We start from the raw sequence: 142422 nt of genomic DNA on the forward strand, positions 1-142422 counted from the left end.
CTATAAAGTTCATTAAACTTCAATTTCATGTTTTCTGCAACAGCAACAACAATGGATAAAAAAGAAAATCAAACAAATATGAATTACAAAAATTGTATATTTACACTCTATATTTTACCCCCTGAACATGCAGGTTACTTTACTACAACTATTCAAATCTAACATCTACTAGTTTCAATGTACTACGTAAATAAATAATGAGGCAGGCAACAGACATTCACTTAAATATGTACATATATAGGAAGGTTGTGACATAATTGTATTAATTGGGATAAATGTTGAAGGAAATAAAGAAAATATAACAATTTAAGGAAATTTATATGTCAACTGGTAAATAAATTAAAAAAATTAAGTTTTATTCTTAGATTTTCTTAGATTTAAGGATTCAGATTTGTTATTTCTTGTTATTTATTTATCCTTGACTTATTAAACACTCCTCGCATATGAAATGTCATGTCATAGTTTTTATCTATTTCTTCTTCTTTTTTTTTTTGTTGTTTATTTTTTGAGGTTAGTAAGGGTATAGGAAGAGATTCATGCATTCATTCATTCGAACAACATAAATGACAGTAATAATATTTATAGAAAATAACGATAACAACAACAAACAAATAATAACAATGATACTTGTAGTTTGTTGTTATTGTTGCGGAAGGAAATGCGAGAGTGTGTATGTGATATTAAGATGTAAAAGGGTGGCCAAATTTCCCTGTTTTTCACAGCTTGAACAGATTTTTGACAGCAGCCATTTTGTCTTATTTGTAAACAATATAATGTGATGAAACTAGTGGGGGTTTTTGTTTTAATTTAATTACCTGCGTTTAGTTTTATTATGTATTTTCTTTTTGAAAGAAAATTTTGTTAAGTTTTCATTTTAGATTTAAGGAAATTGATAGGATTTAATGGTTTACTTTATTTGTGTAATATTATTAAACACATATTTGTTTGTTTATTTGTATTTTTCTTTAATCTGCAACGCATGTAATTTTGAAATGACACGCAACGTAAATATGTAAATACAGAAAAGTGTTTTGTTTTATTTTTCTTTTCCCTTGTTATATTTAAGAAAGGTGTGTTATGTAAATAATATTTAAATTAGTTTTATTGCTTAATTTAAGTGTGAACAATATGGCAATGTCACGGCAAAAGTAATTTTGTAAATATGACACCTTAATTAATGATTTGTTTTAATTTATTTTAAATTAAGTGCTAGCAAGAGATCTTTAAACAAATTAATAGATTTATAATTTAGGGTTTTTAATATTATTTTTTGAGATGTCAAATAGACAGATTTGTTGGAAACCTAAGCAAATTTTCCTGAACAAATAATCAAAGTTTTAGATATAATTATACCCACCATCTATAAAGATGGGAATAGATTGATTTTGTCGTTCCGTTTGTAACACATTACACTCTGGGTTCTCATAAGATTCTAACCCCCATTAACACGAAATCTGGTTATGCCTTAACTAATAGTTTTACTGTCGGTTAAAATTATTTTTGTATGAAAACTGTCAGTATAACTATTAGTTAAAACATAACCAGACTTCGTGTTACTGGGGGTATGCCGATCTAGCTAAGTCTCTCTGTCTGTTAAAAACACGATAATGCCCAAACGAAAGGAGCTGGACCTGGCTCTGTAAATAAGGTTTCTTTGGCATTATCGGTCCATGATTTCACCTTGCCCCCATACAAATGTCCCCGCGGAGTATACTATTCGAGCCGTCATAAATATGTTGAATATGCGACAATCCTGATAAAATTAGTTCTTGACTACTTTAATTTGAAAAAAAAAATTCAGCTGAAGCACACCGATTGTTCACCAAGGCTTATGATGAATGTGTTCCATCGGTTTCAACGTGCAAGATATGGTTTGTTCGGTTCAGAAGTTATGATTTTTACACGAAAGGCAAAGATCGCCCAAGCCAACCAAAAAAGTTTGAAGAAGAAGATTGTTGTCAAACTCAACAAGAGCTTGCAAACTTATTGGGAATTACACGGCAGCAATTTCAAAACGTTTGAGAGCAGCAGGATTCATCCAAAAGGAAGGAAATTGGGTACCCTACGAATTGAAGCCAAGAGACCATCACAGAGATCCTATACCGAACGCAACTGATTCCTTTGAAGCAAACATTGGCCAAAAAACGTCCAGAATATGCGGCCTGACATGAAATCGTGACAACACTCGGCCACATGTTGCAGTACCTGTTGAAAAGTATTTAAAATGAAGTGCTTGGTAAGTTTTGCCTCAACCGCTTTATAGTCCAAAAGGTGCCCCGTCCGACTGCAATTTATTTCACTTCAGAACAGACTATCCAGTATTGGCTTGATTCGTTGTTGGCCTCAAAAGATGAGCAGTTCTTTTGGCAAAGGAATCCATATGTTGCCGGAAAGATGGAAAAAGGTCATAGCTAACAATGGCCAATGCTTTGAATAAATTTATATTATACAAATGTTTCAAAATAAAAGCTAAAAATTTTAAAAAATCTCACATTTTTAAGTCACCCATTTAATTTTTAACAAAATTCTTTCAAAATTTGTTTTATCTTACTGTGATTTGGATAGCTGCTAATATGTAAAAACTATATTTCCCCATTTCATAATTATACCATAAATCTCTCACAAGGTTTCCCCTATACAAAATGTCTAGGGTTCAAAAACACCTACCAATGCTGATAACCAAAATAATTGTAATAAGGGCAAGACGCTTTTTAATTAGAAAAAAATGTTAAGATAAGACAGTGATAATGAAAAATGTATAAAAAACAACTGATGTCAATGCCAAATGATTAGATACAATTTAAATTTTAAACGATAAGATAGTTTTTTTTAATAAATATTAAAGGCCCTTTAATTAAATTGTTGTTTCTTTTAAATTTTCTTGCAGATCTGTTTTTTTCCATCAACATTCCAATAAACCTGACATCAAAACATACAATACTTTGTTTGGTCGGCAAGAATATGAAATTAAAGGTGTTTGGAAACGAATACAAAACGCTAAATTAAGAACATGGAATGTCCACAAATTTCCATGGGCCAAAGAATTGCACAAACTACAGCAATTGTACGCAAAAGAAAATGAAATGAAATAGACAAGAGAAGACAATTAAAGCAGCTTTACAAAAAGAAATAGAAAACAACCAAGACATTGAATAATAATTGTGTGTAAATAATAAACTAACAACAGCAATTTGCCAGGCCATTAGCCAACTAATTTAAGTGATTTTAGATTTGCAGGGAAATTTGTAGAGCTAAAGCTTTTAATGCAGTTTCTAGACAAACAATTTCCTTATATATTTTCTTTAAATTTGCTGTTGATTTGAATAATTGTTTACAATGTTGTTGTTTAAAACCTCCTGCCATAAACGAAATTTAGCCAACATTTTCTGGTTGGTTAAAACATGTTTCATTTTAGGCCTTTTAATGGCCGGCTGTCAGGCAGGTGTTATTAAAAAACGTGACACCACAGAGTCTGGCAACATTGATTTAATGGCGCCAGTGCAACCCACCATTTTAACGGCTCTCCTCAATGCAAGTGAAGTTGTCAACACCACAAAATTGCAATCTGTGGCTGGCACTAATTTTCCTACAGAAACCTCCAAGGAGCTAACAAACAATGAAATTTTAATAAATGAAGCCAAAAAACTGCTGGAGGAAGAGGATAAAATTATTAATTCAAATAATGAAACTGAATTAAAAAAAGAAAATGAGGCAGGCAATGATTCAGAGGAACACTTAGTGCAAACTCAAAGTGAAACGAAATCACAAGATAATTTGCAAGATATAAAACAAATTATAAAGCAATTGGAAAATAAGGATCACAATTTAGGAGAATCCTCCAAGACCTCAACCGAATTCAGCAGTAATGACATAAAAATAGATAAAATGCAAAAACTCATGGAAAAACCCACATCTGTGCAGGATAAAGAGGATGAAAGTGATAATGATAATGAGAATTCAAGTTCTTTGGAGAATAGCATAAAACCTCGGCCGCCTAGTAGAATTTTAACCGAACTTAGAACTGAGTCCCCAGCCACTAGAAAGCCCAAAGTGTCAGAAACTCAGCTAGAGAATAGCATAGAACAGCATAGCAAGGAACAAAATAAAAATGAATTAGTTGTGGAATCTAATGAAAATCGGGCATTATTACACAACGAAACTTCTAATGCTATTAAGATTGAAACTCTAGATAAAGTAACTATAAAATCTTTAGAATCATCAACTACTTTAAAAACTCTAACTAAAAATGAAGAGGAGGAGGAGGATGTTTTAAAAACTCTAGCTAAATCTTTAAATACAAATAAAACTGTGAAGGAGGAGGAAGAGGAAGATGTTTTAAAGTCAAATAGTTTAGAAACTTCTAAAAAAGAGCAGGAAAAATCTGTGGAATCTACTACTGATAGAATCGCTGCAGAAACTTCCACGTCAGTACTTAAGGTTACTGACAATATGGAGGTTTTGGAAATGACTACCCTAATGCCAGATGAGGGAACTGAAAACCAATCCAAACCAAAGAATTCCTTAAACCAAGCCCAGGAAACAAATAACATACACGATGGCTTAGATAGGGAAGAACTGCTTAAAACAGAAGAAGCAACTACATTAAAAGCAGAATTGGAAACCACTCTGCAACCTATGGAAAAAGAAGAAGACTTATTAATATTTGATGGAGATAAAAAGGAATATACCCGTTCTATGTTTATGCAGGAAACTACTACTTTAAATCCCCAAGAAGTTAATGAGGTCCTAATACCAGTAACCACCTTTAGACCGGTAGTTTTAAGCGTAAAAGAGGGTATAGAGGAGACCACCCAGAACAATCTAAAACAGCAAGTAGAGGAAGTGAATAAAGTGAAGGAAAAGAAACCCAAATTCATAAATGACAATTCCACAAATGCCCAACAATTGAATTTACCCAACAATGCAGATGTATGGTCTTTGGCGGCCATGAAATCCCTACCCAAAGCAAATATCACCATGGAAACGGCGCAGACGCACAATCAAACCCACAAGGAATACCAGGAAACTATACTGCTTAATAACACTTTAACTATGAACAGTAATAGTGAAAAGAATTTGCTGGATTGGTCACAAATTATGAGGGACAAAGAACTGTCCACCACTACCAGGAATGAGCAGCAGTACAAGGAAGCAGAAAAGGAGAAACAAGAGAATTATTTAACGAACGAAGAACGAAAAACTGAGGATAACGTAAAGGATATTTTAAATTTAGACTCTACAACCTGGACTCCAGACTTGGCACAAACTGAGAATCATTTAACGAACGAGGAACAAAAAACAAAAGATAATATAGAGGAAATTTTACATTTAGGCTCTACTACAACCTGGACTCCGGACTTGGCACAATCTGAAAACAAACCAGAAACCAGGGAAGAAGCTGAGGCTACCATAAATTCTTTAATAGAACCTCAACTAACCAGCACTACTATGGCCACTGCAATCTTATCTCAATTTAATGATAATAATAATGATAATAATACTAACAATGAGCCAGATAAGAAAGTTGAAACAAATATGAATAATCATTTGGAAAACTTAATGGAAACTCTGAACGTGGCCACTACAACTGCTGCCACAAATGTGGACAACCACCCCTTTAACACATCGCTGAACATTGAACCAAATTTAAATGAAATAAACTTGACTTCAAATCAAACCCAAGCCGACTTAAATAACGATGTGCAAACAATAACAACAGCTGCTGGAAAGCAAAGTGTTGATGACGATGAGTTTAACGCAGACAGAGCAACAACGACGACGACGACGACAGCGACTGAAGCAACAGCTGTTGCTGATATGACTACAGTTGAGCAAATTTCCAGTGAGACAACAACAGTTAGTACGCCGGAGACTAGCAAACAAAACGCATCGTTAAATAACGTCGCCATAAAACAACAACAAAATAAATCCGAAAATAATAATAATAATAACGTAAATTTGGAAGAATCTAATTCTTCGTCGTCACACAACGAATTAGAAAACTCTGAGCACGATAAACAAACTAATCAATACGAAAATATTGAATTAAATACGAATACAACAATTGAAACAACAACCGTTGTACCGATTACCACATTTAGGCCAACTATTTTGGCAATAACCTCTACTACCTCTATACCAGCAACGTTTGAACAGGAAGTTGACCAAAATGGCAACCAATTTCAAATAAATTTAAAACAAAAACAATCAATAACAGACTTACACGACAATAATTCTACGAAAACAATTGAAACGCATTTATCGGAAAGAGAATTTGAAACTACTACACATGAAACAATAACAACAACAGCAACAGAATTAGCAGCTAGTAAAACAGAAAATACTCATCTGACGTCTGCTTTGGAAAACAGTACTGATACGTCATCCTCTAAAGACGAGTTAATAAATGAAACAACTGAAATTAGCTTAGGCTCTCAAGAGTTTAAGACAACGACACAAACAACCCCTAAACAAGTGGATGAAACCACAATTGGGTCACCTGTCACAACAACAGACGAAACAGGCGAGAAACTTGAGAGAAAGGAAACTGAAACCGAAACAACACCAACAACAACAACACCAGAAAGTACAGGGTCTACAACCTCGACTACGGAGGCAACGAAAACACCTGTTGTTGTTATTGACACCACACAACGCGTAGCAGTGACTGAAAGCTTCACACCCACCACAACCGAACAAAACACAATTTCAACTACAACTGCAACTGCAAAACAGGAAGGCGAAATAAAGGAGGAAGAAGACAACACTTTGTCAACAAAAGATGCGAATATAGAAACAACAACAAACATGAGTACTACAACAACAATAACAAGTGACAGCACCACAACAACTGCGCCAGTAACAGCGGCCAAAGACGATGAGACCTATATAAGTTTATTGGATGATACAACCACAACTCAAACTTACTCTCCCACCATCTCAACGACATCTTCTACAACAACACCAACAACAACTACTACAACAACAACATCGCCACCTTCATCATCGTCAACATTGCCTTCGGCTATAACAACCAAAGTGGAAGAGATTTACAATGTGATACACAGTACAACAACCGAGCTAATACAAACAACAACACAACAATTGCTAACGGAAACCGAAGAAGACTCAACATCCCCCTACCCATACGCATCCTCTACAACAATCACCAGCAGTAGCAGCACGGAAATGTTACCCACTGGTTCAAGCACCACACCCTCTAGCAAAATGATAGAAACAGCTGATATTGGCAAATCCTTGCCCACACTCACCTCCATAATGGGTGGCAATAGTGGTAATATGTATCCGAAAAATTCGGAAGCCTCCGGCGAGACTGATGTTAATGTCATCATTGCCATAACCGTAAGTGTTATAGGTGTTATTGCCCTAATATTACTAGTGGGTTTCCTGTATTTGATGCGTAAACGTCAAAAACAAAACTCCTATCCGAATCGTTGTCGTCCTGTTAGCATGGACGAGTTTACCATTGATAATGCATCGGTGGGTGGCAGCATGCGCAAGAGTAGTGCGTTGAGATCATCGAAACGTACCTATGGTAATTTGGCTTTCGATGATCCCTCATTGCGTCACAATGCCATGGGTGTGCATGAGCTGGCGAAATTTGTTCAGGAGAAATTACGCATATTTGAAGAGTTTCGCGATGTGCCGCTAATAACGTCGAGATCGGATGAAGTGCCACCGGGTTGTGAGGATAAAAATAGGTGAGTTGAAAATAAATATAAATTCTTGAATTACATATAAATTTTAAGGACTCATAAAGATTAAAAACAATTAAAAAAAATTGGAAATTTTTCAAATTTTTTTTTAAGTGAAACAAATTTTGGTGAAAAAATTCGGGTTACACAATTATTTTTCTGGATTTTGACTCAATGTCGGTGTTAATTTATAATATCATTTGAGAGCTCTTTGAAATGGCTTTCTATTGATATCCATATTATCTACATACATATGTATGTACATTTCAAAAACCAGTAAGATGATTTTAAGGTAAATTTAAAGGCTTGACCACTCGATACTACATTTTTTTTTTTATAAATTCACAACTTTTGACTTTTCAGCCCAATTATGAATAAAAAAATTCCCTGGGAGTTTGTTCCCAGGAAGTTTTTTCCCATTGAATTTGAATAGAAAAAATGAGAAAAGGGAAAAAACTCCCGTTGAATTTTTAGTCATAAATGGTCTGTATTATAATGTTTTTAAACCTGGTTTTCATCTTTAACTCTCGCCATTTATGGATGATTCTTTCAATACAGATTATTCTGAAAGTATTTCTGTTTTTAGTTCTATTCGTTAACTGTGAGCTTCCACTAGTTAATGTGTATACATTTTAGGTAAACAAATTTAAAAGCTTGTAATTTCTACAAAATTAAGTTGAGACCCTATAAAGTATAGATATTCTGTATACTTTAGATCGGGAAGTTTATGTATCGATGTCCGATGTTGTTGTAGCAGCAGTGATTGCTGAGTTGACAGCCCTTGGCCGAGTGAAGTCGGGTCATTCCGGTGCGTAGAACCGGCTGTCGTGATCGATGTCCGTCTGTCCGTGTGTTGGTTGAAATCATCATCCCGAAGGCCTCAGATGTCCATATCAGCAATATTTGTCCTTAAATGTTTGGGGTATATCTCGAATACTCTGCCTCATAGATGCGGATGAATTTGAATTTGAAGTCAATGATAAATATGCAATCTCAACAATACTGCTAGAAAAAGTATGTTAATATGCTGACAAAGACTTCAGACACTATTGGTATAAATGGCCCGAAATGAACTTATCTAATTAGTTATACCAGGAAATAGGCCATCGAAGATAAGATATTCCCACAAAGATCCATTGGATCTTCGCTACGGAACGATCAGACTTTGATTCCAATGATTGTCAACTCATTGGCAGCTGCTTCAAATTGAAGTTGTTTCTCCAGGAAAGAACTTTCAACGTCTCTCATTATAACTCTGCTTTTTGAAGTCGGATATTTATGCCTTCGAACATTCAAATAAGACTTTGGCTATTCTCTCTCATCTAAACATTTTAAACATTGTGAATGAAGTATTAACCGGAAATTTTTCCCCAGGGTAGAACTTTCGACAACAGTAGGCCAAATAATGTCAACTACGGAATGATCAGATTTTGATTCCAATGATTTTCAAATCATTGACAGCTGGCTGTATCAAACTGAAGCTGTTTCTCCAGGAAAGAACTTTTAACATCTCTCATTATAACTATTCTTGTTGAAGTCGGAATTTATGCCTTCGAACAGACAAAAGAATTGTAAACTTTGCGACTGAAGTATCAACCGGATGTTTTTCCTCAAGGAAGAACTTTTGACAACAGTAGGCCAAATAAGGTCAACTTATCAACGATCTGATTTAGACTCCAATGATTGTCAACTCATTGACAGCTGTATCAAATTGAAGTTGTTTCTCCGGGAAAAAAGTTTTGCTTTTGGAAGTGCCCTCGAACAGACAAACGAATATAAGAATATAAGACGTTGCCAGTTCTTTCACATCCAAACATTGTTGACTGAAGTATCAACCGGATGTTTTTTCCCAGGGTAGAACTTTCGACCACAGTATTATTTCGACAATGATTGCCACTCTTTGGCAGCTGTATCAAACTGAAGTTGTTTCTCCAGGAAAGAAGTTTTCACGTCTGTCAATATAGCAATGCTTTTGGATGTCGGATATTTTCTAATTAATTGTGCCTTCGAAAAGGCAAACGAATATAAGACGTTGCCTATTCACTCTCATCCAAACATTGTTAACTTTAAAACTGAAGTATCAACCGGATGTTTTTCCCCAGGGAAATACTATTCGACAGTTATATCAACCGAACGTTTTCCCCCAGGGAAATACTATTCGACAGTTATATCAACCGAACGTTTTTCCCCCGTAGAGATCTTTCGATAACAATAGGATTAATACAACAACAATGAAGAAGATATCATCTATAGCAACTGGCAAATCAGCCGAAGAAGTCACGACTGATATAAAAAATCGAAGAAGAAGAATAAATTATTAAGAGAAATGTGTGTTAACTTGTTCGCCCATTCCTTATAGCTAATCACCCCTATCGGCAATAAAATGTGAAATTTTGTTCTCATGAAATATCCATTCACCTCGAAGGGAAAATTGCTATCGTGATATTCCCATGAACTTTTCATTCACAATAGTGGATTTTGTTCGTAACAGCTGTTTATTGTTTAAAAAATTCCATTTAAAAATTTCACAACAAGGGGAATGTTTTCAAGTGAACAAAGTTGATGAACGAGAAATGGGAAAAGGCAACATATTTCATGTGAAATATTGATTCGCGATAGGGGTGAATATTTCCACGAAAATGTATCGATTTAAATAGAATTGTTCGTTAGTTTGAGCTATCATATTTTTAACACAGAATAGAACTAAACATTTGTAAATTCTCGAATGTTTAGTCTGGCTATTAAAGACTTACATAATTATGATCTTTAAAGCTTATTTTAGCCCAAAAATTAGTAGAGATTTACGATAAAGTGTAGGAGAAGGGTGTAATCAAAATTCGAGTAAACCTAATTTAGATTTAATACATTGATATAGTGAATTCAAATTAAATTGTTTACTCAGAATTAAAATTACTAATCTCTTGTTCTCATTTTTTCACTTTTTTTTTAAACAGATATGCGAATGTATTGCCGCTTCCTGAAACTCGTGTCATTTTGCAGCGTCTTAACGATGATGATAAAACGGAATATATCAACGCCAATTATGTCACAGTAAGTTTAATATTTAATCATATAAAAAAATAATTTCCTCCAGCAACTAACACCCACCCCCTCCCTCATTTAAATAACTATCAACAAATGTACAAAGAAAACTATAAATGTATGGATAAGTTTAGGTATTTCAATGTGCCAGTTTATGCTTTGTGAATCTCTAAAGAAAAAATAAACGTAATTACTTGGATCATGTAATCAAACAACATTAATCATGATTAAACATCGTGATGATCATCATGATACTAGATGATGCTTATTTAAATAGACTATAATACAACAAGTACATTAACAAATAACAAAAAACATAGAAGAAAATCAAAACAAAACAAAGAAACCAAACTAAACAGAAAATGTAAACAAACTATTATGAACTACATACATACTTGCAAGTAGTTTGTTAAGTTATGGTTTGTGTGTTTCACGTATTAAAATATGCATTGTTAGTTAGTGTTGCTGTTCACAGCCCCAACAGCAACAACAACAATTTAACCTTTTTAATTCATTTAAATATAAAATTTCTACTTATTTTTTATTGTTGTTATTATTGTAATAATAAATTTGTGGTTAAAGTGCGAGTCTAGATTTAGAAACATTTTAAATAAATTATATGCAATATCTACAAATATGTAGTAAATGCATAAGTATGTATATGAAAGTGTGTGTAATTATCAAGAGCAACCAGCAACTTTCAAATATTTATTATTTTTTTTATTTATTTACACACACACCAACAATTTTAATTTTAAAATTTAAATAAATAAAAAACAATAACAACTAAATAGTGTTTATTTTTGTCCGTCCGTCTGCGTGTTTGTCTCTATTTAGAAAAAAACACCAGATAAGAATAATTTCAATTGAAAATCGAACTCAGACGAGCAATTTTTATTCTCTTTTGTTTGCTAAATAATTTAAAATGAATCATTTAGTAAAATTGTCAGTCAGTTTTGTTTGTATCTCTCATTGTCAGTTGACTGAAATAACGAGCGAGTATAAACTTTTTTTCCATGTTCTGAGATGATTTGTTTTTTGTCGTTTTGTTTTGTTTTATTTCAGTCAATGGGTGCAGTAACTTTTATTTTCTTTTGTGTGATTGTTGTTTTATTTTTGTTTTTATTGTTAATATTTATAAAGGAATATGTATCTGGTTTATACGAGGGTTGGTTAATAATTGACATCACTGCTTTACGTAAATGTTTTTTAATGAAGATGGTTGCCATCATTTAATTTTAAAATGCAAACAATTACAGATCAATGCAACATTTTCTACACTTACGAACCCAAACGTAGTATGATTTGAATAAATGTTTTTTTTTACTATACAGTGGGTGACAATAAAATGAATACTATATTCCGCATTTCTTAAATAAATTTAATTTTACTAGGTTTTCTATAAAATAGATTTTAAGCATTCAAAATTGAATTTATAGAATGTGATTATCAGGGAAACCAAAATATGCAAATGCATGTTTTTTCTGGTGAGTCTAATGAGCACATGGATAAGATATTTACACGTTTCAGAACTATTTAAGAATTTTGGCATCGATTTGTTAGTGCATATTTTTGCATATTTTACCCTTAAATACATATTTTTGCATATATTTGTTTTAAGAGCATATTTATGTCATATTTTAGGTTTTTAGAGCATATTTTACTGTTTAATAGCATATTTTGAGTTTATCAAAAACAAATTTTGTCTTACTTATTTTTCGCTGTTGTTACAGGTTTTTACTTCCTTTGTTTAAAATTCAAAATTGAAAAATAGATGGCTTTTCACCAAAAAAAAAAAAAATTAAAAAACAGACATTTTTTTTTTTAAATTTAAAATAACAATTCAAAAATTTTTTTTATCCAAAAAATGAAAAAACTGGAAAAAAATGTTCACCAAAAAAAAAATTTTTTTTTTTTCCAAAAAATTAAAAATCTGAAAAAAGATTTTTGTTCACCTAAAAATATTTAAATTTTTTATTTTGAAGCATAATTAGGTGAAGGGTATATAAGATTCGGCACAGCCGAATATAGCTCTTTTACTTGTTTTAATATAAAATAAGCACTATTTTAATAATAGCTCCATCTAAATATCAAATTTTAGTTCTAATTCAAACTTAACCGTTCTAAGTGTTACAGAAATATTGTCTTTTAAATTTGCTCCTGTAACATCAGCTGATGTCGAAAGAACATTTTCTATGTATAAAAATGTTTTCAGATCCAATAGACAACGATTTTTATTTGAAAATTTAAGTAAATTTTTTTTGGTTAAAAATTATGTAAAAGTTTGTTTTTTTAAGAGCATATTTTTTAAATTTTAAGAGCATATTTTAAAGTTTTTACTGCATATTTAAAGCGCCTAAAACTCTTTTTTTAGAGCATATTTCCGGTTTCCCTGGTGATTATACTTCTTAGCATTGTCAAAACAATAGAAACTTTTAAACTTCTGCAAAAAAGACTAAAACATAAAGAAAACTAATGCCATAAGTAAGACCAGTACCTGTCTTACAAAATCTTACTCCAAGATAATTTATTAGCAAGAATGTATAAAAAATTCCAAAAATCAATAATCAAAAATTGGAAATTAGATCTCGAACAGTCAGCATTTTGACCGAAATTGCAAAAAAAAAAATATTTTTTAGTACTTTGGCATTTATTTTTTTAATTTTTAAAATGTCAGAATTAAAAAAAAATAACTTTTTTGGTATGTTGGCGATTTATTTTAAATTTTGGAGTTTTTTTTAATTTGCTGATTTTTTTTTAATTTTTTGACAAACTTTAATTTTGGCGATTTTTTGTGTTTAAAAAAAAATTTTTCTTTAAAAAAAAGAATTTTTAAAATTTAAAAAAAGAAATTTTTAAAATTTAAAAAAAAAACAAATCGAAAATTTTTTTTCCAAAAAATGAAAAAACAACTTTGGAAAACAAATACATTTTGTTTTCCTAAAAATATTTAAAATTTTTATTTTATTTGTATACTTTTATTAACTTAATTTATCAAAAAACAAAGGACATAATTAATTAAATTCTGAAAATGAGAAAACAAAATTAAAAAATTTCTTTATTACGGCATTGACAAAACAATGGAAACTTAGGTATTATTTTAACAAATATTTTGTTGGGTATCCCTTATTTTTTAGAACTGCTACACATCGACGATGCATTGAACCAATTAAAGAGTCAATGGTCTCCTTTGAAATATTTTGCCATTCCCTTATAACCGCCTTCTATAAATCTTCCTTCCTGGTGTAATTTTGGGTCCTTATTTTACGATCTACAATTTCCCATAGATTTTCTATGGGATTGAGATCTGGCGATTGGGCAGGCCACTTCAAAACACATACCTCGTTGGATTGTAACCACTCGGTTACAACCCTAGAGGTGTGTTTCGGGTCGTTGTCGTGTTGGAATCTCCAAACTAGGGGCATATTTTCCTCAGCGTATGGATACATAGCATCGTTTAATATGGTTCTGTATCCTATACCTGTCATGGTATCTTTTATAATATGAATTGGGCCCATACCTTGCCCTGAAAAAACATCCCCATACCATAATATTGCCACCGCCAAACTTTACAGTCTTATTTGTGTACTTTGGATCTAATCTTTTTCCCTTTGGTCGTCTTACAAATGTTCTCCCATCACTGCTTCTTAAATTGTATTTCTATTCGTCGGAAAAGAGGACAGTATTCCATGTCTGTAACGACCAGTTTAAATGATCCCTGGCAAATTGTAGACGAGCAGAACGGTTCTTTTTAGAAATGAGTGGTTTTTTCACAGGACGATAGCAACCAAGACCAGCCTCATTTTCCCTGCGACTAACTGTTCGGGTACTTATTTCTAATTTTAGGCTATTAACAACCTATCGAGGAGTTATTTTTGGGAATTTCTTGAACTCTGTCGCTATTAAATTATCTTGTCTAGGAGTAGTCTTACGAGGTCTTCCACCTAAATGATGAGTTTTTACAGAACCGGTCTCACGAAATTTCTTTATAATTTTTGAAACTGCTGATTTATTTATTGAATATTTGTCACAGATACTTTTTTTGTTTTAAACCAGTTTTAAAATCGTTAATTATTTTATTTTTTAAGTCTTCACAAATCTTAACTTTAGCCATTTTCGTTAACTTTGAAAAAAAGCAATAATGCGAAAAACTTAAAAAAAGAAATTGTGAAAAATTACCAGAATTTAAAAATAAAATAAAATAACTGTAAACAGGATGTTTTTTACATCGTTCTTTTAAATATTATTTTCGTTTTACACTTCTTTCTTGCAGAAGTTTAAATGTTTCCATTGTTTTGTCAGTAGCGAAATAGTGAATATTTTTAATTTTGTTCCCTTTTTTCAGAATATAATTAATTATGTTGTTTGTTTTTCAGTTAATTTATATAAATAAAACAAGTAAAAAATAAAAAATTTTATTTTAAAAAAATATTTAAAATTTAGGGCTACATATTTGGAAAAGTTTCCATTGTATTGTCAACCACTGTATTTTAGTAATTTGCAACTTTGTTTAATTTTGGCTTTTTTTAATAGTTTGCCTTTAACAATTTTGTTTTGTTTTTTTTTTTTTGAATTTTGGTGATTTATTTTTTTGAAATATATATAAATTAATTTGTTTGTGTACAAAAGCAAAAAAAATCCCCAAAATACAAAAAACGCCAAAATTTTTAAAAAATTTCCTAATTTTATAAATAACGAAAATCACCACAATAAATCGAAAAAATTACTTTTTTTGTTATTTATTTAGAATTTCTGTGCTTATGGCCAATTTTTTTAATTATGATTTGCCAATTTGTATTTTTCGAGAATATAACAAATTTAAAAATCTCCAAAATACCAAAAAAAATTGGCAAATTTCTAAAAATCACCATATTTTAAAAAAATCACCACAATAAAACGCAAAATACATTTTCTATTATATTTTGGTAGATTTTTTTTATTATGGTGATTTTAAGCTTTGGTGTTTTTTAGTAGCGAATATAACAAATATTAAAATAGCAATAGTTTTTGCCATATAACAGTTATTTTTGTCAAAAAAATAAATAGTAAACGTCAAATTTGCCAAAAAAAAAAAAGTAAAATTTTAAAAATAAACAAAATTACCACAATAAATCGCAAATAACATTTTCATTTATATTTTGATGATTTGTTTAGAATTTCTGTGATTTTGGCAGATTTTATTAATTATGCTGATTTATTTTACAATTATTTCAATAAACAGTATAAACTTTATGATGTTACAGTTCATTTTAGCTTATTAACTAGCATTCCGATGTTATATACTAATTTGATTCAACTAGTCTAAATAAAATTAGTTTAACAATATTTAATATATAAGCCAACCCTCGTATTTTAATATAGCAGTACAACTTTAGCTATTTTTAAAAAACATGGAAAATATCATAAATTTATAAAAACAGGTATTTCTGTAGTGTCTATTAATCATCAAATATTATTAATTATTTTAGCCATATTTGGATTAAAAGAACAAACCAAACATACACAATTGAAACCCACCATCATCATCCTAAACTCTTATGATTACTTCATCAAACAATAAATATTAAAAATATTTAATCAAATTTTAACCAACAGGGTCCCAAAGATTCACCCAACTATTACATAGCCTGCCAGGCACCACTCGACTCAACCGTTGAAGACTTTTGGCGCATGATCTGGGAACAACAATCACGAGTCATTATCCAGGCCACTGATCTCATTGAAAATGGTGTAGAGAAATGTGCTGAATATTTGCCGCCATCGGTTACACTGGATAATCACTGCAGCTTCGGTGACTTCCAAATCACTTTGCAAAATCGTGAAGTCAAAGACAAGTATGCCATCTCAACAATACTGCTGAAGAATGTAGCTGAAAATGTCAGCCGAGAACTCACTCACTATTGGTATAAATGGCCTGAAGTGGGCGTGCCAGCTGAAGAGGCTCCCATTATAGCTATGCTTTTGGAAGCCAGATCATCTCTAATTAGTTATGCCATCGAACAGGCCAACGAAGATAAGGAGAAATCATCTGGGGCCACGCTTAAATCCGCAGAAGAGGGCACGGTGTCAAATAATGGTTCGACATTGTCGCCCACCAGTAATTCAAATGGTAGTAGTGCTAATGGTAGTAGTGGTGAAATAAATGGTAACATATCGATGGTGCATATTAAAAAGACTGCCAGAAATCAGGGGTAAGTTGTATAACTTTATTTGTAAAATAAATATTAATTCTCTTGTTTCTATAAGACCGTACTGCTCTTATACAATTTGCCAAAGAACTTAATTAACTGTTTATACCCTTCGCCATGAGTGGCAAGGGTATATAAGTAATTTCTACATTTTTCATTTTCGACCGTTATAGATAGCGAAGTCGATATAGCCATGTCCGTCTGTATGTTGAAATCAACTTTCCGTAGCCCCCAAATAACGTACATACATCAATATGTCGGGAATTCTTCCGGTTTGGTTGCTATTTAAAATCGACAAAATCGGCACACAAATGGCTGAGATATAAGCAAAAAACCGGGACAACCTAGATTTTTGCCTTATTTTTTATCTATATCTGGATTACTAAGTCATTAATATAGACAATATGGATATCTAATGATAGATTTTTCAAAGTCCATTGCAACGATGTATATTGGAGTTGTAAGTTGGACCTACAATGGGCCAAAATCGGAAAAAATATTTTTTAACCTGAATTTTTTTTCATAAATTCTTTTTTCCAAAAAATTGGAAAATTAAAAAAAAAATTGGAAAAAACTTAAAAAACATTTTGGAAAAAAAAATTTAAAAACTATTTTTAAAAATAAATTTTAAAAAATTTTTAATTTTGTTTAAATAAAAGTTATTTAAAAAAAAATATTTTTAAATATAATTTGGCCAAGGGTATTATTCACAAGCTCTCTTACTTGTTTTAATATAGAAATCTCCTTTCGGATGAATCCAAATACAATAACCCTGACAATAATCCTAAACACACCTCTAACCACTCGTTTACAACCTAATGGGGGGTACATGATTTCAAGTGGCCTCTCAAATCGCAAAATCTCATCCTTCTCAAAATTATACCACGAAGGAAGCTAAATTTCAGAATCCAAGGTCTATATCTTCATTAGTCTTGGACGTTTCAACTTATTTGTTACAGGGTGGGTCAATAATTCCGCGATTTTTTTGAATTTCCCGGCTCTTAACTGAAATGGCAACACTTATACTGTCAACAGGCATCTGTCAGTTGACTTCCGTCAAAATTTGAACAAGCTGCATCAAGGCATATTTAACCAGCTGGCAGCGTAACGCCAGCTGACTATTTTTTGATCTACTCGTGTTTTGCCTTGTGAAATGTCAAAAGCTTGTTTACAAACATTTTTAAATTAGTTATAAGATTAAAAAGAATATTTTATATTTAAAAAAGTGAGTATTTGTCACCGCTTTATGTGCATAAAATATTTAAAAGTGTTAAAAAAAACTATTTTATTTATAAAAGTGCGTTTTTGTGAATTTTTTTTGACAGTTTACACCAAGGCGAATTCATACAAGGTGGTGTCAGTTCTACAAAAACAACGATTGGTCTTAACAAATGTCAAAAAACCAAAATGAAAAATTTAAGAAATAAGTATTTAAACTTAATATAGTGTAGATAATTGAATAGTGAGGGCTTTACTTATTTATGTAAACAATAAATATTTTGTTAATAAGCTTAGAATATGTAGATATTTAAATATAAAAACAAGCTTTGACAGTTGTTAGAACAAAAAAGCGAAAAAAAAATTATCAGCCTGTGACTGACTCCACCTTGTATAAATTCGCCTTGGTTTACACGGTTTTAAATATACAAAATTGTATTGTTGTAATTGTTGTAGTTACGCTGCCACCTTGTTAATACATCTTGAGCTGCAGTTTGTGTTTGACAGCCATTGATACAAAAATCCATTCTATTTGTTGTTTGATGAAAACATCTTACAAAAAATACCAATTTTAATGACCTCAACAAATTTTATTTTTTGGAAGCGATACAAAAATTGTAGAAACATTTCTGAGTCGATTAAACGATGTCCATCCGTCCGTCTGGCTGGTTGTCCACTCCCGAAAATCACTTTAACGAGCATAAATCTCTTAAAAATGTGGGTATCCACCTAGAATTCAACAGAAATAAGATTCATATAGACATAAATCGGTACATAATTGGAGAATCATTCCGAAAATTATTCATGAAAAAAATATTGAAATTTTAATAGAACAAAGATTTTCTTATATACTCAGTGTAGGGTATTATATGGTCGAACTTGACCGACCACACTTTCTTACATCTTTTTTTATACTTTATTTAAGTCTGTGCTGTCAATTAGCGTTTAGTAAGAATTCAAAGCAGTATATAAACTGCCACAAACAGTTTTCTTAGAAAAATAAAAATATAATTAAACAATATTATTTTTCATTAATCAGAATTAATTATAAAATCAAGTAAGAATATTATATTCGGCAGTAACGAATCTTGTTTGCCCACCTTCAATATGTAAATAGTTTTTTGCTTCTATGGACCGGTTCATATAAAACTAGTTTATGTCCAATTTCATCACGATATTAATTACTGTAAGACAATTATGAATGTTCAAGTCATTTTCTGAGGGGGACTTTGTATGGGGACTACGGACAAATGTTATCCGATTTTTGTCATACTTGACAGAATAATTTCAGAGTACTTGGAACTCATTTGTTCAAAATTGTATCATGATTGCCGCATAATCAATATACATGACTGCTTAAAATTATTCCGGGGGACATTTGTATGGGGGCAAGGTAAACTCATGGACCGATATTGCCGATATCCGACCGATATTGCTGGACCGATTTTCAGTGTCAAACAAACCTTATCAACAGTGAGTTTGTATGCTAACTAGCTCATTTCGTTAGGGATCTATAGTGTTTTCAACAGATAGACAGACAGACGGACGGACATAGCTATATCGTCTTGGACTCTTATAAGGACCCAGAATATATATACTAATGTGGGTCTGCGACAAATAATTTGATGTGTACCCCCGGTCTATACATGACAAATATTTATCATAACAATTATTGACGTTTGTTGTCAAGACAAAGTTGTCTAAGTAAAAACACTAACAATTTTGCATTTAAATGCAGACTATACCTGATAATTTTTTATCTTGACAATAATTTTGACGTTTATCAAGGTAAAAATTTAACAGGTATACCCAGGGGGTTACAAACGGAATGATAAAATCAATATATATTTGTAATTTAAGAGGGATGTAGAATGAATGTATTTTACAAAGACTCAGATTCTAGATAATTGTTTACAATTTATGGTTATAATTAAAGATAAATTTAGATTTCTTTCAAGGTATAATTATTTTAATATTTCCTGTCATTGTCCAAGTGATTGTTTTATCTCTTTTTACTGCTAATCTTTACCTTTTCTTTACCTTTTCTATATTTGTGTTTTATGTTTTCTTTACATGTCAACAATTTGTTTTTCTATTTTTTTAGTCCCTTAACTATTCACTGCTCCCCAGGTACAGGACGTACAGGCACCATAATTGCCTGTGACATAGCAATAAGAAGTTTGGAAACACCCAAGCGTACCGTCGACATACCACAAATTGTCTATTATGTGCGTAGGGGCCGAGCTAGTGCGGTCTTGACCAAGGAACAATACGAATTTATCTACAAAGTTGCCAACATGTATGCAGCTAAAATAACAAATCCCACTAACTATAATTGAAAGGGGAAAACTATTTCCAAATCCCTTTAAAGTGCCTTTGTTTTTAATTGGAGATTGAAAATCTAAGCAAAAAAAAAGTTTAAGTATCAAACTGAAAACACTCATTTCAAGCAACCCATTTTAGTCATTATAATTATTATTATGTATATTTAAAATAAAAATTCTATGTTATTATAATTTTTAAAATAAGTTTGTTTTCTCAATAAAACAAACAAAAAAAACAGTAATTGCAGCTTTATTACATAAAAACAAAATTAATTAATTAATAATTATTTATTTATCTATCTATGTATTTTCTTTTTGTTTTTTTAATAAATTGCTTTAAAAAATGTGTTGCTTTTTTATAAGCAGCATTTACAAAAATTTTGTTATGTATTAAATTCCTCTTTTTTGTGATATTATAATTATTAAATTAATAAAAAAAACCAACAAACAAACAAAAACTATAATACTGTATATTTACTTTAAAACGAAACTTTATTTTCTGTACATGTTGTATTCTATATTCCATTATTATTTAAGTATTATTAAATAAATAAATAAATGGTTCTTGTAAATATAAATTTTATAAATAAATATGTTGTATGTACAATAATTTAGGAAATTTTGTTTATAATTTAATTTAAAACAAAAAACATTTAAGGCATTCACAATTCCCTAAAATATTTGTTTCCAAAAAGAAAATAGTTATTTTTAGTGTTCAAAACCCTAACAATATACTATGATTTTGGTAATAATAAATTAGTAAATTTATTTTAAATGTGAATCTCGAAAAATTAGCATCATTGTATACTTTGTATAAACAAACAAATTATATACATAAATTTAATTTGTAATGTATTATAAACGAAAAATATTTTAAATAAAAATATACTATACTATATAATGTAATAAATATGGTATCAGTTTTGGTAATTTGTTAATAATGTTCTCGATAAGGTAAGAATAACAAAATTTGGTTAATAAAACATGTACACAGTTAACTAAATACAAATATTTAATTGATATGAAAAGAATTTTAAAGTATTTGGTACAGGAAAAATTCTTTTATACAGGCCTGTCACCCATTTTGTTCAGAATGGTTTCAATTCCGTAGTTTTTATTCCGATCGATTTTGTTTTAGGTTCTTCAGATTCCGTGTAATTTGTTAATTCCAAAAATATTTAATAGCTCTGCATTTCAGATTTTTATTTGGTACAGAAATTTATTAAAAATTTTATAAAACAAATAATTACAACTCCATATCAACTCCACTTTGAAAACTGTAAGTCGTTTCATTTCGAAAGTAATTTTCGTTTTACTTTTTCTGAAGAAGGGAAATACGGAATTAATTCCACTTTCCAGGCCTAATATTATTCTTCTTTTTAATTCGCATTATCAAAAATAAGATTTCGATATTTTATTACTGTATAACTTCTAAACCAGTATTTTAATCTTATTGATAAAATAAAAATTTGATTATGAATAAGACCTTATTTTCAAAACAATTTTCATATATTTTCCACAGAAATAAGAAATTTTGTTAAAAAATAAGTACTTTGAGCTGGAAAAGGCGTTATCCAGTTCAAAGTAACTGATTTTTAGTACTTTATATGTGTTTCATATCAAACCGTTGGCAACACTTGTCACTCTCTTTGTTATGATTAAAACTAACGGTATTTTCTTTGTTTTCTTCTGCAGTATGTGACAGTGATGGTGACGCGTATTAATAAATTCAAAGAAGTATACATAAATAAGTCCTATACATTTTTCTTAGATAACTAAATTTAATCAATAAATTATAATGAATCACACTTGCAAATTAATCAGAATGCATTTTAAATTTCTCTAAAGTAATTAATATAACAACTTACATAATATTAAAGCAATAAAATATAAAAACATAATAAATTTAAATCAAGAAGAATGGCAATGCAAAAAATACATTTTATCTTTGATTAAGCCTTAACTATGTTTCAGATTTTAATATGTAACCTAAAGCTCTTCTTCATAATAAAGAAAAAATATTTGATCAAACTATGTAATTTTCAGTAAAATTTTTTTTATTATAAAATCAGATTTTTTTTAAAAATCTTTTGTTTACAAAAAAGCTGTCAGGAGATAATATTTTGAAATGAATATTCTTTATTGTAAGGTTTCCAAATAAAGGATAAGAAGGATCTTTGTTTGACTACAATGTTTGACAGGTTCATTTTACATACATAAGTACATATGTATGTGTGTATCATCGGAAACAATCGTGATTAATTGTTTTTCCAAAATTCCCGAACATATTTTGTTGTATTATTTGTGTTAAATTTTTTAATTGTTGTGATTCAAAAAATATATTGATTGGTTTGGTAAGAACATTAATTAAGGACAATATATAATTGTTTTGATAAATTAATTGGAAGTGTGAAAAAAAAATATATTAGTGATGTGCTGTGGTGGGCGAAATACAAAATATAAGAGGAGATAGACAAGACTTAAATAAGTAAACTATAGCCTACATATCTTAGTATTTGAAACTAGAACAAATTTAAGAATTACTTTGTGGTTTTAAAAAAGAGCGTATCAAGTTGTTTGAAAACTTGAAGATATGTCTTCAGAAAATCATATTTTTCACAATTAATTAAGAGCTGAAGTAGAATTATAAGAATTTGTTGGATGAATCATTAGGATCTAAAATCGTGTTATTTAAGCTATGCAAAACCTCAGATTCGGTTAAAATGTAACAAAAAAATGAGTTATTTTACCTAAAATTTTGAAGATGCGAATAATTTTTATTTTAAGACTTTAATAGGCTTTAAAAAAGACCTTACATTATATAGATGTGAAGAAATAAAGAATAAAAGCCCAAAAGTAAAACATTTCTTTCATATTTATTTAGAGCATGATGAATTTAGCTTATGACCACAGAAAAGTTTTGGCAACACTGATTTATTATGAGTTTTGTACATGCATTGTTGGCAGCACTAAAACTAACGGTATTTTCCTTGTTTACGTTTTATTACCTGGCAGTGATGCCAATGCTATATATTTTGTTAACAGATTTATATTACAAGTTATAAAATTTTCAGCCTAAAAGTATACAATTTATAAGATTTAAAATTAATGTTAACGTTTTAATTTGAAAAGTAATAAATTTGATAAATAAAAAATAATTATAAACTTTAAATTAAAAGAAAATTAATTAAATTAAATAAATTACTAATTATTTATAACATATAACAATTTGTTTATTTGCTAAAGCAAATTATTAAAAATTATGTGGAGATATTTCTACATAGAAAACAAAATTTTAGATTATAGTATTTTTGATTGTATCACAATATTGAAAAACAATTTATTGCATTGTCAGGTATTGTATGACACTTGTTAACTTTTAATATCAAGGCTATAAAAAAATATACTTAAGTACTTCTAAATAGAACATATACATACATATATAATCGACATATATGTACTTAGTTACTAATCAATTACTGACCAAAAGATAAAAAACATACCTCATGGCATTTAATTCTCACATATAAAAAATGTCTTGTATATAAAGATAATTTAAAAAAAAGAAAATACTTTTATAAAAATATGAGTTTTCAATATGTGTAAAAATATTTAAACAAATACATATACGTATTATGTATTTTAATGTTCTATATAGTATAAGTATGCTTAAGGTGGTAAAGTACATATTGGAAGATAAGATACTAGTTTTATATACTACATATAAATAACCTAACAATTTATAAAGTTTTTAACGGTCTTAACAAGATATAATATATTTATATATAGGAAATATAAAAGTTTGATTTCTTATGTTATTAGTTTATTATTTCTAACAGTTACGTGTGATTTCTATGTAAAAGTGATGTTGTAATAAAAGTGTGGCATTTAATGGAATTATTTGTCAGGTTATTTTTTTATATATACTATATAACACTTAAAAATAAATTTGATAAGATTATAAAGTATCCATACATGTTATTGTTTTTTTTTTTAAGTACTAAGTTCATAAATTTAGTATTTTTATATAATAATAGTAAATAAATGAGCTCACCAATATTGCAAAATAATTGTACTTCTATACAGTTTATTAGAGTTATATATTATTTGGATTATCAGAAATTTTAACCGGCAATTCAAATATAAAAACCTTTTTGTTAACATTATTATATTTTGTATAATACAAATTCCTATTAAACAAATTATTACAATTCTAGAGCTTAATTTGTGTCTATTTATTTATAAAAAATTAATTTATAATACAATTTCATTAAATTCAAAGATTTTTTTTATATTTTAAAGTTCTAAATGTGAGATTAGTATAGATTTTGTGAGTTTAGTATGAAATTTCCCCATCATCTTAAATTCCCTAACTTGCTTTGCTTTAAACAGTTGGCATCACTAAATCATTGTTTGCAAATAAAGTAACGGTAAAAATGTATTCTCTTGTTCTCACACTTGTTGTTGTAATGATGTAAACAAAATGGAAAACAGCTGATCGTTTTGATTAATTGTGTGCTAAATAGAATTGAAAATATGTGGGCGGAAAAAAGTAATTGTAATTGTTTAATAACTTTAAATAGTGTTAATAACAATAATAATAATAGTGTAAATAGACAAAAAGTGTGTGTAGTATTATATTTAAATGTCAAGTTTTATTTTAATTTAAAAATTTGTATATAAATTATTTATAAAAATATAAAGAGAAATTTGTGGTGGAATTTTACAAAGTAAGTTTTAAAATAATAAACAAATCTCTGTTGACACATGGCTTATTTAAGTTTTACTAAGATTTAAGCAAACAGTTTTTCAATATTTATGATATTATTATGTTTATGTTCTGTAGATCTTAAATATATTAAGTGGACTTTCAAGACATTTCCTAAATGTAATTTCTCTAAAGCTTCATTTTAGTAAATAGAAAGAGATTAATAATAATTTTTACATTATATATAATTAGAGTTCCTAATCGGGAAAATATGGCCGGGAAAATTTCAGCAATGTCTTTATTAGTTTTCTTCTTAAAGTATTATTTCTGCACAGATAAAGCCGGTCCGATTATATACATACATAAATTTTTTTCGATGCTAGCTACCAAAAAAGAGAAAACAGAAGAATTACGATTTAAATAACCGAATTTTTGTCACCCGAACTTAAAATTTTCGGCCACTGATTTATTTGATTAGTACAGCAAACATTATTTTTTCTGTGTGACAAAAACCGGAAAATTTACTTTACGATTTTATACAAATATAAATTTCAAGTTCTTATAGGAATTATTAAAATGCGTAACGTTAAAACTTCTAAGGACAATGATAATAATACTGATTTGAATTTGTTTATATACCTACAATACAATTTGATTTGAAAAAGTTCTCTTTCAAATTAAGCATTTGTTCAGATTTAACTTAATCGGACAACTTAAAAATTTTTCAAATTTTATTGGTTTTTGGCTGAATTTAGTATTAAAACAAGTAAGAAAGTATGGTCGGTCAAGCCCGACCATATAATACCCTACACCAAGTAAATGAGTAAAAATATTTTTCTTTTAAAATATCAATAATTTATATTCGTGAGTGATTTTCGTAAGTGGGCCTTATATGGCAGCTATGACCAATTATGGACCGATCACCATAAAATTAGGTCGTGTGATTTATGTCTATATGGAAGTTATTTATGTTGAATTTTGTGTATATACCAATATTTTTAAATGATTTAAGCACGTTAAAGTGATTTTCGGAAGCGGGTCTATATGGGAGCTTTGGCTAATTATGGACCGATCGTAACAAAATTTGGTGACATGAATTTTTGTATATATAAAACTTATTCGGAGGGAAATTTGTGTAGATACATATATAAATTAAACAATTATGACCGATAAAGTCCAATTTCGAGAGGACATTTGTATGGGGGCTAGGTGAAATAATGGACCGATTTCAGCCAGTTTCAATAGGCTTCGTCCAAATTTGATCGTCCAAATATTAATCGACTCAGAAAGTGATTCTAAGTCGATCGGTATACTTTAAGGTGTTAGACCAATATTTTTGGGCGTTACACATATCTGCACAAACGCATAATACCCTAATCACTATGGTGATGTAGGGTATAAAAATCTCGGACATAACTGATTTCTGTTTATTATTCTGGTCTGGTAAATTGGGAAACCCCAAAACGAGCAGATCAATTAACTAGGAAGCGTTAATGAACCAGGGCTAATTACCGCAGTCGAACACGATCGAATACGTGCGATTTTTTTTAATTTTTGGGATTCGCTAATAATGAGCGTTCGAAGTTTATTACGATTACGAGTGCGAGAATTCGCTCATTTTTATTTAATTTCCAAATTTCCCATTTTGGTTGATCTAAATCGACTGCAAAGAAATATAAATAATGGGATTGGAAAATTTAAATCTTTAAATGACACAAACGTAAACCTACATTTTGGAGTTGAAATATGTACATACGTATATCATTAGATAACCATATTGTCTATGTTAATGACTTAGTAATTCTCATATACTTAGGGCCATTATTACAACTTGCTTTTATAGTTAAAGTTAACTTTAAGGGTACCTTTTTCTATTGCTTAAAGTTACCTTTAACTAGAAAGGCAATTGTAATAATGGCCCTTAAACATTTAAAACTTAACGTTGGCATAATTAATATCGCCAGAGAGAAGGCTGAAATTGTGACTAATTTTCTTAAGTTAAACCTGCCCGATTTACTAATTGTTTATTTGCTTAAAGATGATTCTAAAGAAATTTAATTTTTTCGATAATTTAAAAAACATACCGAAACATTGGTTTTTAAACTGAAAATATTTGCTAGGAGGTTTTGCTATACCCGGCTGGAATGCAGCAAATGTTCTTAGTTTAGACGAAACTTTATTTTGTTTTAATTAATTATAAAGTTAGTTTTTTTCATATTGAAACATTTGAATTAAGCTTTTGGTATATTCGTTAAATATTGATAAGATACTCTTTAAATCAAGGCGAATTTTTGACGATTTGTTAAACTTAACGAAACTTTTTAGTTTTGTCATTTAAAAATCTTAACGAATCTTTTTTTTTAGCTGAAATTATTTTAAGGAAAAGTCTTAACGAAACTGTATTTTCTTAACTGAAAACATAAGATACTTTTTAAATCTAGATTCTAGAATAATTTCTTATTTTTGACGATTTGTTAAACTTAACGAAACTTTTTTTTATAAGTGAAAAAACTAAAATTAGTTTACATTTTTGTGGAACCTTGATAAGTTTCTTGTTAAATCTAATAAAAAATTTTAAATTTTTGCCATTTAAAAAGATTTAACATTTGAATTAAGCTATATTCGTTTAATATAGATAAGATACTCTTTAAATCAAGGTGAATTTTTTATTTTTAACGATTTGTTAAATTTAACGAAACTTTATTTTTGTCCTTTAAAAAAAACTTAACGACACTTTATTTTTTTAACTGAAATTATTTTAAGGAAGCTTTTGCTATACTTGTTTAATTTAGATAAGCTAACACTTTAAATCTAGAAAAAATCTCATACCTGACGATTTATAAAATTTTACTGAAGAACTTTGAACTGAAATTAGAGTTCAATTCTTGAGAAATTTCCTATATTTTTACATTTATAATACTTAATTCGTTTATAATAAAACGTATTTGATTAATGAAACTTTTTCTTAATTTTAACATTTAAAACTTAACGTTTGCATAATTAATATCGTCAGAGAGAAGGCTGAAATTGTAACTAATTTTCTTCAATTAAAACTCAGTTAAACACCTACCCGATCAGGGTAACTACACTAAAGAAGAATTTCTTAATCTGAAACCGATTTCTAAACTGATCATATTAATAAATGAAATATTTTTAAGATTTATAAGCAATGATTTCTTTAAAATGAAAAAAATTATATTTCCAAGCCTATCATTTATTCTATTCAATATATAATTCCCGCGAATTTGTACCAAATACAAAAACTAATATAAAATTCTACCAACATTGACAGCCCCCTTCAAAATCACATGGCTTGTCTAACTAATGCTTCTCATTTGTAACTCCCATAATAATTTCTGATTCGCTCTTGGCAAACACAGAGAAAAGAGAACAAACATTATGATAAAATTCGATAATAAAAAAAAACGTAACTAAGTAATATGTAAATACGATATTTTTCTAAACAAATGTCATAAATTATTATATTGGCACTCAACACTCTTTGTATTCTTTGGATTGATGATTGTTGATGCATGTTGAAAGTAGAATAGAAGAATCTCACAAATAGCAAATTTTGATAAAGACATGTGAGGAGCCCCCTACTCTACTCGCCCTGTAACATCAATTTAAATTAGTTTAGTATTAGAATTGTTAATACATTTGTTTTAAAACACTTTCACAAATTACATTTTTAAGGTTAAATCCTTTTTTTTGATCACAATTAGTTTTTTAAGTATTTTTCTTGATATTTATTTAATATATTTTTTAAAATATTAATTAACACTCTTAAAAATTATTAAAACGTTTAGAATAAAAATTGACACAAAACGTTAAATATTGTAGTACTACACTCTTTGTGGTTCGATTACCTAATGATGACAAATCATTTTACTGATATTGCTTTTATATGTTAACCGTTATCTATTGTTTTTTTATATTCCCTGATATCGTCAATGTTCTATATCGGTTCTCCGATGTTTTGTTTGTTTGTTTGTGTTGAAATTCAAAGATATGTAGGTTTTTAAACTGTTACTTATGGATTTCTATGTAGAGTACAGCGAACGAACGAACGGTTGCGTATTGCATTTTTCCTTTTCGTTTATTTATTCGTATTTATTATCATCATTGATATAAATCGACATTGTTTTTCTTTTTTTTTGACACTTTTATTTACGAAACGTGAAAGAAATCATAACTTTACGGGTATTTGTATTTAATACGCTCGCTGACCAATAGATAACAATTTTTTTTGGATTTGTCGTTGTTTGTTGAGTTTGTTAAAGGGTTTCGAACACGACTACTAGAATCTAAACTGTCTTCGTGTTTACACGAGATAAATGTAGAGCAAGGGTTGAAGTGAATGTGTGGTTGTTTGGGTACGTTTTCAGGTACTTTGAAATATCAAATTTTTTTTGAAAATAAATTTAATATTTAGCTGAAATTGGTCCGCATTGTAATTAAGTAATTAATTTTACATTTTCCACAAATACTCTCTGTTGATAAGGTATGGTTGGTATTTAAAATGAGCAATACCGGTCCATTGTTTCACCTAGCCCCCATACAAATGTCCCCCCAGGAATATTGCTTGAGCAGTCATAAATATGTTGATTATGCGGCAATCCTGATAAAATTTTGCACAAATAACTTCTAAGTACTCGGAAATTAAAGTGTGGCAAAAATCGGGCAACATTTGTCCCTAGCCCACATAAAAGGACCCCTCAGAAAATAACTTGAACTTTCATAATTGTCTTATAATAATTAATATTGTGTTAAAATTGGACGTAAACAAGATTTATATGAACCTAAATCTTTCTACCAACTTTTGTGAGGATCCGACCACAATAGACCCTACCCCCCTATAACCCCTATATCAGACAAATATTTTATTGTCACATATTGATGATGAGTATACAAGATTTGCCACAGCCGAATATAACACTCTTACTAGTTATCTTTGTTAATGCCAATTTCTAATTTATAATTTCTAAACATTCGGTTCAGAGGATGAAAACTTGTCAGGAGTTCTTGATTTAATCGATTACGTAAGATATATAATATAAATGGATAGATAATGTATAGACAGATTATACAGAATTTAACCTTTGCTTTGCCGTGGGCTTTGGAAGGACATTAAACAGGCACTGGAGATTTGGCAAAAGTCACTGAATAGTAAACAACCAATTTGATGGTTGCCGCCAAAACAATATGGCAATCACTGTCAACATCGAGTTTTATGATGTTAACTTACCAATGTGGCCATTGGATCTACCAAACATATCGTAAGATACATTTAACAAATGGTTGATTAGCCTTCAACGCAAAACAGATGACACAGGAGCACAAAACTCAATTTAGGACAGAAATTCGACTCCATACTTATTGATATAATCTATATTTCTACCAGAATACCAACTAAAATTAAAATATTACTATATAAAAAACCTATCTTTACAATATTTGAGTTCATATCTGTCAAAAAAAACAGTTTAGAACCACCTGAGTGTCCAAAAATCATATAGTTTATTATATTCGTTATTACTTTATATCTGAGAATCTTTTCTGAATTTGATGATGAAGACTCTCAGTTAAGTACTCAGCGATTGTAGCTTAAAGTAGTTCTAAATAATGAAGAAAGGAGTAAACAAGTAAGTGAACTTTATTCGGCTGTGCCGAATCTTATATACCCTTCACTAAACTAAACTAATTTTAAAATTTAAAAAAACTTTTTTTCAAAATTTGTAAAAAAAAATTTTCCGAATTTGTTTTTAATTTTTTGAAATAAAATATTATGACAAAAAAAAATTTTTTGGTAAAAAAAAAATTCGGGTTAAAAAATATTTTTCCCGATTTTGACCCATTCTATGTCCAAATTACTATAGCCAGGTCCAGGTTGTCCCGGTTTTTTCTTTATATCTCAGCCATTTGTGGACCAATTTTCTCGAATAGCGACCGAGCCGGAAGAAAACCGATATATTGATGTATCAATCATGTTTTTAAGTTATTTGGGGGTTACGGAAAGTTGATTTCTACATACAGACGGACATGGCTATATCGACTTCGCTATCTATAACGATCCAGAATATATATATGTACTTTGTAGGGTGGATGATGGATCCACTTTTAAGATCAGCTTATTAATTAATAGCCAATTATTTCTTAAAATAGTATTCAAAGGAACATATCAATGGAACAACATCGTCCTTTAATTATAATAAACGCTGTTTGACCCCACAATATGTAATCAATTCTGATATTCCTTCAAATCCTAGCTCTCAATGTTGCCCGAGGTGTCAATATGTTTGTCTATGAGAACGAAATTTCGTTTGTATAATTTCAACGTAAAGTCATTGCTACTATATAGATCTTGCTCCCTAATAGTCAAACAGGCTAGACAAATCAAAGTCCTTCCCAAATTTATTAAAAATATTTACTCTCTTTCAACAACGAGCTATTAATAAAACCGACAAATTCTGCTATCTGGACATACTAGAGAGTTGGTAGTTGTCTGAGAGAACAAAAATTCGTTTGTCCAATGTCAACGTAATGTCAATACATAGATCTTGGTTAATAATATTTAAAATCTTCCAAATATATCGAGCACTAACAGCGAAAATATCTTAAGTCCATAACAACTAGAGCTTCGAATTAGTTAATTCAATTTGAGCTTAATTCACTAAAATCTTTATTCGGAATTCAAAATGTCAGCCATTCATTACATAAATCCATTCCCAACATTTAATTCTTAGGCTGTTATATAAATAGAATTCATTCATTCATCGTTGAATTAGTTAATTCAATTTGAGCTTAATTCACTAAAATTAATTAATAATTCGGAATTAAAAATGTCAGAAATTCATTCCATAAATCCATTCCCAACTTTTAATTCTTTAGCTTCATTAAAAGGCTTTTATTTAAATAGAATTCATTGATCGTTGAATTAATTCATAATGGAATGGAATAATTGTCGTAAATTCAAATTGAATTAAAATAATTTTTTCTTCATTCAGTTTTTTATTTACAAAATGAATTGAAAAACATTTACTTAAACCTTTTTGTAACAGATTTGAATTGAAGAAAAAATTAATCATTCAATGAATGGATTTCAATACAAAGGAATGAATTCAATACATTTGAAGTACAACTGAATTAAGCCAATGAATTAATTCATAAAGAATTCATTAACGAAATGGTTAAGACACAAAATTTATTTTGTTTTCGAAAATTTAATTAAAAATCAATTCTTTCTAACCTTTGATAACAACAAACTTTTCAAGTGAAACTTTTTTGATCTTGAGAAGGGGAAAGTGGGATTGTGGTGGGAAATAAAGAGTTGGGTAGACCTGTGTATGCATATTGGTGAAATGATGATGAATCGTTTGGCATCAGTATCTCATCTTAAAAATCAAATTGTTCGTTAATAGGTGTCAGCATGTTCTCATTATAAATACAGTGGTTGACAAAACAATGGAAACTTTTCCAAATATTCCATATGTAGCCCAAAATTTAAAATATTTTTTAAAATAAAAATTATTTTTTTTAGTATTTTACTTGTATAGTTTTATTTATATAAATTAACTGAAAAACAAACAATATAATTAATAATATTCTGAAGAAAGGGAACAAAATTAAAAATATTCACTATTTCGCTACTGACAAAACAATGGAAACTTTTAAACTTCTGCAAGAAAGTAGTGTAAAACGATAATAATATTTAAAAGAACGATGTAAAAAGCATCCTGTTTACAGTTATTTTATTTAATTTTTAAATTCTGGTAATTTTTCACAATTTCCTTTTCTAAGTTTTTGCATTTTTTCAAAGTTAACGAAAATGGCTAAAGTTAAGATTTGTGAAGACATAAAAAATAAAATAATTAACGATTTTAAAGCTGGTTTAAAACAAAAAAGTATCTGTGACAAATAATTAATAAATAAATCAGCAGTTTCAAAAATTATAAAGAAATTTCGAGAGACCGGTTCAGTAAAAACTCAACATTTAGGTGGAAGACCTCGTAAGACTACTCCTAGACAAGATAATTTAATAGCGAGAGAGTTCAAGAAATTCCCAAAAATAACTGCTCGAGAGGTTGTTAATAGCCTAAAATTAGAATTAGAATAAGTACCCGAACAGTTAGTCGCAGGGCAAATGAGGCTGGTCTTGGTTGCTATCGTCCTGTGAAAAAACCACTCATTTCTAAAAAGAACCTTTCTGCTCGTCTACAATTTGCCAGGGATCATTTAAACTGGTCGATACCAGAAATGGAATACTGTCCTCTTTTCCGACGAATCCAAATACAATTTAAGAGGCAGTGATGGGAGAACATTTGTAAGACGACCAAAGGGAAAAATATTAGATCCAAAGTACACAAATAAGACTGTAAAGTTTGGCGGTGGCAATATTATGGTATGGGAATGTTTTTCAGGGCAAGGTATGGGCCCAATTCATATTATAAAAGATACCAACCATGACAGGTATAGGATACAGAACCATATTAAACGATGTTATGTATCCATACGCTGAGGAAAATATGCCCCTAGTTTGGAGATTCCAACACCTCTAGGGTTGTAACCGAGTGGTTACAATCCAACGAGGTACGTGTTTTGAAGTGGCCTGCCCAATCGCCAGATCTCAATTCCATAGAAAATCTATGGGAAATTGTAGATCGTAAAATAAAAACCCAAAATTACACCAGGAAGGAAGATTTATCGGAGGCGGTTATAAGGGAATGGCAAAATATTTCAAAGGAGACCATTGACTCTTTAATTGGTTCAATGCATCGTCGATGTGTAGCAGTTATAAAAAATAAGGGATACCCAACAAAATATTGAGTTATTGCAAAGTTTAGACCATATTTGTTAAAATGATAACTAAGTTTCCATTGTTTTGTCAATGCCGTAATAAAGAAATCGTTTAATTTTGTTTTCTCATTTTTACAATTTAATTAACTATGTCCTTTGTTTTTTGTTAAATTAAGTTAATAAAAGTATAAATAAAATACTAAAAAAATTTAAAATTTTTTAAAAAATTATTTCAGATTTTAGGGCACTAATGAAATATTTGGAAATGTTTCCATTGTTTTGTCAACCACTGTATATTCGTCTGTACCGAGTCTTATATACCCTTCACCAAATTATACTTAAAATTTTATTTGTCCAAAGTTGTTTTTTTAATTTTTTTGGAAATTTTTTTTTAATTTTTTTATAAATTTAAAAAAAAATTTTTTGTTTTTTAAATGAAAAAAAATTCGGGTTAAAAAATATTTTTTCCGATTTTGACCCATTGTAGGTTCAACTTACTTATATATCGTTGCAAAGTTCTGTTAAATATCTATCATTAGATATCCATATTGTCTATATGAATGACTTAGTAATCCAGATATATGTCAAAACTCGAGGTTGTACTGGTTTTTTCCTCATATCGCAGACATTTGTGGACCGATTTTACTGATTTTAAATAGGAAACTTCTCAAAAGCATGTCTGACAGAATTATTGAAGATTTGGATCCCGAAGATATCTGGGGTCTTCAGAAAATTGATTTCAACAGACAGACAGACAGACAGACATGTAAGGATCCAGAATATATATACTTTATAGGGTCGGAAAATTATATTGTGGAAATTACAAACGGAATGACAAACTTATATATACCCTTCTCACGAAGGTGAAGGGTATAATTTATCATTCAATGAATGGATTTCAATTCAATGGAATGATTCAATACATTTGAAGTACAAAGTAATTAAGCCAATGAATTAATTCATAATGAATTCATTAACAGAATGGTTAAGATATAAAATTTATTTTGATTTCGAAAATGGTATTAAAAATTAATTCTTTCGAACCTTCGAACTTTTCAAGAAAAACTTCTTTGATCTTGAGAAGGGGAAAGTGGGATTGTGGTGAGACCCTCAGGGAAATAAAGGGTTCGGTAGACCTGTGTATGCATATTGGTAAAATGATGATGAATCGTTTGGCATCAGTATCTCATCTTAGAAAACAATTTGTTCGTTAAGAGGTGTCAGCATGTTCCCATTATGAATATAAGACTCAGGATAATACATATTTTTGATACATAAAAAATTGTTCCCCTAAATTGAATTCCTATTTATTACCCGTTTCCAATAAAAAATAAATTAAATTTTTACTAGATTTTTGTCCAAACAACTCCAATCATATCGATCATATTTGTTTGTTCGTTATTTGTTATATTGGTCGACAGGTAGTTCCTAACTTACGAGTGCACATGGTTTTCTTAAATCAAAATAGCTAGTCACCTAACTAACGATCGCTATTTTACTATTTGTTCACTGATAAGACAGACGACTGTCTTGAGAAAAATACACACTACTGCATATGTACTATGTATTTATATGGGAAAATGTGTAAATACTTAAATACGAAATGAACTAAAATTTAAAGTAGTTTATATGCCTAGATTCGATAAGTGTCGTCTTATCGTTATCAGACAACCAACCAGCCAATTTTCAACTCTATCATTTCTAATATAATACGTTTTCATCGATAGATATATACACACTTATATATGTATTTATATACCTGGTTACATATATTTATACCTAGAAATAAATATTTGTTTTCAATATCAAAAATTTTGTTGAAAAAATTTGATATAAAAATAATGTTTAATCGCCAGAAAGGTGAGGTGGTAAAGTGTCTCACAAAGTAAAAGATATGATTGGGAATGCAAGTTGAATTACGATTACTTTGTAAGAATTGAACAAACCACATTATTAAGATGGACGGACAGATGGCATTCATAGTTTTATGATGAGATTAAATAATAAGTTTTTCAAATTGGGTTATGTGGCTGAGAGGTTTAATAATCAGGATTGGTTAAAATATGGAATTTTTTAAATTAACAAGTTTTCCTTTTATTAAAATCATATCAACTTAAAATTTGATTTTAAATTGCAAATTTTACCAATATGCATACACAGTTTAATGAGGATAAGTCCAACTATCAGATCAGAGGGTTTTGAAGTTTAGTTTATACTCTAAGAGACTAGTATAGAATCCTTATGATCAGACTCCAATTATTTTTGTTAAAATAAAGAATCTCCAATTAATATTTGCCAATATAAGACAAGGATCCAAACCTGTTTTCATAACACGATCGAATACTTATTCAACATGTGAGTTTTTTTTAATTTTTGGGATTCTCATACTCAATATCGAATGAAAAGTATAGAAAATTATAATGATTGTGCTCGAAGCGTTCGATTACGAGAGCGAGAATTTGCCCCCTGATCATTTCAATTTTCAATCTCTATTCCAAGACTCTGTCTATAAAATTAACTCTTTTTTATAATCTCCCTTACTGTAATAATAATGTAAATAGAATTTAGGTCATTTCAATTTTGAATCTCTATTCTACGTCTCTGTCTATAAAATTAATTCTTTCTATAAGAAAACGAAAAGAAAATAGTTAGAAATATAAATATTGGATCTTGATAACCCTTTTTTTGATTAAGGTTTATTTTCAATATATTTTTATTTGTTTTATTCTATGGAAATAATAGTTTCTAAATAATTTGATTAGACTCGTAAATATGAACGCGATAAGATTAATGGGATATTAAAAGAAACATTTATATTGTTTTTCAACATAATTGCAAGAGAATTTATGATCAGTATGTTGTGTACTGTACTTTTAAGTTTAAACTTTAAACTATTTAATACAAACTGAATCATAATGTTCTTCAAATAGTGGGGTTATTTGGAATCCTTTAGTTTTTTACTTAGACTTTAGATAAAAAATTCCCCGGGAGTTTGTTCCCATGGAGTATTTTCCCATTGAATTTGAATAGGATAAATGGGAAAAGGGAAAAAACTCCCGGGGAAATTTTATTCATAATTGGGCTGATTATCTTTTTATTATATTTGGAAATAAAGTTCATCTCACATATTTTTAATATTTTCAATACAAATCCTGTGATTTACTAGTTTAGATTTAAATACATTTTACAAAACTCTAAGAAATAGCAATTTTTGTTCGGAAATATGAGTGATCGCAGAATTTCATTATTTTCACTGTAGTTTTACATTTATTAGCGATTTAAGATGGATTACTCATCACGTATAAAATTTCGGATCAGCACTACATCTTTTCAAATTGAAATTGAGAAAAAACAAATTGAAATTCAGAAATCCAATTTAATATTGAGAAAAATCCAATTTAAATTGATAAATAGAAATTAATATTAAGAAAACACAAAAGATTACTCAAAATAATCACACATACGAGTGTTGTTTTTGTTTTCATATAGTTTTTTTCTATTAATACATTCTCACCACTAAGTTTTCTGACAACTGAGTTAGGTCTTTGACAGAAGAGTTTCTGCTCTATGATACATACTACAAGTGCGACATTTAAACCGAATAGAAATATGAACTTAGGTTTTCTCAACATCAATTTGTATTTTCTGAATATTGAATTTCAATTGAATTCTTCCCAATATTAAATTGGATTTCTTAATTTCAATTTGTTTTTTTCTCAATATTAATTGGTTTTCTTGAATTTCAATTTGTTATTTCTCAACATTAATTGGGATTTCTTGATTTCAATTTGTATTTTCTCAATATTAATTAAATTTTCTCCATATCAATGGGTATGTTCACAATTTCAACTTAATATGTTGCAGTTGAGGTTATCGTTGATAGATGGATGATAGATACATAGACAATTGATGTCAAATTCTCTGACTGAAAAATGAAGTTGGTTTTGAATACTTTTTTAAGTCTTGATTTCGTATTACTTTTTCCATGTGTTTTAGAATATTGCATTGCGATTGTGGGTTCCACTGATCTTAATATCGATCATAATTTAAACAAGTAAGAGAGCTATATTCGCCTGTGCCGAATCTTATATACCTCGCACCAATTATACTTTAAAATATTTTTTTAAAATATTTTTAGGTAAAAAAATTATTTTTTTCTAAATTGTTTTGGATTTTTTTTTTTTTAATTTAAAAAAAAAGAAAATTTCCAAAAAGAATTTGTTATAAAAATTAGTTTGATAAAAAAAATGGGTTAATAAATATTTTTCTCGATTTTGACCCATTGTAGGTCCAAGTCCAACTATAGCCTTATATACATCGTTGTAATTGACTTTGAAATATCTATCATTAGATGGGCCGATTTTGTCAAAAATGTTTAAAATTTTAATTTGTAAATTATAATGCGACCAAAGTGTTTCATGGTTAAAACCCAAGTTTGTACTAAATAAATGTCAAATAATGATATCTCAATTCTTGACATTTCATAATTTGACAGCCAATTTGCTTTATAACCTCAAATTTGCCCAACCTGTAAAATGTACTGAAGTTTAATCCTCTAACCGGCCAATTTTATATCGAGGTAAAATAATATACCAGGTTATTGTTTGAAAAAAAAAACGTTGGAATAAAAACAAACAATAGACAAGTGAACGTTCTTGTTTATCACAATAGGTAAATTGTTTGTCTCTTTACAAATAACCAAATAAAGCAGCATTACATACATTTAACATACCCTTGCCGGTTAGAGGGTTAAGTCTTTGGCTTATATCATCGCATCACGGACGACATTGTGTGCAACTATTATAGTGTTTGACGATGATTAGATTACCTTCTAAACTTTGGTCTAGATTTTTGTTATTCCTACTCCAGCAGGAATAAATGAGGAATGAATTAATTCCATTAAAAGCATTTGAATGAATCCATGGGATTGGATTTATGGATATTATATTATGATATTTTCACTTCCGAATTATGATTTTATTGTAGTGAATTGTATATAATTTTTATCTTTTACTTATACTTCTTTTCAAAAATCTATTTTACTTTAATCCTTATATATTTTTATCTGAATACATCTTCCATCAACCATTCTCTACACAAGTGGTGTAAATTATGAAAAACAATACAAAAGCGTACCATATTTTTAACTGCAACAGTTACAAAAATATATGACGAAAATACATTGCATACGCTAAGGATGTTTATTAAAACTTTAAATGGCTACACTTTTATTGGATTTTGGAATTTATTACTAGTGATTTTTAGAACCCAAATAACTCTACAACTTGGCACACAAACGTTATTAAAATAAAACGCCATTATAGCCATTGCAATTGACAAATTTTCATTTCAACTTTATTTCAAAGAGAAGAAAGTAATTTTATTTATTAAATGCTACAGTTTTTTTGGGATTAAATGACTAAACTATTATTGGATTGTATTTATTTTTTATAAAACCCAACTAATTCCACAACTTGGTAGTTATTAAAATAAAACTCCATTATAGCCATTGCAATTGATAAATTTTCATTTCAACTTTATTTCCAAAGGAAAAAAGTCATTTTATTTATTCGTTCTATTAATTATATTTTTGTATAAATAATAAAATTATGATATTTGTTGGTTACTAACTTGACTGACTAAATAAATTTACATTTTGGGACATTTAATGTCGTTTGTTTTATGTTAATGTAAGTAGCTGTGTTTATAGCTTCTTGCTTTTGGTGTACTTTAATTTTAAACCTTAACTCAATGTATATTGGGTGGAGAAAAAGGAGTATTTTTGCTACAAAAGTGCTTAAAATTATGGTAGGCTACTTAAAACTAATAAGAAAAGTAAAATAATACATAGAAAAATACAGCCAGCTGAATAGGCAATTAGCTGTTTAAAGTTATTACATATTGTAGATTAGAAGTATGTAAATATAAATTCACAAAAGATTATTTAACTAAAAATGGTATAAATTCATACATATGTACGTACGTATTTACATACATATGTAATATGTTTGTGCGTAGTTTTAAAACCATTTATTCTCGGTCTTTTGTTCACTTAATAACGGCCTTTTATCTGTTTCGGCTGTAAAACCCTCATTTTGTCCCTCACACAACAGACTAGCCTCGCCACATTCCTCGCTGGGCACTCGTTTATACGAATGCAAACGTCTGCGATTTCTAGGTTGTACGGTGTGTTCAGGCATGGCCTTTATGGTAGGATGCAAACCCCTGGGATATGCACGATGACAGTTTTGCGAAAATATTGAGGGATAATATTGTCTGTAGATGTAATAGGAGACCATCAAACCAATAACACTGCCAATGGTAACATCCTCCCAATGATGATGATAATCACAAGTACGGCTTACTGCTACTAAAGCAGCCAACACTAAGGGTGTTAAAGAAATACACAAACGCCAAGACTCACCACGACCACGATGATTAAAGGCATGCAGTTTGGCTCCTACATAGTAGGTAATAAAGCCAAAACCAGCAAAAGCAACTAAAAAATATGGTATCAATTAATAAATATCGAGTTTTATTAATTAACATGCTTCATAGCTACTTACATGATGAATGTCCACTGGGAAAACTTTTGCGTCCCTCATTAATATCTCTTACATTGCCCGTGCAATTAAACAAATCCAACATATTGTCCATGCCAGTGCCATTGTGTGACAACTGCATTACACCATCGGGAAAACAGCGATAATAAAAATCTGGCCTTGGACGACCCACACTTATTTTCAATAGACTTGTTGCCAAACCATTTAAACCCAATATCAAAGTCCAGGCCCAGCTGGCAGCACGAAAATCTTTTCTATCCTTTGTTAGCGCCAAATGGATTAATGTCACAAAGAATGGCCCAACTATAACGGCCAATAAAAGAGCCAGCGGTGAGACGTAATCTTTGGTGCGCGGATTCTTATACATCCACATTTCCTCCGAATGAATGATGCGTTTGAATGCGGTTTGTGTTTCCAATTTACTGTAAAAGAAGAATATAAGGGAATGAGATTTAGAATTTATTTATTTAATTTCACATATAATTTAAATATCCCGAAAATACGACAGATACCTTTGTCGCAAAAACAAACAATTTACCGCATTCGATATCGAGTAAAATTTATCGCAATTGCCTTATTTGTGTTTATGGCAGTCGATATCGAGCAAGAAATTTAGTACATTTTAATATAATTTCGATATCAAAATTATTTTTCGATTCGATAGATCATTCGATCACGAATGCGGCCCCTGATTTCACATTAAAAATTTCTATCCAAAAATTTATTCAAAAATTAGCTTATTTCACCAAATCTGTCATCTTCGCAAAATATCGCCAATTTGAAAAATCCCAAGTTTCAGAAAAATTACTAATTTTATCAAAAATTTCTAGTTTCAATAAAAAAAATGCTAATTTCATTTAAAAACGCTAAAAGTCAAATTTTACTGATATGAGAAAAACTCAATTTTGTAATGTTATGAAATTTAAAAATATTTAAAATATTTTTTATTTTATTTATTTATTAACAATTTCTCAAAATATCTCTAATTTGAAAGTTTCAGAAAAATTTCGAGCCTTTAACTACTAAAAAGATGGAGAACTCCACTCTGCGGCAAATTATATTTAATTCACGTTTCTATTTATTTGATTTCAAATTTGCCTGTCTCTTTTTACTCCACTCCAGAGTGTAGATTATTTTAATTCTAGAGTTAACATTCAAATGTTAAGATGAAGAGATAACAGGTTGTATTGCGGAGAAGGTCAATTTAGGGGTGTTTGGGACAAAATCAGCCATTTTCTCAAAATATCACTAAGTTTCAGACAAATTCACAAGAAAAAAAAAACACTGATTCGAGGAAATCGCAAATTTCCATAAAAAAGATTTAATCACAAAAAACTAAAATTTCATTAAAAAATCTGATATTTTTTCAACAAATCGTTAATTTCTCAAATAAAATTAAATTCGCAAGAAAAACAGAGAGTTGAAAAAATCGCCAATTTCAAGTCGCTAATTTCACAAAAAAAAAACGCTTAAATCATAAAAATACTCAAATTTCGTTAAAAATCGGTCAAATCACAAAAAAAATCGATATTCCAAAACAATTAAAAATCAGCGACTTCTTTTTAAAAATTTCTTTTTCGCAAAATCCTCAATTATCTTTCTTTTCAGACAAATTTCTTAAAAAATCCGTAATTTCTCAAAAAACAGAGCAAAATCGCGAATTCAAAAAAAGTGGAGCTAAAATTTCTAAAATACAAGATTCGAAACCGTTACAACGTAACGGTAACGTTAAATACATAAATTACACTCTGCTACAAAATGACACTTTTTGTCAGAACTTGAAAAGCGACCTAATGGGGGTTGTAGGCCTAGGTGAGGACATACTAAAACCGTTTTCAAAGATTTTGAAACACCCCCAAAATTTTAAGATATTTTGAAAAAACTGTTTTAGGGTAGGTCGTAGTACTTTAGTACCTCTAACTCACACATTTTTAGACCGATTTCATAATTTTAAACAATTATGGATAGACAAAGAACTATGCTTTCATAAAATTGCGTAAGTTTTTATAAAAAGTTTCGCTCTATTTTTTTAATAATTTTTCAAATTCAGTTATTTTAATTTTTTTTTCTATAAAAACATATTAAAGACAACTTTATATGGGAAAAAATGAGATATTACTTGTTAAAATCGGTTTATATTTGCAAAAGTTTAAACTTTTTTGAAAAAAGTATGAAAAAATTTACCTTGTAAATTCAAAATTTTACAAATATTTTTTTTTCTACAGTTTTTTGTTTTTTTTATTCATATGCGCTGGGGGAGAAAATACTAAAAATGGTGTTTGGCATCAATCCAAGTTTTCCAAAATTGTTATAAAAATAAAACAAACAAATTTCAAGTTTAAATTAGAGACGAATTTCTCTTTTTATTGTTAATAAATATTACCTCGTAGAAGGAATATATTGCGTTTTCTTAGTAAAATGCACGTAGTGCTTATGTCGAAGACAATTTGACAAGTGTTTTTTAATGCTAAAATAACAAGCATAATATGGTGGCAAACAATATTTAAGGACCCGTTAACGGTTTACTAGCTAGAATCTAGTAAAATACTTCCAGCAATGTTGCATAAAAAAGGAAGCAACAATAGATTCTAACGTTGTTAAAAATAGTATAATACGTTTAATGTAGTTATTACCAAAAGGATGCAACCTAAACAAATGGTGTTAATTAAAAGTTTAATAACTTTTACAATTTTAATCCGATTTGAATAATTAAAACCATGTTTTATTAAGAACTAGATTTCCTATATATGTTGGTATAAAGTTTTATAAACTTTCATATCAAAATAAGCAATGAAAAGCGACTAAAATCAAAAAAGTTGATAAATTTTGTTTTTCTTTTAGATATTCTTAAGAAAAACAATACTTATAACTTACAAATGTATAAAAAACTGCACGTAATTTTAAAGCGTAATCAGTTTTCTTTCCAAACCCGTTAACTAATTTTAAGTCGGACAAAAACTGACTGAGTTACAGATCGATAAGTTGACGAACATCACTGAAAACGGTTTTTTTAGAATAACTTCTGAATTTGAGGGTGTTTTTGAAATTGTTTGACACAATTTGTAATGTTCTCTGCAAGCCCTATAATCCACGCTAGTTCGTTTTCCAAGTATTTTTCCATCGTAGCACCGTGTTATTATTTCGTCACAAAATCAATAAAATTTAATTAAAAAATTTCTAAAATACAAAATTCGAAACGGTTACAAGGTAACGGTAACGCTAAAATGGATTATTACAGTAATGGTATTTTAGCGGTAACGATAGCTTAAAGGTAGCTTAGAGATATTTTCCACATTTTCCGAGTTAGGGTCATCTGATTTTTGTATATCGTTTGAAAGCTTTTCGAAATAGCTACTGTATATAAAGTGATGCAAATTCGGACATTTTAAAAAAATTCTTTAACTTCTCAAAAAAAAAATAGTAAATTTCAATGTAGTTTTGAACAAATGTTAATTTTTTATTTTAGAAATTTAATCTAAAATAGTTTTTCTATAATACACTGGTATTTAAAAACCCTTAATAAACCTCAACCACTAAACCACAATAAAACTCTATTATTTATGTTTCTATAAACAGTAGTACACTAATACAATATTTAAAAATAAATAAACAATTAAAAACTTACCTAAAAACAACAACCAATACAACTCTTATACCAATATCGATCATATCACTAACATACTGCGAATTTTTGCCAAATATTGTCGAACAACCAACCACATTGCCATCATCTTCGACCTCCATACTTTGCGATGTTCGTTGACTCCGTTGCAGCATCTGATGATGTTGATATTTGTGATGCTGAAGTCCACTGCTTAAACTTCTGCGCGACATTTTACGTTTATCCGATGTGCTCATCATTAATTCATCCTCCTCCTCCTGACTGGTACTGCTATCGCTGGTCGTATAACGATGCAATTTCTCCGCTGAACTCTCACTAAAACTTCTTTTCGCTGAACGTTTCGTATAGACTCTGCCACTGTACATAGCTCGTTTCAGTGTCGTTGTTTGTAAAATATTACTCGTAGATAATGAGTTTGAATTGTTGTTCTGTTGCGGTTTTCTGCTGTAATTTCTTTTGGGGGGATAGGTGTCAAAGTTTTTATTGTGTTTCTGTTGTTGTTGTTGGATGTGTGTAAGACGACTGTGCAGTGTGTTTTGTTTTCCGTAGTAGATTTCTTCTTTTTTCTCGTCTTTAGCTAGGGAATTATTAAACATGCTGTCTGCTCCTAGTTCAGCAGCTGTGTGATGATGATGGTCGCTTTGATGTTGAGAGCGCTGCTGCTCCAGGTTCTGTTGAATGTTAAAAAAAGCAAATTGTATAAAGTAAATCAAATATGTGATACTATATCATGGATAGCGAGCGATAAGATAGTAAGTAGTAGGGACTATGTGTGGGTTTTGCAAAACAACAAAAATTAATATAAATAAATAGACTTTATATGAGACAAGGGATTTTACAGAACAGTGGTGTTGGCTGTTAGTAAATCTTGAAATTAAATTTCAATTCAATTCAAAACATGATACTTTATTATTAAATTTTTTTTTTAAATTTTTCAAAAACATAAATTCCGAACAAAAACTAAATTTTAAAAAAATAAGTTTAAAATTTCACTCAAACCAAGTTTGGCTACTGTCTCAAAACGGTTAAAAGGTACTGGTAATTTAGAGGTAACGGTAGAGTAGCTGAAAGGTTATTTTACTCTGCTAATCACAAATAAATAAAAAAAATCCAAAAGATTGCTCATTTAACAATTAATCAAAAATACAAAATTTGTTCCATTGTATGAAAGAACTTTATATGTGTCTAGTTTCCATTTTGTAATTTTCTTTTAGAAATGGTGTTAGAATTCCCAACTACTTAAATCTTTCTATTTAAATTTAATAAAATTTCCTTTAAAAATATTCTACATCAACAACCCACCACTGTTTTAAATTTATCGTACCATTTAAACAAATAAAGTCGCTTCCCAATCAGTAACTCATTTAGAACATCTTAAAATAAAACAAGTAAGAGTGCTATATTCGGCTGTGCCGAATCTTATATACCCTTCACCAAATTATACTTCAAACTTTTAAATATTTTTAGGTAAACAAAATTTAATTTTTTTTTCATTTTTTGGAAAAAAAATTTTTTCGATTGTTATTTTATTTTTTTTTTTTTTATATTTAAAAATTTTTTTTTTTAAATTTTAAAAAATTTTTTTTTTTTTTTAAATTTTAAAATTTTTTTTTTTTTAAATTTTTTTTTAAATTTTAAAAAATTTTTTTTTGTTTTTTCAATTTTTTTTTTTAAAAAAAAATTCGGGTTAAAAATTTTTTTCCCGATTTTGACCCATTGTAGGTCCAACTTACTATGGTCTTATATACGTAGTTGCAAATGTCTTTGAAATATCTATCATTAGATATCCATATTGTCTATATTAATGTCTTAGTAATCCAGATATAGGTAAAAAATAGGTCAAAAATCGAGGTTGTCTTGGTTTTTTCCTCATATCTCAGCCATTTGTGGACCGATTTTGCTGATTTTAAATAGCAAAATTCTCGAAAGCATGTCTGACAGAATTATTGAAGATTTGGATCCCGAAGATATCTGGGGTCTTCAGAAAACTGATTTCAACAGACAGACAGACAGACAGACAGACGGACAGACAGACAGACAGACAGACGGACATGGCTTAATCGACTCCGCTATCTATAAGGATCCAGAATATATATACTTTATAGGGTCGGAAATGAAAAATGTAGAAATTACAAATGGAATGACAAACTTATATATACCCTTCTCACGAAGGTGAAGGGTATAAAAAAACACGTTCAAAGTAAATATTTAATGAAATTTTATTTAATTTAAACAAGTGTCACCCAACAGGTTGTATAGTATTAGTTGCTTATTCAATAAAACAATTGTAAAGCAAAAAATTTACCAAAAACGTCTGTGCTGAATTTTATATACCCTGCATTAAGATAAAGATTGATTTGTGAAATTTTGGTGAACAAAATTGACGGATTAAAAATATTTTTCCCGTTTTTTACCCCTTGTCGGTCCGAATTTCTATGGTGATATATGTATATGTTGTTGGAAAGGTCATTGAAATTTCTATAATTAGGTCAAAATCGAAGTAGTCGTAGTATTTTGCTTAAAGTCAGTCATTTGTGGGTCATTTCTCGAATGTAAATAGCAACCTAAGCGGGACTATAGAGGATATATTGATGTTCTTGGCTTCGGAATGTTGATTTCAATAAACATATAGACGGACATTGCTTTATTTACTCCGCTATCTGTAACGATCCAGAATATATATAGTTTATGGGGTCAGAAATAAAATATGTAGAAATTACAAACAGAATGACAAACTTATATACATATACTCTTACCACTCATGCTAAAGGGTATAAAAGCACATGAATTGCTAAAATATTCAACAGTAATATTGATAAAGAATTTTTTTTATTAAACGCTCAACCATGATGACTATGAATAGTAAACTTTAATAGAAACAAGTAAGAGTGCTATATTCGGCCGTGCCGAATCTTATATACCCTTCACCAAATTATACTTCAAAATTTTAAATATTTTTAGGTAAACAAAATTTAACTTTTTTTCCAGTTGTTTTTTGAATTTTTTGGAAAAAAAAATTTTTCGATTGTTATTTTAAATTTTTTTTTTTAAATTTTAAATTTTAAATTTTAAAATTTTTTTTTTTTTAAATTTAAAAAATTTTTTTTTTTTAAATTTTAAAATTTTTTTTTTTTAAATTTTAAAATTTTTTTTTTTTAAATTTTAAAAAATTTTTTTTTTTTAAATTTTAAAAAATTTTTTTTTTTTAAATTTTAAAAATTTTTTTTTTGTTTTTTAAATTTTTTTTTAAAAAAAAAAAAATTCGGGTTCAAAATTTTTTTCCCGATTTTGACCCATTGTAGGTCCAACTTACTATGGTCTTATATACGTCGTTGCAAATGTCTTTGAAATATCTATCATTAGATATCCATATTGTCTATATTAATGTCTTAGTAATCCAGATATAGGTAAAAAAATAGGTCAAAAATCGAGGTTGTCTTGGTTTTTTCCTCATATCTCAGCCATTTGTGGACCGATTTTGCTGATTTTAAATAGCAAAATTCTCGAAAGCATGTCTGACAGAATTATTGAAGATTTGGATCCCGAAGATATCTGGGGTCTTCAGAAAACTGATTTCAACAGACAGACAGACAGACAGACGGACAGACAGACAGACAGACGGACATGGCTTAATCGACTCCGCTATCTATAAGGATCCAGAATATATATACTTTATAGGGTCGGAAATGAAAAATGTAGAAATTACAAACGGAATGACAAACTTATATATACCCTTCTCACGAAGGTGAAGGGTATAAAAATGAAACACACACTAACCACAACAAATCAATGAGCCATATCAATACAAATAATGCACATTAGTTGATCGTTTAAGAAATAGTTATAGCAAATTTGTATTATAAATACATATTAATAAAAATATAAAAATGATGACTATGATCATAGCAGTTATAATGACATCAGTGATGGATAATGTTAAAACGGACAATAAGATTTCTAATTAGATTTGCGTAGCAAATGAAATCTGAGACACAACACAACAATTAACTAAATATACACTATTATTGTTTAACTAACCGTATTATGACGTTGTCGCAGCAATGAGGGATTCATCGTCGTCGATATGGTTGCTGCTGCTGCTACTGCTGATGTTTTATTTGTTATTGTTGTTGCTAATGTAACTGTTGTTGAGTCAGATTTCATTATTTTCTATTCAAAATAAACCAAACCTTTTGTTTTTACTGACCATCACGTGAAAATTCTTACTTTTTTATAATTTTATGAATTTAATCTATATTAATTTTTGTATTGATCTTTTTGTCCGTACAATTCTCTTTAGCTTTCACTTAATTCACTTCTTCCACTAACATCAAGTACTCGCTATACACAAAATTATAGTTTTTTTTTTCTTCTTTTTGCTAATTATTTGTAATCTACTACTAGTAGTCCCAATTTTCTCATTGATTTGTTTAGCTTGTTTGTTGTTATTGTTCTTAATATTAATTTTTTTGGGGTTACTATAGGTACTTACCCTCTTGCTGTTTGGGTGCTGTAAGTCAAAAAGTGACTTTTCTCTTTATGATTTTAATTCACAAATCTTATATAAATGTAATGGTTTTAGCCATTATTTAAAAAAGTTTTGTAATAATTTGTTAAACAAATATTAAAATAATAAACACATAAAAAACACACGACTAGATAAATGTCAATCAAGTTTTAACCTTTTTCAGTGTTGTTAAGTGTTGAGATTTTTGTGGTGAAGATGACAGGAGAAATGTTTCATTCCAGTTGTCCCAAAACAGTTATATTTTAGTTATTAAAGCAAGATAAAAATAATAGTAATGATAATAATCTTATTAAATCCATTTTCTGTGAAATAAACGATTATGTTTGTTTTATTTAATATAAATTCAAGTCTTTTTTTTACATTAAGAGCACCTTTAACTATAAAAGTAGTGATTTAATAGTGGAGTTATCGTTTTAGGCATTACGTTTCCTCTTTATAGAAAAGGGATCAATAATGTTAAAATATATTAACATTTTCCAAAAAAAAAAATTTAAAAATGCATTTTGCATCGTTTTCTTACATATTATTTTTGTTCTAAGACCCAACTATAATATTAGAGTATCCTGAAACTGAAACCGAAAAACGGTCAACCGGGTTTTTTATCATTGTAAATTCCACCTCATTTCCTTAAGCATTTGACAGATGCAGAAACTTTTAGGTGACCATGGACGTGACATATGGACGTTTATCTATAAATATCAGGTAATACATATTCTCAAATGAATATTAATAAACTTACAAACGGAACGGAAAATTATAAATCACCATGGTGTAGAAAAAGATAAGCCAGTGTTGGTTAACTTTAAATCTAAACATAAATAAATACCGAACACTTCCTACAGTCATATGATTGACAGCTGTGTTTATTCATTAATTCATTAGAAAATAATTCTGAAGATTACAACTATTCAACAATTTTATAGAATAATTAAAAGTAAACAATAATGCCGACTAATTTAAGTGATATAAATACATTGCTAGATGCCCTCTACTTGGAGTTGCTGAATTTAATAGAACAACAAACTGCTTGCAGAGTTAATATCGAACGCACAAGTATGAATCCCTTTACACACACATCTAGGCTCAATTTATTAATAATTTTTCCCTATATATTTAGCCAATGCCGGACAATTATTGCTGGCGAAAACTCGTTACAATCAAGGCTCTCAAACTATAAGTCTGGCTCAAATACCTACCGAAAATAGTGAAGACTTTAATGCTTTGTGTCAAGTGACAGAAGACTTGAATGAGGAAACAGTATCGGGATGTAAAAAGAGCTTGGTGCGCCATAATGTAGATAAATCAGAAGGTTATGTAGAGCCTATGCATTGGTTTAACATATTGCCCTCCATGTCTTTGCGTAATGCTGCCGATCAATTTAAAAAATCAGTGGATTTAGTTGTAGAAAGTGCTAATATACAAAACGAAATGTTGGCCACCATGCAAAGCATACAGCATTTGAAAGCTTTAAAACAAAAATATTAATTGTTTTTTAACAAAATATGTATTTTTTATTTTTTTTTAATAATGCACATTCCCGCTCCTAGCAACACAATTATTCATCTTTACAATTGAAAGTCATCTTAATCAGATTACCCATGCCGCATTCAATAACATCGCCGTTCTTAATGGGCAGTGATCCGTTGGGGGTTCCAGTCAATAAAATATCATTTGGTTCCAGAGTCATATATTGGGAGGTATAGGCAATGAGATCATCAACTTTGAAAATCAAATCTGATGTATTGCCCTTTTGTTTGTATTCACCATTAAGTTTAAGCCATAAATCCACATTGTGAGGATCCTTGATATCTTCAAGTTTAATAAAACGAGATACTGGTGTAGAAGTATCAAAACCTTTGCCCAAAGACCATGGTTCTCCTTTAGCACGTGCAGCGCCCAACGAGCATTGAGCGGTCATATCTAAGGCCAAACAATAACCACCCACATAATCTAAGGCATTGGCTTTAGAAACATTTTTACAATGTTTGCTTATAATAACGCCCAATTCTACTTCATAGGCAACTTTTGTGAACACTTTGGGTATCTAGAAATAAAAAGAAAAATTAAAACACTGATAAACGTTAATGATTAAACTATTACTTACAACAATATCTTGGCCTTCTTGAATTAAAGATGTTGTAGGTTTCAAGAACAACAAAGGCACTTCAGGAACTGGTACATTTCTTTCCTTAACAATGTCCCTGTAATCAGAAATTCTTGTATTAACTTGTTAAGAAATAAATATCGCTTATAACGTACATATAATTCAAAGCAGCTCCTACAATCTTTCTGCAATTTTTTGCATATGATTCCAATTCACTATTGCTTGCAGTTGCCATAGTTCTTTTTGTGATGTTACTTAGCAAACGCGTTACAACCACTAAAAATTAAGTAGCAAAATATATTTTTATTGCTTCAAATTGAAATTTTATTAATATGAGTGTGCGACTCTTGCCTTCCGTCAGGGTCGTTTCAAAGTGAAATGCCCCTTTATAGAACATATTTGAAGTCATATTTTGCGTTACACACTCAACGTATTTCTCTTCAACTTACTTTTTATTGCTGGAAATTTTCTCTTTTTCTATCGATAAGCTAAATAAGTGATAACTTTTGACTTGGCCCACAGGCAAATTGTCTTCTTTGCACTTGTATTATTTGTATTGATGATTGTATAAATAAAAAGCTTTTCTTTTTCATTAGTTTTATTTAATTATCATTATCAAAGAAATTTCATTATTATGACTGTAGTTGTGATAAGAAATGTCAAAATCAGATGTTTTTTGTTTTGAAAACAAAGTACGCACGTTTGTTTCCGGAAACCATGTAGGGTTTCCAGTTTTCATTGCTAAAATTCACAATTTATTTCAAAATTTTAAATGAAACTGAATTCTATAATTTAAATTTTAAAGATTATTCAGTATTTTAGCTAATTTTTATTTTATTTTTGGAGTTAGAAATGTTATTCATACACGTAAATACATAATTAGGTTTGAACGTATTGAAATAATAATATTATGGAAAGTACATATTTCATTAATATCTGATATGTATTTGACTTGAAATCATTTAGAAATTTTTGTTGTGTCCAAACACATCATAAAACATTTAAATTAGTACGTTTCATATATGTATTCAATTTAAGGTTTTTAGCGTTTTTTTAAAATGAAAGTTGCTAACAGTGAATGCAACTCAATATACAGTGCTGTCAATTTATTGCTTTTAATGTAGACAACTGCAAGAAAAATATTAAAAAAAACTTGCACTCATATTTAAAAAGTACAGTGAGTGACAATACAATCAAAACATTTTTAAAAACTATGTTCCTTAATTTCAGTTTTCAGAAGCATGATCTTTTACAAAATATTTATGTATATTTCTAAAATAATTTCAAATTTACTAGGTTTTCTATTAAAATATAGTAAATTTCAGCGTTTTTAAGCTAAGGTAAAAATACATTTATTAAAACATTGGCACTTTAAAACTTCTACAAAAAAGAAGACTAAAACAAATAGAATATATAAGAAAACGATGTAAAAAGTTATTTCAATATTTATTTTGTAAGTCAATAAGTTTTAAAATGTATACAGATCCATTTTAAACGATGTTATGTATCCATATGCCCCTAGTTTGAAGACTCTAGCACAACAATGACCCAAACCATCTTCTAGATACGTGTTTTAAAATTGTCTGCCAAACGCCAGATATTAATCAAATATAAAATCTATGAGCAATTATGGATCGTAAAATACGGACTCAAAATAATACCAAGAAGGAATGCGGTTTATCAGATGCGGTTATATGTGCGTGGCAAAATATTTCAAAGAATATGATTGGTTCTTTAATTGTTACGTAAAAATAACAAAGAATATCCAACAAAATACCGAGTCACTAAAAGGTCCAGTAATTTTTTTGAATTTTTTAATTTATTTAAATTTCTTACGAAAAACTAGGCGTTTTTTCGCTTTTCAATGTAGTGCTTTTAAAAATGAAGAAAGTTGACAACTCTGAAAATAAATTGCAAAGTTTATTTGTCTCACTCATTTCAGTTTTATTTCTGGTCGCGCCGAGTTTGGTTGCGTTTTTTATTTATTTCATCAACTTTGGATAGAGCAATAATTTGTTTTAACATAAAATTTGCAAAAGAAGTATTTAATACCACAAACGGCTGCATATTTTATGCATTTTTCGTGCTGTGAAAACTTATTTATCTGAAATAACAATAATTCCAAACATAAAATTCAAATGCAAAGAAAGAAATTATTAAAAAATTGAAAAAAAAATTCCTCAGCGAATGACTTGCGCTTGTACATCGTTTTGAAAGAAGAAAAAATTACGAACGATTTTTATTTGTGTGGGACAGAAAGAAACAGATAATGAATTATTTTGCCCATGGCAAAGGCAATAAGTGCGAAAGGGTGCGCTGTATAAAGCAAATCCTTAACTACAAACATTTGCTGGCATAAAGAGGGAAAGAAACAACTACTGCTACTGTCAAACGTACAATCATCACTTTTTATCTCTCTTCAAGTCATAATTGAAGTGTACGTGTTGTTATTGTAAAAAAACGCGAGTGTGTTTTATGAGAAGATTGCAACTTTTTTTTATTTAATTTTTTCGAATTTCACTGTGATTTGATTTTATTTTTTCGTTTCAATTTGTCATAAAATCATTTTTTTTCGTGTGTGTTCCAACAAAATTATTATAAATAAATTTAAAAAAAAGTACACTGAGATTTCTTGGGTGAATTATTATTGTGCTAATTCATTGTGTTTAAAGAAAACTAAAAACCATCTATTAGGAATTTAGTTTATTACAAAAAAAAAATTAAATAATATGATGAAAATGGAGACTGATAAAATTATGGATGAAACCAATTCCAATTCACAACCTGTAAGTTTTTTTTTTTCTATAATAAATCTTAAAATCTATGTTGTTTTTGGTTATATTAGTGTATTTTGTTGTTTATTTATTTTATTGAATATTCATTTGTTAATCCAAGGTTTTAGTTATTTAACTTTAGTTTCACCTTTAGTAAGGTTTTTACTTTTTGCTTAATTTTCTTCTTTTTTTGGTGCAGCAATTTATGTTTTATGAAATTTTGTTTAGTTTTCTGTATTAATATTCTATTTAATTTAGTTCATAATGCAGTTGTAGTATTTGCCATTAATAAATAAGAAGAAAAAGAAATGTACATACAATAAATAAAATGCTAAGATGAACACACAAAGACAATTTACTATGACAACTGCACTGTGGGTAGTGAGGGCATAAAACGGGGATTTGTGTTAGAAAAATGCAAAATACATATTTTCAAAATTTTATTTTTGATTATATATTTTGTAATTGTTTGCTTTTTTTAAATTATTTTAATGCTAGCTAAATGGAGACCCAAACTTTGTTTTCAAGATTCAAGAGTACTTTCATTAAAGAAATTATTCAATGTGCGTAATATGTATATTTATGCCAGGTTTATTTTAAAAAAAATGTAAAATATGCAAAAAATCTTGCCCTGGTCATAAGATATCTCCGGACTTTGGAAGGTTTATTACAATATACCTACATATATGACTATAGCGTCACCTAAAATGCAAAATAACATAACAGCAAAAGTACCAAAATCTAATGTTTGATAGATAGTGATGAAGAAATAATAAAAAAAAACAAATTTTAATTTGAAAATGTGATTGACATTCTGTTTAATGATCAGATGGAAGAAATTAAGTTTATATCATAGATACTTTTAATTCTTTAGTAGTTTTTTGCCCATTACTTTAAACATTTTTGAAATGATACGTTATTTTGCATTTTAGGTAACGATATGTAGGTATAAACCATATTTGGATTGATGCAAAAATCTTAACAAATAAGTCATTGATTATTCATCCCTTACAATATGTTTTTTTTTAAACAAATTTTACTTTTTATCTATAATTTAAATTATAGATTATTCTTTTTTGTCCAAAAAGTCAGCATAATTAAGACAAATGTTGTGAGTGTTTAATACTCAAGAATCACTTTCACCTTAATTAATTTGTTTAACATATTTTTTTTATACCTTATTAGTGTGAATAAATTTAAATGACTTTCTGTGTTTGTTTTAACCACTTATTAACAGTTTATGTTTATTAGTTGGTTTGAAATTATAAATATTCAAAAACTTTAGGTTTCAAGATAAACTATTTGCAAATTGTTAATAGATTTGAAAAATACAAATAAAATTTTTAATTTTAAGAATTTTGGTATTTCCAATGATAGTTTTTGTCAGCATTTAAATTTCTTTCTTTATTTAAATATACCTTTTCTTCATAAATTATTACTATCACTAACTTCTTAACACTTCACTTAGATTTTCTACAGTTTATAGATAATTTTGAAGCCAGAAATAACTATTCAATGACCACATAACACATACAGATGTATGAATTTTTAGTTAGTAACTATACATAGTTACTAACTTACTAACATTTTCGGGGCTAAATCAATTGTCATTTCGTATAGTAAGTAGTAGCTTGAGATTGTTTATTTAACAGACAGACAGACAGACGTACACATAATACTACTAACAAACAGGCCATGCAAAATTTATACATACTTGTCACAAGGTTATGTTTACACATTAATATTTTTTTTATTATTTATTAAACATACATGTAGGTATGTATATTTTATGTGCATTTATTTTAAGTATAAAAATGTGTACATATTTATGGATGTTTGTATGTAAAATTTTTATTTTAATTACCCGCAAACAAACTTACTGAATAACTAACTCACAGCCTACTTGCTTACTTACTTACTTACCTACCCTACCTTACAGCTTATCAATTAAGTATATTTTTTCAAATGTATTATTTATTATATTGAGTAATGTGCATGTGTAAACGCGTACACTACAATATAATAACAAAATATGTGAGTATTTTCAAATGAAAATTACTTCCCCGCAATAATAGTTGCTCACATAAGTGGTTAAATCAATAAGTTTGTTAAACAAGTTTGATATTTCTAAGAAATACTGTTTGGTTATGTAAATAAATTTGCAAGGAAAATTGAAGAGTTTCTTTCAAAGTTTTCTTCAAATTGCTGCTGTGTTATTTCAGAGAAATATGGATAATTGTTTTAATGAGAAAATGTACTTTGAATTGGAACTCATGTACATATAATTGGTTAATTCACAAGGTCTCCTATCATATCATAATGTCCTAGTATTTTACGATCTCGGCTGTTCTGTAGGAAAACATAAATAAATGGATAAATGCTATTAAAGATTTAAGAAATTTGGGTAGATTTTTTATTTTAATAAAATTTTTCCAATTTATTTTCTCAACATAAATTATTCAATGTTTTTGCAATACTATGAAGTTTAAACTAGTTTCAAAAAAACATCATAGTGGATTAACGTTAGATTATATTTATTTTTAGATTAAATAATCCGATCAAGTCAAAGAGCCGCCATAAGTACATAAATTTGTTTGCAAAATTCCAATATTTTTTTAAAATGTAAAATTTGCATTTTTTTTTTTGTATTACGACAAAAAAGTTGCACAAGAACGCTTGTTTTTACACAACAAAGAACTTAAAAATTTACACAAATATGTACAATAATTTCACAAAAGTAATATCGCTCGGTTTAAACAAAACCTTTTATTTTTACATGAATATTCTAAATACCTTTTACATAAAATAAAAATTAAAATTTTACACAAAAATTGTAAAATTTTTTGTAAAATTGTGTAAAATACACAAATATTAAAATTTTAGACAAAAACGTTAATTTTATAAAAGAACGTTAATTTGAAACAAGAACCCAAAAAATTTTCATTCACTTCACAAAAAACTATATGTTAAATTTATGTAATAAACGCTAATTCTACACAAAAATTTACATTTTACTCAACGAAATTCAAAATTAAAATTTTACACGAAATTTAAAATTTTTGTAACATTTTTAACAATTTTTCACAAACATTTTAAAATTTACACAATTATTTTAATTTAATACATTACCAAATTAAACGAAATTTACATGAACATTTTCACATTTACACAAAAAATCAAATTTTACACACAAATTTCAAAAAATTTGTACAAAAATCATAATTTTACAATTATTTTTAACAAGAACGTTAATTTAAAGCAAGATCCCAAAAAAAATAAAATAACATTCACTTCACAAAAAACTATAGTTACATTTTTGTAATAAACGCCAATTGTACACAAAAATTTAAAAAAATAAAGTAAAAAAAAAAATTTTACACGAAATTTAAATTTTTAATTTTACACAGAAATTTCAAAATTTTTGTAAAAAAGTTTACATTTTACACAAAATTTACATGAACACAGAACACAGAAAATCAAATTTTACACACAAATTTCAAAATTACAAAAAATTTGTACAGAAATCATAATTTTACACAATTATTTTTAACAAGAACGTTAATTTAAAGCAAGAACCCAAAAAAAAAAATTAAAATAACATTCACTTCACAAAAAACTATAGTTAAATTTTTGTATTAAACGCCAACTGTACACAAAAATTTAAATTTTACTTACAAAAACTCTAATTTGATGCAAGAAAATTAACATTAAAAAAATACTAAAGTAAAATTTTACAAAAATAAACACAAATTTTACACAAAAATAAAAAAAATTACTTGAAATTTAAAAAAAAAAATACATTTTACACGAAATTTAAATTTTTAATTTACACAGAAACTTCAAAATTTTTGTAAAAAAGTTTACATTTTACACAAAATTTACATGAACATTTTCACATTTACACAGAAAATCAAATTTTACACACAAATTTCAAAATTACAAAAAAAAATTTACAGAAATCATAATTTTACACATAATTTTAACAAGAACGTTGTTAATTTAAAGCAAGTACTCAAAAAAATTAAAATAATATTAACTTCACAAAAAACTATAGTTACATTTTTGTAATAAACGCCAATTGTCCACAAAAATTTAAATTTTACTTACAAAAACTCTAATTTGATGCAAGAAAATTAACATTAAAAAAATACTAAAGAAAAATTTTACAAAATAAACACAAATTTTAGACAAAAATTTCAAAATTTTTGTAAAAATTTTACATTTTACACAAAATTGTAAAAGTTACACAATTATTATCAAATTTTAAAAATTTTACACAAAAATTTACATTTAATACAAAATTTAACACCAAAGTTCAAATTTTACACGAAAAAAAAGTTACACCAAAATTAAAATTTTATACCAAAATTAGCATTTTTCACAATTATTTATAACAAATTTTCAAAATTTTGCACGAAATTTAAAATTTACTAAAAAAAAAAAATACAAATTTAAAATTTTACGCATCCAAAATTTTTAATAACTTTCAAAATTTTACACAAACATTTTAAAATTCACACAATTATTTTATTTAAATAAATTTTATTTAACAAGAAAATTTAAAATTTTACACACAAATTTCAGATTTACACAAAAAATCAAATTTCACACACAAATTTCAAAATTACACAAAATTTGTACAAAAATCAAAATTTTACACAATTTTTTTTAACACAAATTTAAGCTTTTACACACAAATTTACATTTCATACAAAAACTTAAATATTACACAATAATATACCTAGTACATTTGACACAAAAATTTACTTTTTTTCACAAAATTTACATCTAAAATTTTTTTTGAATTTTATCAAACGCTAATTTAATGAATAGAAAAATAGTTTCACATGAATGCCCACAAGAATACGAATTTCCCCCTAGATTTTATTTTCAAATCTAGGCATTTTTAATAGATTTTAGTTCCTTATTAGTTTTTACCTCGCATATTAAGTAAAAGTAAGATGTGTGTGCAAAATAATGACCACATGTGTAAATGTATAATTTGTTTTATGTATATAGAAACAAATGTATCAAATGTGCTTACATACAATTTGTACATTCATATCAAATTTATAATTATGTTAAAGCATTAAAAACAACATTTTACACATACATCATTCATATGTATTTTGAGTGTCAAGGTTTACAATTGAAGTTTGTTTTTTTTTTTAATTTTTGGGTTGAGATTCAAACATTTAAACTTAACGTTTAATCTAACCCACATAATAAAGCTTTTATTGAATTTTTTGTTTGAAATGTTTGAATTTGCTTTTTGGTTATTTTTTTTATTATTTAATTTAAAAATGGGTTTTTAGTTTTGTTTGTATTGATGTTTTTTTTTTTTACTTATTTTCAATTATTGTATAGCAATTTGTTAAAACAAATTACCTTCGATTTAAGCGCGGCATAAATAAATGACATTGCTTATAGCTTAGAGTAGTAGACAGACAGGTATTTAAAATAAATATTATATTGGGTAAATGTAGAAATGTAAAATGTAAAATGTAAAAAGCTTGTATTATATTGTATATTGTTTATAAGTTCTTAAAAAATGTTTTAAATTTAATTTGTATATATTTTATTTGTAGTTTACTTCAACAATGTTGTATGATCCAGTCCGCAAGAAAGAATCCTCCCCCACATTTCAAGTTGAACGTGAAACCTGTTTGACATACTTCTCACAATGGAACGAAGCAGATCAAGTGGACTTTGTTGAACAGCTACTGTCACGCATGTGCCATTATCAGCATGGTCATATAGATGCGTTTCTAAAGCCAATGTTACAGAGAGATTTCATTTCATTATTACCGAGTAAGTGTAGTTTTCATTATATACTTAATTCCATGTTTTTGTTTTAAAGAAACTTTATATTAAATGTAATTTACTTCCTAAACATGTTTGGCTATTTCTCTCTCTCTCTATATCTTGCTAAAATATTAGGAAACTGTTTTTAGTATTTTTTTATGAAGTATTAATTCTAAAAAATAATTTAATATAAACATCATAGTATGTAATATAATAGTATATAATACTTATACTTATATTTCTTACATACATATGTATATTGTATATAAACATTTAGCTTTAATAAGTTTTTACTTTATTTTATATATATTTTGTTTATTTATTTTTTTATCTGCTAAATTGTTTTGTATTTCATTTCTGTAATGAAAGCAATGACCTTTGAGTCAGCAACAATTTCCAGAAAAAAAAACAAAATAAACTCTAATAACTTGATATAAAAAAATATATAAGACTTAATAAATGAAACGTTTTATAAATGAATGTTAATAAAAGCAGCAACAACAACAACCACAACATTATTAACGAATTAACAAGTAAAACTTTTGAATGGGCCGAATTTTAACTACAATTTATGGCTTAAAACATCAGAGGTGTAGTTAAAATGGCGGGTGTTTTTCAATTGTTCATTTGAAAACTTTAAATTTGATTGATTTTTCAAGACTATTTTTTTAATAAAATTATTTTCTTAATAAAGTATTGTTAGATCAAACAAAACTCTTAATTGTTCAGAGAACTACACTTTTTTTTTCGTGAGATATTTGACTAATGCTAGCTTAGCTTAAGAACAATAAAAGAAAACAAAAGAATTTTGTTTATAACATAACTGGAACATAAAATATTGATGTTTTGAGATAATAAATATCTGTGTAATTAATGCCCAGTTTTTGACTTGTTATTTAAATATGTATTTAGTTAACTTTTACTTAAATTTAAGTTGTATTTAAATACAGTTTGAGTTCTTCTGTGCTATATAATTTTTCTTATTTAAATAAGATAAAAGTATGGTAGCACTACTAAATATAAAAAAATTATCGATAGTTTTGCATAAAACAAAACAAAAATTGATACATTTTGCCCAATAAGAAAAAAAGTTTATTAAACAATAAAATTATTGTAGGAAAATGTCCAAAAGAAGCTCCAATTGCCCTACATCTGAATTGTAGTTTTTGCAAGACGCTGTAAAAAAAATACAGCGCTACAATACAGTGAAAAAAAAACAAACAACAAAGGTCAGCTGTTAAAAACATATGTTAGTTTATGAAATTTAAATAGAACTTAAATGGGCAACGTTGGCCTTTTAAGTATCATTTAAAAAAGCACTGAGAAACTCATTTTCGTATTTAAATAGAACTTAAACATAATTCATATTTAAATACGAAGTCAAAAAATGGCCCTAAATATCCAAAATATATCGATAGTTTTGCTTAAATCGATTGTTTTGCCTAATAAGAAATAAAAGTTTATTAAACAATAAAATTACTGGTAGAAAATGGCACAAAAGAAGCTCCAATTGGCCTGAATCGGAATTGTAGTTTTTGCAAGACTCTGTTGTTTGGTTTTTTTCACTACAATAGAGTGAAAAAAACCAAACAACAAAAGTCAGCTGTCAAAAACATATGGTAGTTTATGAAACTTAAATAGAATAGAATGGCCAACGTTGGCCATTTAAGTATCATTTAAAAAAGCACTGAGAAACTCATTTTCGTATTTAAATAGAAGTTAAAAATAATTCATATTTAAATACGGTCTCAAAAAAATGGCCCTAAGACTTCAATCAAGTTAATTTACTTATCCCTAAGATCTTTAAAAAGTATATACATAATAACTGTGTATGTACATTTTTTCTTGATAACAAAATCAGTTTAAACTAATACTTTTTATCAATGGGAAGAAAAAACACTTAAAAAAATAATGAATTTCTGTTTCTGCTTTTAAAATTAATATAAATGATTGCTATTAATAAAGATCAAATCGAATTAGTCACCACCAGGGTAACCAAAAATTTATGCAGTGAAAAATTATGTCAAATATTGGGTTGGTAGTAAGGAAAGCAGCCTCAGTATTCCATTCAACTGTAGTGAGTCCTTCGTCCCATCATCCCATCATCTTCGTATGACATTCATATGCGTCCGATCCGCCATATCATTCAAAGGACATCTACCCAGCGTCTCGGATCTTTTCTCAGCCAGTAGTAAATTTTACAGAAAAGATGCATTCCTACCACAACTGAAAATAGTTTTCCCAGGAATGAGAACTCTCGTCAACAGTGAAACTGTTACAATTCAATACATTTGAAGTACAAAGAACTTAAGTCTATGAATTAATTCATAATGAATTCATTAACGGAATGGTTAAGAGATAAAATATATTTTGATTTCGAAAATGGAATTGAGAATTAATTCTTTCGAATCTTTGATTTAATCCAGTTTTTGCATTTTTGAAAAATTTACCTTCAATTTTTTTCAAGAAAATTATAAAATTTCCTAACGTTTATTTTACATCGCAATTATTCGTAATCATTAAATGCTTTGGTTTTTTTATATTTTACTAGTTGATCGCCCAGGCTTCGCCCGGTAGCATTTACTAATGTTAGTTCTCCAAGTTTCTCCGACCCACGCACACCAGCATGTTCTTATTTATTTGCAAATAAAATATGTAAATTTGTACTGCATACTTTAGGGAGCTTTTTTATTACAGTTGACTGGACTCACAAAAAAAAGAATTTCCGAGTTTTACCCGGAATTTTTGAATTTTTTTTTCTTTACAAACCATCTCCTGAAAATTTTGAATCGAATAAAAAAAAATCAGCCAAATCGCTGCAGCCGTTCTCACGTGATGTCATTTCATACATGGTCCATTTCATTTTTATACATATAGATTACAAAAATAATGTTTCAAACGTTTTAAATGTTTAAGTTGATCGATTAGGTTAGGTTATAAAAGCAGCTAGTATCAACCAGCTCACTTGGGTCCATGAATTGGTCCCTTTGTGATACCCTATGGATCATGCTCACGAATTCATCTTACTGACATCCAGAGTAGATAGATCCGCTAGGCCGTGCTACCTATTGTTGCGGACAGATGAGATGTTCAACCGTTTCCTCCTCGTCTTCATCATGGCAACTTCTACAGAAGTCATTATGTGGAGTGTTCAGTCTCCTAGCATGCGCACCAATCAGGCAGTGACCCGTAAGCACTGATATCAGAGCTCGTAGCCCCGTGAGGGACATTGACCTTTAATGGTCAAAAACGGGCTAAGTTCATATTTTTTTAACGGAGCTTTAGTTTTAAGTTACGGTTATTCGTCAAAATTTTGATCAGAAACTGAATATGTACTCGGACAGACTCTAAAAATTGTTTAAATGGAATAGCAAGCGTATCTATAAAGCAAACATCTTCATATAAGAAATCGTTTCTTACAAATTAATGGCAAAACACCCAGGAATTTCCAAAACTTAAAAATATATTACTGGCATGTCTATAAAAAGCTTCATATGGCATATTCTTCGGTTTCCCCTGGCATTATTTTTAAAAAAATATTGAAATGACTAACTGCATTACACATAATCGAACATGATGATAAACAATGAAATTTAGTTTTAAACAAAATACAAAAACAACAAAAAAAATACAGCTTCAAAGTTTTTTTTTAATTTAAATTTACAAGGTATTTTAGTTTTTCAAATATTAAATATCAAAAAGAAATCATGTTTAAACAAGGTGTTTTAATTTTTTGTTTTTGTTTCGTTTTGTGGCATGTTATAAATTATTTGTAATAAAAATTGTAACATATCTCAGCATCAAGACAGTGAGAAGCTTTCATAATCCACATTATACCACAATTGTGAGGAAAAAATAATAAGAAAAATTATAAAATAAAATCAAAACTTAAGAAATATGTACACATTATATACAACACCGCACGTAATTTGAAATAATAATAAAAAAAAATCAAATTTACACATACAGGGTTGGGTTTAACGTAGAGGGGTTAACATTACACAAGCTAAAGGAAATTAGGAAAATTTTGCTATTGAAATTTAAATAAAATTTTGTTCTAAGAAATAGTTGAGCTTGTTAAAGGATAACATTTTCAAATTGCAATTTTGTTGTGTTCATAAAAAAAGGCAACTTTTTTTGGTTTAATTTATGATTTTTTTATATTTTCTTAACTCTGCAATGGCCTAACCCCTTTTTAAAAAACCAAAAAAAGATCATAAGAAATACAAGAAAGAAAAAAAGTTAAAAAGCCAAACAAAACGATAAAAAAATTTTGGGTGGAAAACCAGTTATTTTCGTTGTTATTTTTTGTTAGTATTTCAGTGATGATGTACCACAGCGAAGTAGTTTGTAAGTGCTTAAGCTCTGTCAGGCTAGATATCTGGCTGGCTGTTGGTGGTTGTTTAGTTTTTGGCTTAGCTTGAAGTAATAGTTTTGGAGTCTTTTTGTATTTGAATTTGTGTACGTGCGAGTGTGTGTGTTGCCAAAAGGTTTTGCTTTAATTTAATATTTGTTGTTCGTCTTCTGTAGTAGTTTCTTTGTTGGTTATATTTCCTATAAAACAAAGGCTAAAGCTAAAGTTATTTTACACGTTTAAAACTATGGTAAAAAGAAGAAGAAAGAAAATATAACAGCAATAATATACGAATATAACTAACTAGTAAATGAAAATTATGAGATTTAGCTTTAAGCAATCTCTGGAATAGTTGCTTGGGTATATAAGTTTGTCGGTCGTTTGGTGCGATTTGCTAGAGAGATGGTTGTGTATTTGAATCTGTCACTTTAGATTCATAATATGATTATACGGCTATCTGCACTAATCAAAAGCAATGCTAAGATGCGTTATGTAGGCTTTAAGGCATTTTTGTTTTCTAAAAAAAAAACTGATGCTTCTTTTCTTTTTTAATTTAAAGGCAAAAACACTACAGGAATATCAGTTGTAATGAATAAAACGTTTTAAATGAGTCATTTACTTTTTGTGTATACAAATGACATTTTATTCAAAATTTTAATTTGGAAGAAAGATGAATTAAACATATTTAGATCAACATAGATTTAGGGATACAAATATAAAACACTATACACATGCGTTTGTCAACAGTTTTAAAATTTCCTTGCTCTTTTCGAGGTGGCATAAAGCAAAATCTTTCTTTTCGAATCCAAATTTCAAATTATTTAAAAAAAATATTTTATAGATTAAGTTAAGAATGTAATGAAATCGATTGAAATAAAGTAGTGTTCGATTTAAAACGAAACCGCGGTTTTTTCATGGCTTAAAACCGAAAACCGACTGTTATTCTTCGGTTTTTTCTTTGAAAATTTAAAATTGAAAAATAAGCATTTTATTATATTCTCATTTAATTTAGGATTAAGTCCTGATGATTCACCATCCAAATTCTTCTACTTGTTCACTAGTATTTCATTAACTGTGAAAAATACGATTTTCTGAAGATCAGAGATTTAAAGGAGTACTAGAAAAAATATTGATAATTCATTGAGCTTAACTTCTTCTCTAAAGTCAAATCGAGGTAAAAATTAAATTGGAATAATCTCAAGTTTTGTATGTGAGACAAGGAACCTTCTTCTCCATATTTTTTGAAATCTTCCAATATAGAATCTTACCAATTCAAAATATTGATCATATCTGCTGACATATGACCAACATTTTTATAGCATTTTTCCCATTATTTAATAAACTAGCTCAAAATCAAATTTTTCAGGATGCCAATATAAATCATATCGGCATCCTAAGACCTCGGAATATATGGCATTTCTACAAATGTCATTCGTTCAGTGGTTCCTACACATTTATATTTCTCCAACTCATCGAAGGTGACAACACCAGATGGATCAGTCTTGTCGTTTACAGTAGGAATTTGGATACCAATCCCTTAAGACACCTAGGATATGAATATATTGCAATGTGCCAAGCTTCTAAGGAAATTACTTTTTTATCAAAGTCAGCTAAATGAATAAAGCTTCCATGATTTTATAAAAAAAAACTATTTCCATCAGCCGGTTATGTTAGTTGTTTGTTGCTAGTGGAAACAATCATTCAACGTGTTTTAAAACGTTGATTTGAAAACATATAAAATGTATTGCTTTGAAGAAAATGATGCAACAAATTCTAAGAAATTCGCAGTAACAAGGCAAAATTATGTGTAAATTTCAATATCCCTGATGTTAATCATAGATTAAATAATTTAATCATAGATTAAATAATTTAATCATAGATTAAATAATTTAATCATAGATTAAATAATTTAATCATAGATTAAATAATTTAATCATAGATTAAATAATTTAATCATAGATTAAATAATTTAATCATAGATTAAATAATTTAATCATAGATTAAATAATTTAATCATAGATTAAATAATTTAATCATAGATTAAATAATTTAATCATAGATTAAACCATTTAATCTATGATTAAATCGTTTAATCATAGATTAAATCGTTTAATCATAGATTAAATCATTTAATCGGAGATTAAATCGTTTAATCGGAGAATAAATCGTTTAATCGGAGATTAAATCGTTTAATCGGAGATTAAATCGTTTAATCGGAGATTAAATCATTTAATCGGAGATTAAATCATTTAATCGGAGATTAAATCATTTAATCGGAGATTAAATCATTTAATCGGAGATTAAATCATTTAATCGGAGATTAAATCATTTAATCGGAGATTAAATCGTTTAATCGGAGATTAAATCATTTAATCGGAGATTAAATCATTTAATCGGAGATTAAATCGTTTAATCGGAGATTAAATCGTTTAATCGGAGATTAAATCATTTAATCGGAGATTAAATCATTTAATCGGAGATTAAATCGTTTAATCGGAGATTAAATCGTTTAATCATAGATTAAATCGTTTAATCATAGATTAAATCGTTTAATCATAGATTAAATCGTTTAATCATAGATTAAATCGTTTAATCATAGATTAAATCGTTTAATCATAGATTAAATCGTTTAATCATAGATTAAATCGTTTAATCATAGATTAAATCGTTTAATCATAGATTAAATCGTTTAATCATAGATTAAATCGTTTAATCATAGATTAAATCGTTTAATCATAGATTAAATCGTTTAATCATAGATTAAATCGTTTAATCATAGATTAAATCGTTTAATCATAGATTAAATCGTTTAATCATAGATTAAATCGTTTAATCATAGATTAAATCGTTTAATCATAGATTAAATCATGTAATCGGAGATTAAATCGTTTAATCATAGATTAAATCGTTTAATCGTAGATTAAATCGTTTAATCGTAGATTAAATCGATTAATCGTAGAATAAATCGATTAATCGTAGATTAAATCGATTAATCGTAGATTAAATCGTTTAATCGTATATTAAATCGTTTAATCGTAGATTAAATCGATTAATCGTATATTAAATCGTTTAATCGTAGATTAAATCGTTTAATCATATATTAAATCGTTTAATCGTAGATTAAATCGTTTAATCGTAGATTAAATCGTTTAATCGTAGATTAAATCGTTTAATCGTAGATTAAATCGTTTAATCGTAGATTAAATCGTTTAATCGTAGATTAAATCGTTTAATCGTAGATTAAATCGTTTAATCGTAGATTAAATCGTTTAATCGTAGATTAAATCGTTTAGTCATCGATTAAATCGTTTAATCATCGATTAAATCGTTTAATCATCGATTAAATCGTTTAATCATCGATTAAATCGTTTAATCATCGATTAAATCGTTTAATCATCGATTAAATCGTTTAATCATCGATTAAATCGTTTAATCGTAGACTAAACTTAATTTAATCTTCGTAGATTAAATAGTTTAGTCGTAGATTAAACTTAATTTAATCTTCATATATTTAATCGTTTAATCATAGATTAAACTTAATTAAATCTTCAAGTCTAAAACCCGCCCTAAATATTATTTGTAAATATGTACTACACCGCAACATGGAAAATGCCTAAAAAAATAATAAATCGAATTTTAAATTGTAAAAAATAAAATAAAAAAACATATTTATTTAACCGCAATAATTGACGTCATTACAAAAATTTCCAAACTAAGACAATTTATACACGAAAGTAACAACCATTCTTCTTTACACACGAATTTTATTTAACTTTTTTTTTACAAAAAAAAAAATCCCTCCATAGTATTTAGAGGAAAAACTGTTGTTGATATATAAATTTTTTTTCTTTCCTTTTTTCTGTGTATTTTTTTTTTTTTTTTTGTAAGAATTTCATTGTGAATATCATTCATATTAATGAATTTTATTGTAAACTGTATTGTATGTAGGTGGTTGACACAATTGAAGGAGAATCGAGCTGGGGTTATTGGTTGTTATGTGGGGTCTGTAAATGGCCAGTAGTCAATATAAAGGGTGTTGCAATTAAAACATGGGATGATTTATCTTTTCTCTTGGTTTGTTTTGGTATTAGGTTCTTAATTTTCAACATTTTAAGTTGTGAAAGTTAATTTGGAATGAATGATGCAACATTTTATGAGCAAGCACGGGATTTTTTTTTATGAAATATTTAATTTTTTACCCACAAAACAACAAAAAAAATGCATAATTTAATAGTGACTTCTATATCAAAAATAATTCAAAATTTTACATATTTTCTTCACTGACAAAAATATTGCATTTTTTGTCCTCTGCTTTTAAATTTATTAATTTTAAAGGACAACATTTTTTTCTCTTATAAAAATGTTATCGTAAAAACAAATATAAGATAACATTTTTGCCTATAATTTGATCATATGATTGGGAATAAGGCAACATTCCCAAGAAGTAAAATTCGAACAGATTTTACAAATCTTAAACTATAACAAAATAAGATTTTTTAGAATGAAATATACTACATGTTTTTTTTATTATAAATAACACTTTTTATTAAAGCTCCCTTTTTATCTCAAATTTAAATATGCGTGTTTTGTTTTTATTTTTTTTTTTGCGTCTATAATATATTTATACAAAATGTGTAGTGAGTTTTCTACAAAAATAGTATAATTTTTGTATGTACATATGTAAAAGAATATAACATTATATACAATGTATTGTATATAGATAGATACATATGTACAATGTAAAAGTATATTTTGCTAGTTATCCGTCTGGCAGTGTGAGTGAATAAAAATGTATGATTGTTATTTTAAATTAGGTTAAACGTGATTTGACTTTTTTTTTTGTTTGTATATTACAGTAATCATACATACAGTTACTACTTACTATTGGAACTAAAATATTGTATTTGATTTTTTAGAAGAGTGAATGTTGTTGGTATGAATTTGTGGTAACTGGAGTGAAAGATTTATTTTTGCCAGAGTTTGAAGTCTATGAAATTGTATTTAGGTCATACATACATATATGTAGTATAATAAAAATAATTGCCTAATGATAAATATTATATTAATTTTGATACTCTATGGAAACTCTTAAAATCTCAATAACATATAGATTTATGGATTTAATACTTTTACTTTACTGCTTCAACAAAAATAAAAAAAGGTGTTTATACTCCCTGTTAAAATGTGAATGATGTCTTGTTGAAAGCATAAGGTTTTTATTATACATAATTTATAATGAGAAAGTAACAAGCGAACATTTTGAAATATCTTTTACATGTATATTATAATTTATTTAGCTTACATATTTTTAAAAATGTTTCTAACTTGGTTTTTTTCTATTACTTGCAGAAAAAGGTTTGGATCATATTGGTGAAAATATCTTATCATACTTGGATGCAGATTCGTTAAAGGCCGCTGAATTGGTATGCAAAGAATGGTTGCGTGTTATATCCGAGGGTATGCTATGGAAGAAATTGATTGAACGTAAAGTTCGTACAGATTCCTTATGGCGTGGCTTGGCAGAGCGCCGTGGTTGGATCCAATACTTGTTTAAGCCACGTCCTGGTACTACACACAGACCTCATTCTTTCTATCGGGCATTATTTCCTAAAATTATGAATGTAAGTCAAATTTTAATTCAAAATTTCCAACAAAATAAAAAATTTGCTATTTATAGTATATTTGATATGTATAGTAAATTTATAGTAAATTTGCTATGTATAGTAAATTTGCTATGTATAGTAAATTTGCTATGTATAGTAAATTTTTAGTAAATTTTCAAGAAATTTGGTATTTATATTAAATTTGCTATTTATAGTAAATTTACTACTCATAGTAAATTTTCTATTTATAGTAAATTGCTATTTATAGTAAATTTGCTATTTATAGTAAATTTGCTATTTATAGTCAATTTCCTATTTATAGTAAATTTGCTATTTGTAGCAAATTTGCTATTTGTAGAAAATTTGCTATTTTTAGTAAATTTTCACTATTTATAGTAAATTTTCTGGAAGTTATAGCAAATTTTCGGGAAATTAGCTTTTTTGGTAATTATAGTAAAAATTTTTGGGAAATTTCTTATTTATAGTATATATTATAGTAAATTTTCTGTAAACTTTTACAATTTATATTAAATTTTCTGAAAACTTTGTTATTTAAAGTAAATTGTCTTAAAATTTGCTATTTACATATATTAAATTTTCTTTAAATAGATTTGTAAATAAAATAATTCATCTTTCCTTTTAATAGGACATTGAAAGTATTGAAAACAACTGGAGAACAGGCCGTCACATGTTGCGTCGCATTAATTGTCGTTCGGAAAATTCAAAAGGTGTTTATTGTCTGCAATACGATGACGTTAAGATAGTATCAGGTTTACGTGATAATACCATTAAAATATGGGATCGTACGGATTTGCAATGTGTCAAGGTAAGCTTTTCTTTATTAAACAATTATTTATTAATTATTATCATTGTATACTTCGTTTTTAAGACTCTTACTGGTCACACTGGCTCAGTTTTGTGTCTTCAATATGATGACAAAGTCATTATTAGCGGTTCATCCGATTCAACGGTACGCGTCTGGGACGTTAATACCGGTGAAATGGTTAATACTCTCATACATCATTGTGAGGCCGTTTTACATTTACGTTTCAATAATGGCATGATGGTTACCTGCTCTAAGGATCGTTCGATTGCCGTTTGGGACATGACTTCGCCAAGTGAGATAACTTTACGTCGTGTGTTGGTGGGACATCGGGCCGCCGTCAATGTGGTGGATTTCGATGAGAAATACATTGTGTCGGCCAGTGGTGATCGTACAATTAAGGTGTGGTCGACATCTTCATGCGAGTTTGTGCGCACATTAAATGGGCATAAACGTGGCATTGCCTGTTTGCAGTATCGTGATCGTTTGGTGGTCAGTGGTAGTTCAGATAATTCAATAAGGTATGAGCGCACTTCTTTATTTTTTTTTAATATTATGAATTTAAAACATATTTTTTTTCGCTTAGACTCTGGGATATTGAATGTGGTGCTTGCCTACGTGTGCTGGAGGGCCATGAAGAATTGGTACGTTGCATACGTTTCGATTCCAAACGTATTGTTAGCGGTGCCTACGATGGCAAAATCAAAGTATGGGATTTAGTGGCAGCTTTAGATCCACGAGCACAATCCAATTCATTGTGTCTGAACACTTTAGTGGTGAGTCATGAACTGAGTGTTTAAGTAATTTAAACAAATGTGTTTGTTTTTTTTTTAATCTGTTTATATAGGAACACACTGGTCGCGTTTTTCGTTTACAATTCGACGAATTTCAAATTGTCAGCAGCTCACATGATGATACAATTTTAATATGGGATTTTCTAAATTTCACTCCAAATGAGAATTCAACTGTTCGCACACCTTCACGTGAGTTATTAAATTAAAATAATTTTTGCAAGTTTTGAAAAGTATTATTGAAGTGAATGTTAATTTAACACGATTTCGTTTAATTTTGGTATATGTTGATAACAAACTAAAATCTGGTCTTAATTATCTACAATAAAACAGACTATGTTAAGAACTTTTAAATGTGTATGAAGATCTTTTTACTGCTGATTTTCTGTCGGTTGATATCTGACCTTGCATATGGACTTATTGGTGGCATATGTAAATTTGATATACCTTGAAAATCGGTGCACAATTTAGTTGTGAATGAAAAACTACAAATGACCCCTTTAACTAAAAATATTTTTACAAGAACCTTGATTCATCCTCCTATTGATAAAATAATATTTTTACTGCAATTTTTTTTGTATTACTCTTTTAAATACATTGCATTTAATATTGTTTTTATATTTTCGAAATAAAAAGTGAAGAGATTATTTTCAAACGCGGCTTTTTATTGATATCAATTTGATACATTGCGACTAGTCTCGATTGAAAATGATTGCGACTAACAGGGTTAAAAATCGCTAATTTCACAATAACTATACAAAAATATGTTATTATGGCCTATAGGATAGGTTATTGAACAATGAATGGTGAAATATTAAAAATATCGCAAAATTTTACAAAAATCCCAAATTTCATAGACTCACGCAAATATTTACAAAAAGAAAAAAATTATTTTCTCAGGAAAACACATTTGCAACAATTGCAGGCTTCACAAATCGTGGTTTCTCAAACAAAAATTATGTTTACAAAAAAATCTCAAAACTTTAAGAGGTACTTTCTGTAAAAGGTACTTTCTTTAAAAGGTACTTTCTTTAAAAGGTACTTTCTTTAAAAGGTACTTTCTTTAAAAGGTACTTTCTTTAAAAGGTACTTTCTTTAAAAGGTACTTTCTTTAAAAGGTACTTTCTTTAAAAGGTACTTTCTTTAAAAGGTACTTTCTTTAAAAGGTACTTTCTTTAAAAGTTACTTTTTTTAAAAGGTACATTCTTTAAAAGGTACTTTTTTTAAAATGTACTTTCTGTAAAAGATACATTCTATGAAAGGTACTTTCTTTAAAGGGTACTTTCTTTATAGGGTACTTTCTTTAAAAGGTACTTTCTTTAAAAGGTACTTTTTTTAAAAGGTAATTTCTTTAAAAGGTACTTTCTTTAAAAGGTACTTTCTTTAAAATGTACTTTCTTTAAAAGGTACTTTCTTTAAAAGGTACTTTCTTTAAAATGTACTTTCTGTAAAAGATACATTCTATGAAAGGTACTTTCTTTAAAGGGTACTTTCTTTATAGGGTACTTTCTTTAAAAGGTACTTTTTTCAAAAGGTACTTTCTTTAAAAGGTACTTTCTTTAAAAGGTACTTTCTTTAAAATGTACTTTCTTTAAAAGGTACTTTCTTTAAAAGGTACTTTCTTTAAAAGGTACTTTTTTTAAAAGGTAATTTCTTTAAAATGTACTTTCTGTAAAATATACATTCTATGAAAGGTACTTTCTTTAAAGGGTAAATTTTAAAATATACTTCTTTAAACGGAACTTTCTTTAAAAATATACTCTTTTTAAGACACGTTAATTTATATAAAATCACATAGGCATTGCAACTAAAATTACTAAGTTCACAAAAAATATGTTAACACAAAAAACGATAATTTCACAATTACAATTTCATCAGAAAACAAAATACTAGTGTCACAAAAGCAAGGTTAGCTACATTTACGGCTCCTCTAAAAAATAATAAAATTTACAAAATTCTCTCGTGAGAATAGTCTATTTCTTAAAAAATTCTATTGTATTATGTAACAAAATTATGCCAATTACCTCGGAATCGAAAATACTGCGAAAAGTTCAACATATTTTACAAACTTACCTTACCGTATTGAAAATTTATGTTTTTTTTTTTTATTGAAAATCTATGTTTTTTTTCTCTTACTCTTTTAGCTGCTCTCATGGAACATTAACAATTTGTAAAAGATCAGATGCTTAGACATGACGGTTTAACTGTTAACTTTTTGGATTACGGTAAATTTGATAAAACGTAACAGTTGTTGTGAGTCTGACGTATGTCTCAGAAATACACACCGTTGCGTTTAAACAAAAAATATTCCGTTACACTTGTGCAACCGATCTCTCTCCCTTTTAATCTCTACTAATAAACCAACTACACAACAACCACTTCTCTTATTAAACAAATGATGAAAAAAAAAATCATATAAAATCAAGAAAAAGAAATATATAAAAATCATATGTTCAATTAGCAGAGTGTATACAGAAAAAAATATTATTATTATTATGAAAAAAACCTGTTTAGTTTTTTTAAGGCTTTATGGATAATAATAAACAAATTATAATATAATTGAGCAACTAAGCTTCAATACAAATAAAAAGAAAAAATACAAAATTCATAAAAAAAATTACGCTCAAACAGAATATAAAGAGAAAAACAAACATTCATTATCTTCAACAAAATCATAAACAACAAACGCTAGAACTTTTGAATAAAATTATTATTATTATTTAAATTAAATGAAAAACTAAATTAAAATAAAATAAATTAAAGAAATTGTAATTATGATTATAAGAGAATTTTTTTTTTGTTAAAAAAAAATAAACACTGTGTTTAATATAAAACAGAACAACAAAAGTACATAAACTCCCCGGTAAATCCTTTCCTTTGCCTCCCTTTATCCAACAAAACTAAAGTAAAAATAATAAACTAAACCTCACCATATGCCCCATACAGAACGAAAATTATATAAACTTATTATTAAATACTATATTAAAACAAAACAAAAAAAAAAAAGAAAATTTTAAACGATGCAGTAATGAAAAAAATAAATAAATAAAAAATTGTTTAAATATTTATAAAAAAAAAAAACTGAAAACAACAAATTTATTTACAAAACAAAAACTATATACATAGATGAAATATAAACGATTATTGTATTAAATATGTATTGTACATTACTTTAAATTGCAACAAACAACAATTACATACATATGTGTGAAACTATTTTACACATTAAATTCCACAGTTAACTTTTTTTTTAAAAATATTTTTAAGCTCTTATTTATAATGAGATTTTTATTTTATTAAAAGTTTTTAAAGCAAATTTTGTTTTATAAAATTTCATGAAAATTTCATTCTGAATAAGGGGGTTATATTCTTAATTAACATTTAAAGGAAATGTTTTTTTTTACTTTGCGTTTATATTGAAAGATCTTCCACAATTAGTTTTTTTTTGTGTGTGTTTAGTTTAAGTGTATTTTTAAAAGATTTCTATTTATTGTCATGTACAAACAACACAATTTATATTTTAAATAATTTTGTTTAAATATATAATTGCTGTGTTGTTGCTATATTGGAAGCAATATATTTTTGTTTTTATTATTTTGAATAGTTTTGTGAAAGAATAGTGTAATGTAATTTAAATTTTCATTGCATTTTTTACATGATTCTGGACATTTTCTGTAGCAATTAATTTTTAATTTAAAGGGGTACTTTAAAATGTACATTCTTTAAAAGGTATTTTCTTTGAAATATAGTTCCATTAAAAGGTACTTTCTTTAATAGGTACTTTCTTCAAAAGATACTTTCTTTAAAACATACTTAGGTTCTTCAAAATTCACTTTTTTTAAATGTACTTTCTTTAAAAGGTACATTCTTTAAACGGTACTTTCTTTAAAAAGTACTACCTTTTAATGTACTTTCTTTAAAAGGTACTTTCTTTTAAGTGTACTTTCTTTAAAAGGTACTTTCTTTAGAATCTATTTCCATTAAAAGGCACTTTCTTTAAAATGTAGTTCCTTTAAAAGGTTCTTTCTTTTAAATGTACTTCCTTTGAAATGTATTTTAGGTAAAAGGTACTTTCTTTAGATTCTATTTCCATTAAAAGGTACTTTCTTTAATAGGTACTTCAAATTTCACTTTTTTTTTAAAATGTACTTTCTTTAAAAGGTACTTTCTTTGAAATGTACTTTCTTTAAAAGGTACTTTCTTTAAAAGGTACTTTCTTTAAAAGGTACTTTCTTTTAATGTACTTTCTTTAAAATGTACTTCCTTTGAAAGGTACTTTCTTTAAAAGGTACTTTCTTTTAAAGGTACTTCTTTTGAAAGGTACTGCAAAAGGTATTTTAGGTAAAAGTTACTTTTTTAAAAGGTACTTTCTTTAAAAAGTACTTTCTTTAGAATCTAGTTCCATTAAAAGGCAATTTCTTTAAAATGTAGTTCCTTTAAAAGTTACTTTATTTAAAAAGTACTTTCTTTAAAATGTATTTTATTTAAAAGTTATTTTCTATCTATTTCTAAAACATTAACTTCCTTAAAAAGGTTTGTTCGAAAAATTAACTTCTAAAACATTTACTTTTTATACTGTTGTTAAAATATGACATATTTGCCCTCAAATTCTTCAGTAAAAAGACATCACTACTCCGAACGGCTAGCAGTTTTCTTTAAAAAATAGCACCTTCTTTTTAAAACAATTAAACTAATAGCGATTTCTTTTGTGGAATTCATTGAGGTAATTTACGTCACCATTTAAAATGTGAAATTTCGCACAATCAAAACAACAACATACATAATTCGTATTTTCGCAAGGGTATAATACGGTGACGTGAATATCTTCAATATATGTTGTCCTTAGTCTTTTGGAACCATTTTCATAATTTCATTAAAATAATGCAACGTAAACTTTTTCAAACATAAATCCCTTGATAATTATTATTTATAATTAAAAATATATAAATATTTTAAAACTATGCATACAACCATGGAATTAACCACAAACCTTTCAAAAGGGATCAGAACAAAATTAATTTTTAGCTTAAAAAAACTAAGAAATGAGAACAAAAATTATTTATATTTATTAAGTTCTCATTACAAAGTAAACTAAAAATATATACTTAGTCCCATTTTCACTACGTCTGGTTTTTTCTTAACCCCTTGTCGACCGACGGTACTTATAAATACCATAACAATAATAAGCTTACAAAATGAAAACAAACAAAACAAAAATGAAAACCCTTTTTGCCCAAAAGTACTTTGAAGTGCACTATCATCCTTGGATTAATATATATTTTTTTGCCTATTGGCAAACTCGCTTACCCAGAATAACGGTGAATTATTTCATATTCTCATTGAGATGTTTATTTATGTTGTAATGGTAAAAAATACTGTTTCGTAAAATACCATAAAATCGACTTGTAATAGAAAATTTTATTAAAGTTACAAAACTAATCAATATATTAATAAAATTTAAACAAAAAGCGATGAGTTTTTTTATCTTTTGACTGATGCAGACCTAACGGTACCAGGTTCCTTGCAGGTCCTCCACAAAGTTAAAATTTTGTAAATAACTTCCTGAAGTCCTTATTTTCAATATTTAATAAAAAAAATAAAACTTTTTCAACGATTTAAAGCCTTGGTCCACAAGGGGTTAACTTAAAGTTATACTGCCTGTTAAAATAATGTTTGTATGAGAACTTTCAGTATAACTTTAGGTTACAACGTAACTAGACTTGCGAAAATTGGGGTTTAAACTAGTATATATGTTATATACATATAATAAACATATTTAATGTTAAACAATAAACAAAAAATAAAGTTAACTTAATAAATATACATACAAAATACAATACAATAATTTATAGTTATTGTTAAATCGTTTATCATGCATCTAACTATATTTAACAAAAGGAGACAGACCGACCGACTTTAGCAAAGAATGCAAATAATAGTAATTTGATAAAACAAAATTTAATATTTGTGTAAATCATTTATTTATTTAATAAACGTACGCGAGACAAATTTTAATCATATTCGAAATATTTAGGCAAAATTTTCCTAAGTTTTTATACATATTTAGTTTAATATAATTTTCCAAAAACCAAAAATATTAATTTGCCTTTGCCATTAGCTAAATTGTTTGGAATTTTTAATTTGTTTGTGAATGTAGTGTGTATTTTATTAGCCTGCCTGTATTTGTGCAAAAAAAGAAACATTTATCTTTTTTAATTGAAATTATTATTTTTTTCAATTACAACATACTTTTAAAATTAAACAACTTTTTTAATTTTTAACTGAGAGAACACTGCGTGTAAGAAATGAAAAATAAATTTAGTTTTTAGCTATAAAACATGTAAAAAGTGTGTATTATTACAAGATAAAAAAAAAGATATTCAAATTCTAATGGAGTTTGAGGAAAATTTTATTAAATAATCGAATGAACGTGGAAGGTAGGTAAGAAGGTTTTGTACAGTACCAAAATGGTTTTTTTTTATTCATTTTGGTTACTTTTTTTAAAACTGTTTTGTTATAGACAGAGTTTTTCAATATTTTTAATAATAATATTTTTTAACAATTGAAATATTAGTAACCATATTGGGTTTAAATAAATATACGTCCCTGATTTTTGTGTTACTGTTTCAGATTCTAAGACTAATGGATGCGTACTCAAAGAACATATTTGTGATGTTTTAATGTTGTAACTTGAAGACTACCGTCATTTCACTAAAACGAAGTGATCATATTTCCAAACTATCAAAATATTTCCGTACTCTATGGACTCCAACAAATCACTTTTGTATATCGGTTTTTTAGAGGATATTTTAGATTTTTGTGATTAAGGAATGTTTTTGCTAATTTGAGTTCTTCTAGCTTTTGAAATGCAAACTTGCATTTTGAACAATCATATTAAAAAAAAAACTTTTTTTTTAAATAAAAATGCATTTTTTGATAAATATAATGCATATAATGGAAATGGATTTTGAAGAGGAATAAGGTTTTGTGTGTCGACATTTCATGTTGATACTTTACTTTAAATTATATAATATTTGTCATATCGAACGAAACTGAACGATTTCAACCACATACCTCAATCAAACGGAATCTGAAGATGCTAAAACGATCGGAATAATAACTATGGAATTGAAAACAGTCCGAATTAAATGTGTGACAGACATGTCTGTATTTTATATTGTATGTGAGAAATTGTTCATCGAATTATTTATAAATCGTATTAAAATATTTTTTCTTCATGCAATTTGTTTTTGATTTACAAAATAAATTGAAAACAGTATAAAGCCGTTTTGTAATAGATTGAAGAAAAACAAACATCCAATAAGTACCAAAAAAAAATAATTCACAATTAATTCATTAACGGATAAATTATTGGGTAGCGTTCGTCAGGATGTATGGATGTTCTCATAGACAATAAGAACACTTGTAATATTTTTATTTTTTATTTATTCAATTGTAATATATGTAGCCATTTGGCCAATAACAAATTATATTACAAGTATTCTTATTATCTATGAGAACATCCATACATCCTAACGACTCCTACAAATATATGTTCAATTAAAAAAATGAGATAAGATTTTAATAACCCTAATTATCAGTATAAAGTCAAATATCATTCAAATTAAAAAAAAACAATAAGTTTACACTTAAAAGTTACTACTGCCATTGTAAAATAATTTGTTATTGGCCAAATGGCTACATATATTTCAAATTAATAAGTAAAAAAAAATGCAACGTATATTTTAGACGAAATGTGATTTTCAAAGGCTTATAATTTCTAGAAGTGGTCACCCTAGCCATTAAATACAACTCTATGTCATGAATAACAGGTACTCACAAATAACTCGTTACTTCGATAACTAGTGCACAAGCAAACATCTTGTACAATTTTCTCCGAATTGTTGAAATAAGTTTCTGTGAATTTGTTAAATCAAGTTTTAGTAACAAATAATTAAATAAAACGTCGAAAATGCATTAAAAGCCTAAAAATAATGACATTAAAAATGCTAGAACTCCAAGAACTTGTAAATGGTTAGTTAAAAAATTAACTGTTTTTAATGAGAAAAAAATTTAATGAATATATACTAAAAAAAACAACGTAGACAAAGCACCCTCATAATAAAATTACACAGAAACAGAAGAAGAGTACGAAAAGAGAGATTTTTAACGTACGAAAAAATAACGTAGAGTGAATAAAATAAAAAGAAAGAAAAATAAGTTTTTTTTTCTGTGTGGAGGCTAAAGTAAAGTGTAAAGAAGTTTGTAGTGTGTGTTGTGTTAAAAAGAAGAAATAAAGAAAGAACGAAAGAAGAAAACATTTAACGACCTAAAAAGTTTTTGTGTGTTTTACCAGAGAAACTCATTACGAATTCTAAACATGGATGATACTAGTATACAGGACAAGGAGCGCTATGCCAGCCGTGAAAATCATTGTGAGATTGAACGAAGAAGACGTAACAAAATGACGGCGTATATTACGGAATTATCAGATATGGTGCCCACTTGCAGTGCTTTGGCCAGAAAACCCGATAAACTTACCATATTGCGTATGGCAGTGGCCCATATGAAGGCTCTACGTGGTACTGGCAACACCAGCAGCGATGGCACCTACAAGCCATCTTTTCTAACTGATCAAGAGTTGAAACACTTGATTTTAGAGGCAGCAGATGGTTTTCTCTTCGTGGTGTCTTGTGATTCCGGACGTGTCATCTACGTGTCCGATTCTGTAACACCTGTATTAAACTATACCCAAAGTGATTGGTATGGTACGAGCCTATATGATCACATACATCCCGATGATCGTGAAAAAATTAGAGAACAATTGTCTACCCAAGAATCACAAAATTCGGGACGCATTTTAGATTTAAAGTCGGGCACTGTTAAAAAAGAAGGCCATCAATCGTCTATGCGCTTAAGTATGGGTGCTCGCAGAGGTTTTATTTGCCGCATGCGCGTAGGCAACGTCAATCCCGAGTCGATGGTTGCAGGGCATTTAAATCGCCTGAAGCAACGCAATTCGTTGGGCCCATCTAGAGATGGGACTAATTTTGCTGTGGTACATTGCACGGGCTATATAAAAAATTGGCCACCTACCGAAATGTTTCCCGGCGTACACATGGATAGATCTGATGATGAAATGCATGGCTCACATTGTTGTTTAGTGGCTATAGGACGTTTACAAGTCACTTCTACGGCCTCAACTGATATTTCAAATGCGAATAATCAATCAGAGTTCATAACACGTCATGCTGTTGACGGTAAATTCACCTTTGTCGATCAACGTGTTATGAATATATTGGGATATACACCACCCGAGCTGTTGGGCAAAATATGCTACGACTTTTTCCATCCGGAGGATCAGTCTCATATGAAAGAGAGTTTTGAACAAGTCCTTAAGCAAAAGGGTCAAATGTTCTCTTTAATGTATCGCGCCAGGGCCAAATCCGGAGAATACATTTGGCTGAGAACTCAAGCGTATGCTTTCCTAAATCCCTATACGGATGAAGTGGAATATATTGTGTGTACCAATAGCTCAAATAAATCATCACTACATACTGGTTCCGCCGGCGGTCATGACAACAACAATCCAGAGCAAACGGAACATGTTTATGTAACGCCAGGTGTGGATTATACTCTACAAGCTAGACGGGATGTTACGCCATCCGCTGGTGGTCCAGATCCCAATATGTATGCCACACATAATATGCTAGCCTCGGGTGGGGCTCCTCCTCCACACTTGGGCCAGGCAGCTGCACAGCCACCACCCAATGTACAAAGACCAGCTTCTACGCAAAATCCCATACCATACACATACGACACTACCCACTCGCCTTTGGCTTATAACACTGCACCGGGAGGTCCATCGCCCAATACAGCACACATGGCTAAAATACCCAAAGCTAATACTTCACCAACTCCACAAACGACCAATTGGCCATTGAGACCACCGCCGCCACAGCAACAACAGCAGCCAGTTACCGAAGGCTATCAGTATCAACAGTCCAGCCCTGCTCGTTCGCCCAATGGCCCAACATATACCCAATTAAGTGCTGGTAATGCACGTCAGGCGCCTACATATCAAACAGCCCCTACTAATTCGGCTCCTACTGCCATGTGGGACTGGCAAAATGCCCAACATGCCGCACATGTCGCCCACCCACATCCAGCCGTGCATCCTCACTCTCATCCCCATGGCGCCCATCCACATGCTCATATCCCCGGCCAGGGACCGCCACAGCAAGGTCAGGAAATATCCGATATGCTTCAAATGTTTGATCAAAGTGCAGCTGGAACCTTTGAGGACCTCAATATAAATATGTTTAATACACAATTTGAGTAAGATGAAGAACACAACACATAGTAAAACAAATATTCATAAAGAGAAATCGAACAAAAAAAATATACATATAAATAAATGGCAAATATAGAATTTAAGAATTTCATAAAACTAACAATTAAGGAAAAAACACACATGATTATTTACATATACATAAATAAATATTTGAAAGCATTAATTGGATTTGTAAGATTTTAGCTATAAATACAATGCAATCAACTAACAACAACACATTGTCACAAAATATTACAAAAAATATGATTTAGATTAATATGTTTTACTAAATAATTTTATAACTAAATACACAATTTAACATACAGAGTTAGTTGGCTATCTTCTTGGCCTTTAATGTATAACTTTGTATAACTAGATAGATATTACAAATATATACAATACAAAACTATGTCTGAATAGACAAATGCATTCAACATTCATCATATTCGCTATTTTAACAGTAATTGTATAAGTTAAGTCTGTAAAACTAAATTGAAACAAAAATATAGAAGATTTTGCATTTTTTTGACAAAATTTCAAAAATGTTCGTGAGTTATAATTTTATATACGCATCTAAATTGAAAAAAGAAGTTAATTTGGGATCACCCATATTCCCCTTCAAAAATCGATTTTTTTTGATGAAAACCTAAAATCGGTTATATCTTTGTAAATACGAGTCTAATTGGAAAAAGAAAGTTAATTTGGGATCACTCGTATTTCCCTTCAAAAATCGATTTTTTTAGTGAAAACCTAAAATCGGTTATATCTTTGTAAATACGCATCTAATTGGAAAAAGGAAGTTAATTTGGGATCACTCATATTTCCCTTCAAAAATCGATTGTTTTTTTAACCTAAAATCGGTTATATCTTTGTAAATACGCGTCTAAATGGAAAAAGGAAGTCGATTTTTTTGGTGAAAACCTAAAATCGGTTATATCTTTGTAAATACGCGTCTAAATGGAAAAAGGAAGTTAATTTGGGATCACCCATATTTCCCTTCAAAAATCGATTTTTTTGGTGAAAACTTAAAATGGGTTATATCTTTGTAAATAAGCGTCTAAATGAAAAAATAAAGTTAATTTGGGATCACCCATATTTCCCTTCAAAAATCGATTTTTTTTTAGTGAAAACCTAAAATCGATTATATCTTTGTAAATACGCGTCTAATTGGAAAAAGAAAGTTAATTTGGGATCACCCGTATTTCCCTTCAAAAATCGATTTTTTTAGTGAAAACCTAAAATCCGTTATATCTTTGTAAATACGCGTCTAAATGGAAAAAGGAAGTTAATTTGGGATCACCCATATTTCCCTTCAAAAATCGATTTTTTTTGTGAAAACCTAAAATCGGTTATATCTTTCTAAATACGCGTCTAATTGGAAAAAGAAAGTTAATTTGGGATCACCCATATTTCCCTTCAAAAATCGATTTTTTTGGTGAAAACCTAAAATCGGTTATATCTTTCTAAATACGCGTCTAATTGGAAAAAGAAAGTTAATTTGGGATCACCCATATTTCCCTTCAAAAATCGATTTTTTTGGTGAAAACTTAAAATCGGTTATATCTTTGTAAATACGCGTCTAATTGGAAAAAGAAAGTTAATTTGGGATCACCCATATTTCCCTTCAAAAATCGATTTTTTTAGTGAAAACCTAAAATCGGTTATATCTTTGTAAATACGCGTCTAAATGGAAAAATAAAGTTAATTTGGGATCACTCGTATTTCCCTTCAAAAATCGATTTTTTTTAGTGAAAACCTAAAATCGGTTATATCTTTGTAAATACGCATCTAATTGGAAAAAGGAAGTTAATTTGGGATCACTCATATTTCCCTTCAAAAATCGATTGTTTTTTTAACCTAAAATCTTTGTAAATACGCGTCTAAATGGAAAAAGGAAGTCGATTTTATTTAGTGAAAACCTAAAATCAGTTATATCTTTGTAAATACGCGTCTACATGGAAAAAGGAAGTTAATTTGGGATCACCCATATTTCCCTTCAAAAATCGATTTTTTTGGTGAAAACTTAAAATCGGTTATATCTTTGTAAATAAGCGTCTAAATGAAAAAATAAAGTTAATTTGGGATCACCCATATTTCCCTTCAAAAATCGATTTTTTTTAGTGAAAACCTAAAATCGGTTATATCTTTGTAAATACGCGTCTAATTGGAAAAAGAAAGTTAATTTGGGATCACCCGTATTTCCCTTCAAAAATCGATTTTTTTTAGTGAAAACCTAAAATCGGTTATATCTTTGTAAATACGCGTCTAAATGGAAAAAGGAAGTTAATTTGGGATCACCCATATTTCCCTTCAAAAATCGATTTTTTTTAGTGAAAACATAAAATCAGTTATATCTTTGTAAATACGCGTCTACATGGAAAAAGGAAGTTAATTTGGGATCACCCATATTTCCCTTCAAAAATCGATTTTTTTGGTGAAAACCTAAAATCGGTTATATCTTTGTAAATACGCATCTAAATTGAAAAAAGAATTTAATTTGGGATCACCCATATTTCCCTTCAAAAATCGATTTTTTTGGTGAAAACATAAAATCGGTTATATCTTTGTAAATACGCGTCTAAATGGAAAAAGGAAGTTAATTTGGGATCACCCATATTTCCCTTCAAAAATCGATTTTTTTTGTGAAAACCTAAAATCGGTTATATCTTTCTAAATACGCGTCTAATTGGAAAAAGAAAGTTAATTTGGGATCACCCATATTTCCCTTCAAAAATCGATTTTTTTGGTGAAAACCTAAAATCGGTTATATCTTTCTAAATACGCGTCTAATTGGAAAAAGAAAGTTAATTTGGGATCACCCATATTTCCCTTCAAAAATCGATTTTTTTGGTGAAAACTTAAAATCGGTTATATCTTTGTAAATACGCGTCTAATTGGAAAAAGAAAGTTAATTTGGGATCACCCATATTTCCCTTCAAAAATCGATTTTTTTAGTGAAAACCTAAAATCGGTTATATCTTTGTAAATACGCGTCTAAATGGAAAAATAAAGTTAATTTGGGATCACTCGTATTTCCCTTCAAAAATCGATTTTTTTTAGTGAAAACCTAAAATCGGTTATATCTTTGTAAATACGCATCTAATTGGAAAAAGGAAGTTAATTTGGGATCACTCATATTTCCCTTCAAAAATCGATTGTTTTTTTAACCTAAAATCTTTGTAAATACGCGTCTAAATGGAAAAAGGAAGTCGATTTTATTTAGTGAAAACCTAAAATCAGTTATATCTTTGTAAATACGCGTCTACATGGAAAAAGGAAGTTAATTTGGGATCACCCATATTTCCCTTCAAAAATCGATTTTTTTGGTGAAAACTTAAAATCGGTTATATCTTTGTAAATAAGCGTCTAAATGAAAAAATAAAGTTAATTTGGGATCACCCATATTTCCCTTCAAAAATCGATTTTTTTTAGTGAAAACCTAAAATCGGTTATATCTTTGTAAATACGCGTCTAATTGGAAAAAGAAAGTTAATTTGGGATCACCCGTATTTCCCTTCAAAAATCGATTTTTTTAGTGAAAACCTAAAATCGGTTATATCTTTGTAAATACGCGTCTAAATGGAAAAAGGAAGTTAATTTGGGATCACCCATATTTCCCTTCAAAAATCGATTTTTTTTAGTGAAAACATAAAATCAGTTATATCTTTGTAAATACGCGTCTACATGGAAAAAGGAAGTTAATTTGGGATCACCCATATTTCCCTTCAAAAATCGATTTTTTTGGTGAAAACCTAAAATCGGTTATATCTTTGTAAATACGCATCTAAATTGAAAAAAGAATTTAATTTGGGATCACCCATATTTCCCTTCAAAAATCGATTTTTTTGGTGAAAACATAAAATCGGTTATATCTTTGTAAATACGCGTCTAAATGGAAAAAGGAAGTTAATTTGGGATCACCCATATTTCCCTTCAAAAATCGATTTTTTTGGTGAAAACCTAAAATCGGTTATATCTTTGTAAATACGCGTCTAAATGGAAAAAGGAAGTCGATTTTTTTGGTGAAAACCTAAAATCGGTTATATCTTTGTAAATACGCGTCTAAATGGAAAAAGGAAGTTAATTTGGGATCACCCATATTTCCCTTCAAAAATCGATTTTTTTGGTGAAAACTTAAAATGGGTTATATCTTTGTAAATAAGCGTCTAAATGAAAAAATAAAGTTAATTTGGGATCACCCATATTTCCCTTCAAAAATCGATTTTTTTTAGTGAAAACCTAAAATCGGTTAGATCTTTGTAAATACGCGTCTAATTGGAAAAAGAAAGTTAATTTGGGATCACCCGTATTTCCCTTCAAAAATCGATTTTTTTTAGTGAAAACCTAAAATCGGTTATATCTTTGTAAATACGCGTCTAAATGGAAAAAGGAAGTTAATTTGGGATCACCCATATTTCCCTTCAAAAATCGATTTTTTTTAGTGAAAACATAAAATCAGTTATATCTTTGTAAATACGCGTCTACATGGAAAAAGGAAGTTAATTTGGGATCACCCATATTTCCCTTCAAAAATCGATTTTTTTGGTGAAAACCTAAAATCGGTTATATCTTTGTAAATACGCATCTAAATTGAAAAAAGAATTTAATTTGGGATCACCCATATTTCCCTTCAAAAATCGATTTTTTTTGTGAAAACCTAAAATCGGTTATATCTTTCTAAATACGCGTCTAATTGGAAAAAGAAAGTTAATTTGGGATCACCCATATTTCCCTTCAAAAATCGATTTTTTTGGTGAAAACCTAAAATCGGTTATATCTTTCTAAATACGCGTCTAATTGGAAAAAGAAAGTTAATTTGGGATCACCCATATTTCCCTTCAAAAATCGATTTTTTTGGTGAAAACTTAAAATCGGTTATATCTTTGTAAATACGCGTCTAATTGGAAAAAGAAAGTTAATTTGGGATCACCCATATTTCCCTTCAAAAATCGATTTTTTTAGTGAAAACCTAAAATCGGTTATATCTTTGTAAATACGCGTCTAAATGGAAAAATAAAGTTAATTTGGGATCACTCGTATTTCCCTTCAAAAATCGATTTTTTTTAGTGAAAACCTAAAATCGGTTATATCTTTGTAAATACGCATCTAATTGGAAAAAGGAAGTTAATTTGGGATCACTCATATTTCCCTTCAAAAATCGATTGTTTTTTTAACCTAAAATCTTTGTAAATACGCGTCTAAATGGAAAAAGGAAGTCGATTTTATTTAGTGAAAACCTAAAATCAGTTATATCTTTGTAAATACGCGTCTACATGGAAAAAGGAAGTTAATTTGGGATCACCCATATTTCCCTTCAAAAATCGATTTTTTTGGTGAAAACTTAAAATCGGTTATATCTTTGTAAATAAGCGTCTAAATGAAAAAATAAAGTTAATTTGGGATCACCCATATTTCCCTTCAAAAATCGATTTTTTTTAGTGAAAACCTAAAATCGGTTATATCTTTGTAAATACGCGTCTAATTGGAAAAAGAAAGTTAATTTGGGATCACCCATATTTCCCTTCAAAAATCGATTTTTTTGGTGAAAACATAAAATCGGTTATATCTTTGTAAATACGCGTCTAAATGGAAAAAGGAAGTTAATTTGGGATCACCCATATTTCCCTTCAAAAATCGATTTTTTTGGTGAAAACCTAAAATCGGTTATATCTTTGTAAATACGCGTCTAAATGGAAAAAGGAAGTCGATTTTTTTGGTGAAAACCTAAAATCGGTTATATCTTTGTAAATACGCGTCTAAATGGAAAAAGGAAGTTAATTTGGGATCACCCATATTTCCCTTCAAAAATCGATTTTTTTGGTGAAAACTTAAAATGGGTTATATCTTTGTAAATAAGCGTCTAAATGAAAAAATAAAGTTAATTTGGGATCACCCATATTTCCCTTCAAAAATCGATTTGTTTTAGTGAAAACCTAAAATCGGTTAGATCTTTGTAAATACGCGTCTAATTGGAAAAAGAAAGTTAATTTGGGATCACCCGTATTTCCCTTCAAAAATCGATTTTTTTTAGTGAAAACCTAAAATCGGTTATATCTTTGTAAATACGCGTCTAAATGGAAAAAGGAAGTTAATTTGGGATCACCCATATTTCCCTTCAAAAATCGATTTTTTTTAGTGAAAACCTAAAATCGGTTTCTTTGTAAATACGCGTCTAAATGGAAAAAGAAAGTAATTTGGGATCACCCATATTTTACTAAAAAAATCGATTTTTGAAATGGAAAAAAAGGTTAATCACCCATATTTATATATGGAATAATGTAATAATATTTATATAAATTGAAAAAGAAAGTTAATTTGGGATCACCCATATTTCCCTTCAAAAATCGATTTTTTTGGTGAAAACCTAAAATCGGTTATATCTTTGTAAATACGCATCTAAATTGAAAAAAGAATTTAATTTGGGATCACCCATATTTCCCTTCAAAAATCGATTTTTTTGGTGAAAACATAAAATCGGTTATATCTTTGTAAATACGCGTCTAAATGGAAAAAGGAAGTTAATTTGGGATCACCCATATTTCCCTTCAAAAATCGATTTTTTTGGTGAAAACCTAAAATCGGTTATATCTTTGTAAATACGCGTCTAAATGGAAAAATAAAGTTAATTTGGGATTTCCCTTCAAAAATCGATTTTTTTAGTGAAAACCTAAAATCGGTTATATCTTTGTAAATACGCGTCTAAATGGAAAAATAAAGTTAATTTGGGATTTCCCTTCAAAAATCGATTTTTTTGGTGAAAACATAAAATCGGTTATATCTTTCTAAATACGCGTCTAATTGGAAAAAGAAAGTTAATTTGGGATCACCCATATTTCCCTTCAAAAATCGTTTTTTTTAGTGAAAACCTAAAATCGGTTATATCTTTGTAAATACGCGTCTAATTGGAAAAAGAAAGTTAATTTGGGATCACCCATATTTCCCTTCAAAAATCGATTTTTTTTAGTGAAAACCTAAAATCGGTTATATCTTTGTAAATACGCGTCTAAATGGAAAAAGGAAGTTAATTTGGGATCACCCATATTTCCCTTCAAAAATCGATTTTTTTGGTGAAAACTTAAAATCGGTTATATCTTTGTAAATAAGCGTCTAAATGAAAAAATAAAGTTAATTTGGGATCACCCATATTTCCCTTCAAAAATCGATTTTTTTTAGTGAAAACCTAAAATCGGTTATATCTTTGTAAATACGCGTCTAATTGGAAAAAGAAAGTTAATTTGGGATCACCCGTATTTCCCTTCAAAAATCGATTTTTTTTAGTGAAAACCTAAAATCGGTTATATCTTTGTAAATACGCGTCTAAATGGAAAAAGGAAGTTAATTTGGGATCACCCATATTTCCCTTCAAAAATCGATTTTTTTTAGTGAAAACATAAAATCAGTTATATCTTTGTAAATACGCGTCTACATGGAAAAAGGAAGTTAATTTGGGATCACCCATATTTCCCTTCAAAAATCGATTTTTTTGGTGAAAACTTAAAATCGGTTATATCTTTGTAAATACGCGTCTAATTGGAAAAAGAAAGTTAATTTGGGATCACCCGTATTTCCCTTCAAAAATTGATTTTTTTAGTGAAAACCTAAAATCGGTTATATCTTTGTAAATACGCGTCTAAATGGAAAAAGGAAGTTAATTTGGGATCACCCATATTTCCCTTCAAAAATCGATTTTTTTTTGTTGAAAACCTAAAATCGGTTATATCTGTAAATACGCATCTAAATTGAAAAAAGAAGTTAATTTGGGATCACCCATATTTCCCTTCAAAAATCGATTTTTTTGGTGAAAACCTAAAATCGGTTATATCTTTGTTACTACGCGTCTAAATGGAAAAATAAAGTTAATCACTCATATTTCCCTTCAAAAATCGATTCTTTTTATACCCTTCAGCTTCGTGAGAAGGGTATATATAAGTTTGTCATTCCGTTTGTAATTTCTACATTTTTCATTTCCGACCCTATAAAGTATATATATTCTGGATCCTTATAGATAGCGGAGTCGATTAAGCCATGTCCGTCTGTCTGTCTGTCTGTCTGTCTGTCTGTCTGTCTGTCTGTCTGTCTGTCTGTCTGTCTGTCTGTCTGTCTGTTTGTCTGTCTGTCTGTCCGTCCGTCTGTCTGTCTGTTGAAATCAATTTTCTGAAGGCCCCAGATATCTCCGGGATCCAAATCTTCAACAATTCTGTCAGACATACTTTCGAGAATTTTGCTATTTAAAATCAGCAAAATCCGTCCATAAATAACGGAGATATGAGCAAATATCCGAGACAACCTCTGAAAATTTCATCAAAAAACACAATGTATTGCATGCTTTGGCAAAAAAACAACAAAACGTATGCTTGGATGTGCAAGCTTTGTGTATTTTGTTTTTTTTTGTGTTTTGTTTCTTTTGGCGTTGTTGTTGTTTTTTATACAACTAAACTTTTGTTTGGTTGTGTGTTGGTTTTTTTGACAAAAAATCAACAAATCGTATGTTTGAATGTGCATGCTTTGCGTATTTTGTTTCTTTTGGCGTTGTTGTTGTTTTTTATACAATTAAACGTATGTTTGGATGTGTGTTGGTTTCATTGCCTTGCGTATTTTGTTTTTGTTTTTTCTTTTGGTGTTTTGTTTCGTTTGGCGTTGTTGTTGTTTTTTGTGTTCTTGATAAATTTAGGATGCTGTACGCTGAAAGTGGGCAATGTACATACATATATACTAATTATAAAAAATAATGCATCCACAACAAAGGTGAAGGGTATATAAGATTCGGCATAGCCGAATATAGCACTCTTACTTGTTTTAACCTAAAATCGGTTATATCTTTGTTAATACGGAATTCAAAAATCGATTTTTTTTAGTGAAAACCTAAAATCGGTTATATCTTTGTAAATACGCGTCCAAATTGAAAAAGGAAGTTAATTTCGGATCACCCTTCAGAAATCGAATTTTCGTCCAAATTTTTATTTAAAAACGTTTGGGGGGAGCGAACCGGGTCAGCAAGTGTGCATATATTTATTCTTCATAAAAGTGCAATCAGTTGCAAAAAATTGCTTAACATTAGATTTATAAAAATAAACGTAGTCACGTACTAATATAACAAACTGAATTCTTAAAATGTTGAATAAACCACAATATTAATTGGCTTACCGTTTATGAGGTGTATAAGTTGGAGTATCTATATCAGTAATGCGCAGCCCATAGCACAATTGTGCAGAATCAAATCACACGTATTCTTATGCTCTTACATTTTAGTAGTCGTTGTCCACTCAACGAGACAACTAGGAATACGCATGAGCACTGGTGTATGACTTTTTCTTTATTTTTTCAGTTTTTGTATTTGTGTGTTTGTAGGTGCACTAAATAAAATAAAGAATTGAATGTGTTGGTGAGAGTAAGTGTATTGGTGAGAGGATTTATTTTTGCGAACCTCTGATCTATATATATTTTAAACAATCATCCATACATTAGTTTCTGTAAATGCTTTATATTGAAAATGTTTTTCAACTAGCCCTTATCTTGTTGGTCATGATTCCATTATATGTTTCCATAGTCTTAATAATATACATACGTATGTAAATATTATGTATGTATGTATATGTATGTAAATTGTCTAAAGTATATTAATTACAATGACCTTTAATTTTTGTTCGCGTCTGCATTTTTATTCTTCTTTTTTATCAGAAATGCATTTAGTTGTTGTGTTAAAGTTTTTAATTTAATTTGCTGAATTAACTTTCTTTTTCATATTTCATATACCTACACTGAACCCGCCCGTTTTAATCTCAATGACAAAATTGATTCGACAATAACTATTTACTTTGTATGGTAGATGCCACATCCACTAGATTTTATAATAAAAAGTTCCTTAGTTACAAAGGAAGATACTGTGCAAATTTCAAGAAAATCGACCCAGCTGTCTATAGATTCATACACTCATTAATTTTTATATATATGTATAGAATATGTATGAATTCGATTTATTTTATTACTATTTATATGTAATCTATCTGCGAATTGAACCGATTCTGTTATGAAACAAACTAGATATATCAGGTATTGCAGACATATTTTCTAAAGTATGTCAGAAAAACCGATCAATAAAAGGTGGAGATAAACCTTTCCCTTTCTCATTTTACCTTTGGCGAATTTTTATTTATGAATCAAACTTGAGAAAAATATACATACATAAAAAGTACTCTCACTAACTCTGATTTTTTGTTTCATTATCGCTTTCACCATCGTATGTGAGTCCCTCCTGATCTTCCGTGTTTTGTAGATTTCGCAAATCCCGTTTAAAATCTCTAAATCGTGGACGCTTTGATGCTGATGAAAGTTCCGATTCACTTTCGCTTGTAGTGCCAGTTCCACCACTTAGATAATTTTGCAATTCTTCATCATCTAAATCACTTCCCGATTGTGCCAAAGCAGCTTCTTTACGTTTTCGAACATTAAGCCATGATGACATCATTTTATTCATAGCCGGCTTCTCGGCTTTGACCATTTCAAAGGGTTTATTACACTGATCTGTTTTGTTGCGTGAATTATTGACTATATTCGAAACTCGATGCCATTGAAGTTGAGTGGCGGGACGGAGTGTTGCCAAAGCTTGCTCGTCGGAAACGTTTTTAAAATCTAGCCAATTCTAAAATGGTAATTATATTTATTCAATATTCCTAACAATATACATACATACGTATGTATAATGCAAACTTACATTAACTTGTTCTTCAGTTTCCAATATAGCGGGCATTCGGTGGTGCATCCAGGACATAATTTTGGAAGATTCAAAGGTAATAACGGCATAACTATAGATTTTATCACCATGTTCATCTTCCCAAATATCAAATAGACCAGCCATTTTTAATAGGTTTATATTTTCCGCCTGCCAAGTATTTCGGTCATAAATTTTAATTTCATCTTTTTGTGGCATATATAATAGATGTGCTGCTCTCTCCGAAGGTTTGGAGGACTTTGTCGTTTGCCACTCATAAAAGCCTTCGCACAATATCACACAACGCTGACCACGCCTAAACGGTCCTCTGTACAACTTAGATTCCAGCATATGTTCCAAACGACAATTGTTAGTGGTCAAACCATGTTTACGCCAGTCACCTCTATGCCAGAATGGTATCATGCCCCACATCATGGGTACAACAATTCGAGTGTTCTTTTGGTTTTTGGAATCTTCTTCGTCGCAGAAATGGGCCGTAGAAACTAGCACAGGTGTGATATCTGTGGGAGCCACATTGTAGGAGGGACAATACTTACGACCGCAGTTGAATTCCAAACGATATTCCGGTTCAAGTTTATCTTGCTCCTCTTTGACACTTGTATCTTTTTTTGTCTCATTGTTATCTTTTGGGGTTTTAATGTTCTTGTCATGACGATATTTATAACGACAGGCTTTTGTTATTTCACTTGGCTCCAAGGTTCTGTAAATATTTTGCAATATACTCTTGTGTAATTTAATAAATTAAATATGTATTATTATTTTTACTTACAAACATGTCCTACCACACATTTTGAAAATTTGTTTTTTAGTGTTCAAAATAACAAAGTTGATTTGTAAAAAAAAAATGCTGCCAGATCTGTACACTTTATCATAACAGAGTTCAACATGAGTACACACACCGTGCATTTCTTATGGGGACTAATTGGCTCATGACCACCCAAATTTAGCTCGTAAAAACTTCATATAAAAAAATATGTTGCAGCTGTCAGCTGTTTTGTGTGATTCAAACTAAAATACAACTTGTGGAGTTCGTTCAAAATGTTGCAATATGTTTGAGTACCAGTGTTGCGTTCTACACCATTTCTAGTTGAACTTTAGAAAATACAAATTGAAAACGACAAGGTGTAGCATGCAGTATTGACGGATCATAGAATAGCCTAATATTCTGTAAGTGGTGCTCACAAACTAGAGTTTATCCAAATCAAAATTGATACCTAGAAAAATATTGTTTTAAAAAATTGTTTCTTATAAAATAAATACATATATGTATAAATTACTATTTTTAAACCTAACAGAAATTTATAATTTCTCAATATAAATTTATGTTTTTTTCAACGTCGAGATGTATTCTCTCAACTTTAATTTTCAATTGGTTATTTCATAATTACAATTAGTATTTTCCCAATACAAATTTGAATTTCTCAATTACGGTTCGTTTTTTTCTAAATATTAATTTGATTTGTTATTATTAATATTTTTAATATAAATTTGTATTTGCTCAATTTCTACTTGAAATGGTGTAGTTTTTTCAATGGTTTGACGTCGAACCTTCAACTCACAATCTGTTTTACTGAGGATGGTAAAATAAAATTACTGTAAATCGATAGCATTTTTTTGTTACAGATAGAAGACGATGAGTTTAATCATTGCTAGGCATAACATACATCTTAAAAACAAGTTAAATTGTCAGAATAATTGATTAATAAACAATATATATATTTAATAAAATTAGTAATCAAAAACAAAATAAAATATTTTATTAAAAATTCGTATTAAGTTTAATATTACGAAAAACATCCTCCCTGATAAATTAATATTATTTTAAGCAACTCTGTCCATTCGATAGTGTTAGCTAAATAAAAACCATTTAAAGCAACTCTGTCCATTCGCTAGCTTCAGAACAATATATCAACACAAAAAATAAAAAACTTAACAATTTATTAAACAAACAAAAAATGGGTGATCGTTATAATATTCACAGTCAATTGGAACATTTACAAAGTAAATATATTGGTACTGGACATGCAGACACCACGAAGTACGAATGGCTAACAAATCAGCATCGTGACTCCTTGGCCAGCTACATGGGACATTATGATATGCAGAATTATTTTGCTATTTCATTAAATGAAACAAAAGGAAGAGTAAAATTTGATTTAATGGAACGTATGCTGCAGCCTTGTGGACCACCACCAGAAAAACCAGAAGAATAAAATTTTTAATTATAAAAAAAACAAATGTGTTTAATTGAAGAAGGCAAAAGGAAATTATTGTAAACCGATAGCATTTTTTGTTGTTGTTGGAAGAGTTGCCAGACGGGTTTATTTAATCACTGCTCTGCATAATATAAAACGAATACAAAACAAATTGTCAGAATAATTAATTAATAAACAATATACATATGTATATATTTAATAAAATTAGTATTCAGAAACAAAAAATATATACATTTAACATAATTAGTATTTAAGAAATTTAGCCAATACCTAAAAAATCATCCCTGCAAAATTAGCAACATTATAAACAACCCTGGCCATTCGAGTACGACAAGGCAAGAGAAAAAACCACGAAATCGTCTCGAAATATTACAGAAAAAAATATAAATTGTTTTATTTTTACTTCTAAATTTTTGTTAATTTATAATTTGAAAAGTCAAAATAACATAAAAACTATAAAACAATTTTGGTACACTAACAACATATTGAAAAAAGTACGTGATAATATATTCAATAGATTTTTCCCCAGAATACGCAAAAAAAGCAATAGAGTGTGAAAAGAAAAAAAATACATAGGAAAATTAAAATTTTTCACTTGTCATGGCAATTTAAATTATAAAAGGAAGAAAAGATGTCTTGAAAAAATAAAGATGTTTAATGATTAAAATTAAACAATATTAAAAAGTTCTCAAATAAACAAGAGAATTAACAAAAAGTGTTAATCGTTGTAAAAGTTTAATTAAAAAAAAACAAATTTTGTTTATACCAAAAGCAATAATACCTATTGGTAGTTGTTAAAAAAGTGCAAAAAATTTGGTTATTTAATAATTGTTTTGTTGTATCTGTGTGTGTGTGCGTGTGGAGCAAACAAGAAAAAAGTATAACATTTTTTACCTTCGCGGGACATAACGACGGTGACCCAACCAACCAATTCAAGTTCGTTTATGCACGATTATATTGAGCCCCCTTGCATTTTTAAGCGCATTGTTCTCTTTAGAAAAAATGTAGCCATAAATTATATTAACTATAAATATGTTATAAAAATATGTGCATATCAACTGCGCCTTAAATTTGTCCATAGTTCTCGAAAATGTTAAATTTATTATTTATTTATATGCAACTTAAGAAAATTTATTTAAATAAATTTATAATGCAAAACAAATAAATAAAATAGCAATAATGCATTTCTTGTTTTTGCATTTTCTAATGTCATCTCTTTTCAACTAATTAGACGAAACAGTTAAACAAGAGATTTCTAAACTAATCGAAAAAAGAGTACAAAAAGGAAATACAAATTAAGAACACAACAAAAAAAACATTCAATATTTCTGATTAATAACGCAGGGATGTTTAAAGTTGCACTTATGATTAATAATATCGCTTATTTTTGTGATAATATAATATTTGTATGATAATATTTGTATTTTTGTATGAAACTTAAGAATGCAAACATTTTTTTTTATTTTCGCCTTGCCATTTTGCAACATATAATGAAACAAGGTATTTCTAGGTCCGATGATTTTTTTAAGATTACCAGCTTTCAGACGTGAACAGTGATGTCTACTAAAATTAATACATATATATAATGTAATTGCTTTATTATTAATCTCTGACATAATAACGACAACAGTTATGATGTGTATAGTATAAAATATAGATATATATAATTGAAAAAAAGTCGACTTTTTCGATTTTTAAAAGCTGAATTTTCGACCTTTACTATTTACGGATAGCCGATTTTTGCGACTTGTCTTATTTTAATGTATAGAAATATATGGCTGCCATGAAAAAATGCATTTTAAAAATTTGTACAACAAATGTAAAAAAATGACATCGATTTTTTTTAGGAAACGTAATTGATTGTTCGACTTTTTTCAGGACCCTCATCTACACGAATTATATAGTAAACTTTAAATTCGGCGATCTGTCTAACTAGTGTTTTTATTGATAAGTTTATGTTTTATGTGCCAGATATTATTTTTGTTTATAATTCATAATCATTTTAAAATATTGTAATAAATTAAATACATATTAAGCTTTAATCATCACAAATAATATAATTGTAAATCCCCCAAACACTTCTCCGATGTTTGTATAAAAAACAAACACGATTTCCGGACAAAAATCCCATCTATTTATATATTTTTGTATTATAATTTAATCATTTTTGGACATCCTTGCTACTTATTATGACGCTTTTCTAAATTGAATCAAGCAAAAATATAAATAAAATCCTCTTTTTTATTCGACTTTTTATCGAAAATCTCCCTTTTGTGAGACTTAAATTACAATTCATTCATATTACAATTTATTGAAATTTGTGTTGATTTTGAAAATAGTATACAATTATCTACTCATTTTGCTAATTATACACCAACTCTTTCTAAATTACTAAATACAATTAGATATATTAATTTTTATGTTTATTATGTGTGTACTTTTTTTTACAATGTTGACGATTTTTTTTCGACATGTTAGCATCATTCAGAGAACGTCATCCGAGAGACTTAAAAGAAAAAAGAAAATAAAGAAGAAATATATTCATACTTTTTTCTTTTTGCACAAACATAAAGTTAAAAATATCGTTGTTTTATTGCTCGATATTTTTTGAGAAAGAAAAGAAATTTTACAATGAAAATTGCGCTGCATTTTTAGTATTAAACAAATGAAAAGAAAACGGAAAATTTATTTAATTTAGTCAATAACAACAAAGAGATTTTTCATCAATTCTTTTGTGTGTGTGTATTTTTTCTTTCAAAGTGTCTGTCTAATTCTCATGTTCTTATTTTTGTTGTGCAAAAATTTTTTCGTATTTCATTATCTACTTTAAAAATTAAAAAAAGGTAAAAAAAACATGTCAAATAACATTAATTGCTATAAAGAAAATATGAAGAAAAAAACCCCAAATCGTTAAAGAAAAAAATTTATTTGGTAATTCTTATTAGATTTAGCTGCAGAAAAAATAGTTTGTTAATAAAATGCATTTTTTTACTATGAATTATCTGTGATTCAGTTTTATTTATATATGTAAATATTTAATTATACATAGGTATGTATATATATGTATATGGTATATACATACATATATGTACCATATAAATAACTTGTTTATATTTGAGTTCATTACAATTTAAAATAATGATTTCATTGCGCATCAAATATTGAAATTATTAAATTTGTAAAATATTTTAGAATATACTAAATAGTTTTGTGAAAATTTTAATATTTATGCGTTGGTAAACTAATTAGTTAAAATAATGTATAAGTATTTTACAATATTTCGAGGTCAGACTGAAATGTTCTTCAAATAGGTATGATAGGATTATTTAATTAATATCTGGAAGAGATTATACTTTGTTTTTAACATGTAGAGTATCATACAGTTTATTGAGATAACATACCTATTAGTTAATGTAAAGTAGTACATCGTTTGTTAATCTTAATTGGTGTAAATAAAATATGTACTTAAATACCTATAAGACTCTAGTAGAGTTTCAACATTAACTGTGTTTCAGATTCAAAGACTAATGTGTCGATTATGGATGGCAACCGAACTTCAGTTGCGTTGTCAGAGGGCAATCACAAATTTCTGGTTTCCATTTGGAAACAGAAAATGATGCTGTCAGTTGCCATCTGTAATACAATTTAGGCAACTGACAACGCAACTGAAGTTCGGTTGCCATCCATAATCGACCCATAATATTTTTTCAGCTCTCTATAGTATCTACTATGTGACACCGCTATTCGAAGCACCCCGGAGGTGAAAACCCTTCCTGGTGTCCGAAGGCCGCCAACTTAGAAAAAATCTCGACACAAATTTTTGATAATCGTGTGCAATTTTAAAAATTTTGACTTGGCAGTTTTTCGAAAAAATAAAAAATATATCTCAAAATATTTCGAGATAGAATAATTATTTTAGAAGATATTTAATAGGCCAAATTTATAAATTTCTTTATATGTACTATGCTCAGACATATGTAAGTGTTTAATTTAAAAAGGGCCCATTCGATTTTCCAAAAAAATTTCACAAATTTTAAAAATTTTATGTCTTGAGTTACAAAATATTTATTTTGATAGATATCCCACACGCATCCCACTAAACAAAATATCTTAAAGGAGGACCTAAGCTTTCTTTTAAGCAAACAAAAATTAAAGAAAAGGAACAATTTTGAAAAAAATTAGATTTTGCAACAATTTTATGTCTTGAGTTAAATTTTCTTAAAAAAAATCTTCAGTATAACTGTCTTTTCTATAGAAAATCTTTAGTATAGCAGTATTTTCTTTAAAAAATCTTCAATATAACACTATTTATTTCCAATTGAAAATACTGTCAGTCTTTTCATTTTCCATCCCTGATCTAAAGTGATTCGTTAGTTATCTCAATGGTCCTTAATTGGTACAAATAAAAATGACCTGAACTATAGAGATGTCATGACAGTCAGTTTATATGCGTTATAAAATTTCAACAACATTTTTAATTTTATAATTTTTTTTGTTTTCAATATTTTCTTTCAGCATAATTTGTTGCTAATCAATTTAATAAAACCCCATCAACAATATACCCATTCAACCATTTTAAACAAACCTCCCTTAAACTGGAATAATTACTAAAGAATTGCTAAACATTTGGTTTTCATTCGAGTTCCTGTTTTGAAACTTAGAATACCAGAAGAGCACTAAAAAATATATAACACAACCATAAAAATAAACAAAACGAAAAAAATAGCCATTTGGTGCTATAGACAAAGCCTTTTTATTCAAATTGGAAAGAAAAGAAGTCTGTCGATAGCATTACAAAAAAGTATATCAACAATTAGAAGGGAGGCAGGAGGCGGTGGATGAGAAGGAATTACAACAGAAAACTATTAAAGTTTTCGTAACTATATAATGAGTCGTCATGAAGGTAAGTTTTTTTTGGGGGAAAATTAAAAATACAACTTTCGTTGTTATATGCTCGTATTTATTGGTTTTCATTGTTATATAAAGGTGTCAGCTGCGATTCATGTCTTAAATCGAATTTCAATGGTCGCCGCTATAAATGTTTAATTTGCTATGATTATGATTTATGTGCCGATTGTTATGAGGAGGGTGTCACTTCAACGCGCCACTTGGTGGATCATCCAATGCAATGTATTTTAACGCGTTCGGATATTGAGCTGTTCTTTGGTGGTGAGATGCTCAATTCGGAGCAACCACAAAGTTTTACCTGTCCGTATTGTAAGAAAATGGGTTTTAGTGATGCCACATTATTGGAGCATGTATCAACGGAGCATACGGAAACCAGTTTGGAAGTGGTATGTCCAGTATGTGCTGGCCTGCCAGGTGGTGAACCGAATCTAGTCACAGATGATTTTGCCGGTCATCTATCACTGGAACATCGTACTGGACCACGGGAATTGATTTCATTTTTGATATCCTTTTTACAAAATGCATACATACTACTAATTATTATTATTTTATTTATTATTCATACATATATTTCACCAGAGTAATAAGGGTTAATGTATTTAGCATGTCACACACTGATCAATCAGATACATACAGTGGTGGTCAAAACATATGCAACCAGCAACAGAATTTTACAAAAGTGGTTTAAACTACTTTAAGATGTAAAAAAAATATTCATTTGCTTATAATATTTTTTAATTAATGCTTTAAAAATAAGAATATGAAATTTAATTCAGAATTTTTTGCATTAAAAAGAAAAAAAATTTAAAAAACTACGTATGGGTTGATATTTCATTGGCCAAAACATATGCAACTAATTGCTTTTAAAACATTTCTGTCTATAAAACTTAATATTTCGTGGCAAATCCTATATTTCCAATGACGGCCTTACATCGGCAAGGCTGTGAAGCTATTAAATTGGCAATAAAATTTGCAGGAATAGCGTTCCAAGCATCTACCAATCCTTGAAACATAATATCTGAATTAGTGCAATTTTCGGTGTCGATTCTTTGATTAACGATTTCCCAAAAGTTCTCAATGGGATTTAGATCTGGTAATTGTGGTGGCCATTCCATTACCGAAACTCTTTCTTGTGCTAACAACGATTTAACAACATGTGAAGAGTGCTTGGGGTCGTTATAGTGCTGAATAACTCATCCAAGAGGCTTATTATCCTCAGAATTTGGAAGCATTACTCTTTCCAATATGTCTCTATAGATAAATCCATCCATTATTTCATTAATTTAGAGCGATTGGCCAACTCCAGCAGCAGAAAAACTGCCCCCATACCATTACGTTGCATCCTCCATGTTTCAGTGTCTTTTTGCAGTATGTGCTTGAAGCCGCGTGTTAAGTGGTCGTCTTACGTAACACATGAAATCACTTCCGATGATATTAAATTCGGATTCGTCGCTAAATAGGACAGTCGTCCATTTGTTTTCTGGCCAATTTAAATACTCCATAGCAAACTTCAAACTTTTCTTTTAATATAAGCGGTTTTTGCGCGTAGGGAAATCGTCGGTGAAGCTTGCAGGATGCGACGTAATGGTATGGGGGTTGTTTTTCTGCTGCTGGAGTTGGCCCATCGCTCTAAATTAATGAAGTAATGGATGGATTTATCTATAGAGACATCTTGGAAAGAGTAATGCTTCCAAATTCTGAGGATAATAATCCTCTTCGATGAGTTATTCAGCACGATAACGACCCCAAGCACTCTTCACATGTTGTTAAATCGTGGTTAGCACAAGAAACAGTTTCGGTAATGGAATGGCCACCACAATTACCAGATCTAAATCCCATTGAGAACATTTGGGAAATCGTTAATCAAAGAATCGACACCGAAAATTGCACTAATTCAATATTATTAATAATATTATGTTTCAAGGATTGGTAGATGCTTGGAACGCTATTCCTGCAAATTTTATTGCCAATTTGATAGCTTCACAGCCTTGCCGATGTAAGGCCGTCATTGAAAATATAGGATTTGCCACGAAATATTAAGTTTTATAGACAGAAATGTTTTAAAAGCAATTAGTTGCATATGTTTTGGCCAATGAAATATCAACCCATACGTAGTTTTTTAAATTTTTTTTCTTTTCAATGCAAAAAATTCTGAATTAAATTTCATATTCTTATTTTTAAAGCATAAATTAAAAAATATTATAAGCAAATGAATATTTTTGTTTACATCTTAAAGTAGTTTAAACCACTTTTGTAAAATTCTGTTGCTGGTTGCATATGTTTTGACCACCACTGTATATTGAAAATCAACAAAATTTCACATGTGATCGAAAATCAATATTTAAACATTCTGACGGATGTGTCTAATATAGATATTTACATAGTCTCAATCGCTACATTAGTACGCCTTTGAAGAGAAATAATCTTTTTATTCAAAGACATTGTAGCTATCAATTGAAAGCTGTCTTGTTGAAATGTTCGCATTGATTTTATAACCTCTAGTATGATTTATCACGCGACATTCGTAATGCGACATATTTTTTGGCCATATTTGTAATACCGCTTAATCAGGTAAATTCAACTCAAAATTCCATGAACTATAAAAAACTTATTTATTATATTGTTTTATCCCGAACAAATTAAAATGTATAGTGTGATTAATAGATTTTCAGACGCTTTATTAGAACAAAAAGGGTAGTGATAGAATAAATATTTTTGCACCATTTATATCAGAAAACAGCTTATTCTATCAGTGTGATAAAAAAAAAATCATTTTTCAATCACCTTAATGCATTTCAGGTGCATTATAAAAGTGTGAATTAAAGATAGAAAGCAAAAAAGACAACAAATTGAGATATATTTTTTTTACCAAAACATTATTTTATTCATACCCAGATGAAAGATATATTATTATATATAAAATTCGGCATAGCCGATTATAACACAAGATATTTTCATATTACTCGTCTTGTGTATATGGTTTTGTCTTTAACTTCTTTGCACGACGAACCATCAGCTATTCGACATGGAGGAGGAGTACGTCGCATACCAGGACGTACACTTGGTGGGCCACGGGCTCGTCGTTCCAACATGCACTTTAGCTCTTCAAGTGGTCTCTCAGCATTGTCACCCTCTGGACGAGAATCGGTTGATCCGATTGCTGAATTACTCTCACAATTGTCGGGTGTTCGACGTGGCGGTCCACCCACTTCACAGCTGCAACAATTGCAAATGCAAATACAACTGGAACGCCAACAAGTGACGGCAATTATTTAAACAATTTTTGTACCGAGAATGAACTGTTTTGATTTTGCTAAATTTTAAAATTTAATTCCATGTGTAGGCTACGCGTCAACAGTTGGAACGTTTGCCAAGACGTGCACATCCTTTGGTCTCATCATCGAATTCAAATGCAACCATGGCCGAGGTAATCAGTGGTGCTACTGGGTCGGGTTCGGGCAGTGGAAGCAGCGGTCTTATAAGTGGCGGTGGTAGCAATGCTAATGGAGGCGGCGCTGGCGGCAGTGGCTCGTGCCGTACCAACGAATGGTCTGTGTCTGCGCAACATCAATCGCAGCAATCAAGTCTGGCTGCAAATGCTTTGAATACTAGAGAAGTAACGTTGAATTCTAGCAATTATTTGACTTTCAACGATTTCGGTTTGTCACCACAATATTCCTCCTTTCTACAGCCTGGTGGCAGTGGAATCAGTGGTAGCAATGGCAACAGCATGCTGGGCATGACAATTGGTGGCTCTGGAAGTGGCGCAAATGCTGGCTCTAGCGCCGGTGCAGCAGGAAGCGGTGTCAATGGCGCTGATGGTGCACAATCGCAATTCTTGCTCACAAAATTCATGCAACCAACATTGAGCGATGCCGAATGGGCTGAAATTGGCCGAGAACGTGCTGATCGGTAAGTACATACAGCAGTTGTAAGTAGAGTTTCCAAATAACCGAAGAATTTCAAAACCGCGATTCCGATTTTGGGATAATTTATTAAATATGAAGATATAGCATTAAAATAAGTTGACTATAAAATAAACATACATACATAATTACAACATAATGTCATACATATTTTCAAAATGTTCAAATATCGCTTTTACGCCTTGAATAACTGCGGTTTCGGTTAAAACCGAATACGAAACTCTATTTGTAAGTGATGATAAAATGACGAGTAACTATTTGAGTTTTGTTTTGTCCATTACAGTTCACAATTTGTACAGGCCTTATTGCTCTCAACTTTATCTTGTTCTTCGCTGGAACTTGAGGACGATCATGAGAAGCGTGCCGAATCCCAGGAGACTACCAACAGTGATAATGTAAATAATGAAAAGGCGGCGGCAGCAGCAGCAGCTGCTAACAGCAACAACACAAACACAGCCAATGATAGTGAAAATTATGTTGATAACGATGTGCGAGAAACTATGATGAATAACAATGCTGCTGATGCATCGGCACAAACCACAAATACAGCAAGTAGTGGTGGTGGTGGCAGTGGCGTTACTGGACGCCAACAAGTCCATCAACAGCAACAGACTTCGCCTGAAGACTTTGTCGTAGAAGATTTAAAACAACAACAGCAGCAGCAGGCATATTCAAGCAAAAAGAAAGTCGCTAATAGTGCAGCTGGCATTAAGCCAACCAGTGGTGGTGGCGCAGGTAATGCTGCCGGTGGCGCAACAGATAGAGGAGGTATTGAAAGACGTGGTCGTCCACCACCCGCTTCGGCGGGAGTCGCAGCTGCAACTGCTACCGGTTCACAGTCGCAACAACAGCAACAAGGTCAACAACCACAAAAATACAAACAGAGTGCTGCCGCGTCTGCAGCTGCAGCAGCAATGTCGGCAGCAAATACAAATCAAATACCCGATACTAGGTAGTGTTATCATCTCCATAGACCCGCCAAATCACTACAACAACATAAAATCAACATGAATTGCAAGAATAAAAACAACAACAACAGAGAGTATTGCCACAACAGCCGCAATAACAATACACACTCTTAGCAAACAATTAACTAAGAACAACACAACAACTGAACAGAACAGAACAGATTAGCAACAAAACAACATCTTTAATTTAAAAAAAATACAAATAAACAAACAAAAATACAGAACTAAAGCACATGTAATAATGAATTATGTAGCCATTGTCGTCGTCTCTGTGGTTTTGTAACAACAACAACAAAATAAAACAAACACCGTCTGAAACAAAACTATCAAATTGGCCTAAATTCTCTTAGTTCCATTTGTCCAAATAATGTTTGATTCTCGTCACTTCATATGTTTTCCATTTGGAACTGATTTCAATTAGTTACGTTTGATAGTTGCTGTTTTCCTTCTTTTATTTTAACGTTTGGACGATATATGTTCATAAACTCTTAACATGTGCATGCACAGCAGCAGTTGCAACAAAAACAACATAATATTCGTTTATTAAAATAAATATAATATTATAACTATTTAAAAAATTTATATAATTATAAAAAAAAAACAAAAAGAAAAGGAAAAACTCTTATTGTAATCATAACACTAAAAAAATTGATATTTGTTTTTCATCCCATAGCATGTAGTGTAAGTATTTTTGTTTGGAAATGCAAGGAATTCATCAACAAGGTTTCATAAAATTTACACGACCACTTTAAAAACAGGAATAAATAAATATGTAGTAAGATTTAACAGAATTTCCTTGCAAAATGTTTTCGGAAATCAATATTTATTTTTAGGCAAAATAACAAAATGTATTAGTAGGCGTGACAGTGGGCGCTAATAAAATAGTTTGCTGTGTAGCTCAGATCCAACTCTACAACATACTTGTAACCGCGACTTTGTATGTGCTACAATTTACGAGATGATTTAAATAAAACAGTTTACAAAATTCGCTTAATTTTTTTTCTCATTATGTTCACTTGTTACTTGACAAAAAAAAAATGCAATTAGTATTTTTCGTTTAAAAATTGTTTGGAAATTAATCTGTATCTTCAAAACTATAAAAGTTATGGTGAAAACCTACAAAATGATCAAAACTACATCTTTATATCAGCTTTAGTTTCGAGATACTACAAACATAAGGTTCTATATCTGTATTTATTTCAATAATTGTTTCACTTATATTTCTCAAACTTCTGAATTATAAATAATTGTAATCTTAAATTTCACACAATCGTCTATTATTTGGTAAAAATTTTAATTTTAGTACGAAATTAGTGGGTTTTAAGGTAAAGTGACACAATTTGATATGTAGGCGTGGCAGTGGGCGTTAATAAAATAGTTTGCTGTGTAGCTCAGTTCCAACTCTACAACATCCTCAAAACCTTGTCTTTGTTACTATTATAGTTTACGAGATATAATGATTTGAATAAAATAGTTAACAAACCATTCGCCTTCTATAACATTATGGTCACCTATTACTTGGCAAAAAAAATCAAATTTAATTTTTAAATATTTTTGCCATTAAAATGTTTTTGGAATGTAACTTCAATCTCCAAAAGTATAAAAGCTATGATGCTGAAATTTGTCTCAGTTGAAGAACACAAATTTGGCTATCATTGGAAAATAATATTAATTTGCCACGCCCACTTTTTTGTACAAAATTAAAGGTTTTAAGATATAAATCACAATTATATATGTAGGCGTGGCAGTGGGCGTTAACAAAATAGTTTACTTTGTACCCCTGTTCTAATTCTACAGCATCCTCAAAACCTTGTTTTTGTAACTATTATAGTTTACGAGATATAATGATTTGAATAAAATAGTTAACAAACCATTCGCCTTCTATAACATTATGGTCACCTATTACTTGGCAAAAAAATCAAATTTAATTTTTAAATATTTTTGCCATTAAAATGTTTTTGGAATGAAACTTCAATCTCCAAAAGTATAAAAGCTATGATGCTGAAATTTGTCTCAGTTGAATAACACAAATTTGGCTATCATTCGAAAATAATATTAATTTGCCACGCCCACTATTTTGTACAAAATTAAAGGTTTTAAGATATAAATCAGAATTATATATGTAGGCGTGGCAGTGGGCGTTAACAAAATAGTTTACTTTGTACCCCTGTTCCAATTCTACAGCATCCTCAAAACCTTGTTTTTGTAACTATTATAGTTTACGAGATATAATGATTTGAATAAAATAGTTAACAAACCATTTGCCTTCTATAACATTATGGTCACCTATTACTTGGCAAAAAAAATCAAATTTAATTTTTAAATATTTTTGCCATTAAAATGTTTTTGGAATGTAACTTCAATCTCCAAAAGTATAAAAGCTATGATGCTGAAATTTGTCTCAGTTGAAGAACACAAATTTGGCTATCATTGGAAAATAATATTAATTTGCCACGCCCACTTTTTTGTACAAAATTAAAGGTTTTAAGATATAAATCACAATTATATATGTGGGCGTGGCAGTGGGCGTTAATAAAATAGTTTGGTGTGTAGTCCAGTTCTAACTCTGAAACATATTTAAAACCGGGTATTTGTATATGCTACAGTTTACGAGATATAGTGATTTCAATAAAATAATGAATTTGCAACGCCAACTTTTTTGCTAAGACTAATGTTTTTAATAGAAATTAAGAAATTGTCATAAATAGGTGTGGGAATGGAAGGAGTAGTCCGTTTTCTATCCTGGTACAAGTGCTGTACCTTGTATCTTCTGTATTTAGCGTGAAGTAATAATGAAATTTCTCAGACTTAAATTTAGAAAGAAAACAATATTTTTTAAAATTCCAAACAATTTTCACAATAATGTTCTTATTAATTTAAAAATCACACATACAAATATAATTTTGTACAATATTAATTTATTAATTAATACACGTAGTACTTATTTATTTATATTTAGTTAAAAATACGATATACTTGGCATATCTACTTCCAAATCTTCCAGTGACATAACAGCCTGATGCAGGCAAAAGAAATTTTCGACACAATCTTTAATGATTGATTCATCTAAAAATGAAATCAAATTTTAATTCTTTATTAAAAAAAAAATAAAAATTTTAATAAACATTATTATAATTTACCTGGATATTGATTTTCCATAATAATACTTCGGGCTAAATTCTTGGCCAACTTTTTGAATAAGAAACGGTTGCCAATTAAACCATCTCTCATGGGTTTCATAAGATGTTTGACCACCCAAGGGGAAATGCGCCTTATACAGCTGCCAATTAAGACTTCATCCAATTCTATGCTGGGGCTGCAGGGTGTAAATTCATCATCACTGTCTTCACCAAAGAGCAGGGAAAATTTCCATTTCATAACATCATGCCAGCGCATGTCTTCATCAATAAGCCGAGCTAACGATTCACTTAGTTTGCGTCTCTGCATAAACAGTTCACAAGGCCAAATGCTTTTACTTAAGTCTATGGTCAGGCTTAAATCACTGCAGGGTTGTTTTAATTGTTCTTGTTTCGGTTCTAGGAAGCTATTACAAGTTTCGGGTTCTAGGTTTTCCATATTACTTTGTGTACATGTACTTGGTTTGCTTTCTTCGTTTGTAGGATTAATTTTTGCATCCTCAATTTCCTTAAGAATTTTGCAAATCTGGGGATCGTCTGGCTCATCGTTGGGATCAATGCCAAAAATTTCATCCAATTCTGTTTTCTCCTCGCTAAAAAGACGAGCCAATTCCGCACCAATGCTATCGTTGGAATTTTCATTTTCCACCACAGTAACTGCACTGCATCCAACTATAGAACTATCTAAAAGAGTGGTGGGGGTGGTAGTTTGCTTTATAATAGGAGATGTAGGCGAATTTGGAGCTGTTACAACGGACGATGCTGGGCTAAAGTCTACTTCCGGTTTATGTTTAGAACGTTGTTCGCCACGATGCCTATTGTGTCCACGATAATTTTGGTGTTCGTGATGATGTTTATGTTGTCTTTTAGACATCTTGTGTGTGTAATTATTTAAGGGATACTTTTTTACGATATCAATACATTTTTCTTTTTGTAAATGTTTTTGAAACATTTCAATCTTCTCATCTAAAGACATTATATTCTTATCATGTTCATTATCAACTATTGGATTTCGGTCAATGGTTTCGTCTACTAGAAGACCAGCTTCTGTTTGTGTTTCTTTGGAAGATATGACTGGTTTACACTCGTCTTTAGTTTGTATGCATTTTTCTAAATGAGTTAATAAGCGTTTTTCCTGCGTTGTACGCCTTACAATTGCAATCTGTAAGATGTAATGTTATTTTTTAAAATAATATACAGAAAGTATGTAGTTATTATTAAGAGAATATAATGTTTTATTATTCATGTAATAAAAAACTTCTATGTTTTTCTAATATCCATATATCTTAATCATAATATTAAAACAAATCAAGGGCTAAACTCTAGCCATACTGATGAGTGAAAATGGTATTTAAGATTCGGCACAATCACTTGTATTTTATTCTGTTTATAATTTCAGCGGAACAGTGATATTTAAAATTGAGAAATTCGTTTCACAATTGGCTGAGATACGAGTATAAGTAAACAAATTTGTTTCACCAAAAAATAGTTTTTAATATTTATCTTAAAGTATACCTACTTTGGTGAAGGGTATATAAGATTCGACACAACCGAATGTTGCACTCTTGTTTTTTTTATTTAATTCAATAAGTAAAGTCTATTTTTAGGCTTTGTGTTAACATATATTAACTTACTATTTTAACCATAGCTCTTTGATAGAATTTAGCTATCATACATGCTTTAACCGCTTTGTCCTCCAACAGCTCAGCTGTTTTCTTAATTGACTTTTTACACAACTCATTATCATAGTCCTCCTTGTGAATGCCATTCTTTTTGTTGGTGTAATTGGAATTCAACAAATTCTCTTCCAATTGTTTCTCCAAATAATTCAAATAATGTTTGCGTACCTATAATTTAAACAAAATTTATGTAAAGAAGTTAATTTTTTTTAATTTGTATAACATAGCTACCATTTCTGTTAAGCGCGTAAAATCGGAATCCTGGACATTTTCATATACTTCATGCAGTAATTCATTGTTATCAATGTCATCCTCAATGGCCTCTGCGCCATCATCTGCAATCATTTTGAAATTTAATTACTTGAATTTAATCAAATTTATTCCAAAATCTTGAAAATTTATGGCATATACAAATTGGTAAGGAACTCTTTTGCACAAATAAACAAACAAGTGTAAGCGTATCAAGGCGAATTTATATACCAGGTGGTGTCGATTCTACAACATTTACAAAAACACTTGCAATTTGTTTTTGTTTATGTTGGTTGGAGCTGTCAAATCTATCTGTTCTTTTAACAAAAACAAAGTACGTTGTTTTTGTACATATTGTAATTTTGTCGCCACCTTCTATAAATTCGACTTGGCAGCTGCTGAAAGCTATACGGCTGTAAAAAGTAGTAGTAGAAACACTCTACACGTAAACGTAGCGTATTTCTTAAGCAACTGATAGGTTCGTAGACCACCCATTCTAATTCGGAAAAAATTCAGCCGATGAAAAACTACTAAACTAATAAGAAAAAAAATACAGTAAAATTCGAATATAATAGGATCCACGTTATTTTTTTCATAAAAACGTTATATATATATATATATGTTTAAAGCATAACAAAAACCTAACTCTTGCAAAAAAATATATGTTAGAAATTGTTTTTTGTTGTTGTATCAGACATATTATGATTTGTTTTATTTTTGTTTGACAAAACGGAGTGTTTCTTCTCTATGTATTGTTACGAAATTGAACTATCATTTTGAATTAAACGGTCTGCAACGACTGCCTGCAACATTAATCATGTCTAAAAACATTTCCATCAGTAGAAACTTCTGTTTATAAGTATAACAACATTAACTGTTAAAGCTGCTAAAAGCTTTAGAAATATAACATTCTAGTTTTGTCCGTTAGATAATTCATGAAACTACTAGAATATGATCCAGGTGAAAACCATCCGTTGAAGGATCAATTCATGATTGAAGCATTTGTGATGGGCATTGACGTAAAACATGCGGTATGTACCTCAATAAAGCCATCGTTTGCAGAAACCGTCTCTTTCGCATTGTCACAAGAAACGACAAAGCTAATATCTACGCAGTAATGTCGATCACATTCAGCGTAACAACAATGATCTAATTAAGAGATAATGTGGACACGCTCTCAAGATGGCCCTGCAACGTGGAATGCAAGCATTGTACAAAATCCGGGGAAGAGGAATGAGTCATCGATGTTCGACTAATGCATATAAAGTCCAGTGCAGAGTGGTCTATGCCGCATTAGACCCATATTGGCGAAAATAATAAGAAGAAGACAGCCTTATCATATTGTGCCCTTATATCGCTTATAGGAAAGTGCTGACGGTAAAACGGTGACAAATCTAATTGTCGCATCATCCTCTAAAGTAAACAAAGTAATGAAAGGGCATTGGTACATGTTCAGTATATATTGTGATATGTATTTGGATCGTGATCTGGATTTCAGAATATTAGGCTATTCTGCGATCCATCATTTACACATTCAACAAATATCGCGATACGGGATCGCGGTCAATAAATATTGAACGTGTAGCAGTGCCCAAAGAATTTCATGACGGTCCCAGTGGTGGTCATCTAGGTGTGACAAAAACTCTATAAAAGTTAAAGCAACGTTTTTATTGGGTCGGTTGTCAACAAGCAGTAGCCGATTGGCTAGCAATTTGTCCAGTAAGAAGAAGTCGTGGACAACTTCAGCTGTACAGCTCGGGTTCCCCATTAAAGCGGGTTGCAATGGATGTAGCTGGTCATTTCCCCGTCAGTGATGCCGGAAACCTTTACGTTCTAGTGGTTATAGATTATTTCAGCAATTGGCCAGAGGTATATGACATATACAACAAAATGTGCGAAGTATACGGTATTAGAAAAACCAGAACAACTCCGATTCATCCTCAATCTGATGGAATGGTCGAAAGATTTAATCGTACTCTGGAGAAACATTTAAGAAAAGTGGTTAGTGCACATCAAAAGGACTGGAATGAACACATCAAAGTTTCTACTCGAACACCTACATGGTCTGCAGAATACAGAAATATAACAGCGCGAGATCTCAAATGAATGTCGTACATCTAAATCATTGTTAACCAAACTCTAACAATAATGGATTTGCTTCGTATTCTAATGTTACGATGGGTGTACACTGAACCAATTTTCTTATGAAAATATCCTTCACTGGCAACACTTGTAAAATAACTTATGTTCGTTTTTTAATTTCGGTTTAACATATGTATATAAGAAACTCACACATAGACGATGCCCGCGGCGTACTGCTGGAGACCAATGATCTAGATAGATTAGGTGCCTATGGGAAAGGTGAATCTGTGCCTATTCAGGACAAACAGACTTAAGTGGGGGACATTGCTACCCAATTGCACTATCAGTTTCGAATTTAAGTCTGTAACGACTGCTTATAACATTCATCAGGTTTATAAACATTTCCATCAGTAGAAACTTATGCAAATACCTTTACTATGACTTATGTATATAAAGACATAGAAATTAGGAACTACAATCAAATTTTTTCACTAAAAATTTTGTTTTCACCAAAGAAGATTTTTCAACAAAAATACTTTGGAGAAGAATATTTATGATAATGCACATCAAAATAAAGTTTTCTTATTTGTTTTACATTGCAAAGGATTTAGAGATTTTCTGAAAAAATAAAACAAACCATAAAATGTTATTTTTAGTTATGTTTTTAACTTGTTTATTTCGTCTTCAACTAAGCTATTTTATAATTAAATGTTATTAAATATATTTTAAACGTTTTTGAATATATGTATAGTATAATTCATGTATAATGTGTTTTATAGGCAAATCAAAACAATATTTTAGAAATTTAAGTGACAAATATTTAAAAAAAATTACCGTTTTCTTAAATAAATTTTATTTTTAGTGTGTAATTAAAATAAGGTTATACAAAAATAAATAATTTTGTTTTATTTTTTTTCTTACAATATCGTATTAATATAATTAAAGCATCATTATTCAAAAACAATAAATAAAATTTTCCAAAAATAAAGAACAAAGTCTTTATTATGCTTACGAATATAAAATAAATGGTTTGCGGTGAAAGTTAATCATAGATATTAATTATTGTATGTTTTTTGCGGATCTTCATAATTCCATTGTTGTTTCACCTGTAACACTTTTATTTAAATTTCGCTATGCACAATTTAATTGTAAATAATTATGTATATGAATGTATATTTAAGTTTTTGGATAAAATATTTTAATAAATATTTTTGTTTGTTTTGTTTTTCATTTAAAAGTGTTTTTTTACATTAATGAATAAATGAAAATTATCTTTGTTAGTTTAGAATATTTTATATTGTGTATGTACTATATTGTTAAATAGCCAAAGTTTTTAAGTGACAAGATAGTATTTTTGTTTAATTATTTAAATACAAACGAAATAATAATGTAAATTAAAAATATATATATTATATTAGTCGACAATTATATATAAACAAAATTAAAGTTAAATATGACGTGTGTTGAAAACAAAAATATTTTTTTTCTGTGTAATTTTAATTTTTTAACATTGTTTTAAGCTGAGCATTTCTTTTGTCTCCATTGTTAGTCTTTATAGATCAAATACTACTTGAATTTTCGTTCAAAAATTTAAAATACATTGAGCGAAGTTTAGGTTATTGATAATTTGGAAAAAATTGAAACAAATATTTAAATCTTTTATAACAAATTGTATACTAATTTATTTTTTATACGTACATACATATATGCGAAGTTTATTATAAAAATATTTCTAAAGTTGATTTTCTTCCTTTAATACAAAAGCCTATCGTCAGTTGGTTTGAGTACATAAAATGTCTCGTTTTTATATATTTTATAGGCGTATTTTAAGAAGAAACAATATAAAATATCCTAGAATTAATAGTTATCTTGAAAATTCATGTCATTAGATTTATGAAAGAAAATGACATGGAATTAATTAACTTTAGATGTCTTATAATTAAGACTCCAAAAGTACTTTATCAACAAAACCATAATTAATATCAATAGAATTTACATACAATATATTTTAAAAAATTTAATATTTGTCAAATTTTAGTTGTCTCAATTAAAAATCATTTGAATCTTAATTGAATTTCGCTCACCGTAGTATTTCATAATATTTCCAATTCATACATGCTATTTAAGAAACAGAAAAAAAAGAACAAACAAAAAATTTAGTCCAAATCAACACTATCCATTTTCTCAAAACCAAAAATATTTTCAGAGCGTTGCTGCTGCTGTTGTTGTTGACGTTGTTGACTAGATGACGATGCATTAGCAGCTGAATTGCTAGTACCAGGTTGCTCCGAATTATTACTTGTATTGTTTTGATTCTGTTGTTGCTGCTGATGTATAGGGCATACGGATACAGCTGCAGATGCACGATGATGGTCATCCAAATTATCCATGTGAACATCGTTATCGTCGTCTTCCTCGCCATTGAGCGATTTGCGGCAAATGGGGCAAGTACCATGTAAATTAAGCCATGGCACTATACAATCCTCATGGTATAAATGAGAACAGGGTAGCTTGCGTACCTTTTCGTTAATTTTGAAATCTTCCCAGCAAACGGAACATTGTAGTTTACGTTCGACTTCTTCGGCGCTTATGTTCACCTTGGGTATATCTTCAATTTTATCCTTGGCCAAAGGTGGAGGACCAGAAGTTTCCATTTGATTTAGTAGTTGAGTTACAATCGTATCTAAACCCTCACGACCCCAGGCATAATCACCCAAATTGCCCATAAACAAAAGCTGCGAATTGTCGAAAGGATTCATTTCGCCTGCCACCGCGCCACTGCCCACGGAAATCGATTGTAAAAAGTCTAATAAAACATTGTCCAAGCGATCTAGACTTTGAGGTCGTACACGTCCACCTCCTGTGGGTACAGGTCCCAAGGATACAATGCCTCTCGGCTGGGTGCGCATTGAACTAGGATTAATATTTATCTCCAGGTTGGGGCCATTACGTGAAGCCAAGAGGTTGGCTATCTGACCCCGTAAGGCTTCCAGTTGCTGTTCGTCGTTTCCACCGCCCATAAAACTAGCATTACTTGTGCTGCTGTTGCCACCGGCACTGCTATTTGAAGCCGCTGCTGGTGGTAATTCCTCCACAAAGCCTCCCGAACAAATGGGACAAATGTAATCGGTATTAGTATTGGGAATGTTTATTTCCTCATCGCACATATGACAATAGAACCTAGTTGGCACTGTTGGCCTTTCCTCAACAACTGCTTCAGCCATAGTAGTAACTATTTGGTTTAGATATATGTAATGCCGCTATGCCGGCTTGAAAAGTAATGTTAGATGCTTCTTCGCCTTTGCGTTGCTGGGGGTATTTTTTTTCTAAAAAGCCGTCTGAGTAATTTTTCTAAAATCAAATAAAACACGGTTGTTTCTTCTATATTAAACAAATAATTCTAATTTTGTTCAGCTGTTGTATTTTTAATACCTATTGATAATTTTTTTTCTTTTTTGTCTTTTAGTTAGCACACCACACTGTTTCTATAGTTTCACCACTTGTCTGAAATTTTGCATAAGTTTTCTAAATCTCCTTGTGTGTATTCCCCTACTGTGTGGCCTAACTTTTTTAATATTTTACTAAATTTTTTTTATTAATTTTGTTAGTTTGTATTTAACAATGCTTTTGCGAAAAAAAAAATGTCGATTTTTCTTAGCAAAATGTTCTTTTTTTGCAATGTCCCACTAGTCATTCACTAACAATTGATAGTTTAAAATAAATAAATAACATTGCCTTATTTTGCAAAATTTTTACATTAGCAAATTTTTTATATGGCATCCACTTCAATGCAGTGTTGTTATGAAAAGTATGCAAATGTTATTATTTGGAACGACAACCCTGCAAGAAGAAACAAAAAGTCATCGTCTTCGCTAGTAGTAGGTTATGTATTATATCAAAATTAAATAAGAAATATAAGAATTTTTAACATTTTATTTTCCAAATTTATAATTTTCATCTCAAAATTATACAAAATATATATACAACTTCAGAATACTTGGTTGTATAAATAGTAGTCAATTGGTTAGTTTTAGTACTTTTTCCAATCGGCTCATCTGAGTAAATTTATATGAACAAAGCAATTTTTATATTGGTTTTTTTCGAATTAGCATTGGGGCATTTTTAAAAATAACAGTCCCATAAGAAATACACGTCGTTTGTGTGTAAAGTGTTTGAACGTGAGCCAGATGAGCCTGAGTAATTCTACTACTACTTTTTACAGCTCGCAGCTGCAAGGCTGTTTATACGCCCGCTTGAAATAAAAAGTCATCGTCTTTGCTAGTTCACACACACAAGCGGCATTTGTTTTGCAAAATTTTTCGAGATTTTTTGCAAAATCATTAGAGTTTTATAGTTAAACTTAAAAGAACAATTACTAATAAAATAAATAAATATGTCAATTTTGGCTTATAACGGTGGTTGCGTTGTAGCAATGCGTGGCAAGGATTGTGTGGCAATAGCCACCGATAGACGTTTTGGTGTACAGGCCCAAACCATTGAAACTGATTTTGAAAAGGTGTTCCAAATAAATCCACGCATGTTCTTGGGTCTGGTTGGCTTACAGACCGATATTTTAACCGTTAAGGATCGTCTGACATTCCGTAAGAATTTGTACGAGACTAGAGAAAATCGTGAAATGCAGCCAGCCAGATTTTCGGCAATGCTTTCCAGTTTCTTGTATGAACACCGTTTTGGACCTTACTTTATAGAACCAGTAATTGCTGGCTTAGATCCCAAAACAATGGAGCCTTTTATATGTAACATGGATTTAATTGGTTGTCCAAATGTTCCTGATGATTTTGTGGTAGCTGGCACATGTGGCGAACAACTGTATGGCATGTGTGAAACCTTGTGGAAACCCGATTTGGAGCCCAACCAGCTATTCGAAGTTATATCTCAAGCCATGATTAATGCCTTTGATCGTGATGCTATAAGTGGTTGGGGTGCTACCGTGTACATTATCGAAAAGGATAAAATTACAACAAAAACATTGAAAACCCGTATGGACTAGAGCGGAAAAGACGAAACTGGTTTTTATATACTTTTCATATTGTAATTAATTCTCTCAAAAAAATGTGTCAGCAGAAGGATTTTTCATTTAAAAAATAAAATTTGTTCTAAACAAATGTAATAAAGTTTTGTTTTTTAATTCGCGAATTTATTTAGACCAAGAGTGATATATTCGGCCTTGTCGAATCTTAAGTTCCCTCTACCAAAGTATACTTTGACATTTAGATTGAAAACAGTTTTCGATTACGAGAATTTGGCACCAGGTATGTATATTGATGTAAGTTATTCGGAGGCTTCGGTAAGTTGAGTTCAACATCCGGACGATATGGCAAAACTTTTTAACGTCCAAAATCTCATTTCAATTGGTATTTTCGAATTACTGTTTCTCTTCCCATAATTGAGCTTTAACTATTCCTAATTCTTATATTTAATTATAAAAATACTTCTACTGCGTATATTCTATATATATTCTATATTTTCGTATGTAAAACATATTTTATTTTAAAATTACATTTAACTAGGAACTCCATTGCACACTTTTAATGGCCATAGCTATAGCAGCATCCTTTGTTTTCGCACCACCAATAAATCCAGTATGATGAACAAATTTCAAACCTTCAATACCTGCCAACTTTGAAAGTTCTTCATCTCTCAAACCTCTCCAAGGTTCGGGCAAAAACTTACGTCCTAAAAAGCTATCAGGAGTGACTGGAACACCAGCCACACGCCAACCGCCAGATGTATCTGCAAAAATCACAAGTTTAGGAACACCCTCTACTTTAAATTCTTTCTCCAAAGCGTGTAAATGGTGTTTCCAAGGGCAGAACTTTTCTAAAACTAAAATTTCACCACTTTCATGAATACTGTTTGCAGTTTTCAGTGCTGTTCGTACATATTCTCTGGCTTTTATCCAAGATCCTCCAATCGATACCACATTCTCAATAAATTCTTTACCAGCATAAGACATAGCTTCTTCGAAACGAGCATCGACATCAACATTTGTACCTTCTTCCTCCCAACCGGGATTGAATTTACCAACCCTTTTGGATAAATGTGTGGAAATTTTGTACAAAGGTTCTTTACCATCCGGGCATATTTGCACTCCATTGTCTATAGCATCAAGTTCACTTATAAAGTTGGCATATAATTGATCAAATGTTAATTTTAAATTATCAGGGCTAAGTGTTACATTAGCATGCTTCTTTAAAATCTCATCTATAACACGTTCTCCATAAAAGCAAAAAACTAAACCAGCGCTACTTAATCTAAAGGAAAAAGCAATTTAGTTTAAATATTACCCAGTTTATTTTCACACTTACCTAATTTTATATTGATCTCCTAGTTCAGGCCTTAGGGTACTCATTGTTTCCTGAAATGTTTTCTGGTGATGATCATATAGCTTTCTCTCGTGATCAAACTCGCCACCCACATCCACAATTATATCGCAATTTTCATGCAGTTCAGCTTCATTGCGCGACCGGAATATTTTAGCATTTGCATATTCTGGCAATTGTTTTAACATGAAACAAGCTAATACTTCATCACAATGAAAAGTGCCACTGTGTGTGCCTATAGTTAAAGGAGATCCTTCCGTACGTAAACGTTTTGGACTTACAGCACTTGCAGTTGTGATGGACATTCTAATTAAATGGGCTGTTTGTTATGAGTTATTAAAAATCTATTAATTAATAAAAGAATAAACACTTACGCCTAGTTGATTTTGGAAAATTTAATAATAACGATCCAAGAAGCGGGATTTTGGAAGTGAAAATGCTACACATTTTTTGTGGCACCAGACGTATTTAATAAGGTGTCATCGGGAGCCCAACTATTACATAGTTTGTACGGTAAAATGTCAAATTCAATATATAAAAATATACGCCCGAACGCTGTTATGTCAAACTCCATATATAAAAATTTTATGAATTCGGCTCTTCTGTCATCTTATTAAATTCGCCATGGTATACCATGTGTTAGCCGGGTGAAGGTATATTTAATAAGGTGTACTCGTTAGCCCAGCTGGTCAACAGCTGTTTACACCCGATCTGTCAATATTTTTATTTGTTTGATAACATTGGAAAGTCACAAAATTAAAAAAGTGTAAAAGGGATTAAAAGTAAAAAATAATGCAAAATTTTAAACATGTGTGTAAAAATTTTGCGAAATACACATTTTGTATGTGTAATCTAGCACGAGTATTTGTTATTTTTGAATACTTTCATAATTTTTTGGCAGTTGGGGTTTTTAACAAAAACTACATGCGTCATTTTTGTTGTAGGAAAGTGTACACCTTGACTAGAGTTGTATAGTTGACACAAAAAAATCGACATAAATAGGTCGACTCAAGGCGCATTTATAGATTCGCCTTGGGTCGACTCTTTTAAAATTTTAAATAGTCGACTCTTCGTTTTTTGATATTTATGAAAGGTCGAATTTTCAATAGATTTTAACATACAATTTTAGTTTTTTATTATTTTTTAAGAATAATGAAATAAATAATAGCACTAATTTGAATACCTACCATACATCAAAAAAATCAAATTTGATTATGAAGGAATTACAGTATTTATTGATTAAAAATTAATGAATTCTATTCAAATTAAATGTGTACATAATTATTATTTTTTATCCCTTCAGCTTTATAATTAAAAGAAAAAAAGTTTGGGTTAAAAACTAAATTTGGCTATTTTTGGCACACATTTAGCGGGTATTGAAGGAAAATAGTTACCATCACTGAAACCTATAAATCCATACACTAGCCTAGTGCTGCCAAGTTCATGAATTTAATACTAATTTAGCCATATGTAACCTCTGTCTCCACGCGTAATTTTTCTTGCTTAACATAGGAAAATCGTCGGCAGAATAACGTAACTTAATGTTTATGTTCAAGGGGCATTTTCATTTGCGACCCCACAAAGTATATATCACAGATAAGAGACCATTGACAGCTGTCAAACAAGTAATTTCGAACCGTATGGTTTTGTTTACATTTTTTTTTAACATTTTTTCAATTCCGCCATTAAGGCAGATCTTAGAGCGAGAGAAAAAATAAAATGTAGTAAAAAATCGATGAGTGTGTGAGACGAGATATAGAAAGATAAATTTATATGTTTGTCCCTCTTTTAAATCTACCGTGGTTTATTATACATTTTCTTTTGTTAATTTTTCGTAAATTTTTTTTGTTTGCCTCCGCCATGTTGCTAAAAACAGCTGATTCGGGTCTATGTTAGTCTATGGTATATATATTCTGGATCGTTATAGATAGCGGATTCGATATAGCCATGTCCGTCTGTGTGTTTAAATCACACAAATAACTTTCATACACGAAATTCTTCCGGCTCGGTTGCTATTTAAAATCTAGTAAATCGGTCCACAAATGGCTGAGATATAAAGAAAAAACCAGGACAACCTAGATTTTTGACCCATATCTGGATTACTAAATCATTAATATAGACAGTATGGATATCTAATGATAGATATTTCAAAGACCTGTGCAACGACGTATATAAGACCATAGTAAGTTGAACCTACAATGGGTCAAAATCGGAAACAATATTTTTTAACCCGAATTTTTTTTTTCACTAAATATTAAAAAAAAAATTAAAAATATTTTTTTTTTTAAATTAAAAAAATTAAAAATTTTTTTTTTTAAATTAAAAAAATTAAAAAACAATTTCGAAAAAATAAATGGGAAAAAAATTAAAATTTTGTTTACCTAAAAATATTTTTATTTTAAAGTATAATTTGATGAAGGGTATATAAGATTCGGTACAGTCGAATTAGCTCTCTTACTTGTTTTTATACCCTTCACCTTCGTGAGAGTATATATATTCTGGATCCTTATTGATACCGGAGTCGATTAAACCATGTCCGTCTGTCTGTTGAAATCAATTTTCGGATCCAAATCTTCAATAATTCTGTCAGACATGCTTTCGAGAAGTTTGCTATTTAAAAACAGCAAAGTCGGTACACAAATGGCTGAGATATGAGGAAAAAACCAGGACAACCTCGATTTTTGACCTATATGTATCTGCATTACTAAGTCATTAATATAGACAATATGGATATCTAATGATAGATATTTCAAAGACCTTTGCAATGATGTATATAAGACCATAGTAAGTATAACCTACAATGGGTCAAAATCGGGAAAATATTTTTTAACCCGATTTTTTTTTCACCAAAAAATTTTTCCGGTAAATATTAAAAAAAATTGTTTAAAAAAAAAAAATTAATTTAAAAAAACAATTCGAAAAATTTGTTTTTCCAAAAAATGAAAAAACTGCAAAAAAAATAAATTTTGTTTACATAAAAATATTTAAAATTTTTATTTTGAAGTATAATTTGGTGAAGGGTATATAAGATTCGGCACAGCCGAATATAGCTCTCTTACTTGTTATGAATATTTTTATTTATGTATGTATTTCTTGATTTTTCTGCTGAATTTATGTTTTTTAACGTTATAGCTTTTGCTCTGTTTTGGCTTTGTAAATTAAAACCGATTTTTAAAGGAAAATAATGAACATTTTACAGTGTATGTTGAAATTATATCATTATTAGAACATTATATGTAAATAAATGTTATAATAATGATATAATTTCAAGGTGTTGGCAATAGAATTTGATAGTTGAGTAAATAATTATTTTCATGTTTAATGCTCGTGGACCCATTTTATTCAATTTGGATTCATTTGAGAAGTACTGTTCTCCTTGATTGTTTTTTTTTACCACTTCTCATCCGATCATCCCCTATGCCGGATTTGAACGGGACGATTTTGAAATTTCTTATGGTATGCAGTAGGGCTGAACAGTGGCGATGAGATGTTCAACTGTATCATCCTCTTCATATTTGTGCCAACTTGTACAGAAGTCGTGACATGGGAGATGTAATCTTCTGAAATTCAATCCGAATATGAACCCGCGGAATGTTCTTCGATCGACGTCAACTAAATGCAGGTACACCAACAAATCGATAACTTTCCGCTTCCTAAAACGAAGCCCAAGTCTTTGCCAGAGTATCCGCTGGGTACAAGTTGGTGCCTAGGTATCCAGTAGGGTCCAAGTGTAGAATATCTCACCATCTCGTTTAAAAAATGCCCGGCATTCAGGAACAATTTCGATTTCAGTACTGCCTGGCTATCAGAATAGATTCGAATAGTAATGAGTACAAACTTTCTAGTGGACTTGGACATAAATTTGCAAATACTTTTGCCTATATTTCGGATACTTAATTTTGATCATAATTTCTGTAAGCGGTTATTGTTTTTAATATTAATGGCTTTCAAAGAATTCGCATTTTTGTTGTTTGTATAAATAAATAATGCAAGCAAATCGTGTTAATATATATGAAACATCGCAGTTCTAATGGCAAACTTTAGCAAATATTTATTTACGTACGTAGTACCTTTATATTGTATTTTATTATTGTATTTTGAGAAATATATGTACATATATATACGAATACATGATTTATTTGTAAAAGAGAGTAAGTATCAATAATTTAAAATACATTTACCCAAAACATAGCACAACGCGCCTTAAAAGTGCTACAACAATTTAATTATCATATGTGAACTAATTTGAAATCAAAGCAATTAATGACAAAATGAATCGAAAAAAAGCACAACACAAAATTGATTATAAGATTTATCACTCCAAAAAAATAAAAAAAATACTAGTACAATGTCTGAACAGTGGGTCTAATATATTAAGGATAAGTAAGTTTAGTCGGGCACTTTTAACAAAATTTACAATAATTTATATTCAATTTAAATGTTTGTGGATTTTAATAAATTTATAAAAGGTGTATATAATCAAATTTCCATATTAAATTTGTTTTAGAAACCTTTTGCAAAATTTTATCAGGATTGACTGCTCAAACAGTATTCCGAGGGACATTTGTTCAGTAAAATCATGGACCAATATTGCCCATTTTCACTACCAAACAAACCTTATCAACAGAGAGAGTTTGTGGAAAATTTCAGTCCGTCAGCTCTTTTCGTTTGGACCCTATCGTGTTTTCAACAGACAGAAGGACGGACGGACATATCTAGATCGTCTTAGAATCTAATCACTTTTTGGTTCTACGACCAATATATCGATATGTTACTTATGGAATGACAAAATCGATATACCCCTTATCATTTCATCATCAAGCTTATTTGACAGCTTATGTTAAAACATCATTGCTCAGACACAAAGATTAACATTTATTAAATGTTCAAACGCATTTATATTTAAGCAATATAAAGGCCTGTCACACATTCTCAGGCCTGTCACACATTTTGTTCGGAAAGGTTTCAGTTCCGTAGTTTGTATTCCGATCGATTTCGTTATAGGTTCTTCAGATTCCGTGTAATTTATTAATTTAAAAAATATTTAACAATTCTGTATTTTTAATTTGACAGCGTTTTTTATATTAAAACAAAAGTGAAGTTTTTGGTACAGAAGAAATTGATTAAAAATGTCAGAAAACAAATAATTACAATGAAATATCAATTCCACTTTGAAAACTGAAAGTGGTTTCATTCCGAAAGAAATTTTCGTTTTACTTTTTCTGGAGAAGCGAAATACGGAATTAATTCCACTTTCGATCGGAATGGAATTCTGTGACAGGCCTGTTTGTTTGGAATGGTTTCAATTCCGAAGTTCTTATTCCGATCGATTTCGTTTTAGGTTCTTCAGATTCCGTGTAATTTATTAATTCCAAAAATATTTAACAATTCTGTATTTTTGATTTTAATTTGACAGCGTTTTTTTATATTAAAACAAAAGTGAAGTTTTCAGAAAAACAAATAATTGCAATGAAATATCATATTTATAGGATAACGGAAACAGTACTTTAAATGTACTTGTATTTTAGCGGTAATTACAGTTATTTCGGTAATAAAAGTCAAGCTGAAATAATATTTTAAGGACAACTTATTCTGGCATTGTAACCTTTCATAATACACAAATAGCTATTTTCTTTCATTTCAATCCCACTGTGCAATAAATCATTCTTCTCAAAAGGGAATTTTGGAAAACAAAATTGTTGAACAAAAAAAAAAACAGTTTTCGCCACTGAAAATACTTGTATGTTCAGTATAACAAAACAACTTAGAACGAACGCATAGATGTTAAAAAACGGTTAATGTTATAGAATAGACTCAGTTCAAAATAACGGTTTAAAAAACAAATTCGAAACTTTGGACAAAAAAAAAAAAAATGGCGGAAACAAGATTAAGAAGAAATGTTAGTCGTCCTATACCCACAATGTATGTAATTGAAACGTTTTGAATATGTAGAATTAGATATTAAATTAATTAAATGTTATTATAAATAAAAACCTATAAATTTCATGGAAATGTGGGATTTTTTTCGGTTTAAAAATACAAATTTAAACACGTGATAAATGTGTACGTTTTAGTATTTTCTCACAAAATTTTGTTATTTACCGCAAACAAATTACATATTGTATTTAAAACTTGTATGTATTTAAAATCAACGTAAATGACTATTTCGTTGCATTTCAACATGTCTATAATAAATAAAATTAAATAAATAAAAAAAAATAGTTAAAATTATACTTACAAAAAAAAACCTTGTGTAAAGTTTTTTTTTTTTGTTTCAAGCTGAGTTTATTGTGCAGATTACGCTTGAATCAAACAGGTGTTTTAGCCGGGCACAATGTGGTTCTACAAATATGTGTTGAAAAAGTTTATATGGATGTATGTAGTTAGAGTAGTGTATTTATTATAAATGCTATTGAAAAATAAAAGCCAAAAATTCGTAGTGATATACCGGTTTAAATCGAATCATAGACATCCTTAAAAGTTCGGTTATTTAAATCGTTATTCTTCTGTGTCCACTGATTTTCTGTATGGATATAATCCAATCATTCGAAATATTGGTCATAGAATTAAAAACTATATATTCTGGGTCCTTGTACGATTCTAAAACGATCTACTATTTCCGTCCGTCTGTCTGTTGAAAACAAGATAGGGCCCAGACAAAAGGAGCTAGCTGGCAGAAATTTTCCACAAATTTCTGTTGATATCGAAATATTTGTCGTAAAATTAAAAAGTATATATATTCTTTGTCCTCATACGATTCTAAGATGATCCAGCCATGTCCGTCCGCCTGTCTATATGTATGTATGTCTGTTAAAAACACGATAGGACCCAGACGAAAGGAGCTAACTGGCTGAAATTTTCCATAAATTCGTGTTGATAAGATTTGTTTGGTATTGTAAATGGGCAATATCGGTCTCCATACAAATGTCCTCCCGGAATACTGTTTGAGCAATCATGAATATTTTGAATATGCGGCAATCTTGATAAAATACTGCAGAAATTAGTTCTAAGTACTCTCAAATTATACTGTAAAGTATGGCGGAAATCTGGCAACATTTGTCCCCATCCAAGGTTCCCCTAAGGAAATTACTTGAACATTCATAATTGTTTTATAATAATATGAATATGAACATAAATCTTTCTACAAAGTTTTGTGAGGATCGGTCCCACATATAACCCCTATATCAGATAAATATTTTCTTGTCACATATTGATGGTGAATATAACTCTTTTTCTCTCTTGTTTTTAAAGATTTTTTGATTTTAAAAAAGAATCCATTAAATGTATCAAGTAATCAAAAGTAATAGAATTTGACAGCACTAGCTAGTATGTGTAACTAATGTTAAGGCTATCTCATGTTAAGTAACTTATAATTCAGGCTATAAAACAGTAAACAAACATAAATCTTTATAGTTTTATTGTTTATTTTTAAACAAGTTCACGTCACTGTGACATTTAGTAAATTTTTCAAATGTTGCAATTCAATATGCCGGCTTGTATATTCTAATGCAAACTTAATATTTACTCTCAGATTTATGTACCTAAATGTACATACTTATATGGAGGTACATATAAATGTATATTAGAGTGGCTCAAATTCACTTTTGTGGAGCTACAAGTCAATGCACTCTAAATTTTGATAGGGGAGGTCTTTCAAAATATGGTTATTTCGATATAGCAAAAATACTAAATGTCTTCCTCGATATCGAAAGCTTTATTTCGATTAATTTTACTGGATATGGAAAGCAGTAATTCTGACTATCGTTAAAGCTATCTTTAAAGATTAAAGTTTAAACTGTTGTTAACCTCATTAACAATAAACACTAAACTTAAAGTTAGCACTAACTACAAGTCGTAATTATAAAAATTTTACCAACATAAATTTGGTGGTTTAATTTAATTATAACTTAATGGTAGCTAATAATGCGACAAATTTTAGTCAACATTTTAAGCCCTATAGTTAGCGCTAACTTTAAGTTAAGTTGTTATTGTTAAGGGGCCTTAGTGTTAAAAGAGTTGAAGTCTATTTAATTTATTTAAAGCCTTTCAAAATCATCTGAGGAGCAGATGAAATTTTTAAATAAAACAAATGCCTTTTTCGGTTTCAAGAAAAAAATATTGACTTTTTTTTGCCTCTTTTTTACAAAAAGGTATATTTGGTACTACATATAATGAATATTTGATACCAAATAAAAGGTATTTAAAAGGCATGTCCAATATTTTGTAAGATTTATAAATATTTGAACTTATGGCGTTTTCTTTTCTGACACAAAATTTTGCCACCATATTTTGTACCATTTATTAAAAGTTACCCATACCCTCATATGGTTTTACATTTTTAACTATCACAATAGAACAAAAACCATTACCATTTATGCAATTTTCTTGTACGTACCTTCTAAATGTTGTAAAACTATACATTTTGCTGTTTAAAAAGTGCTGCATTTCTAACCCTTTGATAAAATTGAGGGTGAAACGTGTAGCATATCTTCGGCGTTTTAGGGCAACATTATTTGAAAAGAACACGTTATACCATTACCAAACTACATTTGTTTTAGAATAGAACACAGAAAAGGGTAAAAGGTAGAATAATGGCTCATTTATGCCAGAAAAGAAAACGCCACTATATTTTATTTTCGACCAAATTGCCCAGTAATTTACACATACAGGGCAGAAAAAAGGCAACATTTTTCACAAATCAGAAAACAGCGGAAGTTGTTTAACTTAGATGAGTATTCAGATATTGTAAATATTGCATAATATTCAAAGTATTAACGGAATGTTCAAGAATACCCAGATAGTTAACATACAAATTGGGATGGATATATGTATTTATGTAAGGCCTTAAATACTTTTACCACTCTAATATAAATATATATACACATAAATATTTGTTAAAGTTGTTTTTTTTTAATATGTACGATATTAAATAACATTTAATACCGGAAAATTTAACATGTTAACAAATTTTTTTATTCGTTTCAAGATTAAATAAACATTTAAAATGTTTAGTGCTTTGTAATGGCAGCGAAGAGACAACCAGCAGCAAGCTGATATAATCGGATTTTATAATTAAAGATTGATTTCATTTGTTTAAAATAAATTTATTTGATTTATGGACAATAAAAGTCTATTTGTTTAGAAAAAATCTCAAAATTAAGTAAATGTTTATTAAACTTAATTTTACGTTTACAAAACGCATAATAGCGAGAATGTTAGAACTGAAAATTTAGGAATTTTTAAAGAAGAGCCATTTTCCGGCTAAATTATTTCATTCTAAAATTGAATTTTATATTTAAATATTACACCTTAATATGTATTAAAGTTATTCTAGTAAAAAATACTCCGGTAAAACTGTTTCTCAGTCCACAAAAAACTATATTTTTTTTGCAATAAAACGATTTTCTTTATTTAAAAAAAAAACTTTTTAAAATTGTTTTTTTTTGCTGAATATATAACATTATTGAATACAAACGTCATAAATTTTGTAGAAATCGTGTTTCTGTTATAAAATAAGTTTTATTTTTATAATTGTATATATTAGTCGTGCAAATTTAAAATTTTTTTTTGCACATTCTATTTTAAAAAGCATTTTAAAAATGCAGAAATGTTAATTTTTTTTTTATATACAATTTAATAAATTCCAATGCAATAGAACTGGGCTATTAAAATCGTCTCCAAGATTTATAAAAGGTTGGACCAAGGCGAATTTATACAAGGTGGTGTCAGTTCTACAAAAACAACAATTGGTCTTAACAAATGTCAAAAAAATTCAAAATTAAACAAATACATATGTATTAAAACTAAATATAGTGTAGATAATTGAATAGTGAGGACTTTACTTATTTAGATAAAAAATAAATATTTTGTTAATACGCTTAGAATATGTAGATATTTAAATATAAAAACAGGCTTTGACAATTGTTAGAACCAAAAAGCGAAAAAAAGTGATCAGCTGTTTGACTGACTCCACCCTGTATAAATTCGCCTTGGGTTGGACAAATTTGAGGTTATGAAGTAATTTGGCTGTCAAATGATAATATGTCAAGAATTGAGCTGTCATCCTTTGACATTTATTTAGTACAAAAAATATGTTGTACAGTTGTCATAGACTAACATAGACCCGAATCAGCTGTTTTTAGCAACATGGCGGAGGCAAACAAAAAAAATTTACGAAAAATTAACAAAAGAAAATGTATAATAAACCACGGTAGATTTAAAAGAGGGACAAACATATAAATTTATCTTTCTATATCTCGTCTCACACACTCATCGATTTTTTACTACATTTTATTTTTTCTCTCGCTCTAAGATCTGCCTTAATGGCGGAATTGAAAAAATGTTAAAAAAAATGTAAACAAAACCATACGGTTCGAAATTACTTGTTTGACAGCTGTCAATTGTCTCTTATCTGTAATAATCTGTGACAGTTGTATACAACTCTATCGTTTCTTAAAGTGGACCAGATCACCAGATCTCAATCTCATAAAGAAGATTGCAAAATACGGACTGACAATTATACCATGCATGAAGCTTTATCAAATGATGTTATATAGAAATGGCAAAATATTTCAAAGCATACGATTGGTTCAATGCATCGTCGCTGTGAAGCAGTAATAAAAAACAAGCGATATCCAACAAAATACTGAAACACTAAAAGGGCCAGACAACTTTTGTAAAAATGAAACTTAAGTTTCCATTGTTTGGTCAATATCAATACCGTTTAGTTTGTTTTCCATTTTCAGAATGGAATTAATTATGTTATTTTTTTTTGTTAATTAATGAAATTTGTACTAAAAAATAAAAATTGTTTAAGATTTTTTTTTTACTTTTACCTATTGAATATTTGGAAAAGTTTCCATTGTATATATAATTATATGTTTGATTAATCATGTATTATTTTAAAACATAACATTTCTTTGTAAACAAATTTCTATTTAGAAATATGTATGTATTTGAATTTTTCAATGTTTTAACACAAATGTCTTTATTCATTAAATTAAATACTTAAATGATGACTACACTTGACCTTAAAACAACAAAAAAATATATATAACATTTCGTATGTCACAATTCAACGTTTGTAATCATAAACATTTGAAGGGAATAATATACATATTAGTGAATGACCTGTGAATCAACGACTGCAATTTTTTATGGTGAATTGATATGATGGATTTTGTTAGAAAAATATTCTGTCATATGTTTGAAGAATTTCTTTGTCAAATGTTTTGAAATTTATATTTCTTGAATTGTATTCCATTGAAATAATTAATAAACAATTAAGAAGCTACCTCAGTAATTGATTTAATTAAATCAATTGTTAGACCAGCAATATGAAATGTTTTGGTTGAAAGTTTAAAATACTGAATCAAATTTTTAATACGTCCTTGAATAAGTAAAGATAAAAATTAAAAAAAGGTTACTCACTCTTTAGTTAGTACTTATATAATTAAAACGTTAACAAATAATGAAATTTGTTTAAAAATTATTTCAACAAGAAGAAAAGTGTTAATTGAATTGAATTTGTGTAGCTGTCTGTCAGTTGTAACTACGCATTAAGGTATGTGAAGGGGCTTTGAGGAAGAAAACGTAAATACAGTACACATAATAATTGCAATAAAGATAATTGTAAATTTTTTAAATTTCATTGTTTTGTGAAGAAAATATACTATTTATTATACAGCTATAACAAAATTGGGGTTTCGTTTAAGTTTTTAACCCCCATTAACATGAAGTCTGGTTACTTATAGTAACTAATACTTTAGTGTTAACAGTTTTATACCAAGTTTCACACTAAGCCAATTTGCACTCCTCGAAGTACGAACAAATGTAAATAAAACACTCCAATGTAGCAGTAATACTGTATCACAAATTTGGCATCACTGCTTTACGTCAAACGTTGTTTATCCTCCCAGTTTATACTTGATGACCTCTAATTATCATAACAATTAATGACGTTTGTGTCAAGACAAAGTTGTCTAAGTAAAATCACTAACAATTTTGTCATAACAAAGCAATACTGCAATAAACACATTCACGACAGCTGGCTACCAACTATAAATGCCGCTAGAAACAATTGTCGCAGTGTAGTCAGCTACTTAATTATTTTTAAAACGGCAGCAACATCGTAACCAGCTGATTTTGTTGCTGTTTAACTTGGCTACAACGGTAGTTCGTTCATATATTCATATCATTTTCTTCACCCTATAACTGATAACTTTTTGTCCTGACAACCATTTTGACGTTTATCATGACAAAAATTTATCAGGTATAGGGTAATGAAAATGGTTGGCAGCGATTATTGTTCAAAGGATCAGAGTCACGCAATATTATGTAGAATTTTAATAAATCTTCATAAATATTATATAATTATTAAATGTAGCTGCAAGCAAAACAATTCTATGGGACGTTTACAATTATTTTGCACTAGTCTAACCTAATTATACTCGTAACCTAGTAAAAAACATTACGTTCACACTCTAACCCAATTAACAAATAACATTTTGATCAATTACATAATAAAATTAAATGCAATTTTATCATCAAATATCATCTTATTATTTACTTTCTTTTTGTGTACATTTTTCACATCATCAATTAAACTCGTATGTACTTCAATAGAAATGCTCTAGTGTTTTGTTTTTTTTTTTAAACTAATAAGTTTTAATTTGAAACGGAAGTTACGGGTTTTTTGTATTTGTTCACAATTAAAATTACAAAACAATTAATTAAAAATATTAAACTGAAACAAAATTGGAAAGGAGAGAGAGGATGATTGTAAATGAATTTAATTTTTTCATTATACGAGCATATTGTTGGAAGAATAATGTGTTTAAAAAACATTTTCAATAAACAGTTCACTACAAAACAAATGAACTCATAACGGTTTTATTAAGACATTTTTTATTTTCAAAAAGAATTACAAATGTAAAAAATTCCGCCGAAATAAGCCATAAATTACATCATCTTGAATTTTTGAAATCTTAATAAATATGTATTTGTCAAAAACACTTGCTAATAATTTTAAATTAAGAAAACAATTGTTAAAATTCTGTTTCCAGGTATCATCAGCGTTCATTAAATGTAAACTGTCATGAAGTTCAAATTGAAACTTAAAACCAGTAGGAATGTTATAATTGATTAAACACGATTGTGTTATTTATGTACTCGTACTTAAGTGTATAGGTTTCTTGTAACATATTACAGAAGTAGTAACAATAATTTATATTTTGACACTTAAACTGTTAAGGTTTTCTCACGTGCAGTAGTAAGCTTGGAAATTTTTATATTTGAAATTGTCAAATTCAATTGTTTAGATAGAAATGTTACGTGTATTTGAGACTGGCGTTTGAGTTCGAAATTGCTTGAGCAATAATTATTCCGCTTTGATGCTAAACATACGAAGGTGGGTCAAAAAGTCAGTGCCTTTTTTAATTAAACACAGGTTTTTGGATAAAGAATTATTTTTATTTTCAACATAGTCTTGATATATACATATACTAAATCTCTGTCATGTTTAAGTAATTACGAATCTATTTCTATTTACTTAACTGCTGCTCCTTAACTTTTTCAAAATAATGTAAAAATGTGTCTTTTTTAATGTCCCGCCACTTAACTGAAAGGGCAACACTGCTCCTGTTAACAGCACCTGTCAGTTGACTTCTGTCAGGATTTAAACAAGCTTTTTCAAGCGTCATTTATTTTGTGTTTGACAACCATTGATAGCAGACTACCACGTGACTGGAGAAGTAAATGGAAAAAAACTGAATTTCATGTGCCCATTAACCCTCAAGACACTCATCCCAAAAATGTCAATAAATGCAAATACAGTGCACTCACGATAATATGAACACCCCAAAATATGAACACTTTTTACTTCCATAGGGTACTCTAATATATGAACTAAACTGTTCATATTTTAAAGCTTTTTAAAATATGAACAGCTTATTTTTGTTTTTTTTTAACGTATTTTATCTATCTACACAGAGTTGAAATCTAAATCAACAGGGTAGTGGCTAAATTCTAATTCAACTGCTTAATGTAGATGGGAATTAGATGCCATTCGCATATATGAACAATCTTGCAAAAATGAACTGGCCTGGTTTTAATTAGTTCATATTATCGCGAATGCACTGTAAATATAACTAATTATTCATTTCAAAAGCTTTTTATAATATTTAAACGTTTTTAGCTATTAAAAATAGTTTTTTTTTAAATTTTATTTACCTAAAAATATTTTAAATTTTTATTTTAATATATAATTTGGTGAATGGTAGTGTTTATAAAAAACCTGTTTGTCGGTTAACCGACTTAGAAAAAAACGGTTAAACCGGTTGCTATCTTCCGGCTCGGTTGCTATTTAAAATCGAGAAAATCGGTCCACAAATGGCCGAGATATAAGGAAAAAACCAGGACAACCTCGATGTTTGACCTATATCTGGATTACTAAGTGATTCATATAGACAATATGGATATCTAATGATAGATATTTCAAAGACCTTTGTCTAAAATGAGTGATTCATATAGACAATATGGATATCTAATGATAGATATTTCAAAGACCTTTGTCTAAAATGGGTCAAAATCGGAAAAAATATTTTTTAACCCGAATTTTTTTTCACCAAAACTTTTTTTCGCTAAATAATAAAAAAAACAAAATTTTTAATTTAAAAAAAATAAATTTTAATATTTAAAAAAACAATTCGAAAGATGTTTTTTCCAAAAAATGTAAAAAAACAACTTTGGAAAATAAATTTTGTTTACCTAAAAATATTTAAAATTTTTATTTTGAAGTACATATAATTTGGTGAAGGGTATATAAGATTCCCTACAGCCGTATATAGCTCTCTTACTTGTTTATAGTTGTTTTAACTATGAGTTTTCTTTGGGTGTAACACAAACTTAACGAATACATACAACGGAAAATATAACAAATAAATATTTAGAAGCCCGGCTTACAATTGTTGCAAAAACAAAAAAAAAACATTTAAAAGAGAAAAAACAAAAAACCAATACATACATACAAAGGTTCGAAAGAATTAATTCATAATTTCAATTTCCAATTCAAAATAAAGTCTAACCATTCCGTTAATGAATTAATTCATAGGCCTAATTCCTGCTTATACTTCAAATGTATTGAATTCATTCCTTTGAGAATTCATAATCTATACAGAAAAAATAAATTCAAAATTGGAATTAATTTTTTTAATAAATATTGAAATGAAATCAGTAAAATCAAATCATACTATTTATGTTGAAACATTTTTCTGTTTATATAATTAATTCCTTGTTGAATCATTAAAATTTTCTTGAATTCAAAACCATTACAAAATATGTAGCTTTAAAAATGTATTAAATGATTAATTTTTTTTTTCAATTCAAATCTATTACAAAAGGCTTTAGTAAATTTTTTTCAATTTATTTTGTAAATGATTAAAAGGACAACAAAACTGAATGAAGAAAATATATTTTAATTCAATTTGTATTAGTTTTGAATTAACAAACATAGAATCACTAAAATAATGAATGATTTCTGTTATGAATTAATTCAACGACGAATGAATTCTATTTAAATAAAAGTCTATGAATGATGCTAAAGAATTATATGTTGGAAATATATATAAGGAATGAATGGCTGATATTTTTTTCAATTCCGAATTAAGATTTTTGTGAACTAAGCTCAAATTGAATTAATTAATTAATTCGATGCTCTGATTACAAAAAGGCCCAAGTCACTTTTTTCAAATCATTTTGTAAATGATTAAAAGAAAAACAAAACTGAATAAAGAAAAATTATTTTAATTCAATTTGAATTAATAAAAATAGTATCATTCAAAGGAATGAATTATATTATGAATTAATTCAAAGATGAATGAATTTATGAAATAATTAATTTAATTCCGAATTAAGATTTTAATGAATTAAGCTCAAATTGAATTAATTAATTCGAAGCTCTGGTAGTATGACAATAAATGGCTTTTATACGATTAAAAAAAACAACAACAAATTGAATTTGTTGTTGTTTTTATTTTTATTTTTGTTAAATACAGTACATATACACAATATGAGTAGTGTTTGTTGCACAAAGCTTTTAAGCCAAAAAAACAATAAGCAATGCCAGTCGAAAATCAACCGTGGCGCGAAGATGTTCAAAAAAACAAGTTAACGTAACAACAAATTAGTTAAACACATTTAATAATCTAAAAACAAATATAATTACAATGTATAAAGAATTTCAAATTATAGGAAATCAATTTAGAAAAAAATCAAATAAGCAAAACAAATTAATAATACAAAATTAATGGTTACAAACAATTAAGCAACATAAGTTTACAATAAATGCCAGAAAAAGATTCATAGCTATTAAGCTATTCATTCCTTTGAATACATTTTGTGAAATATGTATGAAAAATAAAAACGGAAAAAAAAGTTACCAAACTAGTCTTAAAAAACTTATAAAACTACAAACGAAAAACTAAAACAAAAGAAATAAAACAAAATTAAATGCAACAAGCAAGAGTATTATATTCGGCTGGGCCGAATCTTGTATACCCACCCTCAATATTTCATCTATGGGGACTTGAATCTGTTAAGAATTTGACAGTGATTAATTTTTTAAAACTTAAAATGACTTGTGTCGAAATTTATGTTAATATCATTACGTATAAAATATTTATGGACAATAAAATATTTGTCTGTTATAGGGCTTCTAGGGGGGATAGGGTCAATTATGGACCGATCCTCACAAAAGTTGGTAGATAGATTTAGGTTCATATTAAACTTGTTTATGCCAAATATAATCACAATAATAATTATTATAAGACAACTATGAATATTCAAGTAATTTTCTGAGGGGGAACTTGTATGGGGACTAGGGGCAAATGTTGCTCGATTTTCGCCATACTTAATAATAATTTAATAGTACTTAGAACTAATTTCTGCAGAATTTTATCAAGATTGCCGCATAATCAAAATATTTATGACTGTTCAAACAGTATTCCGGGGGGACATTTGTATGGGGGCTAGGCGAAATCATGGACCGATATTGTCCATTTTCAATACCAAAAAAACCTTATCAAATTTCAGCCAGCTAGCTCCTTTCCCAGATTATATATACATACTTATCGACAAATATGTAGATGTGTTACAAACGTAATGACAAAATCAATATAACCCCCATCTTTGTTAATGGTGGGTTTAAAAAGTGGAAATGAGACAAAAGTTTAAAAAAGAAAAAATTCAAATTAAGTCTAAAAACTAGATTTTTTATTTTTTTTTCATGTAATTAACAATTTCTAAGTACATACAAAATATTAAATTTTGAATTATTTTGTAAAATAATTCAATTATTCAATACAATTATTAATAAACAAATGTTAATAACCTTTTTATCCTTCAAAATGTGTGCACACACTTGGAGTTTCGTTTAAGCAAATTTTATTAGCTTTTATAAAAACATTTTTGAAAAAATTTAACAAAAATTATATTTTATTAAAGTAAAAAATTAATAAATTTTTCCATAAACTAATTATTGTTGAGATATTGCTACCTAATGCCATTAAATTTCTTATAATTTATTTCAAAAGTGTGATCTTTATTAATTCATAAACATTTTAAATGGTTTGTTTAATTAACGATTAAACAAAATGTGGTATTTATTTCAATTCAAAATTCTTGTTTGTCTAGATAACAAAATTTTTTAATAATTGGTTTTTATAAAATCTTATGTAAAAACAATGATGGGCTTTATAATACAATACCACATCTGCCGAAAAAAAAACGTTTCTTTTATATCGTTAATTCACCGCCAAATTTCACCTTTCAGAGTATCAGTTGTTTGTGGATAATTACCATAAACCTTGTATTTTATATGGCCTCAGAGAAAATAGACCAGCGACTAATTGACATCGCCAAATCGGGAAATTAGCCGAACGGGAAATGTCGAATGCAACAAGTGAATTGTTTGGCCAGCTGTGTGGCTCATGGCACCGCGCAGTCTTTCTATTAAATAAATGACAAAGGATGACAGCTAAATTATTGACATTTCATCATTTGACAGCCAATTTAGTTATTAACGTCAAATATTGTAGAATATGTAAACAAACATATTAAGGAAGGAAATTATGTATGTTTTTGTTTTCAAATAACTATATAATTTATTGTATATTAACTAAATATGTTTTAAACTCACATAACCAGTAATATTAGCTTTATTAATAAATACTTTGCTTTGAGCTAAATTTAAAATTAAATTTTGTCTTACTTTCACTTAATCTACAGGAAGTTAAATCACTGTTACCAGAAAAAGAGAAAAATTCCTACATGTAGATTATTTTTTGTCACTATAATAGTTGTGTGGAATCATAGCTGTAACTTGTGAATAAAATACAAAATATAAATATTTTTTATATTATTTTAGTTTTTGTTTCCAATTATAAATATTTATTTTCCAAATTATTTATTAGTTAAATAAAGTATTTGTCTAATTTATTAATAATATTTACAGTAAAATTTATGCATATTTATATCTTTTAAAACCAAATAAATTATAAATAAAATCATTTTATATTAGTTTAATTAAATTATATTGATATTTTTTTAGAAAATAGTAAAATTGTATATATTCAAATAAAACAAAGTTGAATAAAATTTAAATTTATTTCAATTAGATACAAATAAAATCAACTAATTTCTTTGGAATATTTATTGAAACAAAACACAAAAAACTAAAATTATTCAAACAAAAAATGATTGAATAGAAATAATTCTAATAAAACTTTAGAAATATTTTTATTTCTCACAAATTTGAAACAAATAAATTTATTTTTCCAAAAATTACTGAATAGAAATAATTCTAATAAATGTTAAAGAATATATTTATGTATTTCACAATAATACGGATATAAAATGTCTTGTGATTGCATTCTGAGTTGAAAAAGTTATTTTCGAAACGAATTACAAATTTTTTTCAGATTTAACTGGTTTTTTCTTAGTTTGGGAATGGAAAAATTGCGGGAAATTGGAATCCTAGTTCTCTGATATCTAATATTCTATTTTTAAAAACTACTACTTAATCATTGATTATCACTAGAATATGGACACAGATTAATGGTTTCAATTGGAAGTTTATTATTAATTTAAATTGTGAAGAACAAAATTCATGAATTATTTTTAAAAACTGTTTTTAAAGTAACTAGTTGTTCAAAATGATCGTCTTACATGGCATTCCTTCTAGGGCTATTTAATAACCCTGCAAGTGAAATTAGACGTTCAAAATATCGTTGAATTATTTTTGAGCATTGTTTTTGTTTATTTATAGCAACCGAAGGATCTTTTTCATAATCCTCGGAAGAAAAATCTTTATCGTGCGAGCTCATTTTCACAAACAAAAATATTTTTTTATAAAATTGTTGTTAAAATATTTGACTTTATTTTCACAAATAAAATTATTCAAAGAAAATTTCTATGAATAAAAAAGTATTCTAAAATTTGTTGTTGAATATTTAAATATTTTTCTTTTTTTTGGAGAAATAAAATTATTCAAAGAAAACTGCTTTGAATAAAATCTATCAACAAATTTTCGAATAAGTAAAATAATATTCTATTCATAACTAGTTGAATAAACTAAATTAATATTTCATTTTTACTATAAAAATATAATTTGAAAATAATTACATGTTTTCATATTGATTAGAATATTTTAAAATCTATTCATTATATAATAATTAAAATACAAATTATTGTTACTGAAATACAAATACTATTAGTATAATTTTAAAAATGTTTATTAAAAACTTTTAAGTATAATTTATTTAATATCGTATTCTATTGAAATCAAATAATATTTAATGCTTTATATTCTAAATAGATATATATTAATTAGTATCCTATTTTGAATAATATAGAATGATTTCAATATAAATTTATTTTTTTAATATAACTAAAATTCAAAAATATTTAAGTTTTTGGAAATATTTTGAATAAAAATATTCACAATTTACAGCTATGTGTGGAATTTACAGATTTTCATATTATTCAAAAACTAGATATCTATCTAAATAATTTTAAGTAACAAATGATGACTTTATTAAACTATGTTTTGTTACAATCATAATTGCTGCATTGAAATTAATTATTTTACATTCTCAAGGTTGTGTTAAATGTCTTGAAACCACTAGAGTGTTCATAATTGTTCAATTGTTTAACTAAACAAATTTCGAAAATAAACAACATTGTAATTTGTAACATTGATCCCAATAAGCATTTTTACTGGAATTCAAGTTCTTAATCTTAATTCAGCATTAAAAAATTATCAGCAATTCATTCCCTAATTCTTAGCTTCATTCATAGGCTTTTATTTGAATAGAATTCATTCGTTGTGGAATCAATTCATTATGGAATTAATTCATAAGAGAATTTATTCAACCTTGGAATGAATAAATTTTTTTAATTCAAATTTAATACAAATTTAATTAAAAAAGATTTTCTCCATTTACGAAATGAATTGAAAAAATTACTTACGCCTTTTTGTAATCAGAGCTTCAAATTAATTAATTCAATATGAGCTTAATTCACTAAAATCTTAATTTTAATTAAAAAATATCAGCCATACATTCTAAATATATTCCCAACTTATAAGTAATTAATTAGCTTCATTCATAGGCTTTTATTTGAATAGAATTCATTCGTTGTGGAATCAATTCATTATGGAATTAATTCATAGCAGAATTCATTCAACTTTTGTTAATTCAAATCTAATACAAATTTAATTAAAATAGTGTTTCTTCATTCAGTTTTGTTTTGCTTTTAATTATTTACAAAATTAATTGAAAAATTTTTATTTTTTTATTTTATTTGATTAATTCTATTTGAGCCTAATTCACTAAAATCTTAATTCGAAATTGAAAAATATATCAGCCATTCTATTCCCAACATAAAACTCTTGAGCTTCATTCAAAGTCTTTTATTTAAATAGAATTCAATCATCATTGAATTAATTCATAAACACAATCATTCAACTCTTGAATGATTCTATTTTTGTTAATTCAAATCTAATGCACATTGATATAAAATGTATTTTCTTCATTTAGTTTTAAGTTTGTTGTGATTTTAATCATTTACAAAATAAATTGAAAAAAAATTGCCTTCAGCCTTTTTGTAATAGATTTGAATTGAAGAGAAATTAATTCATTCAAAACATTTTGAAAGCCATTTTGTAAAGGATTTGAAAGATTAAAATTTGAGTGATTCAATTAGGAATTAATACTATAAAGATTGAATTCTCAAATGAATTAATTAACGGATTGGAATTAAGAATTAATTCGGAATTAAGCCTATGAATTATTTGCGGATGGTTAAGAAATACAATTTAATTCAATTAGGAATTAATACTATAAAGATTGAATTCTCAAATGAATTAATTAACGGAATGGAATTAAGAATTAATTCGGAATTAAGCCTATGAATTATTTGCGGATGGTTAAGAAATACAATTTAATTTGATTTTGGAATTATGAATTAATACTTTCGATTTTTTTTGTAATACATTTGAATTAAAGACAAGTTGAATCATTAAATAAATTTTATTAATTCGAGCTGAATCAAATTATTTAAAAGAAAACAAAAGCTAGGACTTTTGCATGCCAAAATTTCCCACATGCCCACATTAGTATATATATCCTGGGTCCTCATAAGATTCTAAGATGAAATAGCTATGTCCGTCCGTCGTCTGTCTGTTGAAAACACGATAGGGCCCAAAATGAAAGTAGCTAGCTGGCTGAAATTTTCTATTACTGGTGGGGTGTACAAGATTCGGCACATCAGAATTTAACTTGTTAATTTGTGTAGTTTTTACTTATTATTTACATGAAATTGAATCTTAACAAAAACAGATTTGTTTAAAACAAATGTGTATAAATCATTTCGTTAAGAAAACTGTTCTTTGTGTTTTTACAAAATGGTTTAAAGTTCAAGAGTTTTACAAAAGTACTTCACCATTTTTAATCATATTAAAAGAAAAATATACAAAGAATTGCTATTAATTAATGCTCTATTAATTGCAACATCCTTCCACTTGATAATATGTACATTGAAGAAAGGAAAAAAAGTTCAGAAGTTTCCACAATCCATTAAGAAATTGATAACACATTATCATTTATAAAAAAATATAAATAAAAGAAAACAATACAATAAATAATAAAGTACTTTTTCTCGGAAATTTGGTCCAAAAAGTGATTTTTTTTCAAAATTTTAAAATAATTTGTTGACATTGCCGTGAAACCCCCTAATACGTCTGCACAAATATTCTATAAACAATTTAATAATTATTTATTATAATATTTATTACTTTTAACTCAACCATAGGAAGAAAACTGACAATACATAATGGTCAATGAACGGACAGAACACAATTATGAGTTTAAAAGCATACATTTATTTGTTGTACATAATAATACACAATAACAAAAAAAACAACTGATAACATATAAGAAGTTCGTTAATAAATAATAAATTAACAAAAACAATGATCAAAGAAATCGAATTGAATTATTGTATTAATGAGTTTGTTGTGTATACAGTCAAGTACTTTAGTGTGTCAAAGAGTACCAAGTGATGTCCAGACAGACACCTGAATATGATAATTATTTGTTGTTGGGTTTATGTACCATTAATGTAGCCTTAGGCTGGACATTTTTTATAGCTCCATCACTAAAAAAAATGGGGGTATCTTGACTTTGTCATTTCGTTTGTAATACATCGAAATAATCTGGGTCCTTAAAAGATGATTTAGCTAAGACTGTTGAAGGCAAGGTAGAGCCTAGATGGAAGAACCTAAGGGGATGTAATTTTCCCCAAATATTCTCTGTTGGCAAAATCATATCAACCACAAGAAACATTTTAAAACAAAATTCCCTTCCACTTTAAAACAATATATAAACAATGCGCTTTCAGGTATGTGATGGAAATTGATTTTGAAAACAAATCGTTTTGAAACCGAAAAAAATAATTTATGACTTTCAGTCTTCTTAAATTTTGTCAATCAATTTTTATCACATTTGCGCACTAAATTATTTTAAATCACTTGATATTTGTCAGCTGAACTGTATTTTGTAAGGAACTAGTTCAAAAATCATGCTTGAATCGAAATTCAGTACACTTTTTCAAATCGATCGATTTGAAACCGATGGATTTCCATCACATACCTGATTATTTTGCATACTTTATAGGGTTCCTAACAAAGGTTAGAAAGAATTCATCACAAATTATATAGATATCAATCAGCTGGTTTCATTAATATGGCAATAGAAAACTAAAGAGGGACAAATATATTGTTCGTGTTTACCTTTTAAAAACGGTGGTTAATTTCCTTTATATAAACCGGATACTTTTGATTGCAAATAAAAGCAGTTTAGTAGTTTACAATTGTAACAACTTTTTATTTATTCAGATTTACACAGTTTAAATAGTCACTACGTGGTTTTATACAAATACACGTTTATTATTCACAATAATACACACACTTAAATTACACTTTATAATGTACCAGCCAGTTGATGTTAAATCTAACATGAATTATCTAACGGACAAAACTAGAACTAGACTATTTCCAGAGCTTTCGGCAGCCTTAATGTTCATGTTAGCAGCTTCGACAAGTAATGTTGGCAGCACTGTGCTGCCAAGTATATAGTTATGACAATGTATACAACAGCTGTTGGATGTGGAAACCCGTGTTAAAATCTTAAAATTCAAATTGATAGTGCAATTTCGTAACAATATATTACACTCGTTGCATATTGAATTCTCCCGGCTCGGTTGCTATTTAAAATCGAGACAATCGGCTGAGATATAAGGAAAAAACCAGGATGACATCGATTTTTGTCCTATTTTTGATCTATATCTGGATTAATATCCAATAAGAGATATTTCAAAGACCTTTGCAACGGCGTATATAAAGCCAAAGTAAGTCGGACCTACAATGGGTCAAAATCGGGGAAAATATTTTTTACACCAAAAATTTTTTTTTGTCATAAACTTTTTATAGCAAATAAATTGAAAACAAAATTTTGAAAAAAAATCAAAAAAGAAAAAAAAAATTACATAAAATTTTTTCGCAAATAAATTAAAAAAATAAAAAAAAATTAATTTTGCTTACCACCGATTATAGCTCTCTTACTTGTTTTAAATTATTTTACAATTATTAACACAAATACAAATTGAATGAAGAAAAAATATTTAAATTGAATTTGTATTAGATTTGAATCAACTAATATAATTCAAAAGTTGAATGAAATCTATTATAAATTAATTCCATAATGAATTAATTCCACAACGAATGAATTCTATATAAATTAAGGACTTTGAATGCAACTAAAGAATTTGATTTTGTTACCTTTTATAAAAACATTTTTGAAAAAATATTTAAAAAACCATGTTTTATTAAAGAAACGGTTATAGCTAGATGCTCTAAGAATATAATGAGGACCCTGAATATATATACTAATGTGGTCTGCGACAATTATTTTGATGTGTTACAAAGGGTGATTATTTTTCTACAATACTTGAAATTTTACCCTACAAAAGTCCTAATTTCCTTTTTCTTTAAAATAATTTGATGAAATTCCCTAAATAATAAACCTAGTATATCTTTTCAATTCCATTAATGAATTCAGCTCGAATTAATAAAATTTATTGAATGATTCAATTTGTCTTGAATTCAAATGTATTACAAACAAAAGGTTCGAAAGAATTTATTCTTAATTCCATTTTTAACATTAAATTAAATTGTATCCCTTAACTGTTCCGTTAATTCATTGAATAATTAAAATTTCTTTTAATTCAAATCCATTACAAAATAGCTTAAAATTGCATTGAATGAATCAATTTTTCTTCAA

At 28.9% G+C, this 142422-nt stretch overlaps 13 protein-coding genes across 17 annotated transcripts; 7 read left to right on the forward strand and 6 right to left on the reverse strand.

Annotated features, from left to right (window-relative positions):
- The first annotated feature begins 2887 nt into the window (after positions 1-2887).
- LOC135949388 (serine-rich adhesin for platelets) lies at positions 2888-21397 on the forward strand. The gene is made up of 4 exons (XM_065498935.1): positions 2888-7721; positions 10670-10766; positions 16353-16948; positions 20268-21397. The coding sequence occupies exons 1-4, from the start codon at positions 3337-3339 to the stop codon at positions 20500-20502; spliced, it is 5313 nt and encodes a 1770-aa protein (XP_065355007.1). The 5' UTR covers positions 2888-3336; the 3' UTR covers positions 20503-21397.
- Positions 21398-39500: 18103 nt separating this feature from the next.
- Positions 39501-48630, reverse strand: LOC135949389 (uncharacterized). Its single transcript, XM_065498936.1, has 4 exons — positions 48215-48630; positions 44180-44847; positions 40558-40976; positions 39501-40490 (listed from the first exon to the last, which is right to left on the reverse strand). Exons 1-4 carry the CDS (start codon positions 48338-48340, stop codon positions 40012-40014), a joined length of 1692 nt encoding a protein of 563 aa, XP_065355008.1. The 5' UTR covers positions 48341-48630; the 3' UTR covers positions 39501-40011.
- A 949-nt stretch (positions 48631-49579) lies between these two features.
- On the forward strand, positions 49580-50569 carry LOC135949391 (uncharacterized). The gene is made up of 2 exons (XM_065498938.1): positions 49580-49757; positions 49822-50569. Exons 1-2 carry the CDS (start codon positions 49649-49651, stop codon positions 50187-50189), a joined length of 477 nt encoding a protein of 158 aa, XP_065355010.1. The 5' UTR covers positions 49580-49648; the 3' UTR covers positions 50190-50569.
- On the reverse strand, positions 50190-51418 carry LOC135949390 (acylpyruvase FAHD1, mitochondrial). Its single transcript, XM_065498937.1, has 4 exons — positions 51258-51418; positions 50964-51084; positions 50809-50905; positions 50190-50748 (listed from the first exon to the last, which is right to left on the reverse strand). Coding segments are annotated over exons 1-4 (708 nt in total). The 5' UTR covers positions 51259-51418; the 3' UTR covers positions 50190-50259.
- Positions 51419-52765: 1347 nt separating this feature from the next.
- Positions 52766-73805, forward strand: slmb (beta-transducin repeat containing E3 ubiquitin protein ligase slmb). The gene is made up of 8 exons (XM_065498939.1): positions 52766-53594; positions 59171-59393; positions 69091-69362; positions 69991-70170; positions 70234-70688; positions 70754-70943; positions 71015-71150; positions 73103-73805. The coding sequence occupies exons 1-8, from the start codon at positions 53538-53540 to the stop codon at positions 73120-73122; spliced, it is 1533 nt and encodes a 510-aa protein (XP_065355011.1). The 5' UTR covers positions 52766-53537; the 3' UTR covers positions 73123-73805.
- A 4999-nt stretch (positions 73806-78804) lies between these two features.
- tgo (Aryl hydrocarbon receptor nuclear translocator homolog tgo) lies at positions 78805-81834 on the forward strand. The gene has a single exon (XM_065498940.1). The coding sequence runs from the start codon at positions 79339-79341 to the stop codon at positions 81298-81300; it is 1962 nt and encodes a 653-aa protein (XP_065355012.1). The 5' UTR covers positions 78805-79338; the 3' UTR covers positions 81301-81834.
- A 9577-nt stretch (positions 81835-91411) lies between these two features.
- LOC135963854 (abasic site processing protein HMCES) lies at positions 91412-92911 on the reverse strand. The gene is made up of 3 exons (XM_065515846.1): positions 92790-92911; positions 92003-92720; positions 91412-91930 (listed from the first exon to the last, which is right to left on the reverse strand). The coding sequence occupies exons 1-3, from the start codon at positions 92807-92809 to the stop codon at positions 91490-91492; spliced, it is 1179 nt and encodes a 392-aa protein (XP_065371918.1). The 5' UTR covers positions 92810-92911; the 3' UTR covers positions 91412-91489.
- Positions 92912-93901: 990 nt separating this feature from the next.
- Positions 93902-94258, forward strand: Sf3b5 (splicing factor 3b subunit 5). The gene has a single exon (XM_065498946.1). The coding sequence runs from the start codon at positions 93976-93978 to the stop codon at positions 94231-94233; it is 258 nt and encodes an 85-aa protein (XP_065355018.1). The 5' UTR covers positions 93902-93975; the 3' UTR covers positions 94234-94258.
- A 291-nt stretch (positions 94259-94549) lies between these two features.
- Positions 94550-104854, forward strand: Kcmf1 (Potassium channel modulatory factor 1). 4 transcript variants are annotated; one of them, XM_065498945.1, is made up of 7 exons: positions 94552-94730; positions 98752-99139; positions 99223-99647; positions 102148-102408; positions 102488-102760; positions 102836-103056; positions 103354-104854. In XM_065498945.1, exons 2-7 carry the CDS (start codon positions 99124-99126, stop codon positions 104024-104026), a joined length of 1869 nt encoding a protein of 622 aa, XP_065355017.1. In that variant the 5' UTR covers positions 94552-94730; positions 98752-99123; the 3' UTR covers positions 104027-104854. The 4 variants fall into 4 exon arrangements, with proteins under 4 accessions (XP_065355016.1, XP_065355013.1, XP_065355017.1 ...); XM_065498944.1 differs by having other exon boundaries at positions 94550-94730; positions 102148-102402; positions 102488-103056; XM_065498941.1 differs by having other exon boundaries at positions 94551-94730; positions 102488-103056.
- Positions 104855-106980: 2126 nt separating this feature from the next.
- LOC135963855 (uncharacterized) lies at positions 106981-109242 on the reverse strand. The gene is made up of 4 exons (XM_065515847.1): positions 109086-109242; positions 108810-109022; positions 107179-108337; positions 106981-107104 (listed from the first exon to the last, which is right to left on the reverse strand). The coding sequence occupies exons 1-4, from the start codon at positions 109197-109199 to the stop codon at positions 106998-107000; spliced, it is 1593 nt and encodes a 530-aa protein (XP_065371919.1). The 5' UTR covers positions 109200-109242; the 3' UTR covers positions 106981-106997.
- Positions 109243-111829: 2587 nt separating this feature from the next.
- Positions 111830-114854, reverse strand: Iru (E3 ubiquitin-protein ligase Iruka). The gene is made up of 2 exons (XM_065498947.1): positions 114618-114854; positions 111830-114536 (listed from the first exon to the last, which is right to left on the reverse strand). Exon 2 carries the CDS (start codon positions 114407-114409, stop codon positions 113342-113344), a length of 1068 nt encoding a protein of 355 aa, XP_065355019.1. The 5' UTR covers positions 114410-114536; positions 114618-114854; the 3' UTR covers positions 111830-113341.
- Positions 114855-115438: 584 nt separating this feature from the next.
- Positions 115439-116320, forward strand: Prosbeta3 (proteasome subunit beta type-3). Its single transcript, XM_065498948.1, has one exon. It carries the CDS (start codon positions 115579-115581, stop codon positions 116194-116196), a length of 618 nt encoding a protein of 205 aa, XP_065355020.1. The 5' UTR covers positions 115439-115578; the 3' UTR covers positions 116197-116320.
- A 324-nt stretch (positions 116321-116644) lies between these two features.
- LOC135949399 (MYG1 protein) lies at positions 116645-118114 on the reverse strand. 2 transcript variants are annotated; one of them, XM_065498950.1, is made up of 3 exons: positions 117904-118114; positions 117515-117835; positions 116645-117460 (listed from the first exon to the last, which is right to left on the reverse strand). In XM_065498950.1, exons 2-3 carry the CDS (start codon positions 117832-117834, stop codon positions 116713-116715), a joined length of 1068 nt encoding a protein of 355 aa, XP_065355022.1. In that variant the 5' UTR covers position 117835; positions 117904-118114; the 3' UTR covers positions 116645-116712. The 2 variants fall into 2 exon arrangements, with proteins under 2 accessions (XP_065355022.1, XP_065355021.1); XM_065498949.1 differs by having other exon boundaries at positions 117515-117848; positions 117904-118055.
- Between the last annotated feature and the right edge of the window lie 24308 nt (positions 118115-142422).

This window comes from Calliphora vicina, chromosome 1, assembly GCF_958450345.1.
Source record: "Calliphora vicina chromosome 1, idCalVici1.1, whole genome shotgun sequence".
Taxonomy (NCBI): Eukaryota; Metazoa; Arthropoda; class Insecta; order Diptera; family Calliphoridae; genus Calliphora; species Calliphora vicina.

What these genes read in the sequence shown, in the direction of transcription:
- Sf3b5 (XM_065498946.1), top strand. Translation starts at nt 93,976, where the DNA reads ATGGGTGATCGTTATAATATTCACAGTCAATTGGAACATTTACAAAGT.
- LOC135949389 (XM_065498936.1), bottom strand. Translation starts at nt 48,340, where the DNA reads ATGAAATCTGACTCAACAACAGTTACATTAGCAACAACAATAACAAAT. An exon ending in TGCGACAACGTCATAATACG is followed by an intron (nt 44,848 to 48,214) that starts GTTAGTTAAACA and finishes AACATTCAACAG; the next exon opens with AACCTGGAGCAGCAGCGCTC. An exon ending in TCCCAGTGGACATTCATCAT is followed by an intron (nt 40,491 to 40,557) that starts GTAAGTAGCTAT and finishes CATATTTTTTAG; the next exon opens with TTGCTTTTGCTGGTTTTGGC.
- slmb (XM_065498939.1), top strand. Translation starts at nt 53,538, where the DNA reads ATGATGAAAATGGAGACTGATAAAATTATGGATGAAACCAATTCCAAT. An exon ending in TTTCATTTCATTATTACCGA is followed by an intron (nt 59,394 to 69,090) that starts GTAAGTGTAGTT and finishes TATTACTTGCAG; the next exon opens with AAAAAGGTTTGGATCATATT. An exon ending in AGTTCAGATAATTCAATAAG is followed by an intron (nt 70,689 to 70,753) that starts GTATGAGCGCAC and finishes TTTTTCGCTTAG; the next exon opens with ACTCTGGGATATTGAATGTG.
- Iru (XM_065498947.1), bottom strand. Translation starts at nt 114,409, where the DNA reads ATGGCTGAAGCAGTTGTTGAGGAAAGGCCAACAGTGCCAACTAGGTTC.
- LOC135963854 (XM_065515846.1), bottom strand. Translation starts at nt 92,809, where the DNA reads ATGTGTGGTAGGACATGTTT. An exon ending in ATGTGTGGTAGGACATGTTT is followed by an intron (nt 92,721 to 92,789) that starts GTAAGTAAAAAT and finishes AAATATTTACAG; the next exon opens with AACCTTGGAGCCAAGTGAAA. An exon ending in AAACTGAAGAACAAGTTAAT is followed by an intron (nt 91,931 to 92,002) that starts GTAAGTTTGCAT and finishes TTACCATTTTAG; the next exon opens with AATTGGCTAGATTTTAAAAA.
- LOC135963855 (XM_065515847.1), bottom strand. Translation starts at nt 109,199, where the DNA reads ATGATTGCAGATGATGGCGCAGAGGCCATTGAGGATGACATTGATAAC. An exon ending in TTACGCGCTTAACAGAAATG is followed by an intron (nt 109,023 to 109,085) that starts GTAGCTATGTTA and finishes TTTAAATTATAG; the next exon opens with GTACGCAAACATTATTTGAA. An exon ending in AAAGAGCTATGGTTAAAATA is followed by an intron (nt 108,338 to 108,809) that starts GTAAGTTAATAT and finishes TACATCTTACAG; the next exon opens with ATTGCAATTGTAAGGCGTAC.
- LOC135949388 (XM_065498935.1), top strand. Translation starts at nt 3,337, where the DNA reads ATGTTGTTGTTTAAAACCTCCTGCCATAAACGAAATTTAGCCAACATT. An exon ending in GGTTGTGAGGATAAAAATAG is followed by an intron (nt 7,722 to 10,669) that starts GTGAGTTGAAAA and finishes TTTTTTAAACAG; the next exon opens with ATATGCGAATGTATTGCCGC. An exon ending in AAGACTGCCAGAAATCAGGG is followed by an intron (nt 16,949 to 20,267) that starts GTAAGTTGTATA and finishes CTATTTTTTTAG; the next exon opens with TCCCTTAACTATTCACTGCT.
- LOC135949399 (XM_065498949.1), bottom strand. Translation starts at nt 117,976, where the DNA reads ATGTGTAGCATTTTCACTTCCAAAATCCCGCTTCTTGGATCGTTATTA. An exon ending in TTTTCCAAAATCAACTAGGC is followed by an intron (nt 117,849 to 117,903) that starts GTAAGTGTTTAT and finishes CATAACAAACAG; the next exon opens with CCCATTTAATTAGAATGTCC. An exon ending in GGAGATCAATATAAAATTAG is followed by an intron (nt 117,461 to 117,514) that starts GTAAGTGTGAAA and finishes TTTTTCCTTTAG; the next exon opens with ATTAAGTAGCGCTGGTTTAG.
- LOC135949390 (XM_065498937.1), bottom strand. An exon ending in GGAGCTGCTTTGAATTATAT is followed by an intron (nt 50,906 to 50,963) that starts GTACGTTATAAG and finishes TTCTGATTACAG; the next exon opens with GGACATTGTTAAGGAAAGAA. An exon ending in AAGAAGGCCAAGATATTGTT is followed by an intron (nt 50,749 to 50,808) that starts GTAAGTAATAGT and finishes TTTTATTTCTAG; the next exon opens with ATACCCAAAGTGTTCACAAA.
- Kcmf1 (XM_065498941.1), top strand. An exon ending in TGGAACGCCAACAAGTGACG is followed by an intron (nt 102,409 to 102,487) that starts GCAATTATTTAA and finishes TTCCATGTGTAG; the next exon opens with GCTACGCGTCAACAGTTGGA. An exon ending in GGCCGAGAACGTGCTGATCG is followed by an intron (nt 103,057 to 103,353) that starts GTAAGTACATAC and finishes TGTCCATTACAG; the next exon opens with TTCACAATTTGTACAGGCCT.
- LOC135949391 (XM_065498938.1), top strand. Translation starts at nt 49,649, where the DNA reads ATGCCGACTAATTTAAGTGATATAAATACATTGCTAGATGCCCTCTAC. An exon ending in AGTTAATATCGAACGCACAA is followed by an intron (nt 49,758 to 49,821) that starts GTATGAATCCCT and finishes CTATATATTTAG; the next exon opens with CCAATGCCGGACAATTATTG.
- Prosbeta3 (XM_065498948.1), top strand. Translation starts at nt 115,579, where the DNA reads ATGTCAATTTTGGCTTATAACGGTGGTTGCGTTGTAGCAATGCGTGGC.
- tgo (XM_065498940.1), top strand. Translation starts at nt 79,339, where the DNA reads ATGGATGATACTAGTATACAGGACAAGGAGCGCTATGCCAGCCGTGAA.